The following is a 144,179-nucleotide window of genomic DNA, read 5'->3' as shown; positions in this document are numbered from 1 at the left end:
AATCGGGGGCGTCACAAAAGTAGAACTTGATGAGGTAACTGTACCTGCTCCCTTATTGGAAAGTAGTTCATCACAGAAATCTGTTCCTGTGACTCCTACACCAATTAGTGAGGAAGTTAATGATGATGATCATGGAACTTCAGATCAAGTTATTACTGAACCTCGTAGGTCAACCAGAGCAAGATCCGCACCAGAGTGGTACGGTAATCCTGTTCTGGAGGTTATGTTACTAGACCACGACGAACCTATGAAATATGAAGAAGCGATGGTGAGCCCAGATTCCGAAAAATGGCTTGAGGCCATGAAATCTGAGATGAGATCCATGTATAAGAACAAAGTATGGACTTTGATTGACTTGCCCAATGATTGGCGAGCCATTGAGATTAAAATGGATCTTCAAGAGGAAGACGGACGCTGATAGTAGTGTTACTATCTACAAAGCTAGAATTGTCGCAAAAGGTTTTCGACAAGTTGACTACGATGAGAGTTTCTCACTCGTATCTATGCTTAAGTCTGTCCGAATCATGTTAGCAATTGCCGCCTTTTATGAAATCTGGCAAATGGATAAACAAAACTGCATTCCTTAATGGATTTATTAAAGAAGAGTTGTATATGATACAACCAGAAGGTTTTGTCAATCCTAAAGGTGCTAACAAAATATGCAAGCTCCAGCGATCCATCTATGGACTGGTGCAAGCATCTCGGAGTTGGAATACGCTTTGATAAGTCGTTCAAAGGATATAGTTTTATACAGACTTGCGTTGAAGCCTGTATTTACAAGAAAGTGAGTGGGAGCACTACAGCATTTCTGATAAGTATATATGAATGACATATTGTTGATCGGAAATAATGTAGAATTATTCTGCAAAGCATAAAGGAGTGTTTGAAAGGAGTTTCTCAAAGAAAGACCTCGGTGAAGCTGCTTACATATTGAGCATCAAGATCTATAGAGATAGATGAAGACGCCTGATAAGTTTTTCAATGAGTACATACCTTAACAAGATTTTGAAGTAGTTCAAAATAGAACAGTCAAAGAAAGAGTTCTTGTCTGTGTTACAAGGTGTGAAATTGAGTAAAGACTCAAAGCCCGACCACGGCAAAAGATAGAAAGAGAATGAAAGTCATTCCCTATGCCTTGGCCATAGGTTCTATAAAGTATGCCATGCTGTGTACCAGATCTATTGTATACCCTACACTGATTTTGGCAAGGGAGTACAATAGTGATCTAGGAGTAGATCACTGGACAGCGGTCAAAATTATCCTTAGTGGAATAAGGATATGTTTCTCGATTATGGAAGTGACAAAAGGTTCGTCGTAAAGGGTTACGTCGATGCATGTTTTGACACTAAATCTAGATGACTCTAAGTCTCGGTCTAGATACATATTGAAAGTGGGAGCAATTAGCTAGAGTAGCTCCGTGCAGAGCATTGTAGACATAGAAATTTGCAAAATACTTACGGATCTGAATGTGACAGACCCGTTGACTAAAATTATCTCACAATCAAAACATGATCACACCTTAGTACTCTTTGGGTGTTAATCACATAGCGATGTGAACTAGATTATTGACTCTAGTAAACCCTTTGAGTGTTGGTCACATAGAGATGTGAACTATGGGTGTTAATCACATGATGATGTGAATTATTGATGTTAAATCACATGGCGATGTGAACTAGATTATTGACTCTAGTGCAAGTGGGAGACTGAAGGAAATATGCCCTAGAGGCAACAATAAAGTATTATATATTTCCTTATATCATGATAAATGTTTATTATTCATGCTATAATTGTATTAACCGGAAACACAATACATGTGTGAATACATAGACAAACAGAGTGTCACTAGTATGCCTCTACTTGACTAGCCCGTTAATCAAAGATGGTTATGTTTCCTAGCCATAGACATGAGTTGTCATTTGATTAACGAGATCACCTCATTAGGAGAATGACGTGATTGACTTGACCCATTCCATTAGCTTAGCACCCGATCGTTTAGTATGTTGCTATTGCTTTCTTCATAACTTATACATGTTCCTATGACTATGAGATTATGCAACTCCCATTTACCGGAGGAACACTTTGTGTGCTACCAAACGTCACAACGTAAATGGGTGATTATAAAGGTGCTCTACAGGTGTCTCCAAAGGTACTTGTTGGGTTGGCGTATTTCGAGATTAGGATTTGTCACTCCGATTGTCGGAGAGGTATCTCTGGGCCCACTCAGTAATGCACATCACTATAAGCCTTGCAAGCATTGTGACTAATGAGTTAGTTGCGGAATGATGTATTACGGAACGAGTAAAGAGACTTGCCGGTAACGAGATTGAACTAGGTATCGAGATACCGACGATCGAATCTCGGGCAAGTAACATACCGATGACAAAGGGAACAACGTATGTTGTTATGCGGTCTGACCGATAAAGATCTTCGTAGAATATGTGGGAGCCAATATGGGCATCCAGGTCCCGCTATTGGTTATTGACCGGAGAGGTGTCTCGGTCATGTCTACATAGTTCTCGAACCCGTAGGGTCCGCACGCTTAACGTTACGATGACAGTTTTATTGAGTTTTGATGTACCGAAGGAGTTCGGAGTCCCGGATGAGATCGGGGACATGACGAGGAGTCTCAAAGTGGCCGAGACGTAAAGATCGATATATTGGACGACTATATTCGGACTTCGGAAAGGTTCCGAGTGATTCGGGTATTTTTCGGAGTACCGGAGAGTTACGGGAATTCGTATTGGGCCTTAATGGGCCATACGGGAAAGGAGAGAAAGACCCCAAAGGGTGGCCGCACCCCTCCCCATGGGCTAGTCCAAATTGGACTAGGGAGGGGGGGGCGCCCCCTTCCTTCTTTCTCCTTCCCCCTTCCCTTCTCCTACTCCCACAAGGAAAGGAGGAGTCCTACTTCCGGTGGGAGTAGGACTCCCCCCTATGGCGCGCCTCTCCCCTTGGCCGGCTGCCTCCCCCTTGCTCCTTTATATACGGGGGCAGGGGGGCACCCCATAGACACAACAATTGATCCTTTAGATCTCTTAGCCGTGTGCGGTGCCCCCCTCCACCATATTACACCTCGATAATACCGTTGCGGAGCTTAGGCGAAGCCCTGCGTCGGTGGAACATCATCATCGTCACCACGCCGTCGTGCTGACGAAACTCTCCCTCAACACTCGGCTGGATCGGAGTTCGAGGGACGTCATCGAGCTGAACGTGTGCTGAACTCGGAGGTGCCATGCGTTCGGTACTTGATCGGTCGGATCATGAAGACGTACGACTACATCAACCGCGTTGTGATAACGCTTCCGCTTTCGGTCTACGGGGGTACATGGACAACACTCTCCCCTCTCGTTGCTATGCATCACCATGATCTTGCGTGTGCGTAAGAAATTTTTTGAAATTACTACGTTCCCCAACAAGTCCCGCCTCAAGAGACGCGCCAGGGCGCGTCCCATCCACTAGTAGCTCATCATGTGCAAAGCGACAGTGGCCTTCTACACATTGTTTTGTCCAAGCCAACCGGCACAATTCCTCCTCTGCTCGAAGGCTTGGTCATGTTGCTTCACGGAATTCCAAATGTGAATGAAGAATAATTGGACATCCTGAAACTGCGATGAAAGTACCTCTCTGGGAAACTAGTGGGGTACCAATAGTTGTACATCAATCTATCGTGTGACTCAACCCGTTCTTTCCAGATGTATTCACAGACAAACATGGAACCACCGTGCTTTGGCTTCTTCCTCTTGTGTGTCGCTACTTCCTCTTTGGTCAAATTGAATTCCTCATCCAATGAGGAATCTTCCACAAAAGAGTAGTCGCACAAGCTCATCTACAAGATGGCAATCACCGTCAAACTACATCTTCATGCCCGATAAAAAAACTCCAAGTTTGTAGGAATTTTTACCTTGAGGGAATTTTGTCGAACACTTTGTGTGTGAGGTGGAAGAAACCAGTTGGTGGATCATTACAGCCTTGATGGTGCTCACCCTGACCGACAGGGGTGGGCGGCTAGGTCTAGTATGGCTCCTAAACGACTAGCGGCTCGCGAAGGAGTCAATTTGCAGCAACGCAACGCTGGCGCTGCTAACTGAAGCAATGGCCGCTCGGCAGGGTCGCGATTGTCACGCAGCTGCCCCCTCTAGCTCTGGTGGTAAGCAACACTACTCAAGAAGGCGGTCGTGAGCTGTTGGAGCCATAATGGTTGTCGACACTCTAGCGAACAGGCGAATCAGCCGAAAAAACAGTGGCAGCAGATCCAAATCGGTGGGTCGGTGGGAGCTCCAGCGGCGCGGCTGGCAGCGGGCATGGGCAGTAGGGTCAGAGGTGGACGGACGAGCGATGGTGGCATCGTTTCTAGGGTGAAATCGCCGGCGGCGGGAGGCGGGAAGTTTTGGATTTGCAGTTGGGTGTTCATGCTGCTGCTGATCGTTTACATCACCACGTGGCTGGTGATATATATTTGCATCACTTGGTGATGCATTTTACATCAGATGTAAATTTGGAGTAAAATTTTATACATCTACATCATCTATCGGAGATGCTCTAAGCATCAGATCCATCCGGATCCACGCCGTCACGCAGTGGTAGGAGGCCCACGTGATCAGGGCCCCGCGCGTATCCACCACCCCGTCGCACCTCAGCACTATTGTGCTACTCCCACATGCTAATGTGATCCACCACTGACGAGCACAACCTCTTGCCAATCGCCTCCACGAGCATCCCTCTCGCGAGAAATGCTGCCCACTGCAGCAGGAACAGGCCCCGCCGCCACCGGATCCATGTCGGCTTTGCCCGGCGGAGGCACTGACGATGGTGAGGGGAGGAAGAGGGAAGGGGTAGGAGGCAGCCGGGGTTGGGCTGCCGGGCAGGTCACCATGGGGAGGAAGCGGTGCGGGGGTTGATTAGGTTCTTTCATTGCCTTTTATGTTCTTTTTATATTTGTTTAGTCGAATGGTGTGTGTCGTGAGCTACCGGGAAAGTTCCCCCTCCTGTACCCCATTGATGGCAACAAAATGTACTGGCAGGCTCTCATTCCATTTCAAAAAATGAAAAGAGTTTGAATGAAAGGCAATGATAATTTACAGCAACCCATGGGACCATCCCATCCCCATAGTAGGAAACAGCACAAAGCTTCCCATCTTTTTGGAAAGTGACCAACCCGATGGTTCATCCCATGAACCCTCCCTTCAGCTTCTTGGATGTTCCCCTCCACTTCAAAATTTATTCTATGGAGGGGCATACATGGTGACTAGCAGTGATGAGCACAATTTATTTCAAGCCTATGAACAACTTTCAGCCATATACACACCTTTCATGAAGGGAAAATCATACTTGTAATTGAAATTCAATGGTATCCGCAAAATTTCATGGACTGTATGTCACTTCCAACCAAAACCCACTAAATCTTTACAGTTTTCAATAGGTTTTAACCAAAAAAACTGCAAGTTTTGATAAATCATAAAATTTTGTGCAAATTTCAACTAGATTCAAACAAAACATTCAAGCATTTCCAACTAAAATTTGTCACAAATTAACATCAATATTAAGAAATTAAACTGAAAAACATCTCAGATTTGGCCCATCCTACCTTAGAGGCAACTTTAGCAAGACATGTCCATGATAGCATGGACAAGAAGAGCATCCAAAGGGTCGATAAAGAATATGTTGAAATTATCATTGCCACCAGATCCAGGGTGGCGACCCCTCTCCCCATAAGATCCCCATATTGAGCAATGGAGATTTGGGAGATATGGTGTGTCGTGTTGGGGAACGTAGTAATTTCAAAAATTTCCTACGCACACGCAAGATCATGGTGATGCATAGCAACGAGAGGGGAGAGTGTTGTCCATGTACCCTCGTAGACCATAAGCGGAAGCGTTATGACAACGTGGTTGATGTAGTCGTGCGTCTTCACGATCGACCGATCCTAGCACTGAAAGTACGGCACCTCTGCGATTTGCACACGTTCGGCTCGGTGACGTCCCACGAACTCGCGATCCAGCAGAGTGTCGAGGGAGAGCTTTGTCAGCACGACGGCGTGATGACGGTGATGATGAAGCTACCGGCGCAGGGCTTCGCCTAAGCACTGCAACGATAGATCGAGGTGGATTATGGTGGAGGGGGGCACCGCACACGGCTAAGAGATCAATGATCAACTTGTATGTCTATGGCGTGCCCCCTGGCCACGTATATAAAGGATGGAGGGAGGAGGAGGCCGGCCCTCATAGGGCGCGCCCAAAGTGTGGAGTCCTACTAGGACTCCCTAGTCCTAGTAGGATTCCACCTCCCACATGGAATAGGAAAAAGGAAGGGAAAAGGAGAAGGAAGGAAGGGGCCGCCCCCTTTCCCTAGTCCAATTCAGACGAGTCCATGGGGAAGGGGCACGGCCACCCTTGAGGCCTTCCTCTCCTTTCCTGTATAGCCCATTAAGGCCCAATACGAATTCCCGTAACTCTCCGGTACTCCGAAAAATACCTGAATCACTCGGAACCTTTCCGATGTCCGAATATAGCCTTCCAGTATATCGATCTTTACGTCTCGACCATTTCCAGACTCCTCGTCATGTCCCCGATCTCATCCGGGACTCCGAACTACCTTCGGTACATCAAAACACATTAACTCATAATACCGATCGTCACCGAACGTTAAGCGTGCGGACCCTACGGGTTCGAGAACTATGTAGACATGACCGAGAGTCATCTCCAGTCAATAACCAATAGCGGAACCTGGATGCTCATATTGGTTCCTACATATTCTACGAAGATCTTTATCGGTCAAACCGCATAACAACATACGTTGTTCCCTTTGTCATCGGTATGTTACTTGCCTAAGATTCGATCGTCGGTATCTCAATACCTAGTTCAATCTCGTTACCGGAAAGTCTCTTTACTCGTTCCATAATGCATCATCTCGCAACTAACTCATTAGTTACATTGCTTGCAAGGCTTATAGTGATGTGCATTACCGAGAGGGCCCAGAGATACCTCTCCGACAATCGGAGTGACAAATCCTAATCTTGATCTATGCCAACTCAACAAACATCATCGGAGACACCTGTAGAGCACCTTTATAATCACCCAGTTACGTTGTGACGTTTGGTAGCACAAAAAGTGTTCCTCCGGTATTCGGGAGTTGCATAATCTCATAGTCATAGGAACATGTATAAGTCATGAAGAAAGCAATAGCAACATACTAAACGATCAAGTGCTAAGCTAACGGAATGGGTCAAGTCAATCACATCATTCTCTAATGATGTGATCCCGTTAATCAAATGACAACTCATGTCTATGGCTAGGAAACTTAACCATCTTTGATTCAACGAGCTAGTCAAGTAGAGGCATACTAGTGACACTTTGTTTGTCTATGTATTCACACATGTACTAAGTTTTCGGTTAATACAATTCTAGCATGAATAATAAACATTTATCATGATATAAGGAAATATAAATAACAACTTTATTATTGCCTCTACGGCATATTTCCTTCATGTCGGTGGCGTAGTTGTGGCTGACACAAATATGTGACAAGTTAGAGACGCGAGCAAATTCATAAGACAGGGGGGAGGGGAAGGCACAAGAGACTTGGTGGGTCAAGGTGTTAGATTTTGTTGGATGTGCAGTGACCGTTTCTATTGTAACCTATAAGTGGTTTTGAAAAAGTCAAACCAAACTCATCTATTCCATCTTAATTAAAAGTTGTGGTAGTCAATCATTCAACTGAAGTTCCATTATTCTCCCAAAAGGACAAAGGACGGCAATCACGCCTCCATCAAGCGTCGCAACCCTCTAGTCGTATCCAATCAATGCCCCCTACGTCCTGAGACGTCCCACCTACGCCATAAGATAGGGGGGAGGGGGTCCTCATCTCTCATGCGGTGTGTATGAAAATTTCTTTGGTTAGGTTTTGGTGATGGCGGTGCTATCTTGAATAGAAGTTCTCCAACTGCAATACTATCTCGGTGGTTCTTGGCCTGGCGTTGTTAAGGAGCCTTGTCGGGTGGTAGCTGCGACATATGCCAACGGGTGGCTTATCATTGTGGGAGCCAGTAAGACATCACCGGTGCTTGGAAAAGGGATGAGGCGAAGACATGCATGCCGGCGAATCTTACCCAGGTTCGGGGCTCTCCGTGGAGATAACACCCCTAATCCTGCTCTGCGGGGTCTCCGCATGATCACTAGATCAACACAAGTAGCTACAAGTGGCTCCTTGAGCTGTTTGGCTAGAGGAAGAAGAAGGGCAAGGCTAGCTCTCCTCTTCTCTCTATGTGATGTCTAAAACTCTAAGAGATCAACCCTTTGCATGGGTGCCCTGGGGGGTTTATATAGGCCTACCCCCAAGGGGTACAATGGTAATCCGGCTGGACGCGGGTCCTAGCCGTCAGTGTCTGTATTCGCCGGCTTCTCTGCCGACCGCTGGGGCCCGCCGACTGGTGGGTCCCGCCGGCTGCCGGCCTCTTGGCCGACAGGCCGGCCTCACCGCCTGGGGGTCTTGTCGGTGGCTGGTTACTGTAGCCTCGCTCCTGATGACGAGGGCTTTGTCGAGGGTAAGCATGGCTACAGTGTCGCCGCCTCGCGGGCTATCACTGTAGCCTTACCTCGTCTTGTCTCCTTAATGATGCGCATACTTCGAGGGAGGGAAGTAGTCGGCTATTGGGAGCCGGCTACCCCCAGGCCGACTGGGGGAGGCTTGGCCGCCTTCGAGCGTCTCTCTGGCTGAACGGGCCCACCGCCTGCGGGCCGTACTGACAGCCTGTCGTGGGTGGTGTCATGGTCAACATGGCAACAGTGCCGCGCCGGACGGGGGATGGCCGACCCGTACGGCGCACTGTGGCCACGCGTGCTCCTGGATTCGGGGGTGGCAGACCATACTGTAGCCATGCCCCGTCTCGTCACCGTTACGTGGGTGCAGCCCTTGAGGGTGCAATATTGGCTGCTTGCCGGGAGCCGGTCTTCTTATGGCCGGCTTCTGGGAGTCGGTCTTCTTGTGGCCCGCATCTTGGATTCGGCCATCTTGTGGCTCTCTTCGGGAGGGTTTTTTGGGCCGGGCCGTCTTCCCGTAGTCGGTCCTTGAGATAGCCGGCCAGGGGAAGGCGGCCCTGTGCTTTGGGTGCTTGAAGGCTCGATTGGCCTGATAATTTTTGAAGAGCTAGGGGGAGTCGGTTAGGCTACCCGTGGCCATTTACTCCGACAGTAGTCCCCGAAGCTGGTTGGGCTTCGAGGCTGAAAGGAGGTCGAGAAGCTCAATCAGCTTCCTATCTTGAAGAGCCAGCAGCTAGGAGCCGGCTTTGATCAGGTGCGCCGTCTTGGTGAGGTTTTGAAGTCTGAAGGCGGGAGCCTGCTGGCGGGCACGCCGGGTTGCGGGCCGGCCGCTTGCCGCCCGCGCGCCATGTGGCATCCTCCGGCTGGAAAAGCCTGCCAGCCCACACGCGTGACGGGACGCCGCCGCAGGCTGGGGCCCACCGCTACCATACCTAGGCCTAGGTGTGGATCTTCTGTGGCCCAAAACGGGCCATTCGCCTTCCAATGGCAGTTTCCACACGCTGTTAGGGTGCAATAATCGCGGGACATGGGGGAGTGGGCACAGTTAATCCCACGTTCCCCCCACGCCTCGCCTCCTCGGCTTCGCCGCACGAGGCTATAAATAGGGGGAGGAGGGGGAGCGGCAGACGCTCGCACGCTCACCCTCGCTCCGCCATCTTCTTCTTCTTCCTCTCCGTCGCTACAGCCCCTCGCCGCCGTGCCGTCCCTCTAGTCTTCGCACTACCCGGTAGCTTCGCCGCTGCGGGGCCGTGGTTTCGTAGTCACTGCGCCCTTTCTCATCAGCTTCTTGCCGTTATGTTGCACGGCGGAGACTGGGACGGCTCCAACGTCCACGTGGACCACATCGACTTCCTCCGCAAGACGCGGCGGTTGCCCGACGAGGACCAGGTACGGGTCCGTCTTGCGCCGAATAAGGAGATCTCGCCGGCGCCGAAGGAAGGCGAGCGGGTAATCTTCCGCTCGCACTTCCTGCGCGGCCTTGGCCTGCCTGCGAGCGCCTTCTTCCGCTCCTTCCTTGAATTCTACCAGCTCCAGCCGCACCACCTCACTCCAAACATGGTGGTGCTACTGTCTGCCTTCGTCACTTTGTGCGAGGGCTTCCTTGGCATCCTTCCCACCCTCGAGCTCTGGGGGGAATTCTTCCAGTCCAAGCTCGACACCCGCATGCAGGGCGTGCCGGCTCAGAGCGGCGCCTTCATCGCGGTGCGGAGGCCGGTAGCCGACAACCCCTTTCCTGCCATCATGTTGATCCAGTCGGTGAAGCTCTGGCAGATATCCTACTTCTACGTGAAGAATGTCGCCCCGCAAGGCGACTTCGTCAACTTGCCGGCTTATGTAGCCGGCCCGCCGGCTGGGAGGCGGCCCCAGTGGTCCTATCGGGCCAGAACGCTGTCGCCGGCTGGAGCCACCGCCATCGCGCGACTCCGGGTAATGATCTAGTCGGAGGGCCTGACCGGGTCCGACCTGCTGGCCGCCTTCGTGGTGCGCCGGGTGCTCCCGCTCTAAATCCGCCCTCATGTGATCTGTCAAATGAGCGGCCAACTCGATCCGAGTCGGATGTGCACCAAGGAGATGCCTCACTCCGAGGTAGCTCTCATGGTGAACTACCTCGCGAACTGCAAGCTCACCACGAGTGGCAGTTTGGCAAGGAGCCGTACTCCTGTGCCCATCCCCCGCCTATGGTAAGCTTTCTTTATCTTCTCTTCTTTACTTTTGTCACCAAGTTTCTCTTGGCCGACTCTGACCAGTCGGTTTGTCTTGGCAGAGCCCCCTGCTTCGACCGGCGGCCGGGGCAGCGGGGGCGGAGCGCCAATTTCTCCCCGACCGGGCGGCGCATGACTTGGACGACCCCGACTTGGGGGCGGCCGCTATGGACGACAACACCGAGGCGGGAGGCAGCGAGGCAGGCGGCTCCGGGCTTGGAGCCAGCTTCGACGACTGGTCGGACGATGATGAGGCGGAAGTCGCCCCGCGCCGCCAGCCGGCGTCTGACCATGGCGCGGGTTCATCTGCAGCGCCGGCTGCCCGAGGCGGCGCACAGAAGCGCCGGGCCGCGCCGGGCCTATTCGGCAGTCGGCCGAAGAAGCCCAAGAGCGCGGCGGCGGTGACCAAGCGGGACGAGGCGGCCGCGAAGGCTGCCCGCTTCCGCAAGGTGGTGAAGCAGCCACAAACGGTTTCGGCATAAGTGTCCATTCTTCTGACGTATTCCTTCTTCTTTTTTGTCAATATCTTCTGAATTCTTGTCTTGACTTATCAAACAGGGCTCTGCTCTCTCTTGAGCGGACCGCCGCCGCCTCCGTGGTTGGATCGGCGGGAGGATCCGCAAGCACCCGCCGCGTGGACCCCCGTGCCGAGCTTCAAGCGGCGACGGAGCAGAATGCGCGGGACACACGGGAGGAGCTGGAGGCGGAGGAGCTGAGGGCGGCCGCTGCCAAGGCGGCGCAGGATCTGGCGGAGGAGTCGGCGGCGGCACAAGCCAACCCGGCGGCCAAGGCCCAGGCGGAGGCTGCAGCCGCAGAGAAGGCGGCGGAGGCCTTGCTTGTCGTCCCCCTGCGCGCCGTGGCGCCGAGATCCCGGAGCCCCCGCCGGAGGAAGCCGGTGGAGACCTGCCAGGGATGGAGAGGGAGGAGGACGACATCGTCGTCCGGGAGAGGGAGGCGGCACCGCAGTCACCGACTGGGGCGGACCAAGGCAGCCGGCCTAACGCGCCGCCCGTGCAACCGGCTGGGGGCGAGCCGGCTGCGAGGACAGACCTGGTGGTCCGGTCGCCAGCGCGCCAGCGCGCAGGAAAGGCGACTTCGGCGCCGGACCCGCAGAAGGCCGCGGGCTCCAGCTCGTCGGCCCAGGATCTGGAGACGGCCAGCGCCAGCTCGGGGTGGGCGCCGGGTGGTGGGACGGCCGTGGTGAACGTGGCGGCGCAAGAAGTCCGGAACCGGCTTCAGTCCTAGGCCGCCGTGCTGAGGCAGTACAATCAAGAGTTCCTCGCGACACGAACAGCCATTCGGGTGAGTCTTCCCGCTTTTTTGTTTCTTGTTCTTGATTTCTTCCGTGGGGGCGCGTCAGCGCACCCACTGGGTGTAGTCCCCGAGTTCCGAGTTGGCTGCTGAGCAGGCGGCTTGGAACTTCTTAGTAGACTTCGGTTGCTATCTTGTTCTTATTCGCTCCTCTGTCCCACTTACAGGACTATCACAACCTCCACGCGGCTGCCTTCAACTCGCAGGCTCGGGAGCTGACCCAGAAGACCGCTGATCTAACTAAGAGCCGGAGTAAGTGCTTCATCTTTTATCTCACGTGGGGGCGCGTCAGCGCACCCACTGGGTGTAGTCCCCGAGATTCGGGCCGACTACTGAGCAGTCGGGCCGGATCTTTCCTGGCGACTTCTTTTTTATTGCTTTTTTTCTACTTTGCCATATCTGTAGGGGCCAATGCCAACCTGAGGGGGCAGTTGGGTGGGGCCCAGGCCGCCCTTCGCGCCAAGGAAGCCGAGTTCGACGCCTTGGCTCAGGAGCATGACCGCTTGGTCAAGAAGCTGGCCGACCAGGAGGAGATCCACAAGGCGGCCCTGAAGGCGGCGCAGGACAGCGAGGCTGCCCTCCAGGCCGAGTACGAGACCGAGGCGGCGAGTTGGGCTGAGGCAAGGCAATCGCTGATCAACGGCTATGGCCAGATCGAAGACTTGGTTGACGGTAGGCCGCCTTCTTCTTCGTTCCTTCGTTTGCCGCTTGTCATTTGGTCCATTATCTTACTTTGTGTTTTTTCTCTTCCTTTCTTAATTGTGCAGAGTACTTCCCTGGTTACTCCACTGCCGCCAGCCAAGTCATCGAGGCCCACCGCGAGGCACAAAGGCAGGCTGGTGCTGAGATCGCGCCGAATGCTCGTCGGTCTCTTGAGGAGCAGCTTCTGGCGATCCAAGCCCGCCTCCAGCCAGCTCACCGCATGCTCCGTTGTCTTCAGTGCGTTGGGGCGCAAGTGCTGGCCGCCCTCTGGCCCGGCGAGGTGGTTCCCCGTACCCCCAGTCGGACTGCCGACTGGCTGGAGGTAGCGGTTGGCCGCTTCGAGGCCTGGAAGGCTTCTGCAGCTCGGTCAGGCGCCAGGCGGGCGCTGGAGTTCGTCAAAGCTTGGTATCCTGAGCTGAGCTTGGACCAACTGGCCACCTAGCGGCAAGAGGCCGACGAGGAGCTGGAGGCGGTGCGGCCGGCTATCATCCAGTGTGCCTCGGCGATCGCCGACTACACCGATACCAGCGCCTTTGCTCCTGAGGTGGATGACGACGGCATTGCTCAGCCGGAGGAGTGGTTTGGGCTGAACCCGGCGGATGGTGAGGACTCGGCGGAGGAGATCGACTCCAGCGACGAGGGTGAAGAGGAGGAGGGAGAAGATAGTGAAGACGCCGTGCCAGACGGTGGAGCGACCGGCCAGCCTCAGCTTGATCGTGCCACCAGCAACAAGGCGTGTGCGAGCGCGCCGCCTGCAGCCGGCGATGATCAAGCCGAGACTCGCCAGCCGGTCACTCCTCCGGCCAGCACTGCCGTCTCCACTGACCTGCCCGGCTCGCCTGTTGCACCCTTAGCTTGATCTGCCGCCTTCGCTTTCCTGTTTATTGCTCTTTGAACAATATTTTGTTAAGTTTGCGCAGTTCCACCCACTGGGGGTGTATTCAAACTATGTTGAATGCCGGCCTTCCGAAGGCCTTTTGTGTAAATATAATCATGCATGTGTTTGGCTTCTAATTGTATTTGCTTTTCATCTTTTTGGCTGTTTCCTTTGCCGCCCTCCCTTGGTCGCCGCCTTCCCAGCCGGACAGCTGCTCTGCAGTCTGTGGCTGGGGAAGGGCTTGGCCGTCTGGGAGGGCAAGTACTCTAGCTTTCTTGAATTGTAGCAAGGTAAATGGGAAGCCGGCTAGCCGGCTGTTCTGACAACTGGTAGGCGGGGTGGGAGGCCGGCTTGTGTTATGTAAGTTCGTTAGTCCTTAGCCGTTTTTTGTGTGGGCATCCTTTCCTGCCTTTGACTCTTGCTAGTCGGACAGTCGGTTCTTCGAGCTGCGACTTTCAGCAAGAGAGGGCTCGGGTGCCGGCACACTACTTGTCTGACTGCAGGTAGAACTTTAATATAACTCAAGGCGGCAAGTCCCCGGGCCGACTGATCGAACCCGGTGCCGGACAGAAAATCAAATGTAATAATACATTCATAGGTATGACACTCGTCATACATAGATAAAAGAGGGTAGTCCCGAGTGGACCTCGGGGGGCCCGTTGTCTTGTACTTAATACAAAAGGTAGCATGGCACATACTGCTTTTAACTGTAAAATCTTCGAAGGAGATTGGCGTTCCATGGTCGTTCCGACTCCTTGCTGGAATCATCTCTCTTGCGTGCCTTCGGCTTCTGTGCGTCGATCAGGTAGTAGGAGTCGTTGCCTAGGGCCTTGCTGATGACGAAGGGGCCTTCCCAAGGGGCCGAGAGCTTGTGCTGGCCGGCTGTTCGCTGGATCAGCCAGAGCACAAGATCGCCTTCTTGGAAGGATCTCGGCTTGATCTTCCGGTTGTGGTAACGGCGCAAACCCTGCTGGTAGATGGCGGACCGGCTGAGTGTTAACATCCGGCCCTCTTCCAGCAGGTCAACGCCGTCTTCTCGCGCTTCCTTGGCCTCCGCCTCCGTGTGCATGGTGACCCGAGGTGAGTCGAACTCGATGTCAGTTGGGATGACAGCCTCGGCACCATATACAAGGAAGAAAGGAGTGAAGCCGGTTGACTTGTTCGGGGTAGTACGCAGACTCCAGAGGACAGCCGGCAGCTCATTGAGCCAGCAGCCGGCCGAACGCTCCAGTGGTACGACCAGTCGGGGCTTGATGCCGGAGAGGATGAGGCCGTTTGCTCGCTCGACTTGGCCGTTTGACTGTGGGTGGGCAACGGACGCTAAGTCCAGTCGGATGCCCTGTGCCGCGCAGAAACGTGCCAGTGCTCCTTTGGCAAAATTCGTGCCATTGTCGGTGATGATGTTGTGTGGTATGCCATACCGGGTGGTGATATCTTCCATGAATGTCACGGCAGTCGGCCCATTCAGCTTCTTGATTGGCTTCGCTTCAATCCACTTGGTGAATTTGTCCACGGCGACAAGCAGATGTGTCATGCCGCCGCGCGCCGTCTTGAATGGGTCCACCATGTCCAATCCCCAGACGGCAAAGGGCCAGGTGAGGGGGATGGTTTTGACTGCAGAAGCCGGCAGGTGTTGCTTGGAGCTGAAGACTTGGCACCCTTTGCAGCATTTGACTAATTCCTTGGCGTCTTCCAAAGCAGTTGGCCAGAAGAAACCATGGCGGAAAGCTTTGGCGACAAGTGATCTTGAGGCCGCGTGGTGGCCGCATTCGCCTTGGTGGATGTCCTTGAGGATTGATATGCCCTTCTCTGGCTCGACGCAGCGCTGGAAGACTCTAGTGACGCTGCGCTTAACGAGTTCTCTGTTTATTTTGTGTATGCTCCGGCTCGACGTTGAACTTGTCTTGCCGAGATCTCGTCAGTCGGCAGCTCTCTGTTTACCAGGAAGTTGAGGATGGGTTGGGCCCATGATGGAGCTGTGACTTCTTCTATTGCCAATACGGCTACTGCGACCAGGGTGGGTGGGTTGGGTGGTGAAGAGTTGGAGTCGGCCACCGCCTGTTGTGTCGTTGCAGTCCCCGGGCCGGGTTCTGAAGTCCCTGAGCCGGGTGCGACTACGACAGTCCCCGGGCCGCCTGTCGAAGTCCCTGAGCCGCCTGCTGGGTTCCCCAAGTCGGATCCGACTGCATCAGGGGCAGGCGGTACGAAGATAGAGTCTGATTCTGGAGACGGCTTGACAGACGGCTTGAGGAGGCGTTGGAGAGAGACACCGGTCGGTATAGCTTGTCGGGTGGAGCCGATTCGTGCCAGGGCATCTGCTTGCTCGTTGTCGGCCCGTGGCACGTGGAGGAACTCGCATCCTTGGCGTCCCAGTCGCCGGATGATTGTTCGACTACCAAGTCCGAGTCGCCATAGCACAGGATCCGGCGGATGCCAAGCTCTTTGGCTAGCCGGAGCCCGTGTATGAGTGCCTCGTACTCGGCCGCGTTGTTGGAGGCGGCAAAATGAATTTGCAATGTGTATCTGAGTTTGTCGCCCTTGGGAGAGGTGAGGACGATGCCGGCTTCCAAGCCGGTGCGCATCTTGGATCCATCGAAGTGCATCCGCCAATGAGTGGAGTCGGGAGCCAGTGCTAGGTACTGGGTTTCGGCCCAGTCGACAAGGAAGTCGGCCAATGCCTGGAACTTGATGGCGGTGCGAGGCTGGTAGAAGATCATGTAAGGAGCCAGCGCAATGGCCCACTTATCCACCCAGCCGGATGCTTCCCGGCTGCCTATGATCTCGGCAAGCGGGGCAGTGCATACGACCGTGATGGGATGCTCTTGAAAGTAGGGCTTCAGCTTCTTGGCGGCAAAGTATACTCCATAGCACATCTTCTGGTAGTGCGGGTAGTTTTGCTTCGAGGTGGACAGTACTTCGCTCAAGTAATACACCGGCCTCTGGACTAACTGAGCCCGGCCTTCTTCTGGGCGTTGGACCACAATAACTGTGCTGACCACTCGGCTAGTCGCGGCAATGTAAAGGAGCATGGGCTCTTTCTCAGTCGGCGCCGCCAAGACAGGCGGCGTGGTCAGCATCTTCTTCAACTCGTGGAAAGCTTGGTCGGCTTGGTCGTTCCACTCGAAGTAGGTGGACTTCTTCATGAGTCGGTACAGGGGGAGAGCCTTCTCTCCTAGCCGGCTGATGAAGCGGTTCAGGGAGGCCAGGCACCCGGTAAACTTCTGGACGTCTGGCAGCTTGGTAGGAATCTCCATTCTCTCTATGGCCTTGACCTTCACTGGGTTGCACTCGATGCCGCGTTCGGAGACCAAGAAGCCTAGAAGCTGGCCGGCTGGTACTCCGAACACGCATTTCTCAGGGTTGAGCTTGATCTGGAACCGGCGCAAGTTGGCAAATGTTTCTCTGAGGTCTTCCGGCAGGGTGCCGCGCTTCTCCGTCTTCACCACAATATCGTCTACATAGACGTGGGCATTTCTGCCGAGTTGCTTGAGGAGGCATTTCTGCATGCAACGCTAAAAAGTGGCATCGGCATTTCTCAGGCCGAATGTCATAGTCAGGTAGCAGAAAGCTCCGAATGGTGTGATGAAGGCGGTCTTTAGGCGGTCGGCTGGATCCAACTTGATCTGGTGGTAGCCTGAGTAAGCATCCAAGAAACTCAACAGCTCGCATCCGGCTGTGGAGTCTATCACTTGATCGATTCGAGGTAAGGCAAACGGATCTTTGGGGCAGGCTTTGTTGAGGCTGGTATAATCTATACACGTGCGCCATTTATTGTTCTTCTTCAACACCAGGACCGGGTTGGCAAGCCATTTTCGAAAAAACACCTCCATAATGAAGCCGGCTGCCAGAAGCCGGGCTATCTCTTCTCCTACAATCCTTCTCTTTTCCTCCGACAGTCGGCGGAGGGGTTGTTTGACTGGTTTGGCGTCTGCTCGGACGTGTAGCTTGTGCTCGGCGAAATCCTTCGGAACACCCGGCATGTCCTTTGGGGACCATGCAAAGATGTCCCGATTCTCACGGAGGAAATCGACGAGCTCGCCTTCCTATTTGCTGTCCAGGTTTACACCAATGACAGCAAACCTCTCCGGGTTCTCCAGGTCCAGAGGTATCTTCTTTGTTTCCTTGGCCGGCTGGAAGGAGCCTTGAGCATCATATTCCTTGGGGTCAGGGGACAGGGCCGGCTGCTTGCCAGCCATGGCCACGACTCGGTCCAGCATCTTCTTCTCTTCAGCAATAACGAGGGACTCGGCCAGCCGGCTGCTGGCTGTAGCACACTCGGAGGATTTCTTGTAGTCTCCGGCTATGGTGATGATCCCTTTTGAACTCGGCATCTTCATCTTGAGGTAGGCGTAGTGGGGCACAGCCATGAACTTGGCCAGGGCAGGTCGGCCAAGCAACGCGTGGTAGGGGCTCTCTAGATCCACCACTTCAAACCAGATTGCCTCTCGGCGGAAGTGATCCTTGTCTCCGAAGAGAACGTCCATCTTGATCTTGCCGATTGGTGAACAGGACAGGCCGGGTACGATGCCATGGAACACAGTCCGGCTTGGCATGAGCTGCTTCGTCTTGATGTTCAGCTTCTCCATGGTGTCACGGTACAGTATGTTGATGCTGCTCCCACCGTCAATCAGTACACGGGAGAAACGGGCAGCTCGCCTTTCTATCGCAAGGGTGGCGTCCAATACCAATGCGTAGGAGCCGGGAGACGGCATCACCTCTGGGTGATCGGCCCGGCTCCAGCTGATAGGCTTCTCAGACCAATGCATAAACTCTGGGTTGCTAGACGCCACCGCTTTGACTTCTTGGTGTTGTCGGCGCCGACTGCGCCTGTCTTCAGTTTGGCTTGTAAAGACGACGTAGGCGGCATGCTCGTCTGGGAACTCGTCTTGAATGGCTCCGATTGCTGGTCGAACAGCCGGCTGCTGAGGGGCTGGAGGTGGTGGGCCAGCAGGTGGAGGCGGCACCACCCCTTCGCCTTTGGAGATCCGCGTGAGCCAATGACACTTCCGGGTCGTGTGGTTGGACGGCTTCGCGCCGCTGTGGAACTTGCAGGGGCATCAAGGGTTTGCTCGTAGGAGAAAGCTGGCTGCCAAGCCGGCCTACCGCCCTTCTGCTTCTTGGGTGCGGGCCGTTCTTCAGGTTGTTCGTCTTCGACTGTAGCTACTTGCCGACTGGTGGAAGGCGGTATAGGGGCCTTGCGCTTGTTGTCGTTCTGGTAAGGGCATCAACTGGAGTCGCCAGCCGGTGTCTTGGGAGCCGGAGCGAGCACCTTTCCAGAGGCATCCACTCGAAGCTCGGCCTTCATTGAAGAGTCGGCCGTGGCGTACTTGTCTGCTATTACCAGCAGCTCGTCGAGGGTAGGCGGCTCGTCGCAGAGGAGCCGGTGCTTGAGGAGGGTGCCCTCTCGGCACCCGGCGGTGAAGTATTCTATGGCTTGAACCTCGTGCACCCCTTCGCAGGAGTTGCAGAGCTCAGCCCAACGCGTGAGGTAGTCGCGAGTTGATTCGCTGGGCCCTTGGACGCACAAGGAGAGCTGGCGGGGCTTGGGAGGCCGCTTGTATGTGCTGGTGAAGTTGCGGATAAAGACTTCCGTGAAGTCTAGCCAGCTGTTGATGCTGTAGGGCTTGAGGTTGTTCAACCAAGTGCGTGTCGTGCCTTGAAGCATGAGTGGGACGTACTTCACGGCAACGCGCCTGTTGCCGTTTGCTATGCGGACTGCGATGGAGTAATCGATCAATCAGTCTTCCGGCTTCACGGAGCCGTTGTATTTTGGCGTGTCTCTTGGGAGCGAGAACCCTTTGGGGAAGGGTTCGTCGCGGATGCGGGGGCCAAAGCAAGGCGGGCCGACATCGTCTTCTTCTTCTAGCGCCAGGGATCGCGCTAGGCGGTCGATCCGGTGGCGGGCGTCATTCTCGCCGACTCCTTTGCAGTGGCCTAGCCGGCCGCCGAGAGTCGGGTGCGTAACAGGCGGCGGGGTGGGATATCTCTCCCCTCGAGGCGGGGGAGGAGGCGGATCGCCTCGTCGTTCCACAGCTCAGGGGCGGCCTTCTGCGTCGCGCTCGATGGTGAGCCGAGTCTAGCTGCGGCTAGCAGCCGGCTCCTTATCTTTTCTCGCGCGGGCGCCGTCTGCAGTCGGCGTCCGAGATGTCGCGCCGTGCTCTCGGCATGGGAGATGACTTTCAGCGCGGGCGCTCGCTTCATGCCGCTCTGCGGCCGCGTCGATCAGCTGCTGGATGCGTCTAGTCATGTAGGGGAGCTCGTCGGCCCCTAGCCCGTTCAGCTCGTCTACGGGCGCCTGAGCGGCACGCAGGTTCTCGAGTGGTGTGGCGTAGACTGGGCGGTCTGCTCCAAGCATGCTAGCGATGGCCGCGCCGCGCTTCTTGACAAAGCCGGCTCGGCTCGGCCCGCCAGGAGGCGGCGTACCAAAGGCGGCGCGGTCAACTTCGCGCTGGTGAGCCTCAGTGAGGCGTCTCATGGATGCTATCTTCTGGCCCTCCGCGACGAGGGCGAGGCGGCGTGCCTCCAGTGTCTCGGCGTCGGCGTCGGCCGGAATGGGGACGGACAAGTCGTGCAGCGCCGCTTGTAGGGCGTCGTGGGCGTTCTCGCCTGAGACAGCGTCGTGGCTGATGACTAGCACCTCGGTGACAGCGCTGCTGCCACTGTCGGCTCGAGGAAGAGGGTCATCGATGATCACCACGTTGGTGCGGAAGGCGTCAAGCGACGCCGTGTCGGAGTCGACAAGCGTCGGGTCGGTGGAGCCGACCGACTCCAAGTCCACAGCAAGCTCGCTGGAGACGTGAAGCTGGTCGAGGAGGCTGACGAGGCGGCTCTCGGGCAGTCTGTGCCCGCGTCGGACGCAGGCTCGTCGGAGATGCGAGCCTCGCCAAGAAGATCGGCGAGGCAGCTCGCCGCGCAGGCGTCGTCGCCGCCTTGCAGCGTGTCGGGGCAAGCGCCATCGGGCGTGCCGGGCTGGCTACGCTCGCTGGGGAGGAAAAGGGTTCCCGTCCATAACAGGTCTCCGGACGACGGTGCACCTGGCCCCACGGTGGGCGCCAAATGTCGAGTGGTAGGTGCGACATATGCCAACGGGTGGCTTATCATTGTGGGAGCCAGTAAGACATCGCCGGTGCCTGGAAACGGGATGAGGCAAAGACATGCACGCCGGCAAATCTTACCCAGGTTCGGGGCTCTCCGTGGAGATAACACCCCTAATCCTGCTCTGCGGGGTCTCCGCATGATCACTAGATCAACACAAGTAGCTACAAGTGGCTCCTTGAGTTGTTTGGCTAGAGGAAGAAGAAGGGCAAGGCTAGCTCTCCTCTTCTCTCTATGTGATGTCTAAACCTCTAAGAGATCAACCCTTTGCATGGGTGCCCTGGGGGGTTTATATAGGCCTACCCCCCCAGGGGTACAATGGTAATCCGGCTGGACGCGGGTCCTAGCCGTCAGTGTCTGTATTCGCCGGCTTCTCCGCCGACCGCTGGGGCCCGCCGGCTGGTGGGTCCCGCCGGCTGCCGGCCTCTTGGCTGACAGGCCGGCCCCACCGCCTGGGGGTCTTGTCGGTGGCTGGTTACTGTAGCCTCGCCCCTGATGATGAGGGTTTTGTCGAGGTAAGCATGGCTACAGTGCCGCCGCCTGGCGGGCTATCACTGTAGCCTTACCTCGTCTTGTCTCCTTAATGATGCGCATACTTCGAGGGAGGGAAGTAGCCGGCTATTGGGAGCCGGCTACCCCCCAGGCCGACTGGGGGAGGCTTGGCCGCCTTCGAGCGTCTCTTTGGCTGAAGGGGCCCGCCGCCCGCGGGCCGTACTGACAGCCTGTCGTGGGTGGTGTCATGGTCAACATGGCAACAGTGCCGCGCCGGACGGGGCCGACCCGTACGGCGCACTGTGGCCATGCGTGCTCCAGGATTCGGGGGTGGCAGGCCGTACTGTAGCCACGCCCCGTCTCGTCACCGTTATATGGGTGCAGCCCTTGAGGGTGCAATCTTGGCCGCTTGCCGGGAGCCGGTCTTCTTATTGCCGGCTTCTGGGAGTCGGTCTTCTTATGGCCGGCTTCTTGGAGTCGGCCATCTTGTGGCTCTCTTCGGGAGGGTTTTTTGGGCCGGGCCGTCTTCCCGTAGTCGGTCCTTGAGATAGCCGGCCAGGGGAAGGCGGCCCTGTGCTTTGGGTGCTTGAAGGCTCGATTGGCCTGATAATTTTTGAAGAGCCAGGGGGAGTCGGTTAGGCTACCCGTGGCCATTTACTCCGACAAGCCTCTGAGATTTTTATTGTTCCTATCAACCTTTTTGCAAGATGTTTTGGTTATCGTTGCTATATTTTGGTGAGCCATCGTTGTCGGCGGTGCCATATTCTCCAACAACCCCTTCATTCGATTCTTCGCGAGCAATGTGAATGGCCTAGTTTGGCAATACGGGTGTAACCATTGAACAATATTTGGTCATCTAGAGGTCTTCAATGACTAAGATTTCTCGATGTTATTCTTCGCCATCGAGAACTAGATGTGGGTAAGAAGGATGAGTTTGGTTGTGAACATTGAGGCCTATAGCCTTGGTTATAATTTTCCAATTTTTTCAGGGTTATTTTTGGGTCCTGGGTTTAGTTACCTGATTATCTGCTTGTATCCGCTATTCTTTTAGACAGATCCTATTTGGAAAGAAACTATGCCCGTCAAAATGAGTCTATTTAGGCTACATGCGTATACCAAAATCAATCTGAGAGATCCACCAACTACAATATGCACGGAAGAACTGTGTATGCGTCTTGTCTTGTATTCTCGTCAGAGTATAGGTGACATGATGGATGCTTTCACATGAACCGTACTACATACTTATTGCACAACACACAAGAGGAACACGCGATGCCGCGTGTGTGCGGACAAAATAATGGGATATCCCCATTCCGCGCTTGTAGATTTCCAGCTAATGATCCACTAATGAGTTGAGTTTGAACTAGTAAGACCTGTTTATTTGTTTTCACTTTTTTAGGAAAGGACCTAGTTCATCTTTTTTTTCCTTGAGGGAAAGACCTGGTTCATGTCATCTGTCCTGGACTCCCGGTAACGGAGCCAGTTCAACATAAGTCGAGCCTGTGCTCTATATTTAGCATCAAACATAACAAAGAGTTCACCCGCAAAAAAAGGTAACAAAGAGTTACCTTAACAAAACTAATAATGCTACTATCTAAGACAGGAAGCTAATTGCTCCTTGTACACTTGCACAAAGGATGGCGATCGTGCGGCTGGCAATACTGCTCCCGTGCAAGGCTGTGCCTCACGCCCGCCCGAACTATTCAAACGGGAGGGAGATATAATTTACTGAGCCCTGATTTGGCAATTGATTTGCTAGATCGCGTAGTATCATTTTTTCTATCAGAGCGTTTGTCTATACCGGGCCACTCATTGATATTAGATAGGAAAAGTAAATACCGATTTTTTAAATAATAAATACCGATTTTTTAATATTAAATAGCTATTTTTAATTGTGGTGCAGGAAAAAATATCGCTTTTTCTGTGGTGCAGGAACAAAATGCCACTATACATAGTAAATAAACCGTGACGGTGGATTTGGAAAACCAGCGGCGCTCCAAGCCCACAAGTGTATTCCCCCGAGCATCTATAAAAAGCCGCTGACCTTAGAAAAAGAATTATTCACCAGCACCTAAGAGAGATTTCCTTCCCGTAGAATACTTTACAATACTTTCAGGATGGCTGGAGAGGTTGGCAAGTGGGTTAGTTTCTTCAAAAATTCTTGGGTTTTAATCCCACTGGTATGAAACACCACTTCATGTACATGGCTTCTTTTTATGAAACTCATGGCTGTTTTTATTTCTTGATTGTTTTCCCTTGCATATCCACTGGCTTACCCGACTGACAAGCAGATCCATATGGTTTATATGCTTGCACATCCATAGATTTGTGTGCGATGTTCAAAAGCAAATCTACTAATTTTTTATCTTGTAATTAAACTGCGGTTCCATACATTATAGATACCTTCCTAAATTTGTAAAGTAGGCGTAGACTTGAAAAGTAGATCTAACCGGTTCTCATCTTTGATGCTTCAGTTCGTTATACATATATCCTCGCACACGTGTCAGACGTACGCTATCTTTTTCCTTAGATAGTGATGAAAACTAGATCTATAAGGTTTCATCTTGTAATTAAGATTGCTCTCCGTATAGTACGGATATCTCCCACGTGTGTTTTAGGCGTCGAATCAAAAAGTATATAGTTTTCTTCCTGTGATTAGGAATCTGTTCCCTACAATATAGATATCCTTCCACGTGTGTATGGCGTGGACTCCAAAGTAGTTCTACATAGTTTTCATCATTACATAGTTATACTTATGCTACGTACAACACGGATATCCCCACATGTGTGAGGCAAAGCCCACTCTTGACATAACTGCCAGAAGAACTATCTTTTGTCGTATGCTCATATATCGCTCTTCGTTAGGTGAGCGTAAAGACCTTGAATATTACCTTAGCACTTGCATCTATTAGTGGAATATCACCACAAACGATACCGCTAGATTATTGAAAACGCTCGGAATCTTGAGTTATTGTTTGCATGCCGATGGATTGACACAACAAATATCGATGTAATGTCACCACAAATGTTACCGTTAGATGAGTTGAAACATGTTGCAACGCCGCTTGTCGCGGCCTTGTAAGCCTAAAAAACATTTTTAATTAATAACTATGCATTATTTTATTTTATTTTTTACTCATTGTGAGTGTGTTTGATGTCACGCAGATTATTGCCCATGGAGTGGTCGTGGTTACGGTGGTTGTCGCGTACTCTTCCGTCTTCTCCCACATAAATAATGCCGCGCGCAGCGCCGCCACGAGTGCCATGGAGGTGTCGCTGACGCACGTCGCCGCCGGCATGCAGTCTCTCATCGAAGCCAACCACTCCGCCGCCGTCGTCGCGCACTCTTTGCAGATCCCCGGCAACAAATCATCTCATTTCCGACACGTAATTTACCGACCATCCCTGTGGTTTAACTGTGCCTTCTTCTTTTTGCAATCGTGACTAATTTCAGCACGTATGTGCACATCCTTTTTTGAACCACAATTACTTTCTTACTTTAAATAACAATCTTAAACCACCACCCAGGCCGACGTGGTAACTGCTTATTACGTATGATCTTTTTTTTTGCGGGAATACGTATGATCTTATTTGATTTGCTGTATAAATGTGTGCATTGATATGTATATATACGCATGCATATGGACAGACAAATAAGTATCTTTTTGCATGTATATTAATTCTATGTATATGAGAGAAGTATGACACGTCCCAATACATTCAATTTCACCACTGAATTACTCATGTACATATATGTTTTTGTGTTGACCTGACAGGTGGGACCATATATGTTCATGGCGTTGGCCATGCAGCAGCAGGTGGCCGAGATGTCATACACCAGCGTGAATGGCACCACGTTGACATACTACCGCGCCGAGAAGGGTCAGCAGTCAGCGAAGCTCGTTAGCCAACGCGGCAAATGGTACACCGAGCATGCGGTTGATCCGGTGACCGGCCGTCTCACCGGCCGCCCCGTCCCAGCGACGAGGCCGGAGCACCTGCCCAACGCGACACAGCTCCTCGCCGCCGCCAGCAGCGGCTCGCCCGTGGCGCTCTGGGCCGGGTGGGTCCACTCTAGCGTCCAGGTGATGGTCTTCTCCGCGCCCGTCGGCCAGACCGCCGTGGTCTCCGCCGCCATCCCCGTCGACGTCCTGACGATCACCAGCCTGGGAACCGCGGCCGATCCGTCCGTGGACACTTACTACGCGATCACCGACAAGCGCAGCGGCGCGGCGACGGTATATAAGCCTTTGGTCGGTGGGAGGCCCGGCCACGACGCGGAGCTGATGAAGACCTTGTTCTCGGATACCAACTGCACCGCGTCCGCCATTGACAAGCCCAATATCGTGCTCCACAGCGTCGGGTCGGACCAAGTTGCGTGCACGAGCTTCGACCTCTCTGGAGTGAACCTGGTAACACTCTGTCCATCTAGCATCGATCACAAGCCATCCATACATGCTTATCTAACATAATTGCTTTGCATTTTTGTGAAGAACTAATCTCTGCATGCAATATACCCTTCATGTTTGCTGTTTATATATGTATTTAAGCAGCTGACAGTTGTTAGGGTTTAGTCTTCTTGTTCTCCAGGGAGTCTGGCTAGTGCTCAGCAAGTGGAGCGGGGCAACCAAGGTCCGACAGATCGGGGTGGCCGTCGTGTGCATCGTGTGTGCAATCACGATAGTGGCGACCGTGGTGTGCTTCCTCATGGCGCAGGTGTTGTGGAGGGTCAGGGCGCGGGAGGTCGCGCTGGAGGCCGACCTAGTGCAACAGAAGGAAGCGCTCCAGCAAACGGAGCACAAGAGCGTGAACAAGAGCAACGCCTTTGCCCGCGATAGCCATGACATCCGCTCCTCGCTCGCTGCTGTCGCTGGACTCATCGAGATATCCCGGCCGGAGACCCGTGGCAACACCAATCTCATCTATAACCTCAACCAGATGGATGTCGGCACCAACAAGCTCTTCGGTTAGTCCGCAACTGTGGCCCTACTTACCATTTACACATATCATTCCCATGTATAGTAGGTGCTACCTACCATTTAATACTAGATCCTGACCATAGCATTATAATTTTGCATATCGTGAAAAGCGAAGTTTCCTCAAATAATTGTTTACAATTTTAGGTGTAGCAGTTTGCAAGAACTCAGTTTTACGTTTCAAATATTACATTTTCTTATAATTTCTAGAATAATCAAGAAATCATTCTCTGTTTGGTAAAGGATTAATATTTTGTTTCTAACAAATATTAAAATATAGGATAGCTGAAATGGAGTTATCACATATCACTATGTTAGCGGCCAGTAAACACACCATGTTCTAATACTTTTTTATTGCCTATTTTGTGGTTAGGGAAATATTTGGCCACATTTATGTATCATGTTTATTGTGCCTTTTGTTTATGCATAAGCGACAAATTTATTATTCCGGAAAAATGAACTTTACACCATCTATGTGTTTTCAGCTGAACATATGTTGACTCATCGTCCATATATATTTATACATGTCTATGTTACTTTCAGATATACTCAACACAATACTGGACATGGGCAAGTTGGAGTCCGGGAAGATACAAATAGAAGAGGTAGAGTTCAGGATGGCAAATGTCCTCGAGGAATCCATGGACCTGGCGAACGTCATTGGAATGTCAAGAGGTGTCGAGGTGATCTGGGACCCTTGTGACTTTTCCGTGCTCCGGTGCACTGCCACCATTGGTGACTGTAAACGTGTCAAGCAAATCCTCGATAACCTTCTTGGCAACGCCATCAAGTTCACACACGAAGGCCATGTCATGCTGCGGGCGTGGGCCAACCACCCCACCATAAGGGGCTCCATGATCAGCACCCCGTCAAGGTTCGGCCCCCGCCGTCGCACCGGTGGGGTCTTCCGTCGGATGCTTGGAAGGAGTGAGAATTGTGCCGAACAAACTGACGGCTTGTCCTTGAAAATTGATCCCGATTCGGTTGAGTTTTATTTTGAGGTGGTTGACACTGGTGTGGGGATACCTGAAGAGAAGAGGGAGTCTATCTTTGAGAACTACGTTCAAGTGAAGGATGGGCATGGTGGAATCCTTGGTAAGTGATCTCATCTTTTTCCGTGTATGTTAAAATGCTCTCAAGTGCATCAATGTTTTTTTTTTACGCTTTTGAACTGTTACTTGCCAAAATCTTCTCTAAATTTACACGCTCCAAAGTCTAAAATTGTATCAATGTGAGGTTATATATAAATTATAAGAGTGACTTGAGATGAACATGGCTATATGTTAGTCCATGCGTAGAAATTTGATTGGATTTCAAAGAAATTCAGGCGACTTTGCTTCTAACACTTGACACTCTAAAAAAGTTTTTGACTCTCTATCTTTGAAAACTATATTATTTACTCATGTTGCCATTATTTCTTATTTACTTATGATTTTGTTTGTTGTTTTTGTTCATATATAGGTTCGTCTCATGGGAGGGGAGATAAACATCAAGGACAAGGAGCCCGGAGAAGCGGGAACGTGCTTTGGCTTCAACGTGTTCCTGAAGGCCAGCGAGAGTCCAGAGATTGAAGACAACCTCGAGGAAGGGAGAGCGGCGCCTTCTCTGTTCAGGGAGCCCGCCTGCTTCAAGGGCGGACACTGCATCCTCCTCGTCCACGGTGACGAGACCCGCCGGATCCTGCACACATGGATGGAGAGCATCGGGACGAGGGTCTGGCCCGTCTCGTGCGCCGAGCTCCTCGCCCCGACCATCGACAAGGTGTGCTCCACCTTCGGTGCCTCGCCGTCAAGGTCGGCGTCGATGTCGTTGCTGCACAGCGCAGGAGGCGGCGCCACGGATCGCTGCTTCAGCTCCAAGGAGATAGTCAGCGACCTGCGGAATAGCAGCGGCATGGCCGGCAACCACGCCGGGCACCTCCACGCCTTAGGCCTGCTAGTCGTCATTGACGTCTCCGCTGGGAGGCTCCACGAGGTCGCCCGTGAGGCGGCGAGCTTGGCGAGGACCAAGCTCCAGGCACCGTGCGGGGTCGTCTGCCTGACGGACCTCAAGACCCCCTCCCAGGACCTGAGGAGGTTCATGGAGGCGAGCAGCTGCGACCTCGAGTTGCACAAGCCCATCCACGGCTCCCGGCTGCACAAGCTCCTCCAGGTCATGAGGGACCTCCAGGCATCCCATTTCGAGCACCTGCACTTGTATCAGTTCGAGATGCCGGCGGCAGATCAGACCACTGCGTCAGCGTCCGAGATCACGCCCGCGGTGCCTATGGGACCAGCCAATGTTGGAGACGGCAAGCCGCTGGAGGGGATGCGCGTGCTACTAGTGGACGACACCATGCTGCTGCAGAAAATCCACGAACCGATGTTGAGCGATCTTGGAGCAGCCGTGGTGATTGCAGGTGATGGCTCCGTGGCTGTGGCCATGTTCACAGAAGCTCTACACAACGCTTTGCCCTATGACGTGGTGCTCATGGATTGCCAGGTACAATTACATTTCTCCAGGAACACCATGCAAAGCATGGGCCCAGTCCTTAATTTGTTTCAGATTATGTGATTCAATAATCTCTGACATTGCTTTCTTTGTTTCAGATGCTGGTGATGAATGGCTATGAGGCGACGAGGCGCATCCGCGAGGAAGAAAGCCGCTACGGCGTCCGCACCCCGATCATCGCGCTGACTGCGAATTCCGCGAAGGAGCGGCTGCGGGAGGCCGTCGAAGCTGGGATGGATCTTCATCTCACAAAGCCGATACCCAAGCCGAAGATCGCAGGGGTTGTTCTTGAGCTCTGCAAACAAGACAAGAACTGACGTTGTTCTCTTCTGGCGAGGATATTTAATTATTTATCACCCATGCATATGGGAATAGTGCTAGTAATCAAGATCCTGCTCCTGCTGTTCTAGCTGTTGCTGTAGGCAGTGTTATCAGTAGACAGACAGCTCAGCAGCCGAGCAGAAGGTTAAGCAATAACGGCATGACAAAATTACAATGTGTGAAATGGTTTATGCTATGCAACTTTGTGTTTGCTTTTTCTGTTTAAACAAAAGAGTGGTCACAGAATTACAAATATACATCATTCAAAACAAAAATTCCGTATTCGATCCAAAAATACAAACTAAATGAGCTACCCATGTTGGTTTTTTCTGTTTCTTTTTTTTTCTTATTTCTTTCTTTCTTTTTTTGTTTGGTTTTCTTATCTTTTTAGTTCGTATGTCTCTCTTCATTCTTTCAAATTTTCAAAATCTTCGCTGATGTTTACTTTTAGAAGAAACATACTTATTTTTCTCTTATTTCTAGAGCAAATTGAAGAACCATTTGTGAGTATATGAACATATATCTAGTTACACCCCATAGCTGCACCCCATAGGCCATAGCTCGTCACTGTTTTCGGTCATACCTCACCTGGTCACGTGTCGCTTGGTCCCCACATAGAAAACCATAAGTGCTTCCAAAAAAGAAACCAATTTTTTTAATTAAAAAACATGAATATGAAAAAAAATCATGAATTTGAATTTTTTTTCCCAAACTCAACAAATGTTCGCGTACCTAAAACAAGTTCATGGATTATTATAAAGTTCATGAATTGTTTAAAAAAGTATCCAAATCTGAAAAAGGTTCATGAATTTGAAAAGTATGAATTAAAAAAATGAATTTAGAAAAGTTCGCATGTTTTGAAAATTCATGAATTTAAAAAATTCATGGATTTATAAAGCTTCCATGAATTTTAGAAAAATGTGAAAAAAGAACGAAAAATGAGACATGAGGAACAGAAAGAAAAAACAAATAAATAAATAAAAACCATAAAAGAAAAGAGAAATTATTTAAAGCGGCTGACCAGCTAAAACTTGGGCCATCAACGGCAGAAGGGCGAGCGGCTAACAACGAGCGCGGTTGCCACAGGTGACCAGTGAGCACTAGCTGCAGGAGGGCGAGCACGGGGGCTGGGTCCGGTGGCCGGTGAGCTTGGGCACAACGGGAAGAGCGTGAGAAGTGCGAGAGGGCGGCTGGAGAACAGAAAGACTCGTTCATGTCAGCGAGCGTTGACGACAGAGAGGAACGAACGGAGCGCATCACACTGTCAAGAGTGCCCTAATCGAACGACTGCTAGGCGACCGGCCAAAAATTGGGCTGGTTGGAGTGCGCCTAGCGCCATCCAAAAGAGGTAAAATAAATGAGAAAACAACTGAAAAAAACATGAGCATAGGAAGAACGTGGTCGGCCCAGTTACAAGTTATAGTTACCCCCATAACGGGAAAGTATAAAACACGGGAAAATAAAAAATAACATAAAATAAAATAAAATAAACAAGCCGAGCAGAAGGTTAAGCAATAACGGCATGCCAAAATCCTGCTCCTGCTGTTTTAGCTGCTGTTGTAGGCAGTGTTGTCAGCAGCCGAGCAGAAGGTTAAGCAATAACGGCATGCCAAAATTACATTGTGTGAAATGGTTTATGTTATGCAACTTTATGATTGTTTTTTCTGTTTAAACAAAAGAGTGGTCATAGAATTACAAATATAAATCATTCAAAGCAAAAATTCCATGTTCGACCACGGGATACAAACTAAATGAGCTCCCATCACATAGTCGGACCGACAACAATGGTGACCGCCACACATAGAAGTTAAATCCCATTCCAAGTCTGAAGTGACCCCTATATGCAACCCATGTTGGTTTTTTCTGTTTCCTTTTCTTTCTTTCTTTCGTTCATTCTTTTTTTGTTTGGTTTTTCTTATCTTTTTTAATTCGTATGTATCTCTTCTTTCTTTCAAATTTTCAAAATCTTCGTCGGTGGTTACTTTTAGAAAAAGCATACTAATTTTTCTCGTATTTCTAGAGCAAATAGAAGAACCATTTGTAAGTATATGAACATATATCTAGTGGCATGAACAACTTCTTAAAGTACTTGAACTCTTGTGTTGAGGTAAAACATGAACTTTTTTTCTAAATAAAAATACATAAAAATTTAATACATAAATAAATATGTATGTATGTATGTATGTGTTACTGAAAAAAATCAAATATGAGATGAAGATTATTTTTAATGCATACAAACATGGAGAAGAAAATAAAATAAAAGAAACAACAGAAAACGAAAAAAACAAAGAAACCCGAATAAAATAGAAGAAATGAAAAAAAACAAAAGAAAAACGGAAAACAAAAAACCGGTTCTTTTCCTACCTCTAGAAGGATGTGCACGACTTAATGAACACAAATTCGATGGAGTTTCAGTGGCTAACAGTGCTACCGAGCGACCATCGATCCCAGGTTCGATCCCTTGGATCGGCCCGATTATGCGAGAAACTTCAGCGAGAGAAGCTTCTTAGCGAGAAACAGTCCTCGCGGCCTAGGAAATCCACTGCTAGCTAGAAAAATATCAGACTCTTATTGTGAATGGGTCAGCCCATTATCTTTTTCCTATAAAATCCATTAACTATTTATATTCCTTTTCTTATTTAGTATTTGGGTTGGTAAGTTAAACTAGATAGCGGCTCAACTCCTCGCTTTACGTTAGCGGACTTACAGGTCGGGCCGGGGCTCCACGCTCTTTAGCATGTGAGAGTTCCACTTTAGCACAGAACACTTTGTACTTGGATTTTTTTTTTAAATGCACGGACATTTCTGTTTTCACTAGGCACATCTTTTTGTAACACATTTTTCAACTTATAATACTCCCTCTGTTTCTTTTTACTCTGCATATAAGATTTGGTCAAAGTCAAACTTTGTCAACTTTGACTAAGTTTATAGAAAAAAATATTAAGATTCACAATATGAAATCAATGTTGTCAGATGCATCATGAAATTAATTTTCATACCATATAGCTTTATTATTGTATATGTTGATATTTTTTTCAACAAAGTTGGTCAAACTTTACAAAGTTTGACTTTGACCAAATCTTATACGCAGACGAAAAAGAAACGGAGGAGTATATAAACTGATTTACAAAACTATTTGAAATGTACAAAAATAATGAGATATGGCAAAAGAACATTTTATATATTAATGGTCGCATGGTGGGCGACCCATTAGGAGGCCCCTTCATGCGGAGCGAGAATAGCCACCACTATGAGCATCAAATAATCAAATAGAATCGCCGGAAATACCTTTGGTTCTTGGTTGTATGCACCCTATATGGGGATTTTTTAATAATTAAAAAAAGTCAAAATAGTTCAAAAGTATTTTTATATTACACTTGACTTTCTTTTGCACTAGTATATAAACTTTCACGGAAAAAAAACAACATTGACCTCAGGGCAAAAAAGACAAAAAAAACTATTTGCTATTATAGGTCACTATTCACACTATTTTGACTGAAAAATTGTCTTTTTTGAAAGAAGTCAACGGGTGATCTTATTTTTGTGAAATTTGTCTCACAAGTATAATAGAAGGTCAAGGTTATTTCAAAATATTTTCAGATTTTTTTGACTTTTTATTGAATTGCTAATTTATTTTTCCATATAGGATGTATATACACCCAGGAACTAAACGTTCCCATCCATAGAATCTCCCTCTTATTCCCCGGCTCGCTATAACGCGTGAAGAGATCTCTATATGAGTCAGTGGCATGACCCAGTAAATCATTTGTTTAATTTTTAAATATATTCAGGAAATGCAATTTTATTCAACATTTTTTTAGAAGTTGCCAAATAAAGGAATGAAATAATAGAAAAAATATTGCGGAAAATCAAAATGTTCACATGACTCAATAAAAATGGTTGTATGTACAAATAAATAAATATATCATATTTTAGCATGTTAAAAAAAATTGTAGTACCAAAAAAGTGCATTTTTAAAGCCGTAGATTTGAGAAAACTTGTTCATGGATGTCTAGAGATATGTTCATACTTTGAAAAATGTTCATCTTTTACACCCGCGCCCCCACTCCCCCACCGCCAGCAAAAAAACCCAATTGTTTTTTAAAGTTGTTCATGCAATTAGATATATGTTCATATACTTTAAAAAGTTTGTGTACTATAATTATTTTAGGTATTTTCCCTAGAAAAATAAATATTTTCTTAAAAAGGTAAAGATCTATGAAAGCATTATTAAGTTGAAAGAAAAAAGATAATAAAAAGCAAACAGAAAAAGAAACAGGAAAAAACACATGGGTCACATATAGGGGTTTCACAGGAGTGTGGCGTTTCAGGCCCCGAGCTCCAGGGAGCCTGGCATCTTGCAAAATTCGAAATTGCCAATTTAAGGTTCCAAAAAATTTCTTCGAAAACATATGTATGTTCTCTAGGTATTTTTAAATTTTCATAAAATAATGAAATACATCGTAAGCTACACAAAAAGACAATTTTCGGCCCCAAAAAATACAAGCCCATTTTGAATCATGTTTTCTTTCGTTTTTATATACGCTGCATATTAATATTTATATTGTTGAAATTCACACATCTATATATTCACATACAAAAATTCCAAAAGAATAGGTATAAAAATTACTGCTTTAAAAGCAAAAAATACCGAGCTCCCTGGATCCCGGCCACCAGAGTGCATTATTGCTTCTTGCAGGCGCTATGGCGACTTTTTTTTTGGCGAGAAGGCCTTCATGACTAGCTTTATTAACATCAAATAAGGCTTAAATCCTTTGCTAAAAATTTAGCAATATTTTTTTAGGTATAAAAATTACTGCTTTCGAAAGCAAAAAATAACGAACTCCCTGGAGGCCGGCCACCAGAGTGCATTATCGCTTCTTTCCGGCGCTATAGCGACTTCTTTTTTTGACGGGAAAGTCTTAATTTGTGCTCCATGACTAGATCGTGTTGTGTGGGTTAGAGTTCATGATTTCCCTTGCAGATTGCACCTACCCCGTGCTCCAAGACTTGAGCGTGGTTGTGTGGGGTAGCATTGTGTGTTGTGGATCGGGGAATGTTTGGATTGCAGGCTTCGGTGTGCATCCTCCTCATTGGGTCATAATCTCTTATTTTCGGTTTTTCGGATGCTTGCAGCTAGTTATCCCCATCCACACATCGATCCTACACCGTGAAGATCAGACCTCCCCTTGTACACCCTCTTCTCCGAAGACGGTGGCGCATCACTAGTGATGCCTCTCTTTCTCGCATCTCAAGAACTTTCCTGCCGAATTTTAAAATAAACCCTTCACCTATGTGGTTCATGTGAAGCTTGTCAGTTAGGTCATCAGGCTCGACAGCCCTTTCCGGATTTCATGTCATTTACTAGTTTCCCTTTTAAGATCATCCACTGTGATCTTTGGACCTCCCCAATTGCTAGTTTCTCTGGCTATACATATTACTTGATAATAATGGATGATTCTCGCATTATTCATGGAGTTTCCCTCTTTGTCACAAATCCGACGCTGCCGCCACACTTGAGCATTTCTATGCCTAGGTACTCACCCAATACCACATTTACATACAGTGCCTCCAATGCGTTAACGGTGGGGAATTTCTTAACGTTCGCCTTCGCACGTTCCTTTCCGATTGTGGTGTTTCCCTATGCCTCTCTTGCCCACACACTTCGCCACAAAATGGCAAGGCCAAGCGTGTTATTCGTTCCACAAACGACATTCTCCACACTCTCCTTCTCCAAGCACACATGTCGGCGCCCTTTTGGGTCGAAGCCTCTCACACTGCCACCCACCTTCTCAATGTGAACCCCTCCCAAGCTATCTCAACCACACCCCATAATCCATGCTCCACCGCACCTCTCCCAACTACTCCTCGCTTCACACTTTTGGCTGCTTGTGTTACCCCAATCTTTACGCTACCATGCCCCACAAATTGGCCCCACGCTCCACACGTTGTGTCATTCTCAGTATGCCACTTGAAAACAAAGGGTATCGGTGTCTAGAACTTTCTACACGCCGCATGATCACCTCCTGTCATGTCGTTTTTGACGAACATCAGTTTCACTTCGCCAAGCCACATCGGCGCACGAAAAAACCCGCCTCGCCCGTAGAGAATCCCGCTCCTTCCCACCTGGCGCCTCTGATCTCTATCGTATTGCCCGCTCCACCCCCTCCCACACGTCCTGCCTCGGAATCTCGCCCCCTGAGGATTCCTCGGACCAGGCCCCGCCTGCCATCCCTGTCGCGTCTTCCCCACCCAACGGGTGTGCACCACCCATGCCCGAGAACATTGGCCCCATGACCACTATCGCCAGCCCACCCTCCAACGCATCTTCCTCGTCTGTTGTACCCTGCTCGCCCACTACCGCCACCCGCATGCAAGCACAATCCACTCCAGCCCCTGCAGCACCTACGTTGCCCCGCATGCACCCACTCCCCTCTCCCTCGCGTGTTGTGCCTATTGCATCACCCAAAAACCTGCACGATATGCGCACCCGAGTAAAATCCGACTTCCTTCAGCGCCCCTCCCCCAAACTCATGGTAGTAGCTACCTCGTCTGATGCTATTCCTCCCATACCATCCAACTACAAATCCGCTCTTAAAGATCCTAACTGGTACAATGCCATGCTTGAAGAGTATAATGCTTTGGTGCAAAACAAAACTTGGTCTTTGGTTGCTTATCCCATAGGTGGCAACGTGGTGTCAGGGAAGTGGATTTTCACCATAAGCTGCATCCGGACGACTCTCTCGCTCGCTACAAGGCCCGTTGTGTGTTGCGTCGCTTCACCCAGCCACTAGGGGTGGACTACGGCGAGATCTTAGGTCCGGTGGTGAAATCGGCCACTATTCGTGTCATCTTGAGCATCGCCGTCAGCAATAGTTGGGCCATCAGCCAACTCGGCATGAAATATGCCTTCCTCGGTGACACTCTCGACGAGCTCGTCTACAGCCAGCAGTCGACTAGCTTCATCAACAACACGTCTCCCACGGCCGTGTGCAAACTTCACAAGTCACTGTATGGGCTTAAGCAGGCGCCCCATGCATGTATTCAGCGATTCACTTCCTTCCTCATATCTTTGTCTGGTCTTGCACTGATCCCCGCACACTCTGCATGTTGCCCTGCTCAAATGCATTCTCCGTACCTCCGGGGTACTTTGCACCTCGGGATGTTTCTTCGGCCTTCATCATCCTCCCAGCTCGTGGTGTACACGGACGTCGAGTGGGCCGGCTGCCCCGACACCCGACGCTCCATGCTAGGCTACTGCATGTACATCGGCGAAAACGTCATTTCCTAGTCTTTGAAATGACAGGCTACGGTGTCCAGTTCCAGCGCGGAGGCAGAGCACCGCATTGTGGCCAATGTTATCGCCAAATCGTGCTGGCTCCGACAGCTCCTAGAGGAGATTGGGCATCCACCCACACGTGCCACGGTCGTATATTGCGATAACATCTCGGCTACGTACCTCTCCTCCAACCTAGTCCAACATCAACGCACCAAGCATGTGGAGATCGATCTCCATTTTGTTTGTGATCGTATGGCTTTTGGAGACGTCTGTGTGCTTCATGTTCCGTCTACGTCACAGTTTGTCGACATGTTCACGAAAGCGCTCCCGACCAGCATCTTTGTTGAGTTCAGATCCAACCTCAACATCGTCGAGGACCCCGTTTTGGCTGCGGTGAGATGTTGGAAAATGGCTATCACCGCGCCCACCTGACCGGGTCGTGCGCGCCCTCCTCACGTTCTCCATGATGCATGCTTCGCACGCGTCAGTTGTGCACGACGCCCTCGCTTAGCGCTCGAGCTGTTGTACTCCTTTGTATAAATTGTACCTGTGTACTATGATCAATACAAGTGTGAAGTTCACTTTACAACTCTCCGTAGGAGGGGATCCGGCCAAGCTAGTAATCGTTGAATCTGCTACAACCAATAGTGAGCTAGTGTCAGGATGAACTCTTCGACGACGCCTTCAAGAAGGAAAGAGACGCCCATGGACGATTCCGTCGCCGGCACATACCCCCGTCGGCCAAAGCATGCGCCCAGAGCCCAGAGACCTACCACCTCGACAAGCCTCCTAGGAGGAGTCTTAGCCATCAACACACTCCAAACAAGCCAAAGCACGACCCAAGTGGCAACATTGGTAGAGCACGTGAACAAGAACATAGAGCCAGTCACCACCCGACGCCTCTCCATTGCACCACAAGTGTCACAACACCAAGGAGACTAGTGTCACCAGTAGGATTCCGACACTGCTGCCACCACCTCCACTGCGTCGCCAACATCGTCCAACCACATTCGCAACACATGTGCACATATCATGTCCGCAACCCCGCTTCAACCCCGCGTCACAACCACCAACACCACTAACCACCCCATCATGCTGCAACCAGCGACAGACTGCCATGCCCGCAGACCGCAGACACCAACATAGACCGCTAACCACCAAATAGGGCCCGCATTTGATGTAAATTTGGAGTAGAATTTTATACATCTACATCATCTATCATAGATGCTCTAAGCGTCAGATCCATCCGGATCCGCGTCTCCACGTAGGGGTAGGAGGCCCGCGTGATTGGGGCCCCCGCGCCTAGCCACCACCCCGTCGCACGTCCACACTTCGCGTCACTGCCGCACGCCGATGTGACCCACCACCGATGAGCACAACCCCTTGCCAATTACCCGCACGAACATCCCTACTCGCGAGAGATGTCGCCCACTACAGCAGGAACATGCCCCACCAGGGCTAGATCCATGGCACGTTCGCCCGTGGAGGCACTAGCGATGGCAGGGGGAAGAGGGTAGGAGGCCGCTGAGGTTGGGCCCCGGCCGAATAACCCCGGGTAAGAAGTGGCACGGGGGCTGATTAGGTGTCTTTCATTGCCTTTTTATGTTTGTTTTCTATATGTTTAGTCAGTTGGTGTGTGACGTGAGCTGCTGGGGAAAGGCCCCCCTCCTGTACCCCATTGATGGCAACAAAATGTAATGGCGGGCTCTCATTTTGCTCATTTTGTTTCAAAAAATCAAATGAAACGAGTTTTAATGAAAGGCAATGATAATTTACATCAACCCATGGGACCATCCCATCCCCATAGTAGGAAACAACACAAAGCTTCGCCTTTTTTGGAAAGTGACCAACCCGATGGTTCATCTCACGAACCCTCTGTTCACCTTCTTGGATGTTCTCCTCTACTTCCAACTTTATTCTATGGAGGGGCATACATGGCGACTAGTAGTGATGAGCGCTACGTATTTCAAGCCTATGAACAAGTTCCAGCCATATACACACCTTTCTTGAAGGGAAAATCATATTTGTAATTGAACTCCAATGGTATTCACAAACTTTCATTGAATGTATGTCACTTCCAACCAAAACCCACAAAATCTTTACAATTTTCAATAGGTTTTAACCCAAAAATATCTGCAAGTTTTGACAAATCATAAAATTTTGTGCAAATTTCAACTAGCTTCAAACAAAAGCATTTGCAATTAAAATTTGTCACAAATGAACATCAAGCTTAAGAAAATTAAAATAAAAAACCTCTTAGATTTGGCCCATCCTACCTTAGAGGCAACTTTAACATGTCCATAATAACATGGACAAGAAGAGCTTCCAAAGGGCTGATAAAGAATATGTTGAAGTTATCATTGCTAATTGCCTCCACGAGCATCCCTACTCACGAGAGATGTCACCCACTTCAGCAGTAACAGGCTGCGCCGCCGCCGGGTCCATGCCGGTTCTACGCAGTGGAGGCACTGAAGACGACTAGGGGGAGGGAGAGAGAAGGGAGTAGAGGGGCGCCGGGGTTGGGCTGCCGGCCGAGTCACCCTGGGTAGGAAGCGGCACGGGGGCTAATTATGTGTCTTTCATTGTGTTTTTATGTTCTTTTTCTATTTGTTTAGTCGGATGGTGTGTGTCGTGAGCTACTGGGGAAAGTTCCCCCTCCTGTAGCCCACTGACGACAACAAAATGTAATGGCGGGCTCTCATTTCGTTTCAAAAAATGAAATGAAATGAGTTTGAATGAAAGGCAATGATAATTTACAGCAACCCATGGGACCATCCCATCCCCATAGTAGGAAACAACACAAAGCTTCACCTTTTTTGGGAAGTGACCAACTCCATGGTTCATCCCATGAAGCCTCCCTTCAGCTTCTTGGATGTTCTCCTCTGCTTCCAACTTTATTCTATGGAGGGGCATACATGGTGACTAGCAGTGATGAGCGCAACGTATTTCCAGCCTATGAACAACTTTCAGCCATATACACACCTTTCATGAAGGGGAAATTATATTCGTAATTGAACTTCAATGGTATTCACAAACGTTTATTGACTGTGTGTCACTTCCAACCAAAACCCACAAAATCTTTACAATTTTCAATAGGTTTTAACCAAAAAAATCTGCAAGTTTTGGCAGATCATAAAATTTTGTGCAAATTTCAACTAGCTTCAAACAAAACATTCAAGCATATCCAATTAAAATTTGTCACAAATGAACATCAAGCGGTGTGTAGGAAAGTTCTTTGGTTAGTTTTTGGTGATGGCGACGCTATCTCGAATAGATGTTCTCCAACTGCAATATTGTCTCTGTGGTGCTTGGTCTGGCATTGTCAAGGAGCCTCTGAGTTTTTTATTGTTCCTATCAGCCTTTTTGCAAGATGTTTTGGTTCTCGTTGCTATATTTTGGTGAGCCATCGTTGTCGGTGGTGCCATATTCTCCAACAGCCCCTTCATTCGAGCCTTCGCAAGCAAGGCGAATGGCCTAATTGGAAATACAGGTGTAACCATTCAACAAGATTTGGTCATCTAGAGATCTTCAATGACTAAGATTTCTCATTGTTGTTCTTCGCTATAGAGAACTAGATGGGGCAACAAGGATAAGTTTGGTTGTGGTTTTGCCAAGAGCTTCGAGGCCTATAGTCTTGGTATTCTTTTTCCTGATTTGTTCATGGTTCTTTTTGTGCCTGTGGGTTTAGTTAAATGGTTAAACCTGATTATCTGGTTGTATCTGCTATTCTCTTAGCTAGATCCCATTTGGAATGAAACTGTGCCGGTCAAGATGAGTCTATTTAGGCTACATACTGTTGGGGAACACAGTATTTCAAAAAAATTACCTATGATCACGCAAGATCTATCTATGTGATGCATAGCAACGAGCGGGAGAGTGTGTCCACGTACCCTCGTAGACCGAAAGTGGAAGTGTTATATCAACACGGTTGATGTAGTCGTACGTCTTCACGATCCGACCGGTCCTAGTACCGAACGTACGGCACCTTCGTGTTCAACACACGTTCAGCTCGATGACGTCCCTCGTACTCTTGATCCAGTTGAGGCCGAGGGAGAGTTCCGTTAGCACGACGGCGTGGCGACGATGATGATGAAGTTACCGGTGCAGGGCTTCGCCCAAGCACTACGACGATATGACCGAGGTGTGTAACTGTGGAGGGGGGCACCACACACGGCTAAGAAAAATCTTGGAGTGCCTTTGGGGTGCCCCCTGGCCACGTATATAAAGGAGGGGAGGGAAGAGGTGGCCGGCCCATGGGGGGCGCGCCAGGTGTGGGGAATCCTACTAGGACTCCCCAGTCTAAGTAGGATTCCCCTCCTCTTTCCTATCAAGAGTAGGAGAGAAGGAAAGAGAGGGAGAGGGAGAAGGAAAGGGGGGCCGCGCCCCCACCCCTTGTCCAATTCAGTTTGGGCAGGGGGGTAGGCGCGCGCCACCTCTTGGCCCTTCTCCCCTCTCTCCACTAAAGCCCAATAAGACCCATTACTTCTCCCGGCGAATTCCCGTAACTCTCCGGTACTCCGAAAAATACCCGAATCACTCGGAACCTTTCCGATGTCCGAATATAGCCTTCCAATATATCGATCTTTACGTCTCGACCATTTCGAGACTCCTCGTCATGTCCGTGATCTCATCTAGGACTCTGAACAACCTTCGGTACATCAAATCACATAACTCATAATACAAATCGTCATCGAACGTTAAGCGTGCGGACCCTACGGGTTCAAGAACTATGTAGACATGACCGAGACACATCTCCGGTCAATAACCAATAGCGGAACCTGGATGCTCATATTGGCTCCTACATATTCTATGAAGATCTTTATCGGTCAAACCACATAACAATATACGTTGTTCCCTTTGTCATCGGTATGTTACTTGCCCGAGATTCGATCGTCGGTATCCTCATACCTAGTTCAATCTCGTTACCGGCAAGTCTCTTTACTCATTCTATAATGCATCATTCCGCAACTAACTCATTAGTCACAATGCTTACAAGGCTTATAGTGATGTGCATTACCGAGAGGGCCCGGAGATACCTCTCCCATACACGGAGTGACAAATCCTAATCTCGATCTATGCCAACTCAACAAACACCTTCGGAGACACCTGTAGAGCATCTTTATAATCACCCAGTTATGTTGTGACGTTTGATAGCACACAAGGTGTTCCTCCGGTATTCGGGAGTTGCATAATCTCATAGTGAGAGGAACATGTATAAGTCATGAAGAAAGCAATAGAAATAAAACTAAACGATCATTATGCTAAGCTAACGGATGGGTCTTGTCCATCACATCATTTTCTAATGATGTGATCCCGTTCATCAAATGACAACACATGTCTATGGCTAGGAAACTTAACCATCTTTGATTAACGAGCTAGTCAAGTAGAGACATACTAGGGACACTCTGTTTTGTCTATGTATTCACACATGTATCAAGTTTCCGGTTAATACAATTCTAGCATGAATAATAAACATTTATCATGAAATAAGGAAATAAATAATAACTTTATTATTGCCTCTAGGGCATATTTCCTTCACATACGTATATCGAAATCAATCTGAGAGATTCTACCATTTCAAAAAAACCTGAGAGATCTACTAACTACAATATGCACGGAAGAACTGAGTATGTGTCTTGTCTTGTATTCTCATCAGAGTATAAATGATATGGTGTATGCTCTCACATGAGCCGTTCTACATATTGCACACCGGACACACAAAAGAAACACATGATATCGCATGTGTGTGGACAAAATAATGGGACATCCCCGTTCCGTGCTTGGAGATTTCCAGCTAATGATCTATTCCCTTTGTAAAGAAATATAAGAGTGTTTAGATTACTACAGTGATGATGTAAACACTTTTATATTTATTTATGTAGGAAGTACTAACGAGTTGAGTTTGAACTAGTAAGACATGTTTATTTGTTTTCATTTTTTGAGGGAAAGGACCTGGTTCATCTTTTTTTCCTTTGAGGGAAAGGACCTGGTTCATCTCAGTTGTCCTTGACTCCCGGTAAGGGAGCCACTTCAACATAAGTCGAGCATGTGCTCTATATTAAGCATTAGACGTAACAAAGAGTTACCTTAACAAAACTAAAAATGCTACTATCTAAGACAGGAAGCTAATTGATCCTTGTACACTTGCACAACAGGATGGCAATCGTGCGGCTGGCAACACTGCTCCCGTGCAAGGTTGTGCCTCACGCCCGCCCGAACTATTCAAACGGGAGGGAGATATAATTTATGGACGCCGATATCCACCACACGTGTGGTATAATAGGCATTCGCACACACACTATGTGTGGCATGAGCAGGGGGCAGCCCACACGGGCTGTGTGTGGGTGAACAGTAGAATTGTCCAGACGTGTGGGCGCAGCTACTTCATGTCACACGCCCAACAAGTACTACTCATCCCTGCCCCGCGCGTGTGGCACGAAGCAAATATGCCCACACGTCCTGGCGCAGCTACATTAAGTACCCACGGGATGACGATTTAGTTGCCATCCGGGATGGCAGATGTAGTTATCCGAGATGGCAAATATGGTTGCAAAAGCATGGGAACTCTCTCTGTTTTGGTTAACTATAGTTGCCATGTCTAATTTATGGTAGTTGTCGCGTGTAATCAAACCATAGTTGTCGTGTGTGACTAACTACTTGCCACATATGGTCAAACAATAGTTGCCATCTGTGTTTACCTAGTTGCCATGTGTGGTTAATCACAGTTGCCATGTATATTTATCTGATTGCCACGTACGCGCAACTGCAGTTGCTGTCTAGCAAACGAATCATAGTTGCCATGTGTGTTTGCCTAGTTTCCATGTACGCGCAACTGTCATTGCCATCCAACAACGTACGACTGTCGTGTGGACGAAAAGCAGTTTGCCCACACGCTGTGGACTAGGTGGTGGCTGTGTGGGCAGAAACTAGTTCACCCACATAGCGCAGCTGGAAACCGTGTGTTGTGGGGCGTGTGAGCGACCTCTCCAACGCCCACACACCGGCCTTGTCCTACGTGGCATGCGAAAACTGCCTCGGTGTGTCAAGATTCATGCAAATTTAACTGGACGGTGATCTAGGCGTGTGGGCGAGTTGTAATGTTGCCACACGTGTGGGCGTTAGCGTTTTCATAACTTATTGAGCCCTGATTTGGCAATTGATGGCCAGATCGCGTAGTATATGTCGGATTTCGGGTTCCGGCAAAACTCTTGAGGTTCGAACACTGGGGTGCGCACGAAGATCTCTCCTCCATCTAACTCACGCCCTCACCGCGATCTCAAAGCTCAGCGCGTCGAACTCACAGAACAAGAGACACAAGATTTATACTGGTTCGGGCCACCGATGTGGTGTAATACCCTACTCCAGTGTGGTGTGGTGGATTGCCTCTTGGGCTGAGGATGAACAGTTACAAGGGAAGAACAGCCTCGTGAGGAGAGGTGCTCTTGTGCTTGGTGAGTTTGTGTGGATGTGAGGATGGGATGGATCCAATCCAAGATGGGTCTGAATGATCTCCCCTACTAAGGTGGTGGCTAGTCCTATTTATAGAGGCCCTGGTCTTCTTCCCAAATATTGAGCGGGAAGGGATGCCACAACGGCCAAATTCAAAGGGATACAACTGGTACAAGTTATCCTGACTAAAGGTGGTCTTCGCCTGCCAAAGGCTCTGGTGGTGACGCCATCTTGGGCTCCACGGTGACCTCCGTCCTGTCGTCCTGCTAGTCTTGGTCTCGTTGCACCGATATGGAAACCTTTGCCTGACACCTCAGGACTCCTCGCCTGTGCTTGCCTCTTTAGCACCAAAGAGGAAACGAGGACACTGCGCACGCTGGCGCCCGCCTGGCCATGGTCGTCGTGGCTTACGTCTCGGGAACCTTGCAAGGTGCCCCTTGCCTTAATCTCTCCGCCCCTCGCGAGCCAGCCTGGTGAGGCCACCCCTGAGGAGGTCTTGTGTCGTCTGCCTCGCGAGGCTTGGCCCCTCGCGAGGGTCTTGAGTGTTTGCTGGTGAAGATGGGCCGTACGGGGCCGCTGCTGGAGCATGGCGTGGGCCGCAGGCAGGCAAGTTTGGGACCCCCGTTGCCAGGACGCCGACAGTAGCCCCGGGGCCCAAGGCGCGCTCGGACTTGGCTTCGAGGCGAAGCCAAAGGGCAAGTGCGGAGCGCCGCGGGCCCCAACAGCCTGTGGCCTCGCTTGCCGCGTGGCAATTGATTGGACGTGGGCGTCTCCGCTTCCCCACGCAGCCTTAGCAACTGCCCGACTTGACGAGTCCCTGCTGCATGCAGAGAAAAATCATCATTACCTGCGATCGTGGGGGTCGTCAGTTGGCCTTCTTCCGCTATAAATGAGGAGGGGGCGGAGCCCCCGTCGCTCATCTCTTCCTGCTCTGCTCGTTTCTTCTCCCTTGCTTCACCGCCGGCAGCGACACCCATGGTGCCTGCGAAGAGGTTCTCAGCCGCAGAGAAGCGGAAGGCCCGCCAGGAGGGGCCCGGCTCACCGCCGCCCAAGAGGGGGCGTGGCCGTCCCCGCAAGCACACTACGACCCCCGTCGTGGCCCCTCGCGGCCGCGGTGGCGCCTCCTCGTGTGGCGGGAGTCGCCCAGTCCGTGGCAGCCCCGTCGATGAAGGGAAGCGCGCCATGGTCGCACGGCCTCCCAGGCCGCGCTTCCACTCGGTGGAAGTGCTGCCGGAGTTCGTCGTGTGGTCAGAGAACCCGGCCGGCACTTGGCTTTAGCTCCCGCGCTTCTTCGCTGGTGAGCTGCCAGCCACGGGTCCAGGCGGTCTCTGGCTGCAGGCGGACGGCTGTTGCAGCAAGGCTTCCTGGGTCGCGGTCGAGGTCTCCGTCGCAGGCAACACAGCCCTGGCCCGCGGCTAGCAGACGTTTGCCCGCGCGCGCGGCCTGGGCCGGCGATGCTCCCTCCAGTTCAAGTACAATGGCAACGCGACCCTCTATGTGAGGGTGTTCGGGGAAGATGGCCGCCGCGTCGGGTGCTGCCCTGAGGACAACGACGGTGGTGAGGTGCTCAGCCTCGGCGACGGCCGTGACGAGGGCGAAGGCGGGCTTGTTCTCGGCGACGGCCATGGCTCGTCCAGCTACGATGACTCTTCTTCCGGCGACGGCTCCAGCAGCGGTGGCTACGACCAGCCGCCGCGCCCGCTTCGAGGGCGGCAGCGGGTCGTCTCATCGCCGCGCCCCAGTGAAGCGCGAGAAGGGGTCTGGCTGATCCCAGGAGAGCGCCACGGGCCCGTCCTCGCGAACCTCTGCAGGGGCGCGCGCCACTTTTGCTTCGTTCTTCCTTTTCTTCCTGCATTAAGAGAGAAACAAGTATGGGGCCCCGCAGGGGCGTGCAACAACCCATGGTTTCCAAGTTGCTATGCTATGTTTATCATTCCGTGTTGCAGCATCAACATTTTACGTAGGCGCGTAGAGATAACTTAGCTTGATGTGCTTGAAGCAGTTCCCGCCTTGTGAGGCGCGCATTTCCCAGTACCTGGCGAGGCCTCCTTGGCTTGGGGGCGTCAAGGAACTGCAAAACTTCGTTAGGAAACTCTTATTCCTCCACACCCTGGTCGCAGGCGCAACCGGCCATTACCCAGCGCTTCGCATCGCGGTACTCGAGGGGCACAGATTGAGAGGGGTGCACCAGCTTGCGAGCTCGAGCGAGGGTGCCTCATGAAGAACAGGAAAAAGCTCACGAGAGAACGGGAGAAAATGCTCAGGAGGGCACCTGTCCAGCCCCCTCGCGAGGCATGCGAGGGAGAGTACGGGCCAAAACAGGGAACCGAGGGCAAAACAGAGGCAAAAGGAGGTAGAACCAAGTTGGCAAGGAACACCAGAAAGAAAATTTTCATTAAAGAGAGGCGAGCCAACTACGGAAAGCAAATGAAAAGCCGCGTCCGGCACCTAGTCTAGTCTTCTTGTCTTCTCACCAGCGCAGAGCTAAATGCTGCCACTAGGACGTGGGAGGGAGCCCCCGAGGCCCGAGGGCGGCACTCCTGAGACTCCGGGGCGTGTACAGCCCCACTCATTATTACGTGAGAGTGTCACGAGCGGAGACCTTCACAGGCACTGGGCCTTGCTTCACAGGCGCCGGGCCTTGCTTCATGGGTAGAACTTCTGGAGCTGCTGGATGTTCCAGGCGTTCTGGGTGGGGACCCCGTCCTGCGTCTCCAGGCGCGCGGCGCCAGGTCTGGAGACGTGGGCGACCCTAAACGAGCCCTCCCACATGGGTGAAAGCTTATGCAGCCCTTCCCTAGAGAGCACCCGCCTTAGGACGAGGTCACCCACCTCGAGCGTCCTGGGGCAGACGCTACGACAGTGGTACCGCCGTAGCGCCTGCTGGTATCTTGCTGCTCGAAGCATGGCTTCACGGCGGCGTTCCTCCCCCAGCACGAGGTCCATCCCCCGCATGGCGTCCTGCTGCGTCTCATCAAACGCCAGGACCCACACGGAGCGATGCTTGACCTCGTGAGGGAGAACCGGGGTCTCGCCCGTTGGCTTGGTGGCGGTGGTGCGGATGGACCACAACACAGACTGGAGCTCGTCGTGCCAGCCCCTGCCGCAGGCCTCGAGCTTCTTCTTGAAGGTCCTGGTCTTGAGGCCTCTCAGGACCTCCGCGTTGGCGCATTCGGCTTGACCATTGCTCCTGGGGTGTGCCACCGAGGCATAGTAGATCTGCGTTCCAAGTTAGCACAATATGTCTTGAAGAGATTGCTAGTAAACTGCGAGCCGTTGTCGGTGATGATGCGGTTGGGGACCCCGAACTGGCTCACGAGACCCTTGATGAATTTGACCGCGGATCCAGCTGGGACGGTGCGGACAGCTTCTACCTCCACCCATTTGGTGAACTTGTCGATGGCGACGTAGAGGTAGCGGTAGCCCCCAGGAGCTCGAGGAAACGGGCCTAAGATATCCAGTCCCAACACTGCGAATGGCCATGAGAGCGGAATGGTCTGGAGGCCCTGAGCCAGCTGATGGATCTGCTTGGCGTGGAATTGGCAGGCCTCGCAGGACTTCACCAGCTCGGTTGCGTCGTTGACAACCCACTGCGGAATGCCTTGCCGACGAGGGTTCGTGACGACGAGTGGTGCCTGCAGTCTCCGCCATGTATGTCAGCTAGCAGCTCTTTCCCCTGTTCCCTGGAGATACAACGCAAGGTAACGTCATTCGGCCGCCTCCTGTATAACTCACCGTCCTGGACGCAGTACGTCGTAGCCTGTTGGGCCACGCGCTCCACGTCCTCCTCCTCGGCCGTAGCCCCGGTCGTTGCGCTCGGGGCGTCGACCAAGCGTCCATCTCAAATGGCCCTGAGCTCCTGACAGTCGTTGGTGTTGTGGTTGTGTACGTTGTGGAAGGCGCAGAACGGTCGGCTGCTTTTGGACGACTCGGGATGGTCCCGGCCGCGCTTCGTATCCGGCTCCGCTGCGAGCACGGCCACTCCCTTGCGCTTCACGTCCTTGGCCTTGGCTTTCTTCTCCTCCGGGTAGGTAGCTGGGAGCTCGAGGAGGGAAAGGCGCCCCTCCTCAGCTCTTGCGCACTTGGTCGCCAGGTTGAACAGTTCCAGAGCCGTGCATAGATCCTCGTGGATGGCGAGCTCCTCCTTCATCTTGACGTCGCGGACGCCATCAGTGAACGCGGAGATGATGGCCTCATCCGTCACCTTGGGGATCTTGAGACGAACAATGTTGAAGTGCTGGATGTACTTCTGCAGGGTCTCTCCTGGCTGCTGCTTGATGCGGCGTAGGTCACCCGCGGCCGGTGGGCGGTCGCGAGTGCCCTTGAAGCTGGCGATGAAGCGGTCGCGCATCTCATCCCACGAGGAGATCGAGCCCGGGGGCAGGTTCAGGAGCCATGAGAGAGCGCCATCCTTGAGAGCCATGGGGAACCAGTTCGCCATGACTTTCTCATCGCCGTTGGCCGCCTCGATGCTCAGCTCGTAGAGCTGTAGGAACTCTGCAGGGTCGGGGGTGCCGTCGTAGCGAGGAGGCAGATCCGGCTTGAACTTGCCCGGCCAGACGACGCCGCGCAGCTCGGGAGTGAAAGCGCGGCAGCCTGCTATGGCCACCGAGGCCCATTGCAGAGGTGGGGCCTGCCCCTGGCGTCCGCGTGCCGTCGCTGCAGGCAGCGCACGGTCTTGTCGTGGTGGTGTCGGGAGCGCGGGAGCGTTTTCTTGCGGCCGGGGAACTTCTTGGCAGCTTCCTTCTTCTCGCGCGGGCGCCCGACACGCTGGGTCGTGCCGGGGGGCTGCACGCCTTGACGTCAGAACGCCGTCTTGGTGCAGAGGTGGTGGAGACGCTCCATGAGCCACGTCGCCCGCAGCTGGCGGAGGGCGAGGCAGCGAGAGGGACAGTGCGGGGGAGCCTCCAGCGGCGCTGACGAGCTCGGCGATGCGGTCCAACCAGTCCTCGTAGAGGTCGTCGACCGGGCGGTAGCGCAGGAGCTCGCGTGCCATGAGCAGCGCGGCCTGCGCGTCCGTGGGAGCGCGACGAGCGTGAGATGATGAGCCGGCTGGGGTCAGCGACGGAGTGGCGGTGCGGCCATCCCACCGCACAGAAGGGTGCAGCGAGGATGCTTGCTGCTCGTTTCCCGCCGGACCGGTGGCGGCGTTGGCGGCGGGTGACGGAGAACGATGGGGAGGCCCGCCGACAGGAGTTGTCTGAGCGACACGGGCGGCGAGGGCGGCCCGGCGCTCGCCGCGGGCTCGACATGCGTCTGACATGGTTGCGGTGGAGCGGCGGAACATGGATCAGTGGAAGGGAAGCTCCGGCGCATCCCCTACCTGGCGCGCCAAATGTCGGATTTCGGGTTCCAGCAAAACCCTTGAGGTTCGAACACTGGGGTGCGCACAAAGATCTGACCTCCACCTAACTCACGCCCTCACCGCGATCTCAAAGCTCAGCGCGTCGAACTCACAGAACAAGAGACACAAGGTTTATACTGGTTCGGGCCATCGATGTGGTGTAATACCCTACTCCAGTGTGGTGTGGTGGATTTCCTCTTGGGCTGAGGATGAACAGTTACAAGGAAAGAACAGCCTCCTGAGGAGAGGTGCTCTTGTGCTTGCTGAGCTTGTGTGGATGTGAGGATGGCATGGATCCAATCCAAGATGGCACTAGTAGAAAAAGGGTCAAATGTGAAGCACATTAGTGCCGGTTCCAACGGCTAGGCGGGCGGAGATCATTAGTACCGGTTCGTGAGCAACCTTTTGTACCGGTTCGTGTCACGAACCGGTACTAATGATGTTGCGTCAGGCTGTGGCCAGGCTGGGGCCCCACGGGCACCCTTAGTACCGGGTTGTGCCATGAACCGGTACTATAGTTTCTTAGTAAGCTGTTTTTTAGTCCCACCTCGCGAAGAGAGAGGCACTAGGAGCGGTTTATAAGCCCTGAGTGCAGAGACGATGAAGGAGAGGCGCAATGCTCATCTGCACGTTGCTTAGCTTTAAGCCCTGAGGAATAGTGTAGACTGCACGGAGCTATTTGTAGTGCAGTTTGCACTATTCCGAAAGGCTTGAAGCTAATTAACGAGCATTGTGCCTCTTTTTTATCTTTAGTAACTTATTACAACTCCGGACTTCTTGTGTTACGGCAAAAACTGGACGCACTACGTGTACAAACTGAACAATCTCTTTCGAAGTATTAGGGTTTCTGACGAGAACTCATCTGTTACATGGGCACTTCATTTTTTTAAACTTATTACAACTCCAGACTTTTTTGCGTTCCGTACACACCATTCAAAGCAACGTCATCAATTTCCAACACGTTCTGACATCATTTGCTGTTTTTCAGTCATTTGAACTCCAGCCTATTTTTGCATTCAGTATGCATCATTCAAAGCGACGTCATCAATTTCCAACACGTTCTGACATCATTTGCTGTTTTTCAGTCATTTACCGATTTGTTTATAGAGCTAAATGACGGTGAAATTGAAAATCACTACAAAATGAACTCTGAAAATGTTGGAACTTGGCATGGTATCATCATTTCGCCCGCATAGCATGTGCAAAAGAGTAGAGAGGGTCACGGCGAAAACTGGACGCACCTCGTGTACAAACTGGACAATCTCTTTCGGAGTATCAGGGTTTCGGACGAGAACTCATCTGTTACACGGGCACTTCAATGTTTTTTAAACTTATTTGAACTCCAGCCTATTTTTGCGTTCAGTATGCATCATTCAAAGCGACGTCATCAATTTCCAACACGTTCTGACATCATTTGCTGTTTTTCAGTCATTTACTGATTTGTTTAGGGAGCTAAATGACGGTGAAATTGAAAATCACTACAAAATGAACTCTGAAAATGTTGGAACTTGGCATGGTATCATCATTTCGCCCGCATAGCATGTGCAAAAGAGTAGAGAGGGTCACGGCGAAAACTGGACGCACCTCGTGTACAAACTGGACAATCTCTTTCGGAGTATCAGGGTTTCGGACGAGAACTCATCTGTTACACGGGCACTTCAATGTTTTTTAAACTTATTTGAACTCCAGCCTATTTTTGCGTTCAGTATGCATCATTCAAAGCGACGTCATCAATTTCCAACATGTTCTGACATCATTTGCTGTTTTTCAGTCATTTACCGATTTGTTTAGAGAGCTAAATGACGGTGAAATTGAAAATCACTACAAAATGAACTCTGAAAATGTTGGAACTTGGCATGGTATCATCATTTCGCCCGCATAGCATGTGCAAAAGAGTAGAGAGGGTCACGGCGAAAACTGGACGCACCTCGTGTACAAACTGGACAATCTCTTTCGGAGTATCAGGGTTTCGGACGAGAACTCATCTGTTACACGGGCACTTCAATGTTTTTTAAACTTATTTGAACTCCAGCCTATTTTTGCGTTCAGTATGCATCATTCAAAGCGACGTCATCAATTTCCAACACGTTCTGACATCATTTGCTGTTTTTCAGTCATTTACCGATTTGTTTAGAGAGCTAAATGACGGTGAAATTGAAAATCACTACAAAATGAATAGCAGAAAATAAATAATGCAGAACGGAAAAAAAAACTATATAATTTTGTTTATATTCACAAAGAAACTAAATACAACAAAAAAATTACTCGGAAATAAATAGAAGAAAATTATATAAAAAATTGTTGGGGCGCTGCCCGCTGGGCCTGCCAACCCTTGGGTTTGCAAATACAGGCCCAGAAGGGCTAGCAGGCTCCAACGGGCAGCGCACCAAAGTTAGGCCCAGAAGTCTGCTATAGAGAGGAGTTCGTGACAGCAGCCGCGCCGGGGCTTTTAAACTGGTGCGGGCGCCCCTCGGCTAGCGAGGTGGGACTAAACTTGCCCGCACCGCTCCTGCGCCAGCGCACACCTTTAGTACCGGGTCGTGGCTCCAACCGGTACTAAAGGGGGGCCTTTAGTACCGGTTGGAGCTATGAACCGGTACTAAAGGGCAGTTTCCCGCCCCTTGGCCTGGCGAAAATTGGCCTTTAGTACCGGTTGGTGGCTCCAACCGGTACTAAAGGCCCCTCCTATATATATGGCACTTACGAAAAATTCAGTTTCATGGACCACCACTTTTTCTCCAACTACTTCGCGCGACATCGCCGCCTCCCCCGCCGCGCGCCGTCGCCCCCACCGCCCGTCGTCGCCGTCACCGCCGTCGCCCCCGCCGCCCGTCACCGCCGCCCCGTACCACGTCGCCGTCTCAATCGCGCCGTCGGCCCCGGCCAGCCTGCCTCTCGTCGTCGCGTCGTCCCCGTCGCATCGCCGTCTCGCGCCGCCGCCCCCCGCTCGCACACACACACACACATACACACACAGACACACACACACACACACATTGTTTTTACTTATTTTCTGTTTTCTGTTGTTTAGATTAATGTTAGATAAATTACGTAGATAAGAATGTTACAATGTTAATGTTAGATGAATTATATGGAAAAGATGTTAAATATTAATGTCAATTTTAGATGAATTAGCTAGATATTAATTAGGTATATATATGAGATTTAAACTAGTTGAATTAATATAACTAGTTTATTTTTAGTATGAAAATTAATAGAACAAGTTTATTTTTAGTAAGAAAATTTAGGTATATGAGATTATTTAAACTAGTTGAATTAATATAACTAGTTTATTTTTAGTAAATGCTTAGTTGAACTAGTTGAATTAGTAGAACTAGTTTATTTTTAGTAAGAAAATTTAGGTATATGAGATTTGATGATCTAATTAAAATATTACTATATATATAGTTACTTTATATATTTTAGTAAGAAAATTAATAGAACTAGTTTATTTTTAGTAAATTCTTGGTTGAATTAGTTGAATAAATAGAACTAGTTTATTTTTAGTAAGAAAATTTAGATATCTGAGATTTGATGATCTAATTAAAATATTACTATATGGAACTAGCTACTTTATTTTAGTAAGAAAATTAATAGAACACGTTTATTTTTATTAAATGCTTAGTTGAATTAATAAAACTAGTTGAACTAATAGAATTAGTTGAATTAATAGAACTAGTAAGTGTTCAATGTTTCACCTATATGAACATAGGAAATGTCGTCTGACGACGAAGAAGATTTCATTAAGTGCGAATTCTGTGAAGACCAGCGCGGCCTGTGCGACAGAAATTTCCTTGTTGATGATAGGCGCTTCAGCATCAAGCTGGATGAGACCTTCGAAGTGGATACAGTAAGTCACAACGACAAGTCTTTTTTCGTAATTAAGCATGACTTATATATGCTTCATTTGCTTCAACTTATAATTTTAAATTTTCACTATTCTACTAGCGCATCCCCTGCCATGCAAGAATTTTTGTCTTGGATAAGATAGGTTTCAGTGCTATGGAAACTATGGAGGTAAAGAGAGTTTACCTGAAGACCGAGCATACTGGTTATACTTTCAACGTCAAATTATACAATGCAGACACATACACCTATTTTGAATGCAAAACTTGGCAAGCACTATGCAAGGCTTATGCATTTGAGCCTGATATGGTTATCACCTTTGATATTCGTCCGGAAGATGATATTGAAGGTAATAGAGACATCTGGGTCGATGTGCAGACGCCTCCAGTTCTACCATTATGTGAGTTTCTCAACCATATTTATGTCTTTGATATTGTTTATTCAAAAATAGTTGACAACTATTTTCTATTGACAGCTTATTTCCATTCAAGCAAACATGTCCGGCGCTTGTTAGACAGGACCTACTACTGTCCCGAAGCTGAACTAAACTGCGAGGAGATAAGTCATTATGTTTCATGGCTTGAGGATCTTGATGCTGTTAAGAGAAATCATTTTCCTGAATTTGAAAATCTTAGTACTCAAAATGTGCGACCAATAGTGATCGTATTGAACTACGGTCACATGTATTTAGGAAAGATGGTAAGATTTTTACTATTAGTCCTCAGTGCATCTTTTGCATACATTATTTTTCAAGCTAAACTTTCATTGCTAAGTATATTAATTAGTATACGATGTTCTTCAACAGGGACTCCCGATGACAGTTGTGCCTCAGTGGATCGAGACTAACGGTCGCATGTCAATTGTTAGCTTACGGCCAAGATATCCTACAGTGCACATGAGTGCATTGAGGATTTCTGAAAGCGATGAATGCTTAATAGTGAAAGATTGGAGCAAAATTGTTAACGATCGCAGAGAAGTACTAGGGGGCAGCAATCAGAAGCGCAGCCCACGATTAGGAGACAGGTTCATCTGCATGCTCCAATATGATGAATCAGGAGAGTTATACATGTTCTATGCTATTTTACCTGAGAGAGAGCAGCAGGAGTGATTTAGCTAGTTATCATGCTCTTAGTACTTGTTGTCCTCTCATGCGTGTCCGTGTTCTTCGTCCTGAACTTAATCTCAAAGAGTGATTTGCTTTTGTGGTGTTATGAACGCTTATAATATGATGATGATGATGAGTTATTATATCATTTATGAAAGAAACCGCATATTAGTTTCAACTGGATGGATCCTAGCTAAGTGATCAAGTATATGCCATATCCATATTACTTAGATCACTAAGTGATCAAGTATATGCATATACTTGATCACTTAGTGATCTAAGTAATATGGATATGGCATATACTTGATCACTTGGCTAGGATCCACATGCATCCAGTCGAAACAAATCTGCGGTACTTTCAACTAATGATTTAACAACTCATTATAATGTAAAACAATCACTAAATTAAATTGAAAACACAAAACTAAAGGAAAAATAAAAATTAAAACCAAAACACACCCAAACATTTAGTACCGGTTGGTGTTACCAACCGGTACTAATGTCCTACACGCACCCGGGCCTGGCTCGTGCCACGTGGTGGCACGTTAGCGCCGGTTCATGCCAAACCGGTACTAAAGGGGGGCCTTTAGTCTCCACTCCATAGTGTCGGTTGCAGAACCGGCACTAAAGGCCCTTACGAACCGGTGATAAAGGCCGGTTCTGCACTAGTGTGGGTCTGAATGATCTCCCCTGCTAAGGTGGTGGCTAGTCCTATTTACAGAGGCCCTGGTCCTCTTCCCAAATATTGAGCGGGAAGGGATGCCACAACGGCCAAATTCGCAGGGAGACAACTGGTACAAGTTATCCTGACTAAAGGTGGTTTTCGCCTGCCAAAGGCTCTGGTGGTGACGCCGTCTTGGGCTCCACGGTGACCTCCGTCCTGCTGGTCTTGGTCTCGCTGCACCGAAATGGAAACCTTTGCCTGACGCCTCGGAACTCCTCGTCTGCGCTTGCCTCTTTAGCACCAAAGAGGAAATGAGGACATTGCGCGCGCTGGCACCCGCCTGGCCATGGTCGTCATGGCTTACGTCACGGGAACCTCGTGAGGTGCCCCTTGCCTTGATCTCTTCGCCCCTCGCGAGCCAGCCTGGTGAGGCCACCCCTCAGGAGGTCTTGTGTCGTCCGCCTCGTGAGGCTTGGCCCCTCGCTAGGGTCTTGAGTGTTTGCTGATGAAGATGGGTCGTACGGGGCCGCTGGTGGAGCCACGCCGTGGGCCGCAGGCAGGCAAGTCCGGGGACCCCCGTTCCCAGGACGCCGACAGTATCCTTTTTTCTATCACATCGTTTGTCTATACTGGGCGACGCATTGATATTAGATAGGAAAAGTAAATACCGATATTTTAAATAATAAATACTATTTTTTATTATGGTGCAGGAAAAAATATCACTTTTTTCTGCTGTGCAGGAACAAAATGCCACTATACATGGTAAATAAACAGTGACGGTGGATTTGGAAAACCGGCGGCGCTCCAAGCCCACAAGTGTATTCCCCCGAGCATCTATAAGAGGGTGCCGACCTTAAGAAAGAGTTATGCACCGGCACCTAAGAGAGATTTCCTTCCTGTAGAATACTTTACAATACTTTCAGGATGGCTGGAGAGGTTGGCAAGTGGTTTAGTTTCTTCAAACAGTCTTGGGTTTTAATCCCACTGGTATGAAACACCACTTCATGTACATGGCTTCTTATTATGAAACTCATGGCTAATATTGTTATTCTACATAAACTTCATGGGTGTTTTTATTTCTTGATTGTTTTTCCTTGCACATCCACTGTTTGCTTACCCGACCGACAAGTAGATCCATATGGTTTATATGCTTGCGCATCCATAGATTTGTGTGCGATGTTCAAAAGCAGATCTACTAGTTTTTTATCTTGTAATTAAACTTCGGTTCCGTACATTATAAATACCTTCCTAAATTTGTAAGTAGGCATAGACTTGAAAAGTAGATCTAACCGGTTCTCGTCTTTGATGTTTCAGTTCGTATAATACATATATCCTCACACACGTGTTAGACGTATGCTACCTCTTTCCTTAGATAGTGTTGAAAACTAGATCTATAAAGTTTTCATCTTGTAATTAAGATTGCTCTCCGTACAGTACGGATATCCCCCACGTGTGTATTAGGCGTCGAATCAAAAAGTAAATAGTTTTCTTCCTGTGATTAGAAATCTGTTCCATACAATATAGATATCCTTCCACGTGTGTAAGGCGTGAACTCCAAAGTAGTTCTACATAGTTTTCATCATTATATAGTTATACTTATGATCCGTACAACACGGATATCCCCACATGTGTGAGGCAAAGCCCACTATTGACATAACTACCAGAAGAACTCTCTTTTGTCGTATGCTCATATATCACTCTTCATGACATTGTATTAGACATATCGATGGAATGTCACGACAAATGTTGTAGTCAGGTGAGTGTAAAGACCCCGAATATTGCCTCACCACTTGCATCTATTAGTGGAATGTCACGCCAAACGATACCGCTAGATTATTGGAAATGCTGGGAATCTTGAGTTATTGCTTACATGCCGATGGATTGACACAACGAATATCGAAAGAATGTCATGACAAATGTTACCGTTAGATGAGTTGAAACACGGTGCAGCAAAAAAGAACATTTTAAATCATAATAACCATGCAGTAGTTTATTTTATTTTTTACTCATTGGGAGTGTGTTTGATGTCACGCAGATTATTGCCCATGGAGTGATCGTGGTTACAGTGGTTCTCGCGTACTCTTCCGTCTCCTCCCACATAAATGATGCCACGTGCAGCGCCGCCACGAACGACGTGGAGGTGTCGTTGGCGCACATTGCTGCCGGCATACAGTCTCTCATGGAAGCCAACCACTCCGCCGCCATCGTCGCGCTGTCTTTGCAGATCCCCAGCAACAAATCATCTCATTTCCAACACGTAATTTACCGACCATCCCTGTAATTTACCGACCATCGATCCCTGTGGTTTAACTGTGCCTTCTTCTTTTTGCAATCGTAACTAATTTCAGCACCTATGTGCACATCCTTTTTTGAACCACAATTACTTTCTTTAAATAACAATCTTAAACCACCACCCAGGCCGACGTGGTAACTGCTTATTACGTATGATTTTATTTGATTTGCTGTATAAATGTGCGCATTGATATGTATACATACGCATGCATATACACAAACAAATAAGTATCCTTTTGCATGTATATTAATTCTATGTATATGGGAGAAATATGACACGTCCAAATACATTCAATTTCACCACTGAATTACTCATGTCTACATATATGTTTTTGTGTTGACCTGACAGGTGGGACCATATATGTTCATGGCGTTGGCCATGCAGCAGCAGGTGGCCGAGATGTCATGCACCAGCGTGAACGGCACCACGTTGACATACTACCGCGCCGAGAACGGTCAGCAGACAGCGAAGCTCGTGAGCCAACGCGGCAAATGGTACACGGACCGCCGTCTCACCGGCCGCCCCGTCCCAGCAACGAGGCCAGAGCACCTGCCCAACGCGACACAGCTCCTCGCCGCCGCCAACAGCGGCTCGCCCTCGGCGCTCCGAACCGGGTGGGTCCACTCCCGCGTCCAGGTGATGGTCTTCTCCGGCTCTCCGCGCCGGTCGGCCAGACCGCCGTGGTCTCCGCCGCCGTCCCAGTCGACGTCCTGACGATCACTAACCTGGGCACCGCGGCCGCTCCGGCCGCGGACACTTACTACGCGATCACCGACAAGCGCAGCGGCGCGGCGATGGTATATAAGCCTTTGGTCGGTGGGAGGCCCGGCCACGACGCGGAGCTGATGAAGACCTTGTTCTCGGATACCAACTGCACCGCGTCCGCCATTGACAAGCCCGATATCGTGCTCCACAGCGTCGGGTCGGACCAAGTTGCGTGCACGAGCTTCGACCTCTCCGGAGTGAACCTGGTAACACCCTGTCCATCTAGCATCGATCACAAGCCATCATCCATATGAGTACTAAATTTAAGCTTATAATTAACTAATGACACCACATCATAGAACGTGCATTAAGGTGGCAAGTGTCAGCGAGATATTCAGAGCAAATGTCATCAACTTCTCAAGATGAAAAAGTTACGTAAAAGCTCAAAAGTTTCCAATGTTAAATTTAGGGTTTGGAAACTGCCCGACACCTAATACGGGTGTGGCTATCTCATATATATAAAGGGATACACGAAGTGTACAACACAATATACAAGACATATACAGAAGCCAGATATAAATACAGTCTAACACCTTCTCTCAATCTTAACTATGTCCTAAGATACAGAGCAAGTTAAGATCGCGCCAACAACCTGCAAACTAAGGTTGTGCAAGAGGCTTCGTGAAGATGTCAGCAAGTTAATCTTTGGAGGAGATGAACTTGATATGAAAAAGTTTCTGTGCAACATGTTCCCTCACAAAGTGATACTCAACTTCGATGTGCTTGGTACGAGCATGGAAAACTGGATTAGATGAAAGATACGTCGCACCAATGTTATCATACCAAAGAACCGGTGGCTGCTCTTGAGAGACTCCCAACTCTCTCAACAGAGACTGTACCCAAATAAGCTCAGCCGTGGCATTGGCAACCGCCTTGTACTCTGCTTCAGTACTACTCCAAGATACGGTGGCCTGCATGCGTGCACTCCAGGCGATCAAGTTGCGCCCAAAGAAGACAGCATAGCCCCCCGTTGATGCTGCATATACCCCCTTGTTGCTACCTAACCATGGTGCAGGTACTGGGCGCGGAGCACGCCTCGAGCTTCTGGATGAGGAGCAGGCCGTGTCCCCTCGGATGTCCGCCGAGCCCGCTCGCGACGTCCCTCCGACCCCTGGCCTACCGATAGGCTGGCCGAGCCTGGCACTACAGGGCTTCCCGACGCGCCGGCCGAGCCGGCGTCCCCACTCGCGTCAGACGAACGGGCATCCACTCCTTCCTCGCCCGGTCGGTCGCCTGGTGTGACTGGTTCTGCATCTGGGGAGCAGTCTACGTCGTCATCGTCATCTTCATCAACTCCGTCTCCGCCGCCACCTCCGCCGCCACCTCCGCCGCCTGTCGCTGTTCTGCGTCCTCGTACACGCAGTCAGAGTGGTATTGTTCGGCCGAAGGAGCGCACTGACGGCACGGTTGCGTGGATTGCGGCGTGTATGGCAATGACAGATGCTGACCCCACTGCCGAGCCTCGGCATTTTTAGGCGGCTCTCCGGATTCCTCATTGGCGCAGTGCGATGGAGCAGGAGTTTTAGGCACTACAGAGGAATGATACTTGGCGCTTGGTTCCTCCTGTGTCTGGTGTCAACATCATTGACTCCAAGTGGGTGTTTAAGGTAAAGAAGCATGTTGATGGTTCTATTGAGCGATACAAGGCACGGTTGCTGGCCAAAGGGTTTAAACAGCGGTATGGTCTTGATTATGAGGATACCTTCAGTCCAGTTGTGAAGCCTACCACCATTCGTCTGCTTCTGTCCTTGGCTGTTGCCAAAGGGTGGTCTCTGCGTCAGCTTGATGTTCAGAATGCTTTTCTCCATGGGGTTTTGGAGGAAGAGGTTTACATGCGGCAACCTCCAGGTTTTGTTGATCCTTCTCGTCCACATCATTTGTGTCGTCTTGTTAAGGCGCTTTATGGACTTAAGCAGGCTCCTCGTGCATGGCATGCCCGACTTGGCTCGGTTCTTCGCCGTCTTGGAATTGATCCGTCCACTGCTGACACGTCTCTGTTCATGTTCCATCGTCCTGAGGTTACTATGTACCTGTTGGTTTATGTTGATGACATTATTCTTATCAGCTCCTCAGTGACTGCCGCTGATCGTCTGCTGTCTGCTCTGGGTGGTCGTTTTGCTGTCAAGGATCTGGGTGCTCTCCATTACTTCCTTGGTTTGGAGGTTTCACGGTCCCCTGTTGGCCTGACTGTCACTCAGCATAAGTATTCCTTGGACTTACTACGACGTGCTGGTATCTTGCAGTGCAAGCATGCTACCACCCCTATGCCTGCGACTGATCGGTTATCAGCCTTGGATGGTGCCTTGCTTCCTTCAGATGATGCTACAGAGTACCGCAGTATTGTTGGTGGCTTGTAGTACTTGACTATCACATGGCCGGACATCTTCTATGTGGTAAACCGTGTGTGCCAGTATCTTCATGCTCCTCGGACTTCACACTAGTCAGCTGTGAAGCGTATCCTGTGTTATCTCTCTCATACTATCTCCTATGGCTTGCATCTTCGGTCTACCTCCTCGAATGCTCTCTCAGCGTGCTCTGATACCATGTTAAACTTAGGGTTTGGGAAACTGCCCGACACCCAATACGGGTGTGGCTATCTCATATATAAAAAGGGGTACACGAAGTGTACAACACAATATACAAGACATATACAGAAACCAGATATAAATACAGTCTAACATCCAAATCAATCACAAGCCATCCATACATGCTTATCTGACATAATTGCTTTGCAGTTTTGTGAAGAACTAATCTCCGCATGCAATATACCGTTCATGTTTGTTGTTTATATATGTATTTAAGCAACTGACAGTTGTTAGGGTTTAGGAGCACGCAATAATCTACGGGTGTGTTTCTTCTTTTCTCCAGGGAGTCTGGCTAGTGCTCAACAAGTGGAGCGGGGCAACCAAGGTCTGACAGATCGGGGTCGCTGTCATGTGCATCGTGTGTGCAGTCACGATAGTGGCGACGGTGGTGTGCTTCCTCATGGCGCGGGTGTTGTGGAGGGTCGGGGCGCGGGAGGTCGCGCTAGAGGCCGACCTAGTGCAACAGAAGGAAGCACTCCAGCAAACGGAGCGCAACAGCATGCACAAGAGCAATGCCTTCGCCCGCGCTAGCCACGACATCCGCTCCTCGCTCGCTGCTGTCGTCGGACTCATCGAGATCTCCTGGTCGGAGGCCCGTGACAACACCAACCTCATCTATAACCTCAACCAGATGAACGTCGGCACCAACAAGCTCTTTGGTTAGTCCATAACCATGACCCTACTTACCATGCACACATATCATTCCCATGTATAGTAGGCGCTACGTACCATTTAGTACTAGATCCTCACCGTATCATTATGTCTATATCACATCTAGATGTGAGATAATACCTCACATCTAAATATGATGTCATCAATTGTTTGTGGCCCCTTTGTTTGTTGGGTGTGACTATATAACATTAGGAAAAAAAACGTGGTTCTCTTATTTGTTTTCTTTTCCGACTGGAGTGTCACAGGCAAAAATGAGTGCATCGCATAGGCATTGAATACACGACGTCATACTGTGGAACGCCAAGTCCTACCAGTCCATCTGCCAGCTGCCGTTGACACTAAGGAAAAAAAAATTTGGAAAAGGTGACACTAAGGAATTGGAAAACTTTTAAGAAGATAGAACAGCGTACAGACTAGAAAACATGCTTGAAAATTTTATGAGACCTTTTTTTACAGAGTGCGGGTTTTTTTTAAATGTCCAATATTCTTTATAACACAAAAAAATTTAAATTTTGAAAAATATTTTTCAAATGTGAATAAATTTTTCAATTCTTATATTTTTTAAATAAGAATAAAATTTGGCATTCCGAACAATTTATTTTCAAACAAATTTTGAAAACAATGACAATTTTTAAAAATTCGTAAAAAGTTTTTAGAGTGTCGACACTTTTGAAACTTCCAATTTTTTTTTGAAAAACACGAATAAATTATTCTATTTTTATTTTAATAACAAGTTTTCAATAAAAAGTTGTTTGCACCATTTAAAAATGTTCATGCATTTTAAAAGAATGTTTGTGATGTTTAAAAAAATGTTATACAATGGAAAAACACTGCACCATTTGAAAAAATATGTGTGACAATCTATTAAAAGAAACTTGATGCATTCAAAAAAATCACAACATTTTCTAGAAAGGAATTTATGCAATGTAAAATCAATGTTCGCATAATTTTTTAAAGAAGTTTCATAGTATTTGAAAAGTGATTAGTAGTAATTTGAAAAATGTTTACCATGTATTCTATAAAAGGCTCGGGCCTGTATTTGAAAAAAATATTCTTCATGTATTTAAAAAATGTTCAATGTGTGTTAAAAAATATTCCCGTGTATACAAAAAATATACATTGTGTATGACAAAAAAGTGGGTATGTCTTTGCCAAACAAATACAACTATATAGGGGTACTGGTGAAGGAAATATGCCCTAGAGGCAATAATAAAGTTGTTATTTATATTTCCTTGTATCATGCTAAATGTTTATTATTCATGCTAGAATTGTATTAACCGGAAACTTAGTACATGTGTGAATACATAGACAAAACAGAGTGTCCCTAGTATGCCTCTACTTGACCGGCTCGTTAATCAAAGATGGTTAAGTTTCCTAACCATAGACATGTGTTGTCATTTAATGAACGGGATCACATCATTAGAGAATGATGTGATGGACAAGACCCATCCGTTAGCTTAGCATTATGATCGTTTAGTTGTATTGCTATTGCTTTCTTCATGACTTATACATATTCCTCTAACTATTAGATTGTGCAACTCCCGAATACCGTAGGAACACCTTGTGTGCTATCAAACGTCACAACGTAACTGGATGATTATAAAGATGCTCTACAGGTGTCTCCAAAGGTGTTTGTTGAGTTGGCATAGATCAAGATTAGGATTTGTCACTCCGTGTATCGGAGAGGTATCCCTGGGCCCTCTCAGTAATGCACATCACTATAAGCCTTGCAAGCAATGTGACTAATGAGTTAGTTGCGGGATGATGCATTACGGAACGAGTAAAGAAACTTGTCGGTAACGAGATTGACCTAGGTATGATGATATCGATGATCGAATCTCGGGCAAGTAACATACCAATGACAAAGGGAATAACGTATGTTGTTATGCGGTTTGACCGATAAAGATCTTCGTAGAATATGTGGGAACCAATATGAGCATCCATGTTCTGCTATTGGTTATTGACCGGAGATGTGTCTTGGTCATGTCTACATAGTTCTCGAACCCGTAGGGTCCGCACGCTTAACGTTCGATGACGATTTGTATTATGAGTTATGTGTTTTGGTGACCGAAGTTTGTTCGGAGTCCCGGATGAGATCACGGACATGACGAGCAGTCTCGAATTGGTCGAGAGGTAAAGATTGATATATTGGAAGGTTATATACGGACACCAGAATGGTTCCAAAGAGGTTCGGGGATTTTTCAGAGTACCGGGAGGTTACCGGAACCCCCGGGAAAGTTAATGGGCCTCATGGGCCTTAGTGGAGAAGAGGAGGCAGGCCACAGGAGGTGGCGCGCGCCTCCCCCTTGCTCAATCCGAATTGGACAAGGGGTGGGGGCGCGGCCCCCCTTTCCTTCTCCTTCTCCCCCCTTTCCCCTTTCCCCCTCTCTGTTGGAAGGAAGGGGGGAATCCTACTAGGAGTGGAGTCCTAGTAGGACTCCCCCCCCTTTGGCGCGCCTCCTCCTGGTCGGCCACCTCCTCCCCCTCTCCTTTATATACGGGGGCGGGGGGCACCCCAAAGGCACATCAATTGTTCTCTTAGCCGTGTGCGGTGCCCCCTCCACAGTTTACTCCTCCGATCATAGTGTCGTAGTGCTAAGGCGAAGCCCTGCGCGGATCACATCACCATCACCGTCACCATGCCGTCGTGCTGACGGAACTCTCCCTCGACCCTCTGCTGGATCAAGAGTTCGAGGGACGTCATCGAGCTAAACGTGTGCTGAACACGGAGGTGACGTACGTTCGGTACTTGGATCGGTTGGATCGTGAAGACATTCGACTACATCAACCGCGTTAACATAACGCTTCCGCTTTCGGTCTACGAGGGTACGTGGACACACTCTCCCCCTCTCGTTGCTATGCATCTCCTAGATAGATCTTGCGTGATCATAGGAAAAATTTGAAATTGCATGCTACGTTCCCCTACAGTGGCATTCGAGCCAGGTCTATGAGTAGATGATATGCACGAGTAGAACACAAAGAGTTGTGGGAGATAATAGTCATACTGCTTACCACCAACGTCTTACTTTGATTCAGCGGTATTGTTGGATGAAGCGGCCCGGACCAACATTACATGACCACGTTCATGAGACCGGTTCTACCGACGTGCTTTGCACACATGTGGCTGGCGGGTGTCTGTTTCTCCAACTTTAGTTGAATCAATTTTGACTACAGCCGGTCCTTGTTGAAGGTTAAAACAGCACACTTGACAAAAAATCGTTGTGGTTTTGATGCGTAGGTAAGAACGGTTCTTGCTAGAAGCCCGTAGCAGTCACGTAAAACTTGCAACAACAAAGTAGTGGACGTCTAACTTGTTTTTGCAGGGCATGTTGTGATGTGATATGGTCAAGACGTGATGAGATATAAATTGTTGTATGGGATGATCATGTTTTGTAGAAGTTATCGGTAATGGCAGGAGCCTTATGGTTGTCGCTTTATTGTATGAAATGCAATCGCCATGTAATTGCTTTACTTTATCACTAAGCGGTAGCGATAGTCGTAGAAGCAATGGTTGGCGAGACAACAACAACAACAACGCTACGATGGAGATCAACGTGTCAAGCCGGTTTCGATTGAGATCATGGCGGTGCTTTGGAGATGGAGATCAAAGGCACAAGATGATGATGGCCATATCATGTCACATATTTTGATTACATGTGATGTTTATCTTTTATGCATCTTATTTTGCTTAGTACGGCGGTAGCATTATAAGATGATCCCTCACTAAATTTCAAGGTATAAGTGTTCTCCCCAAGTATGCACCGTTGCTACAGTTCGTCGTGCCGAGACACCACGTGATGATCGGGTGTGATAAGCTCTATGTTCACATACAACGGGTGCAAGCCAGTTTTGCACATGCAGAATACTCGGGTTAAACTTGACGAGCCTAGCATATGCAGATATGGCCTCGGAACACTGAGACCGAAAGGTCGAACGTGAATCATATAGTAGATATGATCAACACAGAGATGTTCACCATTGAAAACTACTCCATCTCACATGATGATCGAACATGGTTTAGTTGATATGGATCATGTGATCATTTAGATGACTAGAGGGATGTCTATCTAAGTGGGAGTTCCTAAGTAATATGATTAATTGAACTTTAATTTATCATGAACTTAGTCCTGATAGTTTTTGCATATCTATGTTGTTGTAGATCAATGGCCCGTGCTACCGTTCCCTTGAATTTTAATGCGTTCCTAGAGAAATCTAAGTTGAAAGATGATGGTAGCAACTACACGGACTGGGTCCGTAACTTGAGGATTATCCTCATTGCTGCATAGAAGAATTACGTCCTGGAAGCACCGCTAGGTGCGAGACCCACTGCAGGAGCAACTCCGGACGTTATGAACATCTGGCAGAGCAAAGTTGATGACTACTCGATAGTTCAGTGTGCCATGCTTTACGGCTTACAATCGGGACTTCAAAGACGTTTTGAACGTCATGGAGCATATGAGATGTTCCAGGAGTTGAAGTTAATATTTCAAGCAAATGCCCGAGTTGAGAGATATGAAGTCTCCAACAAGTTCTATAGCTGCAAGATGGAGGAGAATAGTTCTGTCAGTGAACACATACTCAGAATGTATGGGTACCATAACCACTTGACTCAGCTGGGAGTTAATCTTCCTGATGATAGTGTCATTGACAGAGTTCTTCAATCACTGCCACCAAGCTATAAAGGCTTCGTGATGAACTATAATATGCAAGGGATGGAAAAGACAATTCCCGAGCTCTTCGCAATGCTAAAGGTTGCAAAGGTAGAAATCAAGAAGGAGCATCAAGTGTTGATAGTTAACAAGACCACTAGTTTCAAGAAAAAGGGCAAAGGGAAGAAGGGGGACTTCAAGAAGAATAGCAAGCAAGTTGCTGCTCCCGGGAAGAAGCCCAAGTCTGGACCTAAGCCTGAAACTGAGTGCTTCTACTGCAAAGGGACTGGTCACTGGAAGCGGAACTGCACCAAGTATTTGGCGAATAAGAAGGATGGCAAAGTGAAAGGTATATTTGATATACATGTTATTGATGTGTACCTTACTAATGCTCATAGTAGCGCCTGGGTATTTGATACTAGTTTTGTTGCTCATATTTGCAACTCGAAACAGGGGCTACAGATTAAACGAAGAATGGCTAAGGACGAGGTGACGATGCGTGTGGGAAATGGTTCCAAAGTCGATGTGATCGCCGTCGGCACGCTACCACTACATCTACCTTCGGGATTAGTTTTAGACCTAAATAGTTGTTATTTGGTGCCATCATTGAGCATGAACATTATATCTGGATCTTGTTTGATGCGAGACGGTTATTCATTTAAATCAGAGAACAACGGTTGTTCTATTTATATGAGTAATATCTTTTATGGTCATGCACCCTTGATGAGTGGTCTATTTTTGTTGAATCTCGATTGTAGTGATACACATATTCATAATATTGAAGCCAAAAGATACAAAGTTAATAATGATAGTGCAACTTATTTGTGGCATTGTCGTTTAGGTCATATTGGTGTAAAGCGCATGAAGAAACTCCATGTTGATGGGCTTTTGGAATCACTTGATTATGAATCACTTGATGCTTGCGAACCATGCCTCATGGGCAAGATGACTAAGACTCCGTTCTCCGAAACAATGGAGCAAGCAACTGACTTATTGGAAATAATACATACTGATGTATGCGGTCCGATGAGTGTTGAGGCTCGCGGCAGGTATCGTTATTTTCTTACCTTCACAGATGATTTGAGCAGATATGGGTATATCTACTTAATGAAACATAAGTCTGAAACATTTGAAAAGTTCAAAGAATTTCAGAGTGAAGTGGAAAATCATCGTAACAAGAAAATGAAGTTTCTACGATCTGATCGTGGAGGTGAATATTTGAGTTATGAGTTTGGTCTTCATTTGAAACAATCTGGAATAGTTTCGCAACTCATGCCACCTGGAACACCACAGCGTAATGGTGTGTCCGAACGTCGTAACCGTACTTTATTAGATATGGTGCGATCTATGATGTCTCTTACCGATTTACCACTATCGTTTTGGGGTTATGCTTTAGAGACGGCTGCATTCACGTTAAATAGGGCACCATCTAAATCCGTTGAGACGACACCGTATGAACTGTGGTTTGGCAAGAAACCTAAGCTGTTGTTTCTTAAAGTTTGGGGCTTTGATGCTTATGTGAAAAAGCTTCAACCTGATAAGCTCGAACACAAATCAGAGAAATGTGTCTTCATAGGATACCCAAAGGAAACTGTTGGGTACACCTTATATCACAGATCCGAAGGCAAGATATTCGTTCCTAAGAATGGATCCTTTCTAGAGAAGGAGTTTCTCTCGAAAGAAGTGAGTGGGAGGAAAGTAGAACTTGATGAGGTAATTGTACCTTCTCCTGAATTGGAAGGTAGTTCATCACTGAAATCAGTTACAATGATTCCTACACCAATTAGTGAGGAAGCTAATGATGATGATCATGAAACTTCAGATCAAGTTACTACCGAACCTCGTAGGTCAACCAGAGTACGGTCCGCACCAGAGTGGTACGGTAATCCTATTTTGGAAGTCATGTTCTAGACCATGACGAACCTACGAACTATGAGGAAGCGATGATGAGCCCAGGTTCCGTGAAATGGCTTGAGGCCATGAAATCTGAGATGGGATCCATGTATGAGAACAAAGTGTGGACTTTGGTTGACTTGCCCGATCATCGACAAGCCATAGAGAATAAATGGATCTTCAAGAAGAAGACTGACGCTTACGGTAATGTTACTGTCTACAAAGCTCGACTTGTTGCGAAAGCTTTTCGACAAGTTCTAGGGGTTGACTACGATGAGACCTTCTCACCCGTAGCAATACTTAAGTCTGTCTGAATCATGTTAGCAATTGCCGCATTTTATGATTATGAAATTTGGCAAATGGATGTCAAAACTGCATTCCTATGGATTTCTTAAAGAAGAGTTGTATATGATGCAACCAGAAGGTTTTGTCGATCCTAAAGGTGCTAACAAAGTGTGCAAGCTCCAGCGATCCATTTATGGACTTGTGCAAGCCTCTCAGAGTTTGAATATACGCTTTGATAGTGTGATCAAAGCATATGGTTTTATACAGACTTTTGGAGAAGCCTGTACTTACAAGAAAGTGAGTGGGAGCTCTGTAGCATTTCTAATATTATATGTGGATGACATATTATTGACTGGAAATGGTATAGAATTTCTGGATAGCATAAAAGGATACTTGAATAAGAATTTTTCAATGAAAGACCTCAGTGAAGATGCTTATATATTGGGCATCAAGATCTATAGAGATAGATCAAGACGCTTAATTGGACTTTCACAAAGCACATACCTTCATAAAGTTTTAAAGAAGTTCAAAATGGATCAGTCAAAGAAAGGGTTCTTTCATGTGTTACAAGGTGTGAAATTGAGTCAGACTCAATGCCCGACCATTGCAGAAGATAGAGAGAAAATGTAAGTCATTCCCTATGCCTCAGCCATAGGTTCTATCATGTATGCAATGCTGTGTACCAGACCTGATGTGTGCCTTGCTATAAGTTTAGCAGGGAGGTACCAAAGTAATCCAGGAGTGGATCACTGGACAGCGGTCAAGAACATCCTGAAATACCTGAAAAGGACTAAGGATATGTTTCTCGTTTATGGAGGTGACAAAGAGCTTGTCGTAAATGGTTACATCGATGCAAGCTTTGACACTGATCCGGATGACTCTAAGTCACAAACTGGATACGTATTTATATTGAATGGTGGAGCTGTCAGTTGGTGCAGTTCCAAGTAGAGCGTCGTGGCGGGATCTACGTGTGAAGCGGAGTACATAGCTGCTTCGGAAGTAGCAAATGAAGGAGTCTGGATGAAGGAGTTCATATCCGATCTAGGTGTAATACCTAGTGCATTGGCTCCAATGAAAATCTTTTGTGACAATACTAGAGCAATTGCCTTGGCGAAGGAATCCGGATTTCACAAGAGAACCAAACACATCAAGAGATGCTTCAATTCCATCCGCGATCAAGTCAAGGAGGGAGACATAGAGATTTGCAAAATACATATGGATTTGAATGTTGCAGACCCGTTGACTAAGCCTCTTCCACGAGCAAAACATGATCAGCACCAAGACTCCATGGGTGTTAGAATCATTACTATGTAATCTAGATTATTGACTCTAGTGCAAGTGGGACACTGAAGGATGCCCTAGAGGATATAATAAAGTTGTTATTTATATTTCCTTATATCATGATAAATGTTTATTATTCATGCTAGAATTGTATTAACTGGAAACTTAGTACATGTGTGAATACATAGACAAACAGTGTCCCTAGTATGCCTCTACTTGACTAGCTCGTTAATCAAAGATGGTTAAGTTTCCTAACCATAGACATGTGTTGTCAATTGATGAACGGGATCACATCATTAGAGAATGATGTGATGGACAAGACCCATCCGTTAGCTTAGCATTATGATTGTTTAGTTTTATTGCTATTGCTTTCTTCATGACTTATACATATTCCTCTAATATGAGATTTGCAACTCGCGAATACCGGAGGAACACCTTGTGTGCTATCAAACGTCACAACGTAACTGCGTGATTATAAAGATGCTCTACAAGTGTCTCCAAAGGTGTTTGTTGAGTTGTCATAGATCAAGATTAGGATTTGTCACTCTGTGTATCGGAGAGGTATATCTGGGCCCTCTCGGTAATGCACATCACTATAAGCCTTGCAAGCAATGTGACTAATGAGTTAGTTGCGGGATGACGCATTACGGAACGAGTAAAGAGACTTGCCGGTAATAAGATTGAACTAGGTATGATGATACCGACGATCGAATCTCGGGCAAGTAACATACCGATGACAAAGGGAATAATGTATGTTATTATGCGGTTTGACCGATAAAGATCTTCGTAGAATATGTGGGAACCAATATGAGCATCCAGGTTCCGCTATTGGTTATTGACCGGAGATGTGTCTCGTTCATGTCTACATAGTTCTCGAACCTGTAGGGTCCGCACGCTTAACGTTTGGTGATGATTTGTATTATGAGTTATGTGTTTTGGTGACCGAAGTTTGTTTGGAGTCCCGGATGAGATCACGGACATGACGAGGAGTCTCGAATTGGTCGAGAGGTAAAGATTGATATATTGGAAGGTTATATACGGACACCGGAATGGTTCTGAAGAGGTTCGGGGATTTTTCGGAGTGCCGGGAGGTTGCCGGACCCCCGGGAAAGTTAATGGGCCTCATGGGCCTTAGTGGAGAAGAGGAGGCAGGCCACAGGAGGTGGCGCGCGCCTCCCCCTTGCCCAATCCAAATTGGAGAAGGGGTGGGGGCGCGGCCCCCATTTTCCATCTCCTTCTCCCCCCTTTCCCCTTTCCCCCTCTCCGTTGGAAGGAAGGGGGGTCGAATCCTACTAGGAGTGGAGTCCTAGTAGGACTCCGCCCCCTTTGGTGCGCCTCCTCCTGGCCGGCCACCTCCTCCCTCTCTCCTTTATATACGGGGGCGGGGGCACCCCAAAGGCACATCAATTGTTCTCTTAGCCATGTGCGGTGCCCCCCTCCACAGTTTACTCCTCCGGTCATAGCGTCGTAGTGCTTAGGCAAAGCCCTGCGCGGATCACATCACCATCACCACACCGTCGTGCTGACGGAACTCTCCCTCGACCCTTTGCTGGATCAAGAGTTCGAGGGACGTCATCGAGCTGAACATGTGCTGAACACGGAGGTGTCGTACGTTCGGTACTTGGATTGGTTGGATCGTGAAGATGTTCGACTACATCAATCACGTTAACATAACGCTTCCGCTTTCGGTCTACAAGGGTACGTGGACACACTCTCCCCCTCTCGTTGCTATGCATCTCCTAGATAGATCTTGCGTGATTGTAGGAAATTTTTTGAAATTGCATGCTGCGTTCCCCTACAACTGGGTTGGGAACGGGTTGCATTCCGAGAGTGGACATGCAACTATATCGGGCCTGAGTTGCATGTTTGGCCAGTACATGCAACTGGGTCAGGTGGTTTACATTTTGGGGTTGGACATGGAACTAGATAGGGGTCGGGGCAAGTTGCGTGTTGAAAAACAAAGCACAAGCCTAGTTGTGAGTCAAAAGGGTGGGATTGCAACATGGAGAACTATGAGTTAAGCTGCAAGTTGAGGGTGGAGTTACAACTAGGACAACTACAAATTATGAGACCAGTTGCGATTCAAGGGTTGACTTGCAACTGGGATAAAAACAAACTACGGTTCCAGTTGTGAGTCAAGGATGGACTTGCAACTAGGATGATAAACAAAGACACAGGCCCAGTTGTGAGTCAAGGGTGGACTTGCAACTAGGATACATAAACTACGTTCCTAGTTGCGAGTCGAGAGTGAACTTGTAACTAATACAAGTAGACAAAACAATGATATGACTTGAGAGTTGAGGGTGACCTTGCAACTGGGATGGAAAACAAAACACATCCCAGTTGCCAGTCAAGGATGGACTTGCAACTCAGACAACAACAAACTATGGGCCCAATTGTAAGTCGAAAGTGGACTCACAACTAGGACAACAACAAACTATGATCCCAGTTGTGAGTCGAGGATGGACATGCAATTAAGACAACTACAAAAACAATGAGCCCAATTGTGAGTCAAGGGTCGACTTGCAACAGGGATGAAACAAACTACGACCATAGTTGTGAGTCAAGGGTGGACTTGCAACTGGGATGAAAATTAAAAAACACATGCCTAGTTGCGAGTCGAGGGTGGGCCCGCAAGTGGGAGAACTACGAGCTGAGTTGCGAGTTGAGGATGGATTTACAACTAGGACAACTACAAACTATAAGACCGGTTGCGAGTCAAGTGTTGACTTGCAAATGGGATAAAATTAAACTACGGTTCCAGTTGTGAGTCAAAGATGGACTTGCAACTAGGATGAAAGACAAAAACACAGGCCCAGTTGTGGGTCAAGGGTGGGCTTGCAACTAGGATAACACACACTACGTTCCTAATTGCGAGTCGAGGGTGGACTTGTAACTGAGAGAAGTATATAAAACAATTATACGAGTTGCAAGTGATGGGTGGGCATGCAACTGAGATGAAAATAACACATCCTAGTTGCGAGTCGAGGGTGGACTTGCAAGTGGGACAAGAACAAACTATGGGCCCGGTTGCGAGTGGAGGGTGGACTTGCAACTGGGATAACACAAAACTATGACCCCACTTGCGAGTCGAGGCTGGACTTGCAATTAAGACAACTACGAAAACAATTTCGAGTCAAGGGTCGATTTACGACTGGGATGAAACAAACTACAACCCTAGTTGCAAGTCAAGGGTGGACTTATTGGAATGAAAAAAACAAAAAACACATGCCTAGTTGCGAGTTCGGGGTGGCCCTGCAAGTGGGAGAACTATGATCTGAGTTGCGAGCTGAAGATGGACTTACAACTGGGACAACTACAAACTATCAGACCAGTTGCGAGTCAAGGGTTGACTTGCAACTGGGATAAAAACAAACTACAGTCCCAGTTGCGAGTCAATGGTGGACTTGTAACTAGGATGCGAGACAAAAACACAAGCCCAGTTGCGAGACAAAAACACAAGCCCAGTTGCGAGTCAACTGGGATAACGAAAGAAAAAATAAAATAAAAGACACAAATAGAAAAAATCAAAAGAAAGAACGGACAGAGATAATAGAGAAAAGACAGAAAAAGTAAAAATGAACAAAAAAAATCATAGTAATATTTAGAAACAAAAACATATTAAAATGCATAGAAAACACAAAAACACTCATAACAAAATGGAAAAAAAATAGGGTCACAATTGAAACACACATTTTCATTTGTATGATGCACAATTACCGTATCACAACTGAAACACACACAAAAAAGGGGCCTGCTTAAAACACAACCAGAACCACGACTAGAATGTCCCTCCGTAGTCACTGATTTGAATATATAGTATTTTCGCTCAATCAAGAAATATTGGATGCTAAAAAAAGAATAAAAAATCACATGGACAGCACGGACAACATCTCGCTGCATCAGCATCCCTTTGCGATCTCTTTAGTTTGCGTGGACAACGATCCATCCCACGTGAAAGCAGGTCCCCTAGAAAAACGTAAAAGCAGGGATCTCCTATGCGCCGCTCGTTGCGGCAAAGAGCTGGCATTTCGCACAGGGCGACTCACCTGGGCCGGCCCATTTCCAGTGTACCAGATGGCAGGCATTAGCTACGTGAAAAAAAAAAAGGAACGCGCGAGAACTGGGATTCGAACACGCGACGGCGGAGTGGTATGCGTACGATCCATCCCACGTGAAAGCAGGTCCCCTAGAAAAACGTAAAAGCAGGGATCTCCTATGCGCCGCTCGTTGCGGCAAAGAGCTGGCATTTCGCACAGGGCGACTCACCTGGGCCGGCCCATTTCCAGTGTACCAGATGGCAGGCATTAGCTACGTGAAAAAAAAAGGAACGCGCGAGAACTGGGATTCGAACACGCGACGGCGGAGTGGTATGCGTACGGTCCTAGGCACTGCGTCAAGTAGTTTCTACTGTCAGATTGGCAACGCGACACTAAAAGAAGTAAACCACAGCGGCAAACTTAAAAACCCGGCAACACAACTCTGTGTGAGGGATCAAACTGGGATCCTCTTTCTAGTGAACAGCGTTGCTAGCCACAATTATTACTTTAACTAGGTGTCTAAAATGGCGGCCCCGTGTATATGAACTATAAGCCACAACCTGATTTTCTTTTCAGAAAAAGGAAAACAAATTAAACAAGAAATGTTTTTAGTTTCTGAACAAATTTATAAAAAGTTGAACGTTTTGTGAAACCCACGCATTTTTTCTAAAAAGGAACAAATTTCAAATGGAGAATATTTTTTAAATGACCAACAAAATTTTGAAAATGCAATTTTTTTGACAAAACAAGAACAAACATTAACAAACCAATTTTTTTAAATCAATTAAAAAATTATGAAAGTGCAAACTTTTTTGAAATTCCCTGAAATATTTCTGAATTCATAAAGACATGGCTTTTTTATTCGTGAACATATTTCATAAGTAAAATTCCCGAACATTATTGTAAAGTAAAAAACAAAATATTAGAATTCTACTTTTTGGGAATTTCCGAACACAATATCAAAATTGGAACATTTCAGAAAAAACGAACAAAATTTAAAATTGTGAACATTTTCTAAAATGGCAAACAAAAGTTTTTAAATGCGAACATTTTTGACAAAATATTTTGGAATGATATTACAAATTTATCAAAATGCGAACATTTTTTGAAATTCCAAACTGTTTAAAATTGGGAACATTTTTTGAACATTTCTGAACATTTTTTGGAAACGCGAACAATTTTCGAATTTGTGAACAAATTTGGAAAAAGGGTCATTTTCTGAAATTGCGAACAATTTTTGAAACATGAATTTTTTTTAATTCTAAAAGGGGAATAGTTTTTGAATATATGATTTTTTTATTAAAAAGGGAACATTTTCTAAATTTCGAAAAACTTATTAAAACCATGAACATTTTTTGAATTTGTGAACAAAGTTTGAAAAACAGGAATATTTTTGGAAAATTCGGAACAAATTTTTTGAAACCGGGATCTTTTTTTAATTTGTGAATTTGTTTTGAAAACGGGAACATTATTTGAATTTGTGAAAAAATTCTGAAAAAACAGGAACATTTTTTCAAATTCGGAAACTAAAAAAGAAACAGAAAAAAGAAAAGGAAAAACGAAAAAGAAGAGAAACTGAAAAAACGAAAACGAAAAAGAAACTGAAAAAATGCCGGTTCAGGAACCTTCTAGAAGGTTCCCAAAACCAGAAAAAAAAACAGGCTGGAAACATCATAGAAGGTTCCAAAAACCGGTGTCTGCTGGAACGTTAAAACGGGCCGGCCCACTCGGTCGCTCGCTCGCACCTCCCCTGTGCGAAGCGACGACAGCTTGCCGCAACGAGCGGCGAGTAGGATTTCGCATAAAAGCAGGCTAGTTTCTCAAAAAAAAGATGTAAAAGAAGGCCGAAAAACAAGCAGGCCCGAGCTAATTTTTTTTAAATAATACATTTTTTAAATTAATTTGTATAAATATTATGCCTATATTTTTATTTTCAAAAATAATACACCATCAGCCTGCTGCAGGCTGACTGGGCCTAGTCGGCCCACCACAGGCCAATTAGTCCTAGTCGGCTAGCTGCGGGCCGACTGGAAGCCAATCGGCCTGTGGTGGTCCGACTAGGTGCATGTGGCCATTTTTCCTTTTCTGTTTTTGGTTTCAGTTGTGGTTTTCTATTTATTCTAGCTATCAAATGAATCTGGTTTGTGTTGAAACTTTTTGCATAAATTACTAGCAATATTAACATGCCACATATAATTTTTTATAATTTTTGGAAAACCACATATTTACAACGGTATTAGATAGCCCCTGGTGAATATAGATAGGGTTTAAATTTATCTACCCAAATTGATTTTTATTTTATTTTTATAGATGTTAAAATATCGAGGAGAATAGTTTAAAATTTTCTGTGAAACAATTTGAGAATACTTTTTTGGCTTATGAAACAATTTGAGAATACTTTTTTGGCTTATGTTCCTCAAATTGTTTCACAAAAATTGTTTAAACCATTCTCCTCAATTTAATATTTATAAAAATAAGAAAAATCCAAATAACTAAATTTAAACCCTATCTATATTCACCAGGAGCTATCAAATACAAATGTAAATATGTGGTTTTCCAAAAATTATGAAAATTTATATGTGGCATGTTAATATTTCTAGTAATTTATGCAAAAAGTTTCAACACAAACCAGATTCATTTGATAGCTAGAATAAATAGAAAACAACAACTAAAATCAAAAACAGAAAAGGAAAAATGGCCACATGCACCAATTAGTCCCAGTCGGCTTGCTGCGGGCCGACTGGAAGCCAATCGGCCTGTGGTGGGCCGACTAGGCCCAGTCAGCCTGCAGCAGGCCGATGGTGTATTATTTTTGAAAATAAAAATATAGGCGTAATATTTATACAAATTAATTAAAAATGTTTTATTAAAAAAAGACTATAAGTATGCGGCCAACGAGGAACGCATCAATACAGACGCAGGACAATCAGACGCGGTCATCGCGATCAAAACAAATCAGATGCGCGACAAGGACAACTGCGACATCAACCCACGCACTAATTCTAAAGACAAAAACATCCAATGGTATATTGCATTTAGATGTGAAATAGCATATCGTAAAAGCGAAGTTTCCTCCAATAATTTGTTTACAATTTTAGGTGTAGAAGTGTGCAAGAACTCAGTTCTACATTTTCAATATTACATTTTCTTATAATTTCTAGAATATTTACGAAATCATTCTCTGTTTGGTAAAGGATTAATATTTTGTATATAAAAAATATTAAAATATAGGATAGTTGAAATGGAGTTATCACATATCACTATGTTAGCGGCCAGTAAACACACCATGTTCTAAAACATTTTTTACTGTCTACTTTGTGGTTAGGAAAATATTTTGCCACATTCACATACCATGTTTATTGTGCCATTTGTTTACGCATAAGCGACAAATTTATTATTCCGGAAAAATGAACTTTACATCATCTATGTGTTTTCAGCTGAGCATATGTTGACTCATCATCCATATATATTTATACATGTCTATGTTACTTTCAGATATACTTAACACAATACTGGACATGGGCAAGTTGGAGTCCGGGAAGATACAGCTAGAAGAGGTAGAGTTCAGGATGGCAGATGTCCTCGAGGAATCCATGGACCTGGCGAACGTCGTTGGAATCCATGGACGTTGCGACTTCTCCGTGCTCCGATGCACTGCCACCGTCGGTGACTGTAAGCGTGTCAAGCAGATCCTCGACAACCTTCTCGGCAACGCCATCAAGTTCACGCACGAAGGCCATGTCATGCTCCGGGCGTGGGCCAACCGCGCCATCATAAGGGGCTCCATGATTAGCACCTCGTCGAGGTTCGCTCCCCGCCGTTGGACCGGTGGGGTCTTCCGTCGACTGCTTGGAAGGAGTGAGAATTGTGCCCGGCGTGTCCTTGAAAATTGATCCCGATTCGATTGAATTTTATTTTGAGGTGGTTGACACTCGCGTGGGGATACCTGAAGAGAAGAGCGAGTCTGTGTTTGAGAACTACGTTCAAGTGAAGGATGGGCATGGTGGCACCAGGCTCGGACTTGGAATTGTGCAATCCTTTGTAAGTGATCTCATCTTTTTCCGTGCATGTTAAAATGCTCTCAAGTGCATGAATGATTTTGTTTACGCTTTTGAATTGCCACTTTCTAAAAATTTATCTAAATTTACACACTCCAAAGTATAAAATTGTATCGGTGGGAGGTTACATATAAATTATAAGAGTGACTTGAGATGAACATGGATATATGTTAGTCCATGCGTAGAAATTTCATTGGATTTCAGAGAAATTTGTAGCACTTGACGCTCTAAAGAAGTTCTTGACTCTCTATCTTTGAAAACGACAGTATATTGTTTACTCATGTTGCCGTTATTTCTTATTTACTTATGATTTTGTTTGTTCATTTTTGTTGGTATATAACGCCTATATTTGTTCATCAGATGGGAAGGAAGATAAGCATCAAGGACAAGGAGCCAAGAGAATCGGGAATGTGCTTCGGCTTCAACGTGTTCCTGAAGGCCAGCGAGAGTCCAGAGGTTGAAGAGGAGCACGAGCAAGGGAGGGCGGTGCCGTCTCTGTTCAGGGAGCCCGCTTGCTTCAAGGGCGCACACTATATCCTCCTCGTCCATGGAGACAAAACCTGCCGAATCCTGCACACATGGATGGAGAGCGTCGGGATGAAGGTCTGGCCTGTCGCAAGCTGCTTGCCCCGGCCATCGACAAGGTGTGCTCCACCTTCAGCGCCTCGCCGTCAAGGCCGTCATCAATGTTGTCGCTTCACAGCGCAGGAGGCGGCGCCACGAATCACTGCTTCAGCTCCAAGGAGATAGTCAGCGACCTGCGGAACAGCAGCGGCATGGCTGGCAACCACGCCGGGCACCTCCACGCCTTCAGCCTACTCGTCGTCGTCGACGTCTCCGCTGGGAGGCTCCATGAGGCCGCCCGCGAGGCGGCAAGCTTGGCGAGGACCAAGCTCCAGGCGCCATGCAGGGTCGTCTGCCTTACGGACATCAAGACCCCCCTCCGAGGATTTGAGGAGGTTTAAGGAGGCGAGCAGCTACGACCTCGAGCTGCGCAAGCCCATCCATGGCTCCTGGCTGCACAAGCTCCTCCAGGTCATGAGGGACCTCCAGGCATCCCATTTCGAGCACCTGCACCCATATCCGTTTGAGATGCCGGCGGCATATCAGACCACTGTGTCGGCGCCCGAGATCGTGCACGCAGTGCCCATGGGACCAGCCAATGTTGGAGACGGCAAGCCACTGGAGGGGATGCGCGTGCTGCTGGTGGACGACACCATGCTTCTGCATAAAATCCATGGGCAGATGCTGAGCGATCTCGAAACAGCCGTGGAGATTGCAGGCGATGGCTCCATGGCTGTGGCCATGTTCACAAAAGCTGTTAACAACGCCTTGCCCTATAACGTGGTCATCATGGATTGACAGGTACGAGTACATTTCTCCAGCATCACCATGCCAAGAATCGGTTAATTTGTTACAGATGATGTGATTTAATAATCTCTGACATTGCTGGCAATTCCATTTTCTTTGTTTCACATGCCGGTGATGAATGGCTATGAGGCGACGAGGCGCATCCGCGAGGAAGAAAGCCGCCACGGCGTCCGCACCCCGATCATCGCACGGACTGGAATTACGCAGAGGAGGGGCTGCAGGAGGCCGTGGAAGCTGAGATGGATCTTCACCTGACAAAGCCGATACCAAAGTCGAAGATCGCAAGGGTTGTTCTTGAGCTCTGCAAACAAGACAATAAGTGATGTTGTTCTGTTCTCGCGAGGATATTTACTTACTTATCGCACATGCATATGGGAATAGTGTATTAGTAATCAAGATCCTTCTCCTGCTGTTTTAGCTGCTGCTGCTGCTGCTGCAGGGTTGTCAATAGACAGACAACTCAGCAGCCGAGCAGAAGGTTAAGCAACAAAGGACATGCCAAAATTAAAAATCTGTGAAATGATTTATGTTTTGACACTTTGTGATCAACCGCCTTTTTTCTGTTTAAACAAAAGTTTCAAGCAAAAATTCCGTGTTACATCCCGAAACAGAACTGAGTGAGCTCTCATCGCATAGTCAGACAGAGACCAAGGGGTTGTTTGGTTCATGCCATGTGCTTCATGCCTGAGACAAAATGATGCCTAATGATAGACTGGATAGGAAAGGATTTTTGCCTCGTCGGGCAAGATGTGCGAGTGTTGTTTGGTTCGATACCTGGCTTGGGACAGACACACAAACATTAAACAATCGACAGAGCAGGCTGAGTTGACAGGTAATGAAGACGTGGGCTATAGAAATATATAGTGGATGTACTCCTAAATATGTTTGCCTAGAACTCAGGCCTCCGTTTTCCTGCGCCTGAGTCAGGCTAATTGACTTGCCTGTGAGGCTGGGTGCTCAGGTCAGGAAGGTGTCTAAAATTTCAGGTCTCCAACTAAACAATGTTCATGCATATTCCAGGGGTTGCAACCAAACAGCCCCAACAACAGTGGTGACCGCCACGCACAGAAAAAGGATAAATCTTGTTCCAAGTCTCAAGAGGCCCCTATATGCGACCCATGTCGGGTTATTCTGTTTCTGCTTTTTGTTTATTTTATTTTTTATTTGGCTTTTTAATCTTTTTATTCATATGTCTCTCTTCTTTCTTTCAAATTTTCAAAATTTTCGTTGATGTTTACTTCTAGAAAACATAGTTATTTTTGGACACAACGTTTTGGCTCTCGGGTGCATCTGCACCCGAGGTGACCCGTAATTCATTTAAAATAGTAAAAAATGAATTCTTTTCGTGATGCTAGATGCTCATGTGTGTGAGTTCCGTGCCAAATTTCGTGGAGTTCGAACATTTCAGTATCTCTCAGTGAAAAACACAAATTTTGGGGCTGTAAGAAAGTTTATTGTCCACTTACTGTTTTGACCTTTTTTTATCATCAGCTCCTCACATGTCCGAACAAGCCGAAAGTTGGCACGAACATCACACACTGAAACATCTTCCACCCCAAAAAATCAGATTTTCTTGAATATTTAAAGTTTTTTTTGAATTTACTGCTCACCAGGTGATGAGCACGGGCACCGAATTCAAAATCCGGTTATTTTTTTCTTTTTTCTAGAGCAAATAGAAGAATCTTTTTAAAGCATATGGTCATATATTTAGGTGCATAAACTACTGTTGGTGAACGTAGCAGAAATTCAAAATTTTCTACACATCACCAAGATCAATCTATGGAGTAATCTAGCAATGAGGGGAAGGGGAGTGCATCTACATACCCTTGTAGATCGCGAGCGGAAGCGTTCAAGAGAACGGGGTTGATGGAGTCGTACTCGTCGTGATCCAAATCACCGATGATCCTAGCGCCGAACGGACGGCACCTCCGCGTTCAACACACGTACGGAGCAGCGACGTCTCCTCCTTCTTGATCCAGCAAGGGGGAAGGAGAGGTTGATGGAGATCCAGCAGCACGACGGCGTGGTGGTAGAAGTAGCGGGATTCCAACAGGGCTTCGCCAAGCGCTGCGGGAGGAGGGAGATGTGTCACGGGAGGGAGAGGGAGGCGCCAGGGCTTAGCGTATTGCTGCCCTCCCTCCCCCCTCCCCCACTATATATAGGGCCAAGGGAGAGGGGGGCGCAGCCTTGCCCCTTCCTCCAAGGAAGGGTGCGGCCAGGGAGGAGTCCTTCCCCCCCAAGGCACCTCGGAGGTGCCTTCCCCCTTTAGGACTCTCCCTTTATCTTATCTCCTGGCGCAAGGGCCTCTTGGGGCTGGTTCCCTTGGCCCATATAGGCCAAGGCGCACCCCCCATACCCCATGTGCCCCCCCCCGGGGCTGGTGGACCCCTTGGTGGACCCCCGGACCCCTTTCGGCACTCCCGGTACAATACCGATAAAGTGCGAAACTTTTCCGGCGACCAAAATAAGACTTTCCATATATAAATCTTTACCTCCGGACCATTCCGGAACTCCTCGTGATGTCTGGGATCTCATCCGGGACTCCGAACAACTTTCAGGTTACCGCATACTAATATCTCTATAACCCTAGCGTCACCGAACCTTAAGTGTGTAGACCCTACGGGTTCGGGAGACAGGCAGACATGACCGAGACGACTCTCCGGTCAATAACCAACAGCGGGATCTGGATACCCATGTTGGCTCCCACATGCTCCTCGATGATCTCATCAGATGAACCACGATGTCGAGGATTCAATCAATCCCGTATACAATTCCCTTTGTCAATCGGTATGTTACTTGCCCGAGATTCGATCGTCGGTATCCCGATACCTTGTTCAATCTCGTTACCGGCAAGTCTCTTTACTCGTTCCGTAACTCACATCATCCCGTGATCAACTCCTTGGTCACACTGTGCACATTATGATGATGTCCTACCGAGTGGGCCCAGAGATACCTCTCCGTTTACACGGAGTGACAAATCCCAGTCTCGATTCGTGCCAACCCAACAGACACTTTCGGAGATACCTGTAGTGCACCTTTATAGACACCCAGTTACCTTGTGACGTTTGGTACACCCAAAGCATTCCTACGGTATCCGGGAGTTGCACAATCTCATGGTCTAAGGAAATGATACTTGACATTAGAAAAGCTCTTAGCAAACGAACTACACGATCTTGTGCTAGGCTTAGGATTGGGTCTTGTCCATCACATCATTCTCCTAATGATGTGATCCCGTTATCAACGACATCCAATGTCCATGGTCAGGAAACCGTAACCATCTATTGATCAACGAACTAGTCAACTAGAGGCTTACTAGGGACATGGTGTTGTCTATGTATCCACACATGTATCTGAGTTTCCTATCAATACAATTCTAGCATGGATAATAAACGATTATCATGAACAAGGAAATATAATAATAACCAATTTATTATTGCCTCTAGGGCATATTTCCAACAGTCTCCCACTTGCACTAGAGTCAATAATCTAGTCCACATCACCATGTGATTAACACTCACAGGTCACATCACCATCTGACCAACATCCAAAGAGTTTACTAGAGTCAACAATCTAGTTCACATCTCTATGTGATTAACACTCAATGAGTTCTGGTTTGATCATGTTATGCTTGTGAGAGAGGTTATTAGTCAACGGGTCTGAACCTTTCAGATCCATGTGTGCTTTACGAATATCTATGTCATCTTGTGGATGCTACCACGCGCTATTTGGAGCCATTTCAAATAATTGCTCTACTATACGAATCCGGTTTACTACTCAGAGCCATCCAGATTAGTGTCAAAGTTCGCATCGACGTAACCCTTTATGATGAACTCCTTTTCACCTCCATAATCGAGAAAATTCCTTAGTCCACTAGATACTAAGGACAAGTTCGACCGCTGTCATGTGATCCATTCCCGGATCACTATTGTACCCCTTGACCAACTCATGGCAAGGCACACTTCATGTGCGGTACACAGCATAGCATACTGTAGAGCCTACGTCTGAAGCATAGGGGACGACCTTCGTCCTTTCTCTCTCTTCTGCTGTGGTCAGGTCTTGAGTCTTACTCAATACTCACACCTTGTAACACAGCCAAGAACTCCTTCTTTGCTGATCTATTTTGAACTCTTTCAAAATCATGTCAAGGTGTGCGTTCTTTGAAAGTATCATCGGGCGTCTTGATCTATCTCTATAGATCTTGATGCCCAATATGTAAGCAGCTTTATCCTGGTCTTCCTTTGAAAAACTCCTTTCAAACAACCCTTTATGCTTTCCAGAAATTTTACATCATTTCGGATCAACAATATGTCATTCACATATACTTATCAGAAATGTTGTAGCGCTCCCACTCACTTTATTGAAAATACAAGTTTCCAACAAACTTTGTATAAACCCAAAAACTTTGATCACTCCATCAAAGTGTATATTCTGACTCCGAGATGCTTGCTCTAATCCATGGAAGGATCGCTGGAGCTAGCATACCTTTTAGCATCCTTAGGATAGACAAAACCTTTCTGATCGTATCACATACAACCTTTCCTTACGAAAACTGGTAAGGAAACTTGTTTTGACATCCATCTGCCAAATTTCATAAATGCAGCTAATGCTAACATGATTCTGACGGACTTAAGCATCGCTACGGATGAGAAAATCTCATCGTAGTCAACTCCTTGAACTTGTGGAAATACTCTTTGCCACAAGTCGAGCTTCATAGACGGTAACATTACTCTCCACGTCGTCTTCTTCTCAAAGATCCATTTATCTCGGATTTCATGGCTTCTAACCATTTGTCGGAATATGGGCCCACCATCGCTTCTCCATAGCTCGTAGGTTCAGTATTGTCCAACAACATGATATCTCAGACAGGATCACGTACCACTCTGAAGTAGCACGCATCCTCGTCGTCCTACGAGGTTTGGTAGTGACTTGATCCGAAGTTTCATGATCACTATCATAAGCTTCCACTTCAATTGGTGTAGGTGCCACAGGAACAACTTCCTGTGCCCTGCTACACACTAGTTGAAGTGACGGTTCAATAACCTTATCAAGTCTCCACCATCCTCCCACTCAATTCTTTCGAGAGAAACTTTTCCTCGAGAAAGGACTCATTTCTAGAAGCAATTACTTTTGCTTCCAGATCTGAAATAGGAGGTACACCCAACTGTTTTGGGTATTCTATGAAGATGCATTTATCCGCTTTGGGTTCGAGCTTATCAGCCTGAAACTTTTTCACATAAGCGTCGCAGCCCCAAACTTTTAAGAAACGACAACTTAGGTTTCTCTAAACGGTGTCGTCTCAACGGAATTGCGTGGTGCCCCCTTTAAAGTGAATGCGGTTATCTCTAATGCCTAACCCATAAACGATAGTGGTAATTCGATAAGAGACATCATGGTATGCACCATATCCAATAGGGTGCAGTTATGATGTTCGGACACACCATCACACTATGGTGTTCCAGGCGGTATTAATTGTGAAACACTTTCCACAATGTCTTAATTGTGTGCTAAACTCGTAACTCAGATATCTCTATGATCATATCATAGACATTTTATCCTCTTGTCACGACGATCTTCAACTTCACTCTGAAATTACTTGAACCTTTCAATAATTCAGACTTGTGTTTCATCAAGTAAATATTCTCAGCATCTAATCAAATCATCTGTGAAGTAAGAACATAACGATATCCACTGCATGCCTCAGCATTCATTGGACTGCATACATCAAAATGTATTACTTCCAATAAATTGCTCTCTTGTTCCATTTTACTGAAAACGAGGCCTTTCAGTCATCTTGCCCATGTGGTATGATTTGCATGTCTCAAGTGATTCAAAATCAAGTGAGTCCAAACGATCCATCTGCATGGAGTTTCTTCATGCATATATACCAATAGACATGGTTTGCATGTCTCAATCTTTTCAAAAATGAGTGAGTCCAAAGATCCATCTACATGGAGCTTCTTCATGCGTTCTATACCAATATGACTCAAGTGGCAGTGCCACAAGTATGTGGTACTATCATTACTATCTTATATCTTTTGGCACAAACATGTGTATCACTACGATCGAGATTCATTTTAGGTGTAAGACCATTGAAGGTATTGTTTAAATAAACAGAGTAACATTATTCTCCTTAAATGAATAACCGTATTGCGATAAACATAATCCAATCATGCTCAACGCAAACACCAAATCTCGATGGTAGAGGGAGCATGCGATGCTTGATCACATCAACCTTGGAAACACTTCCAACACATATCGTCATCTCACCTTTAGCTAGTCTCTGTTTGTTCCGCAACTTTTATTTCGTGTTACTAACACTTAGCAACCGAACTGGTATCTAATACCCTGGTGCTGCTAGGAGTACTAGTAAAGTACACATTCATATAACGTATATCCAATATACTTCTGTCGACCTTGCCTGCCTTCTCATCTACCAAGTATCTAGGGTAGTACTGCTTCAGTGACCGTTCCCCTCATTACAGAAGCACTTAGTCTCGGGTTTGGGTTCAACCTTGGGATTTTTCACTAGAGCAGCAAATGATTTGCTGTTTCATGAAGTATCCCTTTTGCCCTTGCCCTTCTAGAAACTAGTGGTTTTACTAACCATCAACAATTGATGCTCCTTCTTGATTTCTACTTTCGCGGTGTCAAACATCGCGAGTTGCTCAAGGATCATCATGTCTATCCCTGATATGTTATAATTCATCACGAAGCTCTAATAGCTTGGTGGCAGTCACTATGGAGAACCATCACTATCTCATCTGGGAGACTAACTCCCACTCGATTCAAGCGATTGTGGTACTCAGACAATCTGAGCACATGCTCAACAATTGAGCTTTTCTCCCTCAGTTTGCAGGCTTAAGAAACTTGTCAGAGGTCTCATACCTCTTGACGTGGGCATTAGTCTGAAATCTCAATTTCAGTCTTTGGAACATCTCACATGTTCTGCGACGTTTCAAAAACGTCTTTGGTGCCACAATTCTAAACCGTTAGCATTACACACTGAACTATCATGTAGTCATCAAAACGTGTATGTCAGATGTTCCGCAACATCTACAGACGACGCTGAGGTTCAGCACACCGAGCGGTGCATTAAGGACATAAGCCTTCTGTGCAGCAATGAGGACAATCCTCAGTTTACGGACCCAGTCCGCATAATTGCTACTACCAACTTTCAACTAAATTTTTTCTCTAGGAACATATCTTAAACAGTAGAACTAAAGCGTATGACATAATTTGCAAAGACCTTTTGACTATGTTCATGATAATTGAAGTTCATCTGATTATTGAATGAACTCCCACTCAGATAGACATCCCTCTAGTCATCTAAGTGATACATGATCCGAGTCAAACTAGGTCGTGTCCGATCATCACGTGAGACGGACTAGTCATCATCGGTGAACATCTCCATGTTGATCGTATCTACTATACGACTCATGTTCTACCTTTCGGTCTCTTGTGTTCCGAGGCCATGTCTGTACATGCTAGGCTCGTCAAGTCAACCTAAGTGTTTCGCATGTGTTCCGAGGCCATGTCTGTACATGCTAGGCTCGTCAACACCCGTTGTATTCGAACGTTAGAATCTATCACACCCGATCATCACGTGGTGCTTCGAAACAACGAACCTTCGCAATGGTGCACAGTTAGAGGGAACACGTCTCTTGAAATTTTAGTGAGGGATCATCTTATTTACTACCGTCGTTCTAAGAAAATAAGATGCATAACATGATAAACATCACATGCAATCAAATAGTGACATGATATGGCCAATATCATTTTGCTCCTTTGATCTCCATCTTCGGGGCACCATGATCATCTTTGTCACCGGCATGACACCATGATCTCCATCATCATGATCTCCATCATTGTGTCTTCATGAAGTTGTCACGCCAACGATTACTTCTACTTCTATGGCTAACGCGCTTAGCAATAAAGTAAAGTAATTTACATGGCGTTATTCAATGACACGCAGGTCATACAAAAAATAAAGACAACTCCTATGGAACCTGTCTCACGTAAGCGTACGTGTAAGGTCGGTACGGGCCGCTTCATCCCACAATGCCGCCGAAACAAGATAAGACTAGTAGCGGCAAGAAGAACTGGCAACATCTACGCCCACAACTGCTTTGTGTTCTACTCGTGCATAGAAAACTACGCATAGACCTAGCTCTGATGCCACTGTTGGGGAACGTAGCAGAAATTCAAAATTTTCTACACATCACCAAGATCAATCTATGGAGTAATCTAGCAACGAGGGGAAGGGGAGTGCATCTACATACCCTTGTAGATCGCGAGCGGAAGCGTTCAAGAGAACGGGGTTGATGGAGTCGTACTCGTCGTGATCCAAATCACCGATGATCCTAGCGCCAAACGGACGGCACCTCCGCGTTCAACACACGTACGGAGCAGCGACGTCTCCTCCTTCTTGATCCAGCAAGGGGGGAGGAGAGGTTGATGGAGATCCAGCAGCACGACGGCGTGGTGGTGGAAGTAGCGGGATTCCAACAGGGCTTCGCCAAGCGCTGCGGGAGGAGGGAGATGTGTCACGGGAGGGAGAGGGAGGCGCCAGGGCTTAGCCTATTGCTGCCCTCCCTCCCCCCACTATATATAGGGCCAAGGGAGAGGGGGGCGCAGCCTTGCCCCTTCCTCCAAGGAAGGGTGCGGCCAGGGAGGAGTCCTTCCCCCCCCAAGGCACCTCGGAGGTGCCTTCCCCCTTTAGGACTCTCCCTTTATCTTATCTCCTGGCGCATGGGCCTCTTGGGGCTGGTTCCCTTGGCCCATATAGGCCAAGGCGCACCCCCCACAGCCCATGTGCCCCCCCCGGGGCTGGTGGACCCCTTGGTGGACCCCCGGACCCCTTTCGGCACTCCCGGTACAATACCGATAAAGTGCGAAACTTTTCCGGCGACCAAAATAAGACTTCCCATATATAAATCTTTACCTCCGGACCATTCCGGAACTCCTCGTGATGTCCGGGACTCCGAACAACTTTCGGGTTACCGCATACTAATATCTCTATAACCCTAGCGTCACCGAACCTTAAGTGTGTAGACCCTACGGGTTCGGGAGACAGGCAGACATGACCGAGACGACTCTCCGGTCAATAACCAACAGCGGGATCTGGATACCCATGTTGGCTCCCACATGCTCCTCGATGATCTCATCAGATGAGCCACGATGTCGAGGATTCAATTAATCCCATATACAATTCCCTTTGTCAATCGGTATGTTACTTGCCCGAGATTCGATCGTCGGTATCCCGATACCTTGTTCAATCTCGTTACCGGCAAGTCTCTTTACTCGTTCCGTAACTCACATCATCCCGTGATCAACTCCTTGGTCACATTGTGCACATTATGATGATGTCCTACCGAGTGGGACCAGAGATACCTCTCCGTTTACACGGAGTGACAAATCCCAGTCTCGATTCGTGCCAACCCAACAGACACTTTCGGAGATACCTGTAGTGCACCTTTATAGCCACCCAGTTACGTTTGGTACACCCAAAGCATTCCTACGGTATCCGGGAGTTGCACAATCTCATGGTCTAAGGAAATGATACTTGACATTAGAAAAGCTCTTAGCAAACGAACTACACGATCTTGTGCTAGGCTTAGGATTGGGTCTTGTCCATCACATCATTCTCCTAATGATGTGATCCCGTTATCAACGACATCCAATGTCCATGGTCAGGAAACCGTAACCATCTATTGATCAACGAGCTAGTCAACTAGAGGCTTACTAGGGACATGGTGTTGTCTATGTATCCACACATGTATCTGAGTTTCCTATCAATACAATTCTAGCATGGATAATAAACGATTATCATGAACAAGGAAATATAATAATAACCAATTTATTATTGCCTCTAGGGCATATTTCCAACAACTACCTCTTAAAATATTCTCTTGTTTGGGGGTATAACAAGAACATTATTTTCTAAAACCATTAACTCTTTTTAAATAAACATACATGGAATTTAAGACCCGTACTTATTCTTCACCCCAGTCGAACAAATATCTTAATGCATGGGATGAAGATTATTTTTAATTCATACAACCATTTCTATTTTGTATGTGAACATTTTTATTTTTCTCACTATTTCATTTATTCAATAACTTAAAACTTGTTAAATAAAAAGTGCATTTCCCAAAACATACATTAAGAAAATGAGTTAAAGGGTCATGCTACTGGGTGACCCATATAGAGTCCTCTTCAGCCGTTATAGACATTTTCCTCAATGATCTGAATTTATTCATTAAATAAATAAATTACATCAGATTAAAGAACCGAATTACACATGGATAAGAAATATTTCCAATACAACTAAAAGTTACATCAAAATTCTTTGACATTGCTGCCTCTCGCTTCATCTTTTGTATTGTGACTTTAAGATGAGCCTCCCGTGAAAAAGCCATAGAATACCAAACTTGCACAAGCTACGCTAACCTAATAGGTAATTTAAAGTTGCATGAGCCTCCTACCCCAACAGGTGAGAACCTAAGATCGTTGAATGTAATGTGGCCGATGACACCCACTTACAGGGCAGGTTATCGAACTGTCGCTTTCATACCATACTATCGGGGAAGAATATCGGAAACACAAATGTGAAAAATAGAAAAAAAAAACATCGACTATACCAACCTTGGCCTCACACTTGCCGCCACCACCGCCTTGATAGGTCGAAGCGACAGGATAACCCACCAGAATTAGATCTGACAAATTTAGAAGAAGAAAAAACACCACGTGTTTCCTGATACGTACAGTATCGATCTCGATAACAGGATAGATAGAGCCATGGGGCTTTTATTTTGTGCGACATTTCCTTTTCACCATCGAGCCGCTGCAACCGTTGACATAGAAAACAAATAAAAAAACGTCCAACTAGTCTCCAACTTTGATCCATGCCCTCCTCCCCCATCTCCAGGTGCCAAAGTGGCCACCAAAAACGGGGGGAATAGGTGGAAACACCTGCTAGAATATAGACCTTCTTGTCTCCTTCGGGCGGTATAGCAACGCGGGGCATAGAAGGGGAGGTGATATTTACCACTCTTGTTGGTGGATACAGTCGTTCCAAGTGCAGGGAACTTCTAATGCGTAGGCCATTGCGTGATCCATTAGCAGATACAATGGTTTTTTATTTTATTAAATCTCATAATTTGTATATACTTTTGAACAATTTTTAAAATAAAAATAAAATTTATGTGTTGAAAAATAATAATATGTTACCAATAATGTTTCTACTCGAAAAATAAATGTTCGCACATTTAAAAAATGGTCTAATATATGTAGCAAATGGCCAGATATATTTAAATATATTCTCACGACATCGACTTGTGACATAAAAATTATGTGCATGTATATTAAAATGGTCTGATATGCATTCTCCTTAGATTTTTTTTGGGGGGGGGGGGGGGGTAGGTTTTCTTCTTTCCCAAGTTTTTGCTGATTTTCTTCAGTATTCTAGAAAACATTTTTATCCATGTTTCGTATTTTTCAAATACATGGTTAACATTTTTTGAAATGTATGTTTACTACCTAGTTTTTTATACATATTGTAATTTTTTCTTATAAACCTAAAATATTTTATTATATAGGTCTAATATTTTTAAATGCATGATTAACATTTTTTCAAAAACTTTTATTGAACATTCTTTTGGAATACATGTTGAAACATTATTTTTAAACTATGTGAACATTTTGCATAGATTAGATAAAATTCTCGAAAAAATTCCAAATTCTTTTGTGTGAAACAGGTGAACATTTTTGAAAAATCTAATGTACATTCTTTAGTGCTAGGAAACAATTGTTTTTTTTAAGTACACAAAATTTCTGTATTACATTGTATATTTTTTTTTAAATGTCAGGTACATTTTTTAAACGCAGAAGTATTTGTGTTATATCACATACATTTTTTTGAATGGTGCACACATTTTCTTAAAGGTAGTGTACACATTTTTGACACTACATTTACAATTTTTTTAATGTGCGTTGAATACATATTGAAAAATTAACTTATTTGTTTTCATAATATATGTGTTTACTAATTTTTTTTAAAACACATGTGAGACCAGCATGACGAGTCCCTGTGGTCACTGGGCCGGCCAGTACCAGCTCATGAACTTTCTGTTTTACATTGTATAATTTTGTTTTTAAAATGTCATGTGCATTTCTTAAACACAGAAATTTTGTGTTATATCACATACATGTTTTTGAATGGTGCAAACATTTTCTTAAAGGTTGTGTGCACATTTTTACACTACATTTACATTTTTTAATGTGTGTTAAACACATTTTGAAAAATTAACTTATTTGTTTTCGTAATATATGTGTTTACTATTTTTTAAGCACATGTGAGAACAGCATGACGAGACCATGTCGTCACTGGGCCGGCCAGTACCTGCTCCCTGTAGGCGACCCACCCATAGGGCTCGCTATGGGTGGCACATAGTCGCACCCCATTTCTCCTCTAGAACGCTTCGAGAGTTGTTTCGCCCAGCCTGATGCCAAACGTATAGTGGACCAATAACCTTTGCCTCACTGTTCTTGATCATCAGCTGCCTGGACGTGTGTCGCTTGGTCGCCACATAAAAAACCATTAGTGGTTCCGAAGAAACCCCGATAAAAGTTCCCAAACTCGACAAAAGTTTTCGTATCTGGAAAAAGTTCATGAATTTTTAAAAACTTTGTGAGTTTCAAGAACAGTTTTCAAATTTGAAAAAAAATCATCAATTTCAAAAAATAGTTAAAAAATTAATGAATTTAACAAATCATGGATTTATAAAGTTCTCATAAATCTTTTTCCATGCATGTTAAAATGCTCTCAAGTGCATCAATGTTTTTTCACGATTGTGAATTGCTACTTCCTAAAATTTCTCTAAATTTACACGCTCCAAAGTATAAAATTGTATCCATTGGAGGTTATATATAAATTAAGAGTCACTTGAGATGAAGATGGCTATATGTTAACCCAGATGCGCAGAAATTTGATTTGATTTACCAGAAATTCTGGCAACAACTGTTTCGCATGTAAGCACTTAATAGAATTCCAAGTAACTTATGCTACTTTGTAACTTGTGAGGATGACACTCTAAAAAGGTTAATAACTCTCTATCTTTGAAAACTATATTGTTCACTCATGTTTCTGTTATTACCTATTTACTCCTGATTTTGTTTGTTGTTTCTGTTGGTATATATAGGTCCGTATGATGGGAGGGGAGATAAGCATCAAGGACAAGGAGCCACGAGAAGCGGGAACGTCCTTTGGCTTCAACGTGTTTCTGAAGGCCAGCGAGAGTCCAGAGGTTGAAGACGACCTCGAGGAAGGGAGGGCGGCGCCGTCTCTGCTTAGGAAGCCCGCATGTTTCAAGGGCGGACACTGCGTCCTCCTCGTCCACGGCGACAAGACCCGCCGGATCCTGCACACATGGATGGAGCGCGTCGGGATGAAGGTCTGGCCCCTCTCGTGCGCCGAGCTCCTAGGCCCGACCATCGACAAGGTGTGCTCCGGCTTCAGCGCTTCACCGTCAAGGCCGGCGTCGACGTCGTCAATGCACAGCGCAGGAAGCGACGACTTGGGCGACACCACAGATCGTTGTGTCATCTCCAAGGAGATGGCCAACCACCTGAGGAGCAGCGGGGGCATGGGCGGCAACCACGCCGGGCACCTCCAGGCCTTCGGCCTGCTAGTCGTTGTCGACGTCTCCACTGGGAGGCTCCATGAGGCTGCCCGTGAGGTGGCGAGCTTGGCGAGGACCAAGCTCCAGGCGCCGTGCAGGGTCGTCTGCCCGACGGACCTCAAGACCCCGACCCAGGATCTGAGGAGGTTTAAGGACGTGAGCAACTGCAACCTCGAGCTGCACAAGTCCATCCACGGCTCCCGGCTGCACAAGCTCCTCCTCGTCACGAGGGGCCTCTAGGCATCCCATTTACAGCACCTGCACCAATTTCAGTTCGAGATGCCGGCGGCAGATCAGACCACTGCGTCGGTGTCCGAGATCATGCCCGCAGTGCCTGTGGGGCCAGCCAATGTTGGAGACGGCAAGCCACTGGAGGGGATGTGCATGCTGCTGGTGGACGACACCATCCTTCTGCAAAGAATCCACAGGCAGATGCTAGCGATCTCGAAGCCGCCGTGGAGATTGCAGGGGATGGCTTTGTGGCTGTGGCCATGTTCATGGAAGCTCTTCGGAACGCCTTGCCCAATGACGTGGTCCTCATGGATTGCCAGGCACGAGTACATTTCTCCAGCAACATCATGCCAAGCATCGGTTAATTTGTTACAGATGATGTGATTTACTAATCTCTGACATTGCTGGCAGTTCCATTTTCTTTGGTTTAGATGCCGGTGATGAATGGCTATGAGGCGACGAAGCGCATCCGCGAGGAAGAAAGCTGCCATGGGGTCCGCACCCCAATCATCGTGCTGACTACGAAATCCGTGGATGAGGGGCTGCAGGAGGCCGTGGAAGCTGGGATGGATCTTCACCTGACAAAGCCGATACCAAAGTCGAAGATTGCAGGGGTTGTTCTTCAGCTCTGCAAACAAGACAAGAACTGATGTTGTTCTGTTATCGCGAGGATATTTAATTACTTATCACCGATGCATATGAGAATAGTGTGTTAGTAATCAAGATCCTGCTCCTGTTGTTTTAGCTGCTGCTGATGCTGCAAGGTTATCAATAGACACACAACTCAGCACCCGAGCAGAAGATTAAGCAACAATGGACATGCCAAAATTACAATGTGTCAAATGATTTATGTTTTACAACTTTGTGACTGCCTTTTTTCTATTTAAACAGAAGTTTCAAGCAAAAATTATGTATTACATCCCGAAACAGAACTGAGTGAGCTCTCATCGCATAGTCGGATAGAGACAAAGGGGTTGTTTTGGTTCATGCCCTGTGCTTCATGCCTGAGATAGAATGATTCCTAATGTTAGCCTGGATAGGAAAGGATTTTTGCCTCATCAGGCAAGATATGCGAGTGTTCTTTCGTTCGATACCTGGCCTGGGACAGACACACAAACATTAAACAATCAACAAAGCAGGCTGAGTTGATAGGTAATGAAGACGTGGGCTATAGAAAAATACACTAGATGCACTCTGCCTGGAACTCAGGCCTCTGATATCTTGAGCCTGAGTCAAGCTAATTGAGTTGCCTGTGAGGATGGGTGCTCAGGTCACGGAGATGTCCAAGATTTCAGGTCTCTAACCAAACAACATCCAGGCATATTCCAGGGAGGGCTCAGGCCAGGCAACAATCCGGGTTACAACCAAATACCAACAACAGTGGTGACCGCCACGCATAGAAAAATGATAAATCTTGTTCCAAGTCTGAAGAGGCCCCTATATGTGACCCATCTCGGGTTTTTTCTGTTTCTGTTTTTTGTTTATTTTATTTTTTATTTGGATTTTTAATCTTTTTATTTATATGTCCCTCTTCTTTGTTTCAGATTTTCAAAATCTTCGTTGATGTTTACTTCTAGAAAAACATAGTTATTTTTTACACAACGTTTTGGCTCTTGAGTGCATCTGCACCCGAGGTGACCAGTAATTCGTTTAAAATAGTAAAAAAATGAATTCTTTTTGTGATGCTAGATGCTCATGTGCGTGAGTTACGTACCAAATTTCGTGGAGCTTGGACATTTCAGTATACTCAGTGAAAAACATAAATTTTGGGGTTATAAGAAAGTTTATTTTTCACGTACTGTTTTGATCGATTTTTTTTGCCATGAGCTCCTCGGATGTCCGAACAAGCTAAAATTTGGCACGAACATCCCGCACTAAAACATCTTCCACCCCAAAAAATTTAGATTTTCTTGAAACTTTTAAGTATTTTTTTAATTTACTGCTCACCGGGCGATGCGCACGGGCACCGAATTGAAAATCCGGTTATTTTTCACTTTTTTTGGAGCAAATAGAAAAACCTTTTTAAAGCATATGATCATATATCTCGGTGCATGAACTACTTAAAATACTCTCTTGTTTGGGGGCAAAAAAAGAACATTATTTTCTAAGACCATTAACTTATTTTAAATAAACATACATGGAATTTAAGACCCGTACTTATTCTTCATCCCGGTCGAACAAATATCTTAATGCAAGCTATGAAGATTATTTTTAATTCATACAACCATTTCTATTTTGTATGTGAACATTCTTATTTTTGTCACTATTTTTCCTATTATTTTAATTATTTATTCAATCACTTAAAACTTGTTAAATAAAAAGTGCATTCCCCGAAACATACATTAAGATAATGAGTTAAAGGGTCATGCTACTGGGTGACCCATATAGAGTCCTCTTCAGTTGCTATAGACATTTTCCTAAATGATCTGACTTTATTCGTTAACTAAATAAATTACATCAGATTAAAGACCCGAATTACACATGGATAAGAAATATTTCCAATACAACTAAAAGTTACATCAAAATTCTTTGACATTGCTGCCTCTCGCTTCATCTTTTGTATTGTGACTTTAAGATGAGCCTCCCGTGAAAAGGCCGCAGAATAGCAAACTTGCACAAGCTGCGCTAACCTAATAGGTAATTTAAAGCTGCATGAGCCTCCTACCCCAACAGGTGAGAACCTAAGATCGTTGAATGTACTGTAGCCGACGACACACCACTTAAAAGGCAGGTTGTCGAACTATCGCTTTGATGCCATATTATCGGGGAAGAATATCAGGAACACATTTGTGACTGAAAAATAGAAAAAAACGCCGATTAAACCAACCTTGGCCTCACACTTGCCGCCACCACCGCCTTGATAGGTCGAAGCGACAGGATAACCCACCAGAATTAGATCTGACAATTAAGAAGAAAAAAACGCCACGTGTTCCCTGATATGTACAGTATCGATCTCGATAACAGGACAGATAGAGCCATGGGGCTTTTATTTTGTGCGACATTTCCTTTTCACCATCGAGACGTTGCAACCGTTGACATAGAAAACAAATTAAAAAAGGTCCAGCTAGTCTCCAACTTTGATCCATGCCCTCCTACTCTATCTCCAGGTGCCAAAGTGGCCACCGAAAATGAGGGGAATAGGTGGAAACACCAGCTAGAAGATAGACCTTCTTGCCTCCTTCAGGCGGTATAGCAACGCGCGGCATAGAAGGGAGGTGATACTGAAGGAAATATGCCCTAGAGGCAATAATAAAGTTGTTATTTTATATTTCCTTATTCATGATAAAGGTTTATTATTCATGCTAGAATTGTATTGATCGGAAACCTAAATACATGTGTGAATACATAAACAAACACCGTGTCCCTAGTGAGCCTCTACTAGACTAGCTCGTTGATCAAAGATGGTTAAGGTTTCCTAATCATGGACATGTGGTGTCATTTGATAGGATCACATCATTAGGAGAATGATGTGATGGACACGACCCATCCGTTAGCTTAGCATAATGATCGTTCAGTTTTATTGCTATTGCTTTCTTCATGTCAAATACATATTCCTTCGACTATGAGATTATGCAACTCCCGAACACCAGAGGAATGCCTTATGTGCTATCAAACATCACAACATAACTGGGTGATCATAAAGATGCTCTACAGGTATCTCCGAAGGTGTTTGTTGAGTTGGCATAGATCGAGATTACGATTTGTCACTCCGAGTATCGGAGAGGTATCTCTAGGCCCTCTCGGTAATACACATCATAAGCTTGCAAGCAAACGACTAAGGAGTTGGTCACAAGGATATTTAATTACTTATCGCACATGCATATGTGAATAGTGTATTAGTAATCATTTCTATGTTAAATGATTTATGTTTTGCAACTTTGTGATCGACCGCCTTTTTTCTGTTTAAACAAAAGCTTCAAGCAAAAATTCCGTGTTACATGCCGAAACAGAACTGATTGAGCTCTCATCGCATAGTCGGACATAGACCAAGGGGTTGTTTGGTTCATGCCATGTGCTTCATGCCTGAGACAAAATGATGCCTAATGATAGCCTGGATAGGAAAGGATTTTTGCCTCGTTGGGCAAGATGTGCAAGTGTTGTTTGGTTCGATACCTGGCTTGGAACAGACACACAAACATTAAACAATCAACAGAGCAGGCTGAGTTGACAGGTAATGAAGACGTGGGCTATAGAAAAATACAGTGAATGTACTCCTAAACATGTCTGCCTGGAACTCAGGCCTCCGATTTCCTGGGCCTGAGTCAGGCTAATTGACTTGCCTGTGAGGCTGTGTGCTCAGGTCAGGGAGGTGTCCAAAATTTCAGGTCTCCAACCAAACAACGTTCATGCATATTCCAGGGGTTGCAACCAAACAGCCCCCAACAACAATGGTGACCGCCACGCACAGAAAAAGGATAAATCTTGTTCCAAGTCTGAAGAGGCCCCTATATGCGACCCATGTTGGGTTTTTCTGTTTCTGCTTTTTGTTTATTTTATTTTTTATTTGGTTTTTTAATCTTTTTATTCATATGTCTCTCTTCTTTCTTTCAAATTTTCAAAATTTTCGTTGATGTTTACTTCTAGAAAACATAGTTATTTTTTGACACAACGTTTTGGCTCTCGGGTGCATCTGCACCCGAGGTGACCCGTAATTCATTTAAAATAGTAAAAAGATGAATTCCTTTCATGATGCTAGAGCTCATGTGTGAGTTCCGTGCCAAATTTCATGGAGTTTTGACATTTCAGTATCTCTCGGTGAAAAACACAAATTTTGGGGCTGTCAGAAAGTTTATTGTCCACTTACTGTTTTGACCGTTTTTTTATCATGAGCCCCTCACATGTCCGAACAAGCTGAATTTGGCACGAACATCACGCACTGAAACATCTTCCACCCCAAAAATTCAGATTTTCTTGAATTTTTAAAGTTTTTTTTGAATTTACTGCTCACCAGGTGATGAGCGCGGGCACCGAATTCAAAATCCGGTTATTTTTCTCTTTTTTCTAGAGCAAATAGAAGAACCTTTTTAAAGCATATGGTCATATATCTAGGTGCATGAACTACCTCTTAAAATATTCTCTTGTATGGGGGTATAACAAGAACATTATTTTCTAAAACCATTAACTCTTTTTAAATAAACATACATGGAATTTAAGACCCGTACTTATTCTTCACCCCGGTCGAACATATATCTTAATGCATGGGATGAAGATTATTTTTAATTCATACAACCATTTCTATTTTGTATGTGAACATTTTTCTTTTTCTCACTATTTCATTTATCAATAACTTAAAACTTGTTAAATAAAAAGTGCATTCCCCAAAACATACATTAAGAAAATGAGTTAAAGGGTCATGCTACTGGGCGACCCATATAGAGTCCTCTTCAGCCGTTATAGTCATTTTCCTCAATGATCTGACTTTATTCATTAAATAAATAAATTACATCAGATTAAAGAACCGAATTACACATGGATAAGAAATATTTCCAATACAACTAAAAGTTACATCAAAATTCTTTGACATTGCTGCCTCTCGCTTCATCTTTTGTATTGTGACTTTAAGATGAGCCTCCCGTGAAAAAGCCATAGAATACCAAACTTGCACAAGCTACGCTAACCTAATAGGTAATTTAAAGTTGCATGAGCCTCCTACCCCAACAGGTGAGAACCTAAGATCGTTGAATGTAATGTGGCCGATGACACACCACTTACAGGGCAGGTTGTCGAACTGTCACTTTCATACCATACTATCGGGGAAGAATATCGGAAACACAAATGTGAAAAATAGAAAAAAAACATCGACTATACCAACCTTGGCCTCACACTTGCCGCCACCACCGCCTTGATAGGTCGAAGCGACAGGATAACCCACCAGAATTAGATCTGACAAATTTAGAAGAAGAAAAAACACCACGTGTTTCCTGATACGTACAGTATCGATCTCGATAACAGGATAGATAGAGCCATGGGGCTTTTATTTTGTGCGACATTTCCTTTTCACCATCGAGACGCTGCAACCGTTGACATAGAAAACAAATTAAAAAAACATCCAGCTAGTTGCTACCTCTTGAGCATGCGTTGGTTTTCCCTTGAAGAGGAAAGGGTGATGAAGCAAAATAGCATAAGTATTTCTCTTAGTTTTTTAGAACCAAGGTATCAATCAAGTAGGAGACTACACGCAAGTTGCCTCGTACCTACACAAACAAATAAGAACCTTGCAACCAACGCGATAAAGGGGTTGTCAATCCCTTCACGGCCACTTGCAAAAGTGAGATCTGATAGAGATAATAAGATAAATATTTTTGGTATTTTTATGATATAGATTGGAAAGTAAAGATTGCAAATAAAAGATAGCGGAAATAGTAAATTGATAGGAAAACAATATGATGGAAGATAGACCCGGGGGCCATAGGTTTCACTAGTGGCTTCTCTCAAGATAGCATAATTTACGATGGGTGAACGAATTACTGTCTAGCAATTGATAGAAAAGTGCATAGTTATGAGAATATCTAGGCATGATCATGTATATAGGCATCACGTCCGCGACAAGTAGACCGAAACGATTCTGCATCTACTACTATTACTCCACACATCGACCGCTATCCAGCATGCATCTAGAGTATTAAGTTCATAAGAACAGAGTAACGCATTAGGCAAGATGACATGATGTAGAGGGATAAACTCAAGCAATATGATATAAACCCCATCTTTTTATCCTCGATGGCAACAATACAATACATGCCTTGCTACCCCTGCTGTCACTGGGAAAGGACATCGTAAGATTGAACCCAAAGCTAAGCACTTCTGCCATTGCAAGAAAGACCAATCTAGTAGGCCAAACCAAACTGATAATTCGAAGAGACTTGCAAAGATAATTAAATCATGCATAAAAGAATTCAGAGAAGATTCAAATATTGTTCATAGATAATCTTGATCATAAACCCACAATTCATCGGATCTCGACAAACACACCGCAAAAAGAATTACATCGAATAGATCTCCAAGAAGATCGAGGAGAACTTTGTATTGAGATCCAAAGAGAGAGAAGAAGCCATCTGGCTAATAACTATGGACCCGAAGGTCTGTGGTAAACTACTCACACATCATCAGAGAGGCTATGGTGTTGATGTAGAAGCCCTCTGTGATCGATTCCCCCTCCGGCGGAGCGCCAGAAAAGGCCCCAAGATGGGATCTCATGGGTACAGAAGGTTGCGGTGGTGGAAATAGGGTTTTGTGGTGCTCTCGGATGTTTTCGGGGTATATGAGTATATATAGGCGAAAGAAGTAGGTCGGTGGACCCACGGGGGGGCCACGAGGGTGGGGGCGCGCCTACCCCCCCTGGGCGCGCCCTCCTGCCTCATGGCCTCCTCGTTTCCTTCTTGACCTCCACTCCAAGTCTCCTAGATTGCGTTTGTTCCAAAAATAACTCTCCCGAAAGTTTCATTCTGTTTGGACTCCGTTTGATATTCCTTTTCTGCGAAACACTGAAATAGGCAAAAAAAACAGCAGTTTGCACTGGGCCTTCGGTTAATAGGTTAGTCCCAAAAATAATATAAAAGTGCATAATAAAGCCCATTAAACATCCAAAACAGATAATATAATAGCATGGAACAATAAAAAATTATAGATACGTTGGAGACGTATCACTAGTCTCCAACTTTGATCCATGCCCTCCTCCCCCATCTCCAGGTGCCAAAGTGGCCACCGAAAACGAGGGGAATAGGTGGAAACACCAGCTACAATATAGACCTTGTCTCCTTCAGGCGGTATAGCAACGCGGGGCATAGTAGGGAGGTGATATTTACCACTCTTGCCGGTGGATACAGTCGTTCCAAGTGCAAGGAACTTCTAATGCGTAGGGCATTGCGTGACCCATTAGCAGATACAACGGTTTTTTATTTTATTAAATCTCATAATTTGTATATACTTTCGAACAATTTTTAAAATAAAAATAAAATTTATGTGTTGAAAAATAATAATATGTTACCAATAATGTTTCTACTCGAAAAATAATTGTTCACACATTTAAAAATGGTCTAATATATGTAGCAAATGGCCAGATATTTTTAAATATATTCTCACGACATCGACTTGGGACATAAAAAATTATGTGCATCTATATTAAAATGGTCTGATATGCATTCTCCTTAGATTTTTTTTTTTGGTTTTAGGTTTTCTTCTTTCCCAAGTTTTTGCTTATTTTCTTCAGTTTTCTTTAAAACATTTTTATCCATGTTTCATATTTTTCAAATACATGGTTAACATTTTTTGAAATGTTTGTTTACTACCTAGTTTTTTATACATATTGTAATTTTTTCTTATAAATCTAAAATACTTTATTATATAGGTCTATCATTTTTACCTGCATGATTAACATTTTTTCAAATACTTTTATTGAACATTCTTTTGGAGTTGAAACATTATTTTTAAACTATGTGAACATTTTGCATATATTAGATAGAATTTTCGAAAAAATTCCAAATTCTTTTGTGTGAAACAGGTGAACATTTTTGAAAAATCTAATGTACATTTTTTAGTGCTAGGAAACAAATTTTTTTTAAGTACACAAACTTTCTGTATTACATTGTATATTTTTTTAGAAATGCCAGGTACATTTTTTAAGCGCAGAAGTATTTGTGTTATATCACATACATTTTTGCGAATGGTGCAGACATTTTCTTAAAGGTAGTGTACACATTTTTTACACTACATTTATATTTTTTTAATGTGCGTTGAACACATATTGAAGAATTAACTTTTTTTCATAATATATGTGTTTACTAAATTTTTTTTAAACACATGTGAGAACAGCATGACGAGTCCACGTGGTCACTGGCCGGCCAGTACCAGCTCAAGAACTTTCTGTTTTACATTGTATAATTTTGTTTTTAAAATGTCATGTACATTTCTTAAACGCAGAAATTTTGTGTTATATCACATACATGTTTTTGAATGGTGCAAACATTTTCTTAAAGGTTGTGTGCACATTTTGACACTACATTTACATTTTTTTAATGGGCATTAAACACATTTGAAAAATTAACTTATTTGTTTTCGTAATATATGTGTTTACTATTTTCTTAAGCACATGTGAGAACAGCATGACGAGACCATGTCGTCACTGGACCGGCTAGTACCTGCTCCCTGTAGGCGACCCACCCATAGGGCTCGCTATGGGTGGCACATAGTCGCACCCCATTTCTCCTCTAGAACGCTTCGAGAGTTGTTTCGCCCAGCCTGATGCCAAACGTATAGTGGACCAATAACCTTTGCCTCACTGTTCTTGATCATCAGCTGCCTGCACGTGTGTCACTTGGTCGCCACATAAAAACCATTAGTGGTTCCGAAGAAACCCCGATAAAAGTTCCCAAACTCGACAAAAGTTTTCGTATCTGGAAAAAGTTCATGAATTTTTAAAAACTTTGTGAGTTTCAAGAACAGTTTTCAAAAGTTTTCGTAAGCACTTAATAGAATTCCAAGTAACTTATGCTACTTTGTAACTTGTGAGGATGACACTCTAAAAAGGTAATAACTCTCTATCTTTGAAAACAATATTGTTCACTCATGTTTCTGTTATTACCTATTTACTCCTGATTTTGTTTGTTGTTTCTATTGGTATATATAGGTCCGTCTGATGGGAGGGGAGATAAGCATCAAGGACAAGGAGCCACGAGAAGCGGAACGTGCTTTGGCTTCAACGTGTTCTTGAAGGCCAGCGAAAGTCCAGAGGTTGAAGACGGCCTCGAGGAAGGGAGGGCGGCGCAGTCTCTGTTTAGGAATCCCGCATGTTTCAAGGGCGGACACTGCGTCCTCCTCGTCCACGGTGATGAGACCCGCCGGATCCTTCACACATGGATGGAGCGCGTCAGGTTGAAGGTCTGGCCCCTCTCGTGCGCCGAGCTCCTAGCCCCGACCATCGACGAGGTGTGCTCCGGCTTCAGCGCCTCGCTGTCAAGGTCGGCGTCGACGTCGTCGGTGCACAGCGCAGGAGGAGACGACTTGGGCGACACCACATATCGCTGCGTCATCTCCAAGGAGATGGCCAGCCACCTGAGCAGTAGCGGGGGCATGGGCGGCAACCACGCCGGGCACCTCCAGACCTTCGGCCTGCTAGTCGTTGTCGACGTCTCCACTGGGAGGCTCCACGAGGCTACCCGCGAGGCGGCGAGCTGGGCAAGGACCAAGCTCCAGGCGCCGTGCAGGGTCGTATACCTGACGGACCTCAAGACCCCGACCCAGGATCTGAGGAGGTTTAAGGAGGCGAGCAGCTGCAACCTCGAGCTGCACAAGTCCATCCATGGCTTCGGGCTGCACAAGCTCCTCCTCGTCATGAGGGGCCTCTAGGCATCCCATTTACAGCACCTGCACCAATTTCAGTTCGAGATGCCGGCGGCAGATCAGACCACTGCGTCGGCGTCCGAGATCATGCCCGCAGTGCCTGTGGGACCAGCCAATATTGGAGACTGTTGGGGAACGTAGCAGAAATTCAAAATTTTCTACGCATCACCAAGATCAATCTATGGAGTTTACTAGCAACAAGAGGGAAGGAGTGCATCTACATACCCTTGTAGATCGCGAGCGGAAGCGTTCAAGAGAACGGGGTTGATGGAGTCGTACTCGTCGTGATCCAAATCACCGATGATCCTAGCGCCGAACGGACGGCACCTCCGCGTTCAACACACGTACGGAGCAGCGACGTCTCCTCCTTCTTGATCCAGCAAGGGGGGAGGAGAGGTTGATGGAGATCCAGCAGCACGACAGCGTGGTGGTGGAAGTAGCGGGATCCCGGCAGGGCTTCGCCAAGCGCAAGCGGGGAGGAAGAGGTGTCACGGGAGGGAGAGGGAGGCGCCAGGGCTTAGGATTTGCTGCCCTCCCTTCCCCCCACTATATATAGGGCCAAGGGAGAGGGGGGCACAGCCTTGGCCCTTCCTCCAAGGAAGGGTGCGGCCAGGGAGGAGTCCTTCCCCCCCAAGGCACCTCGGAGGTGCCTTCCCCCTTTAGGACTCTCCCTTTATCTTATCTCTTGGCGCATGGGCCTCTTGGGGCTGGTTCCCTTGGCCCATATAGGCCAAGGCGCACCCCCCACAGCCCATGTGCCCCCCCCCGGGGCTGGTGGACCCCTTGGTGGACCCCCGGACCCCTTTCGGCACTCCCGGTACAATACCGATAAAGTGCGAAACTTTTCCGGCGACCAAAATAAGACTTCCCATATATAAATCTTTACCTCCGGACCATTCCGGAACTCCTCGTGACGTCCGGGATCTCATCCGGGACTCCGAACAACTTCGGGTTACCGAATACTAATATCTCTACAACCCTAGCGTCACCGAACCTTAAGTGTGTAGACCCTACGGGTTCGGGAGACATGCAGACATGACCGAGACGACTCTCCGGTCAATAACCAACAGCGGGATCTGGATACCCATGTTGGCTCCCACATGCTCCTCGATGACCTCATCGGATGAACCACGATGTCGAGGATTCAACCAATCCCGTATACAATTCCCTTTGTCTACCGGTATGTTAATTGCCCGAGATTCGATCGTCGGTATCCCTATACCTTGTTCAATCTCGTTACCGGCAAGTCTCTTTACTTGTTCCGTAACTCACATCATCCCGTGATCAACTCCTTGGTCACATTGTGCACATTATGATGATGTCCTACCGAGTGGGCCCAGAGGTACCTCTCCGTTTACACGGAGTGACAAATCCCAGTCTCGATTCGTGCCAACCCAACAGACACTTTCGGAGATACCTGTAGTGCACCTTTATAGCCACCCAGTTACATTGTGACGTTTGGTACACCCAAAGCATTCCTACGGTATCCGGGAGTTGCACAATCTCATGGTCTAAGGAAATGATACTTGACATTAGAAAAGCTCTTAGCAAACGAACTACACGATCTTATGCTAGGCTTAGGATTGGGTCTTGTCCATCACATCATTCTCCTAATGATGTGATCCCGTTATCAACGACATCCAATGTCCATGGTCAGGAAACCGTAACCATCTATTGATCAACGAGCTAGTCAACTAGAGGCTTAGTAGGGACATGGTGTTGTCTATGTATCCACACATGTATCTGAGTTTCCTATCAATACAATTCTAGCATGGATAATAAACGATTATCATGAACAAGGAAATATAATAATAACCGATTTATTATTGCCTCTAGGGCATATTTCCAACAGTCTCCCACTTGCACTAGAGTCAATAATCTAGTCCACATCACCATGTTATTAACACTCATAGGTCACATCACCATGTGACCAACATCCAACGAGTTTACTAGAGTCAACAATCTAGTTCACATCTCTATGTGATTAACACTCAATGAGTTCTGGTTTGATCATGTTATGCTTGTGAGAGAGGTTATTAGTCAACGGGTCTGAACCTTTCAGATCTGTGTGCTTTACGAATATCTATGTCATCTTGTGGATGCTACCACGCGCTATTTGGAGCCATTTCAAATAATTGCTCTACTATACGAATCCGGTTTACTACTCAGAGCCATCCAGATTAGTGTCAAAGTTCGCATCGACGTAACCCTTTACGACGAACTCCTTTTTACCTCCATAATCGAGAAAATTCCTTAGTCCACTAGATACTAAGGATAAGTTTGACCGCTGTCATGTGATCCATTCCCGGATCACTATTGTACCCCTTGACCAACTCATGGCAAGGCACACTACATGTGCGGTACACAGCATAGCATACTGTAGAGCCTACGTCTAAAGCATAGGGGACGACCTTCGTCCTTTCTCTCTCTTCTGCTGTGGTCAGATCTTGAGTCTTACTCAATACTCACACCTTGTAACATAGCCAAGAACTCCTTCTTTGCTGATCTATTTTGAACTCTTTCAAAAACATGTCAAGGTGTGCGTTCTTTAAAAGTATCATCGGGCGTCTTGATCTATCTCTATAGATCTTGATGCCCAATATGTAAGCAGCTTTTATCCAGGTCTTCCTTTGAAAAACTCCTTTCAAACAACCCTTTATGCTTCCCAGAAATTTTACATCATTTCGGATCAACAATATGTCATTCACATATACTTATCAGAAATGTTGTAGCGCTCCCACTCACTTTATTGTAAATACAAGTTTCTAACAAACTTTGTATAAACCCAAAAACTTTGATCACTCCATCAAAGCGTATATTCTGACTCCGAGATGCTTGCTCCAATCCATGGAAGGATCGCTGGAGCTAGCATACCTTTTAGCATCCTTAGGATCGACAAAACCTTTCTGATTGTATCACATACAACCTTTCCTTACGAAAACTGGTATGGAAACTTGTTTTGACATCCATCTGCCAGATTTCATAAATGCAGCTAATGCTAACATGATTCCGACGGACTTAAGCATCGCTACGGATGAGAAAATCTCATCGTAGTCAACTCCTTGAACTTGTGAAAATACTCTTTGCCACAAGTCGAGCTTCATAGACGGTAACATTACCGTCCATGTCCGTCTTCTTCTTAAAGTTCCATTTATCTCGGATTTCATGGCTTCTAACCATTTGTCGGAATATGGGCCCACCATCGCTTCTCCATAGCTCATAGGTTCATCGTTGTCCAACAACATGACTTCCAAGACAGGATCACGTACTACTTTGAAGTATTACGCATCCTCGTCGTCCTACGAGGTTTGGTAGTGACTTGATCCGAAGTTTCATGATCACTATCATAAGCTTCCACTTCAATTGGTATAGGTGCCACAGGAACAACTTCCTGTGCCCTGCTACACACTAGTTGAAGTGACGGTTCAATAACCTTATCAAGTCTCCACCATCCTCCCACTCAATTCTTTCGAGAGAAACTTTTCCTCGAGAAAGGACTCGTTTCTAGAAGCAATTACTTTTGCTTCCAGATCTGAAATAGGAGGTATATCCAACTGTTTTTGGGTATTCTATGAAGACGCATTTATCCGCTTTGGGTTCGAGCTTATCAGCCTGAAGCTTTTTCACATAAGCGTCGCAGCCCCAAACTTTTAAGAAACGACAACTTAGGTTTCTCTAAACGGTGTCGTCTCAACGGAATTGCGTGGTGCCCCTTTTAAAGTGAATGCGGTTGTCTCTAATGCCTAACCCATAAACGATAGTGGTAATTCGATAAGAGACATCATGGTATGCACCATATCCAATAGGGTGCAGTTATGATGTTCGGACACACCATCACACTATGGTATTCCAGGCGGTATTAATTGTGAAACACTTTCCACAATGTCTTAATTGTGTGCCAAACTCGTAACTCAGATATCTCTATGATCATATCATAGACATTTTATCCTCTTGTCATGACGATCTTCAACTTCACTCTGAAATTACTTGAACCTTTCAATAATTCAGACTTGTGTTTCATCAAGTAAATACACTCAGCATCTACTCAAATCATCTATGAAGTAAGAACATAATGATATCCACTGCATGGCTCAGCACTCATTGGACTGCATACATCAAAATGTATTACTTCCAACAAGTTGCTCTCTTGTTCCATCTTACTGAAAACGAGGCCTTTCAGTCATCTTGCCCATGTGGTATGTTTTGCATGTCTCAAGTGATTCAAAATCAAGTGAGTCCAAACAATCCATCTGCATGGAGTTTCTTCATGCATATATACCAATAGACATGGTCCGCATGTCTCAATCTTTTCAAAAACGACTGAGTCCAAAGATCCATCTACATGGAGCTTCTTCATGCGTTCTATACCAATATGACTCAAATGGCAGTGCCACAAGTATGTGGTACTATCATTACTATTTTATATCTTTTGGCACGAACATGTGTATCACTGCGATCGAGATTCATTTTAGGTGCAAGACCATTGAAGATATTATTCAAATAAACAGAGTAACCATTATTCCCCTTAAATGAATAACCGTATTGCGATAAACATAATCCAATCATGTTTATGCTCAACGCAAACACCAATCTCGATGGTAGAGGGAGCATGCGATGCTTGATCACATCAACCTTGGAAACACTTCCAACACACATCGTCATCTCACCTTTAGCTAGTCTCCATTTATTCCGTAGCTTTTATTTCGAGTTACTAACACTTAGCAACCGAACCGGTATCTAATACCCTGGTGCTGCTAGGAGTACTAGTAAAGTACACATTCATATAATGTATATCCAATATACTTCTGTCGACCTTGCCTTCCTTCTCATCTACCAAGTATCTAGGGTAGTTCTGCTTCAGTGACCGTTCCCCTCATTACAGAAGCACTTAGTCTCGGGTTTGGGTTCAACCTTGGGATTTTTCACTAGAGCAGCAAATGATTTGTTGTTTCATGAAGTATCCCTTTTGCCCTTGCCCTTCTAGAAACTAGTGGTTTTACTAACCATCAACAATTGATGCTCCTTCTTGATTTCTACTTTCGCGGTGTCAAACATCGCGAGTTGCTCAAGGATCATCATGTCTATCCCCGATATGTTATAGTTCATCACGAAGCTCTAATAGCTTGGTGGCAGTGATTATGGAGAATCATCACTATCTCATCTGGAAGATTAACTCCCACTCGATTCAAGCGATTGTAGTACTCAGACAATCTGAGTACATGCTCAACGATTGAGCTTTTCTCCCTTAGTCTCAGGCTTAAGAAACTTGTCAGAGGTCTCATACCTCTTGACGCGGGCACTAGTCTGAAATCCCAATTTCAGTCTTCGGAACATCTCATATGTTCTGCGACGTTTCAAAAACCGTCTTTGGTGCCACAATTCTAAACCGTTAGCATTACGCACTGAACTATCACGTAGTTATCAAAACGTGTATGTCAGATGTTCCGGAAGATCTACAGACGACGCTGAGGTTCAGCACACCGAGCGGTGCATTAAGGACATAAGCCTTCTGTGCAGCAATGAGGACAGTCCTCAGTTTACGGACCCAGTCCACATAATTGCTACTACCAACTTTCAACTAAATTTTCTCTAGGAACATATCTTAAACAGTAGAACTAAAGCGTATGACATAATTTGCAAAGACCTTTTGACTATGTTCATGATAATGAAGTTCATCTGATTATCGAACTCCCACTCAGATAGACATCCCTCTAGTCATCTAAGTGATACATGATCCGAGTCAAACTAGGCCGTGTCCGATCATCACGTGAGACGGACTAGTCATCATCGGTGAACATCTCCATGTTGATCGTATCTACTATACAACTCATGTTCGACCTTTCGGTCTCTTGTGTTCCGAGGCCATGTCTGTACATGCTAGGCTCGTCAAGTCAACCTAAGTGTTTCGCATGTGTTCCGAGGCCATGTCTGTACATGCTAGGCTCGTCAACACCCGTTGTATTCGAACGTTAGAATCTATCACACCCGATCATCACGTGGTGCTTCGAAACAACGAACCTTCGCAACGGTGCACAGTTAGGGGGAACACGTCTCTTGAAATTTTAGTGAGGGATCATCTTACTTACTACCGTCGTTCTAAGCAAATAAGATGCATAACATGATAAACATCACATGCAATCAAGTAGTGACATGATATGGCCAATATCATTTTGCTCCTTTGATCTTCATCTTCGGGGCACCATGATCATCTTTGTCACCGGCATGACACCATGATCTCCATCATCATGATCTCCATCATTGTGTCTTCATGAAGTTGTCACGCCAACGATTACTTCTACTTCTATGGCTAACGCGCTTAGCAATAAAGTAAAGTAATTTACATGGCGTTAATCAATGACACGCAGGTCATACAAAAAATAAAGACAACTCCTATGGCTCCTGCCGGTTGTCATACTCATCGACATGCAAGTCGTGATTCCTATTACAAGAACATGATCAATCTCATACATCACATATATCATTCATCACATCTTCTGGCCATATCACATCACATAGCATACCCTGCAAAAACAAGTTAGACGTCCTCTAATTGTTGTTGCATGTTTTACGTGGCTGCTATGGGTTTCTAGCAAGAACGTTTCTTACCTACGCAAAAGCCACAACGTGATATGCCAATTTCTATTTACCCTTCATAAGGACCCTTTTCATCGAATCCGATCCGACTAAAGTGGGAGAGACAGACACCCGCTAGCCACCTTATGCAACTAGTGCATGTCAGTCGGTGGAACCTGTCTCACGTAAGAGTACGTGTAAGGTCGGTCCGGGCCGCTTCATCCCACGATGCCGCCGAATCAAGATAAGACTAGTAACGGCAAGAAGAATTGGCAACATCAACGCCCACAACTGCTTTGTGTTCTACTCGTGCATAGTAACTACGCATAGACCTAGCTCATGATTCCACTGTTGGGGAACGTAGCAGAAATTCAAAATTTTCTACGCATCACCAAGATCAATCTATGGAGTTTATTAGCAACGAGAGGGAAGGAGTGCATCTACATACCCTTGTAGATCGCGAGCGGAAGCGTTCAAGAGAATGGGGTTGATGGAGTCGTACTCGTCGTGATCCAAATCACCGATGATCCTAGCGCCGAACGGACGGCACCTCCGCGTTCAACACACGTACGGAGCAGCGACGTCTCCTCCTTCTTGATCCAGCAAGGGGGGAGGAGAGGTTGATGGAGATCCAGCAGCACGACGGCGTGGTGGTGGAAGTAGCGGGATCCCGGCAGGGCTTCGCCAAGCGCAAGCGGGGAGGAAGAGGTGTCACGGGAGGGAGAGGGAGGCGCCAGGGCTTAGGATTTGCTGCCCTCCCTTCCCCCCACTATATATAGGGCCAAGGGAGAGGGGGGCGCAGCCTTGGCCCTTCCTCCAAGGAAGGGTGCGGCCAGGGAGGAGTCCTTCCCCCCCAAGGCACCTCGGAGGTGCCTTCCCCCTTTAGGACTCTCCCTTTATCTTATCTCTTGGCGCATGGGCCTCTTGGGGCTGGTTCCCTTGGCCCATATAGGCCAAGGCGCACCCCCCACAGCCCATGTGCCCCCCCGGGGCTGGTGGACCCCTTGGTGGACCCCCGGACCCCTTTCGGCACTCCCGGTACAATACCGATAAAGTGCGAAACTTTTCCGGCGACCAAAATAAGACTTCCCATATATAAATCCTTACCTCCGGACCATTCCGGAACTCCTCGTGACGTCCGGGATCTCATCCGGGACTCCGAACAACTTTCGGGTTACCGAATACTAATATCTCTACAACCCTAGCGTCACCGAACCTTAAGTGTGTAGACCCTACGGGTTCGGGAGACATGCAGACATGACCGAGACGACTCTCCGGTCAATAACCAACAGCGGGATCTGGATACCCATGTTGGCTCCCACATGCTCCTCGATGACCTCATCGGATGAACCACGATGTCGAGGATTCAATCAATCCCGTATACAATTCCCTTTGTCTACCGGTATGTTACTTGCCCGAGATTCGATCGTCGGTATCCCTATACCTTGTTCAATCTCGTTACCGGCAAGTCTCTTTACTCGTTCCGTAACTCACATCATCCCGTGATCAACTCCTTGGTCACATTGTGCACATTATGATGATGTCCTATCGAGTGGGCCCCGAGGTACCTCTCCGTTTACACGGAGTGACAAATCCCAGTCTCGATTCGTGCCAACCCAACAGACACTTTCGGAGATACCTGTAGTGCACCTTTATAGCCACCCAGTTACGTTGTGACGTTTGGTACACCCAAAGCATTCCTACGGTATCCGGGAGTTGCACAATCTCATGGTCTAAGGAAATGATACTTGACATTAGAAAAGCTCTTAGCAAACGAACTACACGATCTTATGCTAGGCTTAGGATTGGGTCTTGTCCATCACATCATTCTTCTAATGATGTGATCCTGTTATCAACGACATCCAATGTCCATGGTCAGGAAACCGTAACCATCTATTGATCAACGAGCTAGTCAACTAGAGGCTTACTAGGGACATGGTGTTGTCTATGTATCCACACATGTATCTGAGTTTCCTATCAATACAATTCTAGCATGGATAATAAACGATTATCATGAACAAGGAAATATAATAATAACCTATTTATTATTGCCTCTAGGGCATATTTCCAACAGAGACGGCAAGCCACTGGAGGGGATGTACATGCTGCTGGTGGACGACACCATCCTTCTGCAAAGAATCCATGGGCAGATGCTAGCGATCTCGGAGCAGCCATGGAGATTGCAGGGGATGGCTCTGTGGCTGTGGCCATGTTCACAGAAGCTCTTCGGAACGCCTTGCCCAATGACGTGGTCCTCATGGATTGCCAGGTACGAGTACATTTCTCCAGCAACACCATGCCAAGCATCGGTTAATTGGTTACAGATGATGTGATTTAATAACCTCTGACATTGCTGGCAATTCCATTTTCTTTGTTTTAGATGCCGGTGATGAATGGCTATGAGGCGACGAAGCGCATTTGCGAGGAAGAAAGCCGCCACGGCGTTCACACCCCAATCATCGTGCTGACTGCGAAATCCGTGGAGGAGGGGCTGCAGGAGGCCGTGGAAGCTGGGATGGATCTTCACATGACAAAGCCGATACCAAAGTCGAAGATTGCAGGGGTTGTTCTTTAGCTCTGCAAACAAGACAAGAACTGATGTTGTTCTGTTATCGTGAGGATATTTAATTACTTATCACCGATGCATATGGGAATAGTGTGTTAGTAATCAAGATCATGCTCCTGCTGTTTTAGCTGCTGCTGCTGCTGATGCTGCAGGGTTATCAATAGACACACAACTCAGGACCCGAGTAGAAGGTTAAGCAACAATGGACATGCCAAAATTACAATGTGTGAAATGATTTATGTTTTACAACTTTGTGGCTGCCTTTTTTCTATTTAAACAGAAGTTTCAAGCAAAAATTCTGTGTTACATCCCGAAACAGAACTGAGTGAGCTCTCATCGCATAGTCGGATAGAGACCAAGGGGTTGTTTTAGTTCATGCCCTATGCTTCACGCCTGAGACAGAATGATTCCTAATGTTAGCCTGGATTGGAAAGGATTTTTGCCTTGTCAGGCAAGATATGCGAGTGTTGTTTCGTTCGATACTTGGCCTCGGACAGACACACAAACATTAAACAATCAACAAAGGGGTTGTTTTAGTTCATGCCCTGTGCTTCACGCCTGAGACAAAATGATGCCTAATGATAGCCTGGATAGGAAAGGATTTTTGCCTCGCCAGGCAAGATGTGTGAGTGTTGTATGGTTCGATACCTGGCTTGCGATAGACACACAAACAATAAACAATCAACAAAGCAAGCTGAGTTGACAGGTAATGAAGACGTGGGCTATAGAAAAATACACTGGATGCACTCCTAAACACATCTGCCTGGAACTCAGGCCTCCGATTTCTTGAGCCTGAGTCAAGCTAATTGAGTTTCCTGTGAGGATGGGTGCTCAGGTCAGTGAGGTGTCCAAGATTTCAGGTCTCCAACCAAACAACATCCAGGCATATTCCAGGGAGGGCTTAGGCCAGGCAACAATCCGGGTTGCAACCAAACAGCCCCCAACAACAGTGGTAACCGCCACGCACAGAAAAAGGATAAATCTTGTTCCAAGTCTGAAGAGGCCCCTATATGTGACCCATGTCGGGTTTTTTCTATTTCTGTTTTTTGTTTATTTTCTTTTTTATTTGGCTTTTTAATCTTTTTATTCATATGTCCCTCTTCTTTCTTTCAGATTTTCAAAATCTTCGTTGATGTTTACTTCTAGAAAAACATAGTTATTTTTTGACACAACGTTTTAGCTCTCGAGTGCATCTGCACCCGAGGTGACCAGTAATTCGTTTAAAATAGTAAAAAATGAATTATTTTTGTGATGCCAGATGCTCATGTGCGTGAGTTACGTACCAAATTTCGTGGAGCTTGGACATTTCAGTATATCTCAGTGAAAAACATAAATTTTGGGGTTATAAGAAAATTTATTGTTCACGTACCGTTTTGATCAATTTTTTTTGCCGTGAGCTCCTCGGATGTCCGAACAAGCTGAAATTTGTCACGAACATCACGCACTGAAACATCTTTCACCCCAAAAAAAATTAGATTTTCTTGAATGTTTAAGTATTTTTTTAATTTACTACTCACGGGTGATGCGCACCGGCACCGAATTGAAAATCCTGTTATTATTCACTTTTTTTTGGAGCAAATAGAAAACCCTTTTTAAAGCATATGATCATGTATCTAGGTGCATGAACTACTTAAAAATACTCTCTTGTTTGGGGGCAAAACAAGAACATTATTTTCTAAGACCATTAACTTTTTTAAAATAAACATACATGTAATTTAAGACCCGTACTTATTCTTCATCCCGGTCGAACAAATATCTTAATGCATGCGATGAAGATTATTTTCAATTCATACAACCATTTCTATTTTGTATGTGAACATTCTTATTTTTGTCACTATTTTTCCTATTATTTTAATCATTTATTCAATAACTTAAAAACTTGTTAAATAAAAAGTGCATTCCCCGAAACATACATTAAGATAATGAGTTAAAGGGTCATGCTACTGGGTGACCCATATAGAGTCCTCTTCAGCCGTTATAGACATTTTCCTAAATGATCTGACTTTATTCATTAACTAAATAAATTACATCAGATTAAAGACCCGAATTACACATGGATAAGAAATATTTCCAATACAACTAAAAGTTACATCAAAATTCTTTGACATTGCTGCCTCTCGCTTCATCTTTTGTATTGTGACTTTAAGATGAGCCTCCTATGAAAAAGCCGCAGAATACCAAACTTGCACAAGCTGCGCTAACCTAATAGGTAATTTAAAGCTGCATGAGCCTCCTACCCCAACAGGTGAGAACCTAAGATCGTTGAATGTACTGTTGTCAAACTGTCGCTTTGATGCCATATTATCGGGGAAGAATATCGGGAACACAGATGTGAAAAATAGAAAAAAAAACGCCGATTAAACCAACCTTGGCTTCACACTTGCCGCCACCACCGCCTTGATAGGTCGAAGCGACAGAATAACCCACCAGAATTAGATCTGACAATTCAGAAGAAAAAAAACACCACGTGTTCCATGATATGTACAATATCAATCTCGATAACAGGACAGATAGAGCCATGGGGCTTTTATTTTGTGCGACATTTCCTTTTCACCATCGAGACGCTGCAACCGTTGACATAGAAAACAAATTAAAAAAGGTCCAGCTAGTCTCCAACTTTGATCCATGCCCTCCTACCCTATCTCCAGGTGCCAAAGTGGCCACCGAAAATTGGGGGAATAGGTGGAAACACCAGCTAGAAGATAGACCTTCTTGCCTCCTTCAGGCGGTATAGCAACGCGCGACATAGAAGGGAGGTGATACTGAAGGAAATATGCCCTAGAGGCAATAATAAAGTTGTTATTTTATATTTTCTTATTCATGATAAAGGTTTATTATTCATGCTAGAATTGTATTGATCGGAAACCTAAATACATGTGTGAATACATAAACAAACACCATGTCCCTAGTGAGCCTCTACTAGACTAGCTCGTTAATCAAAGATGGTCAAGTTTCCTAACCATGGACATGTGTTGTCATTTGATAAACGGAATCACATCATTAGGAGAATGATGTGATGGACATGACCCATCCGTTAGCTTAGCATTATGATCGTTAAGTTTTATTGCTATTGCTTTCTTCATGTCATATACATATTCCTTCGACTATGAGATTATGCAACTCCCGGATACCGGAGGAATACCTTGTCTGCTATCAAATGTCACAACGTAACTGGGTGATCATAAAGATGCTCTACAGGTATCTCCGAAGGTGTTTGTTGAGTTGGCATAGATCGAGATTACGATTTTTCACTCCGAGTATCGGAGAGGTATCTCTGGGCCCTCTCGGTAATACACATCATAAGCTTTCAAGCAAACGACTAAGGAGTTAGTCACGAGATGATGTATTACGGAACGAGTAAAGAGACTTGCCGGTAACGAGATTGAACTAGGTATGAAGATACCGACGACCGAATCTCGGGCAAGTAACATACTGATGGACAAAGGGAATTACGTATGTTGTCATAACGGTTCGACCGTTAAAGATCTTCGTAGAATATGTAGGAGCCAATATGAGCATCCAGGTTCCGCTATTGGTTATTGACCGGAGAGGTGTCTCGGTCATGTCTACATAGTTCTCGAACCCGTAGGGTCCGCACGCTTAACGTTCGTTGATGATATAGTATTATATGAGTTATGTGATTTGGTGACCGAATGCTGTTCGGAGTCCCGGGTGAGATCACAGACATGACGAGGAGTCTCGAAATGGTCAAGAGGTAAAGATTGATATATAGGACGATGATATTCGGACACCGGAAGTGTTCCGGAGGGTACCGTGTACTTATCGGCTCACCGGAAAGGAGTTTCGGGCACCCCCAAAAAAGATATGGGCCTTATGAGCCAAGTGAGGGAACACACCAGCCCTGGTGCACCCCTACAGAGGCCAACCCTATGAGGAGGAGAAGAAAAGAGGGGAGGGCAAGGAAAGTGTAGATTAGGATTCCTACTTCCTTCCCTCTCCCCCCCTCTTTTCTCCCCCCTCGGTTATATAGGCAGGGGCGCGCGCGGCTTGGGACGGACTCCAAGTAGGATTCCTCCTACTTGGGCGCCTCCTATGGCTGCTTCTCCCTCCCTCCCACCTATATATAAGAGGAGGGGGGCGCCTAGCACAGACCAGACAATTGCCTAGCCGTGTGCGGCGCCCCCCTCCATAGTTTACACCCCCAATCATATTTTCGCGGTGCTTAGGCGAAGCCCTGCGAGGATCACTTCACCATCACCGTCACCACGCCGTCGTGCTGACGGAACTCATCTACTACCTCGACGTCTTGCTGGATCAAGAAGGCGAGGGATGTCACCGAGCTGAACGTGTGCAGAACTCGGAGGTGTTGTACGTCCAGTACTTGATCGGTGGAGCGCGAAGAAAGTTTGACTACATCAACTGCGTTGTGAAACGCTTCCATTTACGGTCTACGAGGGTACGTAGACACACTCTTCTCCTCGTTGATATGCATCTCCATGGATAGATCATTGCGTGTGCGTAACTTTTTTTTGTTTTCCATGCAACGTTCCCCAACAGATACTTACCACTCTTGCTTGTGGATGCACTCGCTCCAAGTGAAGGGAACTCCTAATGCGTAGGCCATTGCGTGACCCATTAGCAGATACAACGGTTTTTTATTTTATTAAATCTCATAATTTGTATATACTTTCGAACAATTTTTAAAATAAAAATAAATTTATGTGTTGAATAATAATAATATGTTACCAATAATGTATCTACTCAAAAAATAAATGTTCACACATTTTTTTTAAATGGTCTAATATATGTAGCAAATGGCCAGATATTTTTAAATATATTCTCAGGACATCGACTTGTGACATAAAAAATTATGTGCATGTATATTGGTCTGATATGCGTTCTCCTTGGATTTTTTTTGTTTTAAGTTTTCTTCTTTCTTTTTCTTTAGTTTTTCTTTAGTTTTTGCTGATTTTCTTCAAATTTCTAGAAAACATTTCTATACATGTTTCATATTTTTCAAATACATGGTTAACAATTTTTGAAATGTATGTTTACTACCTAGTTTTTTATACATATTTTAATTTTTTCTTATAAACCTAAAATACTTTATTATATAGGTGTAACATTTTTAAAAGCATGATTAACATTTTTTCAAATACTTTTATTGAACATTCTTTTGGAATACATGTTGAAACATTATTTTTAAACTATGTGAACATTTTGCATAGATAAGATAAACTTTTCGAAAAAATTCCAAAGTATTTTCTGTGAAACAGGTGAACATTTAGAAAAACCAAACGTACATTTTTTAGTGCTAGGAAACAATTGTTTTTTAAGTACACAAACTTTCTGTTTTACATTGTATAGTTTTGTTTTCAAAATGTCAGGTACATTTGAAACACAGAAATATTTGTGTTATATCACATACATTTTTTTGAATGGTGCAGACATTTTATTAAAGGTTGTGTACACATTTTTGACACTACACTTGCTTTTTTTTAAATGTGCGTTGAACACATTTTGAAAAATTAACTTATTTGTTTTCATAATGTATGTGTTTACTAATTTTTTTAAAACACATGTGAGAACAGCATGACGAGTCCATGTGGTCAGTGGGCCGGCCAGTGCCAGCTCACGAACTTTCTGTTTTACATTGTATAATTTTGTTTTTAAAATATCAGCTACATTTTTTAAACACACAAATTTTCTGTTATATCAAATACATTTTTTTGAATGGTGCAAACATTTTCTTAAAGGTTGTGCGCACATTTTGACACTATATTTACATTTTTTTAATGTGCGTTGAACAAATTTTGAAAACTTAACCTATTTGTTTTCGTAATATATGTGTTTACTATTTTTTTAACACATGTGAGAAAAGGACGACGAGACCATGTCATCACTGGGCCGGCCAGTACCTGCTCCCTGTAGGCGACCCACCCATAGGGCTCGCTATGGGTGGCACATAGTCGCACCCCATATCTCCTCTAGAACGCTTCGAGAGTTGTTTCGCCCAGCCTGATGCCAAACGTACAGTAGACCATTAACCTTTGCCTCCCTGTTCTTGATCATCGGCTGCCTGGACGTGCGTCGCTTGGTCGCCACATAAAAAACCATTAGTGGCTCCGAAGAAACCCCTGATAAAAGTTCCCAAACTCGACAAAAGTTTTCATATCTGGAAAAAGTTCATGAATTTTTGTAAACTTCGTGAATTTGAACAACAGTTTCAAATTTGAAAAAATCATGAGTCTGAAAAAATATAGTTTAAAAATTCATGAATTTGAAAAAATCATGGATTTATAAAGTTCTCATAAATATTTTTCCATGCATGTTAAAATGCTCTCAAGTGCATCAATGTTTTTTTACGCTTTTGAATTGCTACTTCCTAAAATTTTCTCTAAATTTACATGCTCCAAAGTCTAATATTGTATCAATTGGAGGTTATATTTAAATTAAGAGTGACTTGAGATGAAGATGGCTATATGTTAACCCAGATGCGTAGAAATTTGATTTGATTTACGAGAAATTCTCGCAACAGCTATTTTGCATGTAAGCACTTAATAGAATTCCAAGCAACTTATGCAACTTTGTAACTTGTGAGGCTGACAATCTAAACAGGTTAATAACTCTCTATCTTGGAAAACTATATTGTTGACTCATGTGTCTGTTATTACCTATTTACTCCTTATTTTGTTTGTTGTTTCTGTTGGTATATATAGGTTCATCTGATGGGAGGGGAGATAACCATAAAGGACAAGGAGCCAGGAGAAGCGGGAACGTGCTTTGGCTTCAACATGTTCCTGAAGGCCAGCGACAGTCCAGAGGTTGAAGACGGGCTCGAGGAAGGAAGGGCGGTGCCGTCTCTGTTCAGGAAGCCCGCCTGCTTCAAGGGCGGACACTGCGTCCTCCTCGTCCACGACGACGGGACCCGCCGGATCCTGCACACATGGATGGAGCGCGTCGGGATGAAGGTCTGGCCCGTCTCGTGCGCCGAGCTCCTAGCCCCGACCATCCACAAGGTGTGCTCCGCCTTTGGCGCCTAGCCGTCAAGACCGGCATCGATGTCGTCGCTGCACAACGCATGTGGCGACGACTTGGGTGACACCACAGATTGTTGCGTCATCTCCAAGGACATGGCCAGCCACCTGAGGAGCAGCAGGGGCATGGGCGGCAACCACGCCGGGCACCTCCACGCCTTCGGCCTGCCAGTCGTTGTCTACGTCTCCACTGGAAGGCTCCATGAGGCCGCCCACAAGCTGGCGAGGTTGGCGAGGACCAGCTCCAGGTGCCGTGCAGGGTCGTCTGCCTGACGGACCTCAAGACCCCCACCCAGGATCTGAGGAGGTTTAAGGAGGCGAGCAGCTGCGACCTCGAGCTGCGCAAGCCCATCCACGGCTCCCGGCTGCACAAGCTCCTCCAGGTCATGAGGGGCCTCCAGGCATCCCATTTCTAGCACATGCGCACATTTCAATTCGAGATGCCGGCGGCTGATCAGACCACTGCGTCGATGTCCGAGATCACGCCCGCAGTGCCTGTGGGACAAGCCAATGCTCGAGACGGCAAGCCACTGAAGGGGAAGCGCGTGCTGCGGGTGGACGACACCATGCTTCTGCAGAGAATCCACGGGCAGATGCTGAGCGATCTCGGAGCATCCGTAGAGATTGCAGGGGATGGCTCTGTGGCTGAGGCCATGTTCACAGAAGCTCTTCGGAATGCCTTTCCCTATGATGTGGTCCTCATGGATTACCAGGTACGAGTACATTTCTCCAGCAACACCATGCCAAGCATCGGTTAATTTGTTACAGATGATGTGATTTAATAATCTCTTTCATTGCTGGCAATTCCATTTTCTTCTCAGATGCTGGTGATGAATGGCTATGAGGCGATGAGGCGCATCTGCGAGGAAGAAAGCCGCCACGGCGTCCGCGCCCCGATCATCGCGCTGACTGCGAATTCCGCGGAGGAGGGGCTGCAGGAGGCCGTGGAATCTAGGATGGATCTTCACCTGACAAAGCCGATACCAAAGTTGAAGATTGCAGGGGTTGTTCTTGAGCTCTGCAAACAAGACAAGAACTTATGTTGTTCTGTTCTCGTGAGGATATTTAATTACTTATCACCCATGCATATAGGAATAGTGTGTTAGTAATCAAGATCCTGCTCCTGCTGTTGCTGCAGGGTTGTTAATAGACACAGAACTCAGCACCCGAGCAGAAGGTTAAGCAACAACGGAGATGCCAAAATTACAATGTGTGAAATGATTTATGTTTTAGAACTTTGTGACTACCTTTTTTCCGTTTAAACAAAAGTTTCAAGCAGAAATTCCGTGTTACATCCCGAAACAGAACTGAGTGAGCTCTTATCGCATAGTCGGACAGAGACCAAGGGGTTGTTTGGTTCATGCCCAATGCTTCATGCCTGAGACAAAATGATGCCTAATGATAGCCTGGATAGGAAAGGATTTTTGCCTCGCCAGGCAAGATGTGTGAGTGTTGTTTGGTTCGATACCTGGCTTGCAATAGACATACAAACAATAAACAATCAACAAAGCAAGCTGAGTTGACAGGTAATGAAGACGTGGGCTATGGAAAAATACACTGGATGTACTCCTAAATGCATCTGCCTGGAACTCAGGCCTTCGATTTCCTGAGCCTGAGTCAAGCTAATTGAGTTGCCTCTGAGGAAGGGTGCTCAGGTCAGGGAGGTGTCCAAGATTGTAGTCCTCCAACCAAACAGCGTCCAGGCATATTCCAGGGAGGGCTCAGGCCAGGAAACAATCCGGGTTGCAACCAATCAGCCCCCAACAATAGTGGTGACCGCCACGCAAAGAAAAAGGATAAATCTTGTTCCAAGTCTGAAGAGGCCCCTATATGTTGAAGGAAATATGCCCTAGAGGCAATAATAAAGTTGTTATTTATATTTCCTTATATCATGATAAATATTTATTATCCATGCTAGAATTGTATTAACCGGAAACTTAGTACATATGTGAATACATAGACAAACAGAGTGTCCCTAGTATGCCTCTACTTGACTAGCTCGTTAATAAAAGATGGTTAAGTTTCCTAACCATAGACATGTGTTGTCATTTGATGAACGGGATCACATCATTAGAGAATGATGTGATGGATAAGACCCATCCGTTAGCTTAGCATAATGATCGTTTAGTTTTAATTCTATTGCTTTCATCATGACTTATACATGTTCCTCTGACTATGAGATTATGCAACTCCCGAATATAGGAGGAACACCTTGTGTGCTATCAAACGTCACAACGTAATTGGGTCATTATAAAGATGCTCTACAGATGTCTCCGATGATGTTTGTTGAGTTGGCATAGATCGAGATTAGGATTTGTCACTCTGTGTATCGGAGAGGTATCTCTGGTCCCTCTCGGTAATGCACATCACTATAAGCCTTGCAAGCAATGTGAATAATGAGTTAGTTGCGGGATGATGCAATACGGAACAAGTAAAGAGACCTGCCGGTAACGAGATTGAACTAGATATGATGATACCGACGATCGAATCTTGGGCAAGTAACATAGCGATGACAAAGGGAACAACGTATGTTGTTATGCGGTTTGACCGATAAAGATCTTCGTAGAATATGTAGGAGCCAATATGAGCATCCAGGTTCCGCTATTGGTTATTGACCGGAGATGTGTCTCAGTCATGTCTACATAGTTCTCGAACCCGTAGGGTCCGCACGCTTAACGTTCGAATGACGATTTGTATTATGAGTTATGTGATTTGATGACCGAAGTTTGTTCGGAGTCCCGGATGAGATCACGGACATGACGAGGAGTCTCGAAATGTTCGAGAGGTAAAGATTCATATATTGGAAGGTTACATTCGGACACCGGAATGGTTCGGGTTGTTTCGGATGAGTTTCGGAGCACCAGGGGTTACCGGACCCCCCCCCCTCCCGGGGAAGTTCATGGGCCTTAGTGGAAAGGAGAGGAGGGCCACAAGGAAGGCCGCGCCCCCCCATGGCTAGTCCAAATTGGACTAGGGAGGGGGGCGGCGCCCCCTCTTTCCTTCTCCCATCTTCCTCCTTCCCTCTCTCTCCCTCTCTTGGAAAGGAAGGGGACTCCAACTAGGATTGGGAATCCTAGTTGGACTCCCCTATGGCGCGCGCCCCCCTATGTCCGGCCTCCTCTCCTCTCCCCTTTATATACGTGGGAGGGGGCACCCCAAAATGCACACCAAGTCTTCTCTTAGCCGTGTGCGGTGCCCCCCTCCACAGTTACACACCTCGGTCATATCGTCGTAGTGCTTAGGTGAAGCCCTGTGCCGGTAACTTCATCATCACCATCGCTACGTCGTCGTGCTGACGGAACTCTCCCTCGTCCTCAACTGGATCAAGAGCTCGAGGGACGTCATCGAGCTAAACGTGTGCTGAATGCGGAGGTGCCGTACGTTCGGTTCTTGGATCGGTTGGATCGCGAAGACGTTTGACTACATCAACTGTGTTACTTAACGCTTCCGCTTTCAGTCTACGAGGGTACGTGGACACACTCCCCCCGCTCGTTGCTATGCTTCTCCTAGATAGATCTTGCGTGATCGTAGGAAAATTTTGAAATACTACGTTCCCTAACATATGCGACCCATATCGGGTTTTTTCTGTTTCCTTTTTTTTATTTGGCTTTTTAATATTTTTATTGATATTTCTCTCTTCTTTCTTTCAAAATTTCAAAATCTTCGTTGATGTTTACAGCTAGAAAAACATGATTACGCACCAATGAGGATCTTTATACTCCAGCTCCTTTTCTATTATTTCTTTCTACACTGTCCTTAATAGCGGGTTGGTTACATCTACATCCCAAATGGAAACCAAGCCTTTCGTGGTTCAAAAACGCGGAATCTCGTCTCAATCATCATTTGTCAGGACTTTTCGGGGTAAGTTCTTTGGCTTGGACAGGACATTTAGTTCATGTTGTTATTCCCGCATCCAGGGGGAGTACGTTCGATGGAATAATTTCTTTATTTTTGGACACAACGTTTTGGCTCTCGGGTGCATCTGCACCCGATGTGACCAGTAATTCATTTAAAATAGTAAAAATGAATTCTTTTTGTGATGCTAGATGCTCATGTGCGTGAGTTCCATGCCAAATTTCGTGGAGCTTGGACATTTCAGTATCCCTCAGTGAAAAACACAAATTTTGGGGTTGTAAGAAAGTTTATTGTTCATGTACTGTTTTGATCGATTTTTTTCCATGAGCTCCTTAGATGTCCGAACAAACTGAAATTTGGCACGAACATCACGCACTAAAACATCTTCCACCCCAAAAATTTACATTTTCTTGAATTTTTGAAGTACTTTATTTTGAATTTACTGCTCACAGGGTGGTGAGCACGGGCACCGAATTGAAAATCCGGTTATTTTTCTCTTTTTTCTGGAGCAAATAGAAGAACCTTTTTAAAGCATATGATCATATATCTAGGTGCATGAACTACCTAAAATATTCTCTTGCTTGGGGGGAAAACAAGAACATTTCTAAGACCATTAGCTTTTTTAAATAAACATACATGGAATTTAAGGCCCGTACTTATTCCTCACCCCAGTCGAACAAATATCTTAATGCATGCGATGAAGATTATTTTTAATTCATACAACCATTTCTAGTTTGTATGTGAACATTTTTATTTGCACACTATTTTTCCTACTATTTTAATCATTTATTCAATAACTTAAAACTTGTTAAATAAAAAGTGCATTCCCTGAAACATACATAAAGAAAATGAGTTAAATGGTCTTGCTACTGGGCAACCCGTATAGAGTCCTCTTCAGCCGTTATAGACATTTCCCTAAATAATCTGACTTTAATCATTAACTAAATAAATTACATCAGATTAAAGAACCGAATTAGACATGGATAAGAAATATTTCTAATACAGCTAAAAGTTACATCAAAATTCTTTGACATTGCTGCCTCTCGCTTCATCTTTTGTATTGTGACTTTAAGATGAGCCTCCCATGAAAAAGCTGTAGAATACCAAACTTGCACAAGCTGCACTAACCTAATAGGTAATTTAAAGCTGCATGAGCCTCCTACCCCAACAGGCGAGAACCTAAGATCGTTGAATGTACTGTTGTCGATGACACACCACTTACAAGGCAGGTTGTCGAACCACCGCTTTGATGACATACTATCGGGGAAGAATATCGGGAACACAAATGTGAAAAATAGAAAAAACACCGATTAAACCAACCTTGGCCTCACACTTGCCGCCACCACCGCCTTGATAGGTCGAAGCGACAGGATAACCCACCAGAATTAGATCTGACGATTCAGAAGAAAAAAACACCACGTGTTCCCTGATATGTACAATATCGATCTCGATAACTGGACAAATAGAGCCATGGGGTGTTTATTTTGTGCGACATTTCCTCTTCACCATTGAGACGTTGCAACAGTTGACATAGAAAACAAATTAAAAAAAGGTCCAGCTAGTCTCCAACTTTGATCCATGCCCTCCTCCCCCATCTCCAGGTGCCAAAGTGGCCACCGAAAATGAGGGGAATAGGTGGAAACACCAGCTAGAAGATAGACCTTCTTGCGTCCTTCAGGCGGTATAGCAACACACGGCATAGAAGGGAGGTGATATTTACCACTCTTGCTGGTGGATACAATCGCTCCAAGTGGAGGGAACTCCTAATGCGTAGGCCATTGCGTGACCCATTAGCAGATACAACGGTTTTTTATTTTATGAAATCTCATAATTTTTATATACTTTTGAACAATCTTTAAAATTAAAATAAAATTTATGTGTTAAAAAAATATGTTACCAATAATGTTTCTACTCGAAAAATAAATGTTCACACGTTTTTTTTAAATGGTCAAATATATGTAGCAAATGGCCAGATATTTTTAAATATATTCTCACGACATCGACTCGTGACATAAAAAATTATGTGCATGTATATTAAAATGTCAGACAAACTTTCTGTTTTACATTGTATAATTTTGTTTTTAAAATGTCAGATATATTTTTAAACGCAGAAATATTTGTGTTATATCACATACATTTTTTTGAATGGTGCAGACATTTTCTTAAAGGTTGTGTACACATTTTTGACACTACACTTACATTTTTTTAATGTGCGTTGAACACTTTTTGAAAAATTAACTTATTTTTTTCATAATATATGTGTTTGCTATTTTTTTTAAACACATGTGAGAACAGCGTGACGAGCCCATGTGGTCACTGGGCCGGCCAGTACCAGATCACGAACTTTCTGTTTTACATTGTATAATTTGGTTTTTAAAATGGCACGTACATTTTTTAAACGCAGAAATTTTGTGTTCTATCACATACTTTTTTTTGAATGGTGCAAACATTTTCTTAAAGGTTGTGCGCACATTTTGACACTACATTTACATTTTTTTAATGTGCGTTGAACACATTTTGAAAAATTAACTTATTTGTTTTCGTAATATATGTGTTTACTATTTTTTTAAACACATGTGAGAACAGCGTGACGAGACCATGTCGTCACTGGGCCGGCTAGTACCTGCTCCCTGTAGGTGACCCACCCGTAGGGCTCGCTATGGGTGGCACATAGTCGCACCCCATATCTCCTCTAGAACGCTTCGAGAGTTGTTTCGCCCAGCATGATGCCAAACGTATAGTGGACCAATCACCTTTGCCTGACTGTTCTTGATCATCGGTTGTCTGGACGTGTGTTGCTTGATCGCCACATAAAAAACCATTAGTGGTTTCGAAGAAACCCCGATAAAAGTTCCCAAACTCGACAAAAGTTTTCGTATCTGGAAAAAGTTCATGAATTTTTGAAAACTTCATGAATTTGAACAGCAGTTTCAAATTTCAAAAAAAGCATGAATTTGAAAAAACTAGTTTAAAATTCATGAAATTGAAAAAATCATTGATTTATAAAGTTCTCATATATCTTTTTCCATGCATGTTAAAATGCTCTCAAGTGCATCAATGTTTTTTGCGCTTTTCAATTGCTACTTCCTAAAATTTTCTCTAAATTTACATGCTCCAAAGTCTAAAATTGTATTAATTGGAGGTTATGTATAAATTAAGAGTGACTTGAGATGAATATGGCTATATGTTAACCCAGATTCTTAGAAATTTATTTTAAGTTATCAGAAATTCTGGCAACAGCTGTTTTTCATGTAAGCACTTAATAGAATTCCAAGCAACTTATGCTACTTTGTAACTTGTGAGGATGACACTCTAAAAAGGTTAATAACTCTCTATCTTTGAAAACTATATTGTTCACTCATGTGTCTGTTATTACCTATTTACTCTTGATTTTGTTTCTTGTTTCTATTGGTATATATAGGTTCGTCTGATGGGAGGGGAGATAAGCATCAAGGAGAAGGAGCCAGGAGAAGCGAGAACTTGCTTTGGCTTCAACGTGTTCTTGAAGGCCAGCGACAGTGCAGAGGTTGAAGACGGCCTCAAGGAAGGGATGGTGGCGCCGTATGTGTTCAGGAAGCCCGCCTACTTCAAGGGCGGACACCGCGTCCTCCTCGTCCATGGCGAAGGGACCCGCCGGATCCTGCACACATGGATGGATCGTGTCGGGATGAAGGTCTGGCCCGTCTCGTGCGCCAAGCTCCTAGCCCCGATGATGCGACCCCGTCTTCGAAGAAGAGGGAGTACAAGGGGACGTCCGATCTTCACGGCGTAGGACCGATAAATGGATGGGGATAACTAGCTGCAAGCAGCCGGAAAATGGAAAATAAGAGATTATGACCCGACGAGGAGGATGCTCACCGGAGCTTGCAATCTGAACATTCGCTGATCCACAACCCGCAATACTACCCCACACAACCACGCTCAAGTCGTGGAGCACGGGATAGGTGCAACCCGCAAGGGAAACCACGAACTCTAACCCACACAACACGATCTAGTCGTGAAGCACGAATTAGGAGCAATTTCTCAAGGAATCACGAGAATAAGGATAACAAGAGCTCTCCAAACTCAGGAGGAGTCTATGTCTTTGGTCTTTGATAGAAAATGGCAAATGTCCCCAACGAAGGGAAGAGCTAGCCTATTTATAATCGGGACAACCCCCCTGGATAGGTGTGAAAAAGAACTAGCTTCTAGAACCAGCTTAGGTGTGAAGGTGAACCAACTTTGTTTGACTAAATGGCTTCAAGACTTAATGAGGTAGCTTCTGGAAATCTCTCGTTGGAGGTGGTTGGTAGTTCCCAACCAAACATTGTTCACTGGGGTCGAACAATGTTTCCTTCAGCAGAAAACTCGAGTTCTGGGAAACTTTCGCAAGTTGGGATATCCAAACTCGTGCAAAACATTGTTTCGTGAGAATCGGAACAATGTTTCTTCAGTAGACAACTCATTTCTTCATGAGCTCCTAACTTTGTTTCTTTGCCATAAAACATTGTTTTGCACGGCCTGAAATGTGTTTGGCCTTCTTCGTTATTGCACCTGGGTTGAACCAACAACAAAGGAGGTGAAGGCACAACCATGTTTTCAAGGTCAAATGATAGACTTAATTTAGCGTTCACCTGATCATGTATTTGCATTTGCGCGACTTCTTGTGATTGGACCGTTGATGATTGGTGGTGTGGTGCCCATGGTTGGGATGTCCTCATCATCCTCCCCCTCTTGAGAAGGAGTCGTCCTCGACTCTAATGGTCGAATGGTTCTCATGTCCTTATCACCCTCCCTCTCTTGAAAATGAGTCGTCCTCGACTCTAGCTGGTCATCACACAGAAGAAAATTGGGCAGTACAAAGAAATAATGCCAAGATTTTATCAAATGCTTAAGTTTAGCTTTCACCTTTGCGAACTTCAAATGTTTTGTTCGACTCAGCAATTCTTTCCAGCTAACATTTCCATGGAGTAGAAACTTGTAATCAGGCACATCCATGTTTGTATCATCCTCCCTCCCTTGAAGAAAAGTCGCCCCCGAGTTCCTTCGGTCTACAAAATAATAGCACAAGGACAATAAAAAATATCTTGGCCAAGTAAAAGTCGAATAAGTATATACAATTTTTAGTTTTATTGGCTCCTTGATGGTTTCATTATGATTAACAAAAGGATATTGTTTGATGGATGACATAGCAATCATCTTTTCTCTAATTTCATCGCGCCAATGCTTCAAGAGTTCATAAGTGCATACCTCTGGGTGATTCAAGATGAATGATCTATTTTCTTTTACCTCACTGAGTACCTCCATGCCTTTTTGAAGATCACTTACCCCACATGATGTTTCTTTGATGGTGCTCCACGTGCGCCATAATTGTTCATGGATCTCATCCTCCCATCGCTGTAGCAGGGCAGCTAAGTATGATTTTTGCGTCTGCACATACTTCAAAGAAAGAGAGCTTTGTGAATGGTTAGTAGTTGAATAGTCTTCTCTCCTTGCATGTGGTGGATCACTCATCTCTTTGATATTGTGTGTAAACACATCAAACTCAGATTTGGTGGACTCACTACTCCTCTCACTTTGATGGCGTGGTATAATATGATGTGGTTCACTCATTTCTCTAATCTTGTGGTGGATTACCTCACCCTCATATTTGGTGGACTCACACAACTCATTAATCCTCTCTCGCCGAATGTGAGGTATACATGGGTGGAGATATTCCATCTCTCTAATCTCATTTTGAACAATCTGATCCTCACATTTGGTGGACTCACTCACCTCACCTCTCTTATCACTCTGATTATGTGGGCTTTTGGGAAGTGAACACTCTTCCTCACATCTAGTGGAGTCACTCATCTCACCTCTCTTATCATTCTCAATATGTGAATGTTTGGAAAATGGACATTCTTCCTCACATTTGGTGGAGTCACTCAACTCACCCCTCTTAGCACTCTCAATATGTGGAATTTTTGGAAGTGGGGTGCCCGGAACCAAGTCGATTTGGTGTTCAATGCCTCGCTTCAGCGGCAATCTGGGTGGCACCTCCTTGTGAAGCACATCCCCATACTCCTGCAAAAGATCCAATACAACACTAGGAAGAGTTGAGGGTAAGTCGTTAGCAGCCAATAAAGTTTCCTTGTACATGAGTACAAAGAATGGAGTATTAGGTTCTCTCAATGCCTGCATATCCTTTTTCCTAGCCATCACAACTAATCCCTGTTTTTCCCGGGGCTTGGTCATATTTGGCTGTGGAGCTTTTGGCTGTGGAAACACTCCCTCACTATATTGGCGGCTCACTCTTTGTGTATGATCACTCTCTCCATTTTTCTTCCCTTTCTTTTCATCTCATCAAGATAGAGTTCCTCGGGTGTCATGGGAAGCCAAGTGAACTTTTCTCCTCTATGGACAAAACATAAGCGATTTGCACACCCGCTGATTTGCACATCCCGTTCACGCAACCATGGTCATCCTAGAAGCAAGTGACAAATGTGCATGGGCACTACATCACACTCAACTCCATCCTGATATGTCCCCACTGAAATTGGTATTCTCACACTGCTCATCACCTTTATTGCACCACAATCATTCAACCATCTCATGCGGTATGGATTGGGGTGACGTTTTGTTTGCAACTGACGCTTCTCAACCATCTCTATGCTTGCAATATTGTTGCAGCTGCCACTATCAACAATCACTCGACATATTTTTGAGTTGATAAGGCAACGGGTGTGGAAAGATTATGTCGTTGTCCCTTTTCCTCCTCCACAACCTGGGTGTTAAGTGAACGACATACCACCAAAGCTTCACCATCAAGTTCTTCATGAGATAAAATAGTGCCTCCTACTTCCCTGCCTTGCTCCTCTTCCACTTCATCCTTGCCACCTTCAGGGTCACTTTCATATTTCCATTCACCTCGCTCATTGATGATCATAGTTCTTTTGCTTGGACATTCTGAAGAAATGTGACCTCTTCCTTTGCACTTGTGGCATTGAATGCCGCTGCTGCGTGTAGAACTCTTTTCTGGAGGTTGAGCGGAGGATACTCCTGCTGCTACTGATGACCTCTTATCTTGATTGCCAATAGCAGATGAGGAAGCCGTCGAGGCATGTGGGTGCCTAGGTGGTGCACCCTCAAACTGAGAACCATATGGCTGTTGTGTTCGCTGCCATGAGCATGTGGTGGTGCGGTCTTGGAAAGCACGAGTACGACCATTACGCATATTCTTCTTCTCAACTCGCATAGCTTGATGAACCACATCTTGTAATGTATCATAAGGAAACATCTCCACAAAATCTGATATTTCATCATTCAGCCCATGTAAAAATCTCGCCATCTTCGCCTCATCACTTTCACGGGTTCTTGTACGAATTAGTAGCACCTCCATCTCTTTATAGTACTCCTCAACAGTGCGGGAACCTTGAGTGAGCCCCTGCAACCGCTTGTAAAATTGCCTCTCATAGTATGATGGAACAAAACGGCGCCTCATGACTTCCTTCATCAAAGTCCAGCTGCGGATATGATTATGGCCTGACATCAACCGATCGTCTTGCAGCTGATTCCACCATGTAAGAGCATAACCAGAGAACTCCATAACAACAAGATCAACTCTCTTGGCTTCAGAAAAACCAATGTTGCGAAAGATTCGGTCACACTTCTCTTCCCACTCAATATATGCATCCAGATCCTCTTTTCCCGTGAATGATGGCACATGTAGCTTCACTCTCGCTTGGTTGTCACGGTCATCCTGATCATGACGGTCATAATGATGACCATTGCGACAAAAAACAGCACCACAGCGAGGCGAGGAGTAGGGTTCATGGTCCCCCATGCCTTCATCTTCGTCACCATTCTCGGAGAGATCTTCAAGGAAGATGGCATCATCATCATGTGCCGCTTGTCGCCGGTGATCAGCAGCAAACCCGCGGGGGTCACGGCCTCGCCCGCGAGCTTCTCCTCCATGCAGCCCACCCTCACGGGGGGCAGCAAAATCGCCACACCTCCGTTCAGCACCAACAGCAGGGGCGTCGTGGGCAGCAGCTCTTGCCGCTCTTCCATGACCAACATGGCGATCGTTGTTTCCTTGATGTTGCCGGTTGTCGGCGGCCAGCGAGGCAGCGGGGCTATGTTGATGTTGATCCCCATTACCCGCAATAGGAAGACGACCACCGAACATCCTTCGCATAGCTGCAACTATACTCTCCTCAATCATATCACCAAGTGCTACGCGAGTTTTTGGGAGATCATCTTCCACATGTTGATGTCCATGTACACTTGAGTTGGATCCTGCCATGTTAACTCTTGGAAACAAGTGGACAAAAGAAAACTATATGTGGGGAAAAACACTCAGCTCACCTTCTTGCTTACCCAAATTCTAATGATTCCTTGGCGGCTGTGCAGAAGTAGCAAATCAGGAGTGGACGGGCAAATGAAAGGAAGGAAGCTGACGGTTTCTAGGTGGATCTGGGTGGGGTAAAAAGGGAGGGCTAGTGCTGAGATCCAATCGATGCAAACCAAATGAACAAGAAAAAATATTGTAGATCCTTGCACCACGTTTGAGCTGCAACACTTGCCACTTCAACTTCTGAAATTTCTCACCAAACTGAATATGATTGCACAGTTGCTCAACACTTTCTCTTCTCTTTTTTTTGCTCTTTTTCACTCTCTTTTTTCTCTCTTTTTTTTGCTCTTTTTTTGCAACACAATAGATCCAACAACAAGACTCAAAGAAAAACTTCAGCAACTCTGGATAGAACTTGGTGCAAACCAAAGAGGAAAGCAAACAACTAGATCTCAACAACAAAGGCTTGGATTTTTTTTGTGGCTTTTTGGCTTTGGACTCTAGGACGAGGAAAACCAAACTAAAAAGGATAGATCTAGCAACAAAGATACAGATCCTACAGTGTAAACCTTGCTCTGATACCAGATGATGCGACCTCGTCTTTGAAGAAGAGAGAATACAAGGGGAGGTCCGATCTTCACGGCATAGGACCGATAAATGGATGGGGATAACTAGTGCAAGCAGCCGGAAAATGGAAAATAAGAGATCATGACCCGACGAGGAGGATGCTCACCGGAGCTTGCAATCCGAACATTTGCCGACCCACAATCCACAATACTACCCCACACAACCACGCTCAAGTCGTGGAGCACGGGATAGGTGCAATCCGCAAGGGAAACCACAAACTCTAACCCAGACAACACGATCTAGTCATGAAGCACGAATTAGGAGCAATTTCTCAAGGAATCACGAGAATAAGGATAACAAGAGCTCTCCAATCTCAGGAGGAGTCTATGTCTTTGGTCTTTGATAGAAAATGGCAAAAGTCCCCAACAAAGGGAAGAGCTAGCCTATTTATAATCGGGACAACCCCCTGGATAGGTGTGAAAGAGAACTAGCTTCTAGAACCAACTTAGGTGTGAAAGTGAACCAGCTTTGTTTGACTAAATGGCTTCAAGACTTAATGAGGTAGCTTCTGGAAAACTCTCGTTGGAGATGGTTGGTAGTTCCCAACCAAACATTGTTCACTGGGGTCGAACAATGTTTCTTGAGCAGAAAACTCGAGTTCTGGGAAACTTTCGCAAGTTGGGATATCCAAACTCGTGCAAAACATTGTTTCGTTAGAATCGAAACAATGTTTCTTTAGCAGACAACTCATTTCTTCATGAGCTCCTAACTTTGTTTCTTCGCCATAAAACATTTTTTGCACGGACTGAAATGTGTTTGGCCTTCTTCGATATTGCACCTGAGTTCAACCAACAACAAAGGAGGTGAAGGCACAACCATGTTCTCAAGGTCAAATGATAGACTTAATTTAGCGTTCACCTGATCATGTATTTGCATTGCGCGACTTCTTGTGATTAGACCGTTGATGATAGGTGATGTGGTGCCCATGGTTGGGATGTCCTCATCATCCTTCCCCTCTTGAGAAGGAGTCGTCCTCGACTCTAATGGTCGAATGGTTCTCATGTCCTTATCACCCGACCATCGACAAGGTGTGCTCCGCCTTCGGTGCCTCGCCGTCAAGGCCGACGTCGATGTCTCCGCTGCACAGCGCAGGAGGCGATGACTTGGGCGACACCACAGATTGTTGCATCATCTCCAAGGAGATGGCTAGCCACTTGAGGAGCAGCAGGGGCATGGGCGGCAACCAGGTCGAGCACCTCCACGCCTTCGACCTGCTAGTCATTGTCTACGTCTTCACTAGGAGGCTCCACGAGGCTGCCCGCGAGGCGGCGAGCTTGGCGAGGACCAAGCTCTAGGCGCCATGCAGGGTCGTCTGCCTGACGGAGGACCTCAAGACCCCCACCCAGGATCTAAGGAGGTTTAAGGAGGCGAGCAGCTGTGACCTCAAGCTGCGCAATCCCATCAACGGCTCCCGGCCGCACAAGCTCCTCCAGGTCACGAGGGGCCTCCAGGCATCCCATTTCCAGCACTTGCACCCATTTCAGTTCAAGATGCCGGCGGCATATCAGACCACTGCGTCGGCATCCGAGATCACGCCCGCAGTGCCTGTGGGACCAATCAATGTTCGAGATGGCAAGACAATGGAGGGGATGAGCGTGCTACTGGTGGACGACGCCATGCTTCTACAGAGAATCCACGAGCAGATGCTGAGCGATTTCGGAGCAGCCGTAGAGATTGTAGGGCCTGGCTCTGTGGCTGTGGCCATGTCCACATAAGCTCTTTGGAACGCCTTGCCCTATGACGTGGTCCTCATGGATTGCCAGGTACGAGTACATTTCTCTAGCAACACCATGCCAAGCATCGGTTAATTTGTTACAGATGATGTGATTTAATAATCTCTGACATTGCTTGTAATTCGATTTTCTTTGTTTCAGATGCAAGTGATGAATGGCTATGAGGCGACGAGGCGCATCCGCGAGGAAGAAAGCAGCCATGGCGTCCGAACCCCGATCATCACACTGACTACGAATTTCGCAGAGGAGGGGCTGCAGGAGGCCGTGGAAGCTGGGATGGATCTTCACCTGACAAAGCTGATACCAAAGTCGAAGATTGCAGGGGTTGTTCTTGAGCTCTGCAAACAAGACAAGAACTGATGTTGTTCTGTTCTCGCGAGGATATTTAATTACTTATCACCCATGCATATGGGAATAGTGTGTTAGTAATCAAGATCCTGCTCTTGCTGTTTTAGCTGCTGCTGCTACAGGGTTGTCAATAAACACACAACTCAGGACCCGAGCAGAAGGTTAAGCAACAATGGACATGCCAAAATTATAATGTGTGAAATGATTTATGTTTTACAACTTTGTGACTGCCTTTTTTCTGTTTAAACAAAAGTTCCAAGCAAAAATTCCGTGTTACATCCCGAAACAGAACTGTGTGAGCTCTCATTAGTCGAACAGAGACCGAGGGGTTGTTTGGTTCATGCCATGTGCTTCATGCCTGAGACAAAATGATGCCTAATGATTGCCTGGATACGAAAGGATTTTTGCCTCGTTAGGCAAGATGTGCGAGTGTTGTTTGGTTCGATTCATGGCCTGAGACAGACACACAAACATTAAACAATCAACAAAGCAGGCTGAGTTGACAGGTAGTGAAGACGTGGGCTATAGAAAAATACAGTGGATGTACTCCTAAACGCATCTGCGTGGAACTCAGGCCTCCGATTTCCTGAACCTGAGTCAAGCTAATTGAGTTGCCTGTGAGGATGGGTGCTTAGGTCAGGGAGGTGTCCAAGATTTCAGGTCTCCAACCAAACAGCGTCGAGGCGTATTCCAGGGAGGGCTCAGGCCAGGCAACAATTCGGGTTGCAACTAAACAGTCCCCAACAACAGTGGTGTCTGCCACGTACAGAAAAAAGGATAAATCTTGTTCCAAGTCAGAAGAGGCCCCTATATGCGACCCTTGTCGGGTTTTTTCTGTTTCCGTTTTTTGTTTATTTTCTTTATTATTTGGCTTTTAATCTTTTTAATCATATGTCTCTCTTCTTTCTTTCAAGTTTTCAAAATCTTTGTTGATGTTTACTTCTAGAAAATATAGTTATTTTTTGACACAACGTTTTGGCTCTCGGGTGCATCTGCACCCGAGGTGACCAGTAATTCCTTTAAAATAGTAAAAAATGAATTCTTTTTGTGATGCTAGATGCTCATGTGAGTGAGTTCCGTGCTAAACTTTGTGGAGGTTGGACATTTCAGTATCTCATAGTGAAAAACACATATTTTGGGGGTATAACAAAGTTTATTGTTCACGTATTATTTTGACCTTTTTTTTGCCATGAGCTCCTCAGATGTCCGAATAAGCTGAAATTTGACACGGACATCACCTACTGAAACATCTTCCACCCCCAAAAAATTAGATTTTCTTGAATTTTTTAAGTGATTTTTTTGAATTTACTGCTCACGGGGTGATGATGAGCACGGGCACCGAATTTTACATCCGGTTATTTTCTCTTTTTCTGGAGCAAATAGAAAACCCTTTTTAAAGCATATGATCATATACGTAGGTGCATGAACTACTTAAAATACTCTCTTGTTTGGGGGCAAAACAAGAACATTATTTTCTAAGACCATTAACTATTTCTAAATAAACACACATGGAATTTAAGACCCGTACTTATTCCTCACCCCTGTCGAATAAATATCTTAATGCATGTGATGAAGATTATTTTTAAGTCATACAACCATTTCTATTTTGAATGTGAAATTTTTTATTTTTCTTACTATTTTTCTATTATTTTAATCATTTATTCAATAACTTAAAACTTGTTAAATAAAAAGTGCATTCCCCGAAACATACATTAAGAAAACGAGTTAAAGGGTCAAGCTATTGGGCGACCCATATAGAGTCCTCTTGAGCCATTATAGACATTTTCCTAAATGACCTGACTTTATTCATTAACTAAATAAATTACATCAGATTAAAGAACCAAATTACACATGGATAAGAAATATTTCTAATAACACTAAACGTTACAGCAAAATTCTTTAGCATTGCTGCCTCTCGCTTCATCTTTTGTATTGTGACTTTAAGATGAGCCTCCCGTGAAAAGCCGTAGAATACCAAACATGCACAAGTTGCGCTAACCTAATATGTAATTTAAAGCTGCATGAGCCTCCTACCTGAACAGGTGAGAACCTAAGATCGTTGAATGTACTGTGGCCGACGACACACCACTTACAAGGCAGGTTGTCGAACTGTCGCTTTGATGCCATACTATCGGGGAAGAATATCAGGAACACAAATGTGAAAAATAGAAAAAATGCCGATTAAACCAACCTTGGCCTCACACTTGCCGCCACCACCGCCTTGATAGGTCAAAGCGACAGGATAACCCACCACAGTTAGATCTGACAATTCAGAAAAAAAACACCACGTGTTCCCTGATATGTATAGTATCAATCTCGATAACAGGACAGATAGAGCCATGGGGCTTTTATTTTGTGCGACATTTCCTTTTCACCATGGAGACGCTGCAACCGTTGACATAGAAAACAAATTAAAAAAAGGTCCAGCAAGTCTCCAACTTTGATCCATGCCCTCCTCTCCCATCTCCAAGTACCAAAGTGGCCACCGAAAATGAGGGGAATAGGTGGAAACACCAGCTAGAAGATAGACCTTCTTGCCTCCTTCAGGCGGTATAGCAACGCGGGGCATAGAAGGGAGGTGATATTTACCACTCTTGCTGGTGGATACAGTCGCTCAAAGTGAAGGGAACTCCTAATGTGTAGGCCATTGCGTGACCCATTAGCAAATACAACGGTTTTTTATTTTATTAAATCTCACAATTTGTATATACTTTCAAACGATTTTTAAAATAAAAATAAAATTTATGTGTTGAAAAATAATAATATGTTACCAATAATGTTTCTACTCGAAAAATAAATGTTCACACATTTTTTATCAAAATGGTCTAATATATTAAGCAAATGGCCAGATATTTTTAAATATATTCTCACGACATCGACTTGCGACATAAAAAATTATGTGCATGTATATTAAAATGCTCTGGTATGCGTTCTCCTTGGATTTTTTTGTTTTAGGTTTTATTCTTTCTTTTTCTTTAGTTTTTCCCAAGTTTTTGCTGATTTTCTTCAATTTTCTAGAAAACATTTTTATACATGTTTCATATTTTTCAAATACATGGTTAACAATTTTTGAAATGTATGTTTAGTGCCTAGTTTTTTTATATATATTGCAATTTTTCTTATATATCTAAAATACTTTACTATAGAGGTGTAACATTTTTAAATGCATGATTAACATTTTTTCAAATACGTTTATTGAACATTCTTTTGGAATACATGTTGAAACAATATTTTTAAACTATGTGAACATTTTGCATAGATTAGATAAACTTTTCAAAACAAATTGCAAAGTGTTTTGTGTGAAACAGGTGAACATTTTAGAGAAATCAAATGAACATTTTTTAGTGCTAGGAAACAATTCTTTTTTGAAGTACACAAAATTTCTGTTTTACATTGTATAATTTTGTTTTTAAAATGTCAGGTACATTTTTAAACGCAGAAATATGTGTGTTATATCACATACATTTTTTTGGATGGTGCCGACATTTTCTTAAAGGTTGTGCACACATTTTTGACACTACACTTACATTTTTTTAATGTACGTTGAACACATTTTGAAAAACTAACTTATTTGTTTTCCAAATATATGTGTTTACTAATTTTTTTAAAACACATGTGAGAACAGCATGACGAGTCCATGTGGTCACTGGGCCGGCCAGCACCAGCTCGCGAACTTTCTGTTTTACATTGTATAATTTTGTTTTTAAATGTCACATACATTTTTTAAACGCACAAATTTTGTGTTATCTCACATACATTTTTTTGAATGGTGCAAACATTTTCTTAAAGGTTGTGCGCACATTTTAACAGTACATTTACATTTTTTAATGTGCGTTAAACACATTTTGAAAAATTAACTTATTGTTTTTCGTAATATATGTGTTTACTATTTTTTTAAACACATGTGAGAACAGCATGACGAGACCATGCCATCACTGGGCCGGACAGTACCTGCTCCCTGTAGGCAACCCACCCATAGGGCTCGTTATGGGTGGCACATAGTCGCACGCCATATCTCCTCTAGAACGCTTCGAGAGTTGTTTCGCCCAGCCTGATGCCAAACATATAGTGGACCAATAACCTTTGCCTCACTGTTCTTGATCATCGGCTGCCTGGACGTGTGTCGCTTGGTCTCCACATAAAAAACCATTAGTGGTTCCGAAGAAACCCTGATAAAAGTACCCAAACTTGACAAAAGTTTTCGTATCTGGAAAAATTTCATCAATTTTTGAAAACTTGGTGAATTTGAACAACAGTTTTGAATTTCAAAAAATCATGAATTTGAAAAAAATAGTTCAAAATTTCATGAATTTGAAAAAATCATTGATTTATAAAGTTCTCATAAATCTTTTTCCATGCATGTTAAAATGATCTCAAGTGCATCAATGTTGTTTTACGCTTTTGAATTGCTACTTCCTAAAATTTTCTCTAAATTTACATCCTCCAAAGTCTAAAATTGTATCGATTGGAGGTCATATATAAATTAAGAGTGACTTTAGGTGAAGATGGCTATATGATAACCCAGATGCGTCGAAATATGATTTGATTTACCAGAAATTCTGGCAACAACTGTTTTGCATGTAAGCACTTAATAGAATTCCAAGCAACTTATGCTACTTTGTAACTTGTGCGGATGACACTCTAAAAAGGTTAATGACTATGTACCTTTGAAAACTATATTGTTCACTCAAGTGTCTGTTATTACCTATTTACTCCTGATTTTGTTCGTTGTTTCTGTTGGTATATATAGGATCATCTGATGAGAGGGGAGATAAGCATGAAGGACAAGGAGCCAGGAGAAGCGGGAACGTGCTTTGGCTTCAACGTGTTCCCGAAGGGCAGCGAGAGTCCAGAGGTTGAAGACGGCCTCGAGGAAGGGACGGCGGTACCGTCTCTGTTCAGGAAGCCCGCCCAAGGGCGGACACTACGTCCTCCTCGTCCACGGCGACGGGACCCGTCGGATCCTGCACGGATGGAGCGTGTCGGGATGAAGGTCTGGCCCGTCTCGTGCGCCGATCTCCTAGCCCCGACCATCGACAAGGTGTGCTCCGCCTTCGGCGCCTCGCCGTCAAGGCCGGCGGCGATGTCGTCCCTGCACAGCGCAGGAGGCGATGACTTGGGCGACACCACAGATTGCCGCGTCATCACCAAGGAGATGGCCAGCCACCTGAGGAGCAGACATGGGCGGCAACCACACCGGTCACCTCCATGCTTTCTGCCTACTAGTCGTTGTCTGCGTCTCCACCGGGAGGCTCCATGCGGCCGCCCGCGAGGCGGCGAGCTTGGCGAGGACCAAGCTCCAGGCACAGTGTAGGGTCGTCTGCCTGACGGACCTCAAGACCCCCACCCATGATGTGAGGAGGTTTAAGGAGGCGAGCAGCTACGACCTCGAGCTGCGCAAGCCCATCCACGGCTCCTGGCTGCACAAGCTCCTCCAGGTCATGAGGGGCCTCCAGGCATCCCATTTCCAGCACCTGCACCCATTTCAGTTCGAGATGCCGGCGACAGATCAGACCACTGCGTCGACGTCCGAATCACGCTCGCAGTGCCCGTTAGACCCGCCAATGTTCGAGACGGCAAGCCACTTGAGGGGATGCGCATGCTGCTGGTGGACGACACCATGCTTCTGTAGAGAATCCATGGGCAGATGCTGAGGGATCTCGGAGCAGCCATAGAGATTGCAGGGGATGGCTCCGTGGTTATGGCCATGTTCACATAAGCTCTTCGGAACGCCTTGCCCTATGACGTCGTCCTCATGGATTGCCAGGTACGAGTACATTTCTTCAGCAACACCGTGCCAAGCATCGGTTAATTTTTTACAGATAATGTGATTTAATAATCTCTGACAATTCTGGCAATTCGATTTTCTTTGTTTCAGATGCCGGTGATAAATGGTTATGAGGCTACGAGGCGCATCCGCAAAGAAGAAAGCCACCACGACGTCCACACCCCGATCATCGCGCTGACTGCGAATTCCGCGGAGGGGCTGCAGGAGGCCATGGAAGCTGGGATGGATCTACACCTTACAAAGCCGATACCAAAGTCGAAGATCGCAGGGGTTGTTCTTGAGCTCTGCAAACAAGACAAGAATTGATGTTGTTCTGTTCTCGCGAGGATATTTAATTACTTATCACCCATGCATATGGGAATAGTGTGTTAGTAATCATGATCCTGCTCATGCTGTTTTAGCTGCTGCTGCAGGGTTGTTAATAGACAGACAACTCAGGAGCCGAGCAGAAGGTTAAGCAATAATGGACATGCCAAAATTACAATGTGTGAAATGATTTATGTTTTACAAATTTGTGACTGCCTTTTTTCTGTTTAAACAAAAGTTTCAAGAAAAAATTATGTGTTACATCCCGAAACAGAACTGAGTAAGCTCCCATCGCATAGTCAAACAGAGACCAAGGGGCTGTTTGGTTCATGCCCTGTGCTTCATGCCTGAGATAAAATGATGCGTAATGATAGCCTGGATAGGGAAGGATTTTTGCCTTGTTCGGCAAGATGTGCAAGTGTTGTTTGGCTCGATACCTGGCGTGGGACAGACACACAAACATTAAACAATTAACAAAGCATGCTGAGTTGACATGTAATGAAGACATGGGCTTTAAAAAAATACAGTGGATGTACTCCTAAACGCATCTGCCTGGAACTCAGGCCTCCGACTTCCTGAGCCTGAGTCGGGCTAATTGAGTTCCCTGTGAGGCTGGGTGCTCAGGTCAGGGAGGTGTCCAAGATTTCAAGTCTCCAACCAAACATCGTCCAGGCATATTCCAGGGAGGGCTCAGGCCACGCAACAATCCGGGTTGCAACCAAACAGCCCCCAACCACAGTGGTGACCGCCACGCACAGAAAAAGGATAAATCTTGTTCCAAGTCTGAAGAGGCCCCTATATGCGACCCTTGTCGGGTTTTTTCTGTTCCGTTTTTTGTTTATTTTCTTTATTATTTGGCTTTTAATCTTTTTAATCATATGTCTCTCTTCTTTCTTCCAAATTTTCAAAATCTTCGCTGACGTTTACTTCTAGAAAATATAATTATTTTTGGACACAATGTTTTGGCTCTCGGGTGCATCTGCACCCGAGGTGACCAGTAATTCCTTTAAAATAGTAAAAAATGAATTCTTTTTGTGATGCTAGATGCTCATGTGGGTGAGTTCCGTGCTAAATTTCGTGGAGCTTGGACATTTCAGTATCTCTCAGTGAAAAACACATATTTTGGGGACGTAACAAAGTTTATTGTTCACGTACTATTTTGATCAATTTTTTTTGCCATGAGCTCCTCGGATGTCCGAACAAGCTGAAATTTGACACGAACATCACCTACCGAAACATCTTCCACCCCCCAAAAATTAGATTTTCTTGAATTTTTTAAGTAATTGTTTTTGAATTTCTGCTCACCGGGTGATGAGCACGGGCACCGAATTCAAGATCCGGTTATTTTTCTCTTTTTTCTGGAGCAAATGGAAGAGCCTTTTAAAATCATATGATCATATATCTAGGTGCATGAACTACTTAAAATACTCTCTTGTTTGGGGGCAAAACAAGAACATTATTTTCTAAGACCATTAACTTTTTTTAAATAAACATACTAGAATTTAAGTCCCGTACTTAATCTTCACCCCGGTCGAACCAATATCTTAATGCATGCAATGAAGATTATTTTTAATTCATACAATCATTTCTATTTTGTATGTGAACATTTTATTTTTTCTTACTATTTTTTCTATTATTTTAATAATTTATTCAATAACTTAAAACTTGTTAAATAAAAAGTGCATTCCCCGAAACATACAGTAAGAAAATGAGTTAAAGGGTCATGCTATTGGGCGACCCATATAGAGTCCTCTTCAGCCATTATAGAATTTTCCTAAATAATCTGACTTTATTTAATAACTAAATAAATTACATCAGATTAAAGAACCAAATTACACAGGGATAAGAAATATTTCTAATACAACTAAACATTCCTTCAAAATTCTTTGACATTGCTGCCTCTCGCTTCATCTTTTGTATTGTGACTTTAAGATGAGCCTCCCGTGAAAAAGCCGTAGAATACTAAACATGCACAAGCTGCGCTAACCTAATAGGTAACTTAAAGCTGCATGAGCCTCCTACCACAACAGGTGAGAACCTAAGATCGTTGAATGTACTATGGCCGACGACACACCAATTACAAGGCAGGTTGTCGAATTGTCGCTTTGATGCCATACTATCGGGGAAGAATATCAGGAACACAAATGTGAATAATAGAAAAAACGCCGATTAAACCAACCTTGGCCTCACACTTGCCGCCACCACCGCCTTGATAGGTCGAAGCGACAGGATAACCCACCAGAATTAGATCTGACAATTCAGAAGAAGAAAAACACCACATGTTCCCTGATATGTAAAGTATCAATCTCGATAACAGGACAGATAGAGCCCTGGGGCTTTTATTTTGTGCGGCATTTCCTTTTCACCAGCGAGACGTTGCAACCGTTGACATAGAAATCAAATTAAAAAATGGTCCAACTAGTATCCAACTTTGATCCATGCCCTCCTCCCCCATCTCCAGGTGCCAAAGTGGCCACCGAAAACGAGGGGAATAGGTGGAAACACCAGCTAGAAGATAGACCATCTTGCCTCCTTCAGGCGGTATAGCAACGCGGGCATAGAAGGGGAGGTGATATTTACCACTCTTGCTGGTGGATACAGTCGCTCCAAGTGAAGGGAACTCCTAATGCGTAGGCCATTGCATGACCCATTAGCAGATACAACGGTTTTTTATTTTATTAAATCTCACAATCTGTATATACTTTCGAACAATTTTTAAAATAAAAATAAAATTTATGTGTTCAAAAGTAATAATATGTTACCAATAATGTTTCTACTTGAAAAATAAGTGTTTACACATTTTAAAAAAAATGGTCTAATATATGTAGCAAATGGCCAGATATTTTTAAATATATTCTCACAACATCGACTTGTGACATAAAAAATTATGTGCATGTATATTAAAATTGTCTGATATGCGTTCTCCTTGGATTTTTTTTGTTTTAGGTTTTCTTCTTTCTTTTTCCTTAGTTTTTCCCAAGTTTTTGCTGATTTTCTTCAATTTTCTAGAAAACATTTTTATACATGTTTCATATTTTCCAAATACATGGTTAACAATTTTTGAAATGTATGTTTAGTGCCAAATTTTTTATATATATTGCAATTTTTCTTGTCAATCTAAAATACTTTATTATGTGGATGTAACATTTTTAAATGCATGATTAACATTTTTTCAAATACTTTTATTGAACATTCTTTTGGAATACATGTTGGAACATTATTTTTAAACTATGTGAACATTTTGTATAGATTAGATAAACTTTTCCAAAAAATTCCAAAATCTTTTGTGTGAAACAGGTGAACATTTTAGAAAAATCAAATGTACATTTTTAATGCTAGGAAACAATTGTTTTTTAAGTACACAAACTTTCTGTTTTACATTGTATAATTTTGTTTTTAAAATGTCAGGTACATTTTTAAACGCTGAAATATGTGTGTTATATCACATACATTTCTTTTAATGGTGCAGACATTTTCTTAAAGGTTGTGTACACAATTTTGACACTACACTTACATTATTTTAATGTGCATTGAACACATTTTGAAAAATTAACTTATTTGTTTTCATAATATATGTGTTTACTAATTTTTTTAAAACACATGTGAGAACAGCATGACGAGTCCATGTGGTCACTGGGCCGGCCAGTACCAGCTCGCGAACTTTCTGTTTTACATTGTATAATTTTGTTTTTAAAATGTCATGTACATTTTTTAAACTTAGAAATTTTCTGTTATATGACATACATTTTTTTGAATGGTGCAAACATTTTCTTAAAGGTTGTGCGCACATTTTGACAGTACATTTACATTTTTTTATGTGTGTTGAACACATTTTGAAAAATTAACTTATTGTTTTTGTAATATATGTTATTACTATTTTTAAAAACACATGTTAGAACAGCAACGCGAGACCATGGTCACTGGACCGGCCAGTCCCTGCTCCCTGTAGGCGACCCACCCATAGGGTGGCACATAGTCGCACACCATATCTCCTCTAGAACGCTTCAAGAGTTGTTTCGCCCAGACTGATGCCAAATGTATAGTGGACCAATAGCCTTTGCCTCACTATTCTTGATTATCGGCTGCCTAGACGTGTGTCGCTTGGTCGCCACATAAAAAAACCATTAGTTGTTCCGAAAAAACCCCGATAAAAGTTCCCAAACTCGACAAAAGTTTTCGTATCTGGAAAAAGTTCATGAATTTTCGAAAATTTGATGAATTTGAACAACAGTTTCCAATTTT

General features: G+C 45.6%; 1 protein-coding gene and 1 pseudogene across 1 annotated transcript; both read left to right on the top strand.

The window, feature by feature from the left end:
* The first annotated feature begins 23,332 nt into the window (after window positions 1–23,332).
* Window positions 23,333–29,169, top strand: LOC123170895 (probable histidine kinase 2). Its single transcript, XM_044588614.1, has 8 exons — window positions 23,333–23,395; window positions 24,381–24,602; window positions 24,992–25,117; window positions 25,806–26,181; window positions 26,735–27,286; window positions 27,511–27,518; window positions 27,653–28,672; window positions 28,780–29,169. The coding sequence occupies exons 1-8, from the start codon at window positions 23,333–23,335 to the stop codon at window positions 28,996–28,998; spliced, it is 2,586 nt and encodes an 861-aa protein (XP_044444549.1). The 3' UTR covers window positions 28,999–29,169.
* A 26,444-nt stretch (window positions 29,170–55,613) lies between these two features.
* LOC123170893 (probable histidine kinase 2) lies at window positions 55,614–126,593 on the top strand (annotated as a pseudogene).
* The last annotated feature ends 17,586 nt before the right edge of the window (window positions 126,594–144,179 follow it).

This window comes from Triticum aestivum, chromosome 7D (genome assembly GCF_018294505.1).
Source record: "Triticum aestivum cultivar Chinese Spring chromosome 7D, IWGSC CS RefSeq v2.1, whole genome shotgun sequence".
NCBI lineage: Eukaryota > Viridiplantae > Streptophyta > Magnoliopsida > Poales > Poaceae > Triticum > Triticum aestivum.
Note: the sequence above shows the minus strand (reverse complement) of the source record. Positions and strands in the feature narration are given on the sequence as shown.

What these genes read in the sequence shown, in the direction of transcription:
- LOC123170895 (XM_044588614.1), top strand. Translation starts at nt 23,333, where the DNA reads ATGGCTGGAGAGGTTGGCAAGTGGGTTAGTTTCTTCAAAAATTCTTGG. An exon ending in GTCAGCAGTCAGCGAAGCTC is followed by an intron (nt 25,118 to 25,805) that starts GTTAGCCAACGC and finishes CTTGTTCTCCAG; the next exon opens with GGAGTCTGGCTAGTGCTCAG. An exon ending in TGGTGCTCATGGATTGCCAG is followed by an intron (nt 28,673 to 28,779) that starts GTACAATTACAT and finishes TCTTTGTTTCAG; the next exon opens with ATGCTGGTGATGAATGGCTA.